This window comes from Folsomia candida, unplaced genomic scaffold (assembly GCF_002217175.1).
Source record: "Folsomia candida strain VU population unplaced genomic scaffold, ASM221717v1 Fcan01_Sc001, whole genome shotgun sequence".
In the NCBI taxonomy this organism is placed as follows: domain Eukaryota; kingdom Metazoa; phylum Arthropoda; class Collembola; order Entomobryomorpha; family Isotomidae; genus Folsomia; species Folsomia candida.
The window spans coordinates 12,664,026-12,769,855 of record NW_019091193.1 but is presented as its reverse complement, the minus strand read 5'-3'; the positions used below and the strand labels follow the sequence as shown (position 1 = coordinate 12,769,855).

The following is a 105,830-nucleotide window of genomic DNA, read 5'->3' as shown; positions in this document are numbered from 1 at the left end:
ACATATTCCGATATGTAAATACATGCATGTTCTCCTCATGAATGACTAAATCGTGTAATTGAAAACCAATGTAAAATTAATTTCAAGTCTCGAGAATTTGTTCAACTTGCTTGTGCTTATTGTAATGTCCATTGACGTAGTGTCAAACAAATTTCGCATGAATTTTCTTTTTATGCATGTAGTTGGCTACTGATGGTGTATGGAATAACCGGACCGACTCGTTCAAAAAATCTGGTCAGGTTGATGTTAGTTATCATGTCATGTCACGATCATCTGTCTGGCCGATACTTTTGACACCTTAAACCCGATACTTACAACTACCCACTCAAGCAAGATTTCAAACCAGTTGCAGACATTATGACAACACCAATTCACACAATTGAGGGACATTTGTAAAAGAATTGAGAATTATTACACAAAGTTGTTTTGCAAAAGGGGTTCATGACTTATTGGAGATTGATGTAATATATTATGATGCACATCCATACAACGATTCATGGTGGCAGATTTCACGTATTCTCATGATAGATACGTACGTAGATATATCGACATGATGCATATTTACATACGTGATATGCTTATATGCATGATTTTATTAGACAACCCAACTCATACTCAACCTTTACAAAGTAATTATAAAAATAAATTGTATTATGATCTGTACGATTGGCCTTTTACGCAGTTCATTATTTTATTTACTACAAACCATTAGGGATTTAATTTATCAATAAAATTCCTTCTGACAAGTTCTAGAAGATATAAATATTCAAGGACTTCTAATTTGCAAAATTAATCAAATCATTTGAATAAAACAATAATGCAAATGTAATATAAATATGTTAGATAAATAGCTCAAGGTTAAGTATATCAGAAAAAGTCAGATACTTACATACATAAATATGCTCACCATATGCACATACATATGTACGTATGTACATTTACGTAAGTATGTACATACAGGTATATACATCAGTACATACTGAAAAATGTGCGAGAAGCACACAATTCCGGTATGAAATAGCAGTAACATCCGAACAAGTGTTAAATTCAGGGTACACTTGCTTGCTTACTTGTTTTTCTTGGATTTTTTTATGAATGAAAAAGTATGAGCGCTGTTAAATTCGAAGCAGAAGAAGAAGAGGAAGGAGAAAACAGGTTCATTGAACATTTGCCATTATCGTTCATTGTAAATAAATGAGGAGCCAGATTCCGCTAGTCAGTAGTTTCACTGCTATCAGCATCATCCATTCATAAACCATCAAAAGGCCATCCATTCTAAGCATTTTCAGAAAAGCTCAATAGGAGAACACAAAAATTTGAGACTCTTTCCTTACAATTTCGCATTGATTTCTCGACTCGGTTCTTGTAAATAGCCAAGATTGACTGGTGCACAATCGAGCTGCGGCTCCTCGGAATTCCAACTGTTGAGAAATCACAGTTACTGTGAATATGCTGTCTTTATGGGTTGTCTATTTATTGGAAATTATTCCTACGCCTGCAGCATCCGCAGAGCAAAGGAGAATGAAATGGAAGGAAACTAGTATTTGTATATGGCTGCAAATGAGTATGGCACCAAGCATAATGAAGAAAAATAGCAAGGGTGGTCTCCAACTTGAGGTGTGGAGGATGGCTGCAGAATATAAAAGTGTCTATTGTACAATTGTCATGACTGGCTTCCCAAATATATTAATCATGCCTCTTTGTCAAGCAGTGCATTTAGTCAACAGGACGATACCACGGGACGAAGGAGCCAAGAAAAAGGATCGAGCTTCTTCTGTATCACTTTATGAATGCTATATGAATGAAGTCATCATGCCAGCCAGGCATCTCATCTAGCTCCTACTTCCATGTACCCACCACCAGCACAATTGAGAATAAAACTTCATTTATCTTAATCTCGGCCCAAAGCAATGAATGTACATTACTTACGCTGCGTTATTTTATTTCACGTCCAATTCAACATCCCATTATTCCATTACTTTACATATCTATTAAACCTATATTCTCACTGTTTAACAAGCAAGATATTAGTTTAGAATTGCTGCTCTTCTATGTACGTCTAGTGCTGTTCCTCTATTTGGTAATGGTGATTCGGCTCGCTGCTGCTGACTTGTTTTTGGAGGTTGAAAAAGCAGGAGAGAGAGAGGTGATTGCTGGCTTCACTTATTTTATTAAGCCATAATATATCTGTAATATAATAATAACGCTGGGGTCCAGCTCTCACGCCTTGAGTCGCTACCAAATGCAAACGATAGCTGACAGTCTCATATTTTACAGGGGAGGTGCAGATCTTGGCTGAATAAAATTATTTGGAAGCGTGTGTGTCTTATTACCAACAAAATCTTGCTTTCTTCTTTGTCTATTTGAGATGGAGAACCACCTTATATGCTGAAGCAGCCATACACTCATGACTTTGGCCTGCTTGTCTGTATGGGGTCCAAATGCACAATCCACCATAAATGGGATTCTTCGTCTCCTTCATCCATCATTTCTCTTAAGAGCTCAAGGAATGAAGGCCCCAAAAATGTATTCACAAGCCGTTCCATATTATCCTCTGTGAGGTCCCTACGCACATCCCTGCGAGATACTTACGACTATGAGAAGCTGCCAAAACAAATTCCTTTATAATTATTTATTACACTTTGTTTGATTCAAGACAGGAAGTCGGTTGTCGTGTATCTAATTAAAATGATTTAACGGTATTTCACAATAGAAACACTAACCACATTCTCCTACCTGTCATTTCCCTCATTAGCAACATATGTATGTATGTACATATATGTATCGAAACATAACAAACTGTGGACGACGGTACATTTCACAAACAAACTGCATTTTTGTAAATTACGAACACTTAGGTCCTTGTTTCTCCCCACGTTGTCATTATTACTACGGATTATAAATAACAAGGTCCAGCAGCCTCATTCTGACGATGCATAAGTACGACCAGCAATTGTTGGGAGACTAGGAGATAAAAAAAAATATATACGCCGTCGTCGGTTTTAAGGTGAAGTAACATCTTGTTGTTTTATTGTTGATAGCTGTTTTTAGTTTAGTGACTGCTCTGGTCATGCAACTTGGAAAACACGATGATGTTTGAAACAAATAAGAAGAATAAGAACATGCTGAATTAGCTAATGATCATTCCTCTTGTGTAGATTGAGGGCTGTCTGACTGCTGTATCTTCGTGGGCATTCATCGTCTGGTTCATCCACATCAGGTTCTGAACACTTGAAGCGCTTCATGGTGAAATCATGATTTTTCTGGTTATCCGAGTGTCGTTTGAGGGCGCTGGCGTACTTAAATTTCATCCCACACCCTGGGAATAAACATTTGAATGTGGGTGGGTTGTGGCTTTGTGTGTGTTTCTTTAATTCCGCAGAGGATGCAACTACCAGATTGCAGATTCTGCAAACGTGACCTCCAGGTGTTCTATGTTTGGCAATATTATGGGAATCGAGGTGAGCCTTTTGCTTAAAGGAAGCTTGGCAGATGCTGCAGGTAAAAGGCCGATCCTCCAAATGAGTCTTCTTATGCGTCCACAAGTTCCCGTATTGTGCAAATGCTTCACATCCTTCTTCGTTGCATACAAATGGTCGGAGATCCAGGTGGATGTTAATGTGCTCGGTGAGATGTTGTCGTTGCGAGAATGATTTGTTGCAGTATCTGCAAGGGAATGGTTTGATTCCCTCATGACGCCGAAGGTGGTAGAAATAGTTTGCGCTCCAACTGAATCTCTTCTGACAGATACTGCATTTGAATGGCTTGGCCTTGGTATGAATGACCGAGTGCCTATCCAAGACTGATTTCTGTTTAAATGCTTTTCCACAGATTCTGCAGTCAAAGTGACGCTTCCCTGAATGGACAATCAGATGTTGCTTCAAACTCCCAAAAGTTTTGAATGATTTTGTGCAGTCTTTAACGGTACACTCATACTTTTGCTTCTTCTTTTTCTTTCTCGGAGCAGAATCTCTATCATCCAGTCCCAATTCCTCCGCAGTCTTCAAGGGACCCCTTTCGAAAATTTTGAATCCACTAGGGCGCTTATAATCTGGATTCCAGAAACAAGAAGAATCATATCCAGAATCTGGGGCAGACGGATCCTTAATATTGGGGATTGCACAATGCGTAATAGGATGCAAGAGTCCTTTAGAGATCATGGCAGCAGCATTTGCATCTTTAAATGGACCGGCATATACTTGTATTTGCTGCTTCAGCTCGGGCGTCGGTGGAGGAGTCAGACAAAGCTGTTGTCCAGTAGTAGCATCAAATACAGTTGCATGTTTAAATGTATACTCTGCTTTTAGTAGTCCCTCTCGAAGTGCATCTACATCAGGGATTTTGGAGTAAATTGCTGGGAAGATTTCTTTAGTAGTTTGCAGGAGCTGCGTAAATAATTACAACAACAAAATATCAGTCAACGAAATTTAAAAAATATATGTATCAGAATCTGAAATTGACTACTCTGGGCGTCTGGAGTTGGGAAATTAATTATCAGAATCTAAAAATAATGTCTACTCACACTCTCAATATCCAACGCAGAAGCTGATTTGGTTATTTCCAAGCACTTTTTTGGTCCAATTCCAGGGATCCCGCCATGAAAGTCGTTTCCTCTCAAGATCGCCATCTTCAATATCATCTCTGGATCATATTCATCCTCGGGTATTCCCAAATTAAAAGGGATATCCTCTTGGGAATTATAATAATATCCCCATCCGAACTCATCCATGTCATATAAAATCTGAATCGGAACAAAAACAAAAAGAATCATAATTAATTAAATGCTTGCATTTTTTATTCACAAACTTAAAATGACGAATCGGCAAAAAAAAATTTGAAACAAAAGCCTACGTTTCTGCAGTTATACACGGCGAAATCCGAATCGGACGTGGCGATCATTTCGATATCATTCTCTCGGAGGGAGTAGACTCCCTGCGAATCCATCTCATAAAGTGCTACTTGATAAGGGACTTGCATCTTCTGCGCGAGTTTGACCAAATCTCCTCTATAACCAGAGAGTTGTTATTGGGACTTGCTCTTGGCCAAATATTTATTGTAGCCGTCCCAATCATTCTTCAGACGAAAATATTGGAGTTTGAGGAACACTCTTCGTTTTCTGGCGTTTCGCCGTTTTAACTGGGTGGTGGACTTCGCTGGAAGATAGCCCCCGTCCAGGAACAACACCGGCTTCACTCCATATCGAATCATTTTCTTCAGGAGAATCTCCATTCCATTTACCACGGCGTCTGTGGGGTCAGAACCTGGATTTGAAGCTGCGGAGTACAGTCCCTGACAGAAGAAGCCCGTCCCATCAAGTCCAATCCTCCATCCAGGAAACTCAGAAATATGTCGACGCTCTTCTCTCAAACCCAACAGTTTAAAAAACTGACTGACCCCCATCGTCGATAATGTTTTTCTTGATAACAATTTATTTTTTGCAGATTTGGCCGTTTAAAAAATAATTTTCCAGCTTCACTTTTTTTCCAATTCTCTGTCAAAAGTTTAAAAATTAAATTCACTTTGAGCAGGTGACTGTAAATAATTTCTGACTCAACTAACTGACGTGACGATGGTAAAAGGTGATCTCAACAGCTATTAAGCTTGTTAAGCTTTACCTTTACACACTAACTGCACAGCGAAGTATTTTGTGTTTCGACAACAAAGTCCAAAAGATAACTCGGCTCAGATTTGAAGTTTTAATTAATTCAAGGTGTCAAAAATAAATAATAAATATGAAAGGAAAGATCAGTGGGTGTATCGTTTTGGTCGTTTGAGATGATTTGTTTGCATACAACTCTTTTTTTATCATCCCTCTCAATCTCAATCTCAACCCGCCCCATCCACCAAATTTGATGATTCAGCGTAGTTGGTATTTTTATAATAAAACGAAGTTCGGGGAATTTATAAAGTATATATTGCTACTGGGTGTTTGTTTTGTAATGATAACTTGTAATGTGCTAGAAAAAGAGAGAAAACACGAATGTTGGTAGCATCAGTATCATCAAAATGATCATAATTTTGACAGACAGAGAACAGAGAAACTTTTTCCATTGTCTCATTCCAGTCAATGTTGAATGGCTTCTAAATGTAATTGCAGGCAATGCGAGATCCTCGAGTTGATTTCTCTCCAGAGTTTGGAAAATTAATTGAGTCGAAACCGAGTGTAACGAGTGTTTGTTCTTTCATGCCACGATGGGTTTAGTTTGTTCAGCAGCAGATAAGTTTGGTTTCGAGTTTAATAAAATGCGAGAAGCAGAACAACAAACACAACAAGAAGAAGAAGAAGGGCGAGAGTCACCATCATGAGAGATAAGATGAACGGTGTGGTGGAGTTTTATGAAGAGGGATACAGATGCAGATAAGTGAGAGTATCCACCAAATATAAGAAGACACTGCTTGTGTAAGTAGCCTTTAGCAACTTATTGCCTGCTTTGCTCACGATTTGTCACATATTTATATATCTACGCATATGTACATATATTGTATACGTATATACGTATGTGCATGGATAGAAGGTTTTGTTGGAGCAAAAGGATGAATTGTTTTTCCTGGGGAAGAAGGGTTAGTGTGAAGTAGACGATGGGTTGGATAGACATGGACATTGATTGAGATTGTGAGATGAGGAAAGGCGACACAGTTGCAGTCACTGGACAAGAGTTGGCTCGATGCAGGCAGGGTTGGTCAGGAGGATGGATGGGGCGACTAATAAATATAAACGCATATAGGGTCATGAGATGAGTGGTGTTGATAAGAGGGGACAGTTATTAGATTTATAGTTTGTTTTTCAAAGGGTGATCCTTGGCTCTGGGAATAAATCTCGAACCTGATAAGCCAAAATGACACAAACCAGAGACAAGAGGAGGATACACAGTGTATTAATAATGTAATGTCTTTCCCAGATTTGATCCATGTCTGACGACTCTGAGGAGCAGTACAATAAGATATATTTTAACCACCCCAGCACTACCCAGGCCAGGCTACGACATAGCCAAATAACATGGTTGGTGAAGCCATGAAGAAGAAAAGTTGTCTTTCTAGCAGATGTTTTACAAAGCCCGTAGGCCAAGAAACCTTGCTTCTTCGGTGTTCTTCTTCCTTCCATGTGTAATCACCTTGTTTAGTGTCTTTTCTTTAGTGCCGCACGCAACATTCCACTAAAAACTTATTTTATTCCCCATCTGCACACTATTCACAATGCTAATAAATATAACAACCACAAAACCATCATCATTACCATCATTATGAGCATTAACTTTGTATATGACTCCCATTCCTCTTCGCTATCCTCTTCATCATGCAAAATGTTAATTGAATGGACGCAGCTCAGCATCAGCAGCAATCAACTACACAAATCTGCAAACTGGACTCAATCTCATTAGTGATGAACGAGCAGCAGCTTAGGTAACGTGTTCAGAGCCAGACAAACACCCTTTGCAAAACTGGATGCATGTTCATCAGTTAATTCCATAATATTTGTTATAATTTGTGCACAGGCCCCGAATTAGCAACTCCTTTTTTGCTGAGAAACACCTGGCTGTTAAACTCTGTCCGGAAAATTTTTGCATTTTCACTTCATCTGTTTCCCTACAGACACGCAAAGTAACGACGAATTATTGATTCATTATTGTACCTAGCATTTTACAGTCTAGATATACTACAAGCAAATTTCTGATTTTTGCAATATTTTGAAAATTTGGTGCATATCATACGGTGATTTTGATTATCTTTCAACTCAATTTATTTAGATGTTATTAAATATGTTAGATAAGGACTTATGTTTCAAAAAGTCGATCGGATATGTTGCACTGGGCTAAAATGTCTTGGGCGGACAGACTGACATGACAGTTCCATAAATTCTGGCCAAAACGGCAGACTTTTGCAATTTAAGCATTAGTGAACATATGCATCTGTATCGTGTAAAGTACATACACGCAAACATACATATTATGCTTAATCGTTTCACAAGAACGACCCTATTTTAGAAACACCTACCCAATTTCAATTCCATGCTTCCGAGAGAGAGAAAAAAGTTTAATAGAAAGTAGAGTTTTTAAGGAACATATAATTATTACCATCTTTTATCAATTATCCACATCTCAAACACTTCGTCTTACATTGTTAAAACTTGCCTTGAAACGATTCCGGTTTTGTGATCCTATGAACGACTATTTGTTTGTTTATGTGCAATGGTTTCATTCCAGTTTCAGAGTTCACCTTCTGGGTTCTAAAACATCCATCAAACTCTATTACCATCAGCCATGCAACCAAATAAGCACCAGAAAAAAAACAGGGAACTCTCAACAACGACGACAACGACAAGTTTCTTGAATGCTATCGGACGACTGGAGCGGAGTTGACGAGTTGAATTGCATCAACAAAGACAGGAGATCAGAATGAACATCATCAAGGAAATAATCGGTGGATGAATGCCAGTAAAATGGTGACGACCATGTCTTTCTTAAGTGGCCAAGATCATCAAAATCTTTTAGATGAGGTGAGGTCTATTAGGCAGTTAAGTGCTTATATACTTCATTCTGCTCATTTTGCTGCATTCACACAGTCTTCTACTTTACCAAGAAAATGACCTTTCGCTCCTATCCATCCATAATATCAGAGTATCATCAACCAGAACCATCAACACTGTCTGCCCCACCACTGCAGCCACACAATAATAGTTTGTCCGCCGATAATAATAACTTGTTTGTGTGTAATACTACTTAACCGGGTCGGGTTTCATTGTTTAAACATGGTTCATTTAACTGCTCAAATAAAAGTGGTATTGTATTATAATGTAATAATAAGACAGCTTTAAGTGGTCATGATGAAGGAAGGAAAAGTGAAATAGGATATATTTCAAGATGATCTCGCCCCTCATCAGCGTTGCGAAGACCCAAGTCTCCAGAAAACGGTTACTTACGAATATATGGATAAATGCATGAGAGGAACTCAGAGCAACAGGCCCTACTTTTACCACTGGGTGTGGATGGCTGGCTGGATGGATGGAGGGTCCCAAGTTGAAATGAAAGTTGAGTTAAAAGTGGTTGACCAAATGATGTGAATTAGATGAGCCGAATGATAAGTGTTAGAGACAAAGAAAATGTGGGGAAGAAGGGGGCAATAAAATCGTATGGCTTCCATTAGACGCAGAATGTAATTAAGGGATAAAGGAGGACTAAAGTATTTACTTCTACGGCCGTTTTACTCCTCAGGTCTTGGCGCCGTTCTTTTCATTTCATTATTATATTACCTACTTACCCACCTACCTGATTGTCCACAACCAACCTATTATGTCACCCTTTACTGCATACATAAATGCTTATATGTACGCATGACTTTATCAATTCCGTACACAAATCTCTGGCTCACTGACTCGTTTAAGTTTTGTTAAAGATAACCTTTTCAGGAAAAGCGTGTCTACCTACAACTTTTTTTTGATTAACCAATATTATATTTAGATATTCATTGAGCATATGAAAATCAATCGTTGCGTAAAATATGCATATCTAAATATAATAAAAATAATTGGACAGTTTGAGTGTTAATGTGAAAGAACAGAGGTTCACTAACTACACTGACTGAAGGCAAGCTCAAAATTAGATGATGGTAGACAATCAAAATGATTTTAAAAGAAAAACTTACACTAGCCCAGAAAGTATTTTTTAAAAGGGTTAACAAGTTGCATAAAAATAAAGCTTTGCTGTTTAACTTTAAATTAAAAAAAAAATATTTCAACTCTTTCGAAACAACAAGGTTATTCAGTTGCCCCACGACTGCTACTACCCCTACTACAGTACATGCATATAAATATGTACATATACTGCATGTACATAAATATACGTAAACCAGTCTTTCGAAATAATGCTGTTGCGTTGCCACTGCTGTTGAAAAATAAAAATAATACATATGAACTCACGACATGAAGTTCGACTAATCTAATAACTTCATAAGAACAGAAAAGATTGTTAACTTTGCAGCAGCAACAGGAGATAAGGAAGAAGATTCCAATTGCATGCACGCATTCAGGATTTTTACATGAATTCTTTATCCACCAGTTTGACTCCTGGTCATTTGCTTGTTCCAAACCTTAGAAATGGGTCTGCGCTGGATTGTTGTGTAAATGAAGGCATACACAAGTTGCACGCATGTGATGAGGGAAAATAAGTAATCCGGCAACCATTCTACCGTGTACTCCGCTGTACTCAATACGTGTATAAATATGTTCCACTCACTATCCATCTCCACACGTTTTATCACATCCTAATATCAATTCTAATGAAAATAAATATGGATTAAACATACATTGCCACGTAATAATTATTATTGCGTGATGCGATCTCTACAATAATCTGAATTACAAAATGTTGGTCTCTTAATAGTAAGTAATATAATATCACATGTTAACAAAGAACAGTAGCAGTCCCAAAATGAACCCTGAACTCAAAGACCCTGTTGTTAATAAACTGGTAAAACAGTTCAGCTACATATGCATAAATAAATATCTACGCCAGCCTCATGCAAGTATTTACAATTTACATGCTTTACGTATCTCGTATGTATGTACGTGTGTATGTTTTGGGTATGAAAAATGTAGTAAATTGTAGGGAACAGGCTTTCAATAAAATTATACGGAGTTATCACGACACGGGAGTCACCACCCGAAATATGTTGTTTCCTTCTTTATACACAAACACTGACAAAACTTGAACATAAAATGCGACGAGTAAAATGTTAGAATAATATCATCAGACTACATATTTGGTGGCGTAATAATAGAAGCTGTTCATTTAGCGTAGCAAACTGCCTCCTTCCTCGCAGACAGGACGAGATGCATACATAAATGAGCGAAATTAAAATTAAGAGGAGCATATCGTGAATTAATTCAAGGTAAAACAGCATGAATAAGGTAAACATAGAGAAGCGCATATGTATTTAGATAATAATGATAATTTCTTGGAGGAGCACATATAAAATTAATGTGTCCTTTTCTACACACACAATATAGTGATGTACTTAAACACATTGTAGTCACATTGTTTGTGTAATAGCGTGCAGTTTCACGAATTGCGAATCATTCAATTATTTCACATGCAAAGTCTCACACTAACCAACTTCCGGTAGCACACATGCAACCCTTTTCCCCTCACGAAATGTCTGTTCTTATTGTTGTAACAGCAGCATTGATTCTCCAGTCAACGAAACCATGAATATTATCTCACACGGCATTCAACATCCACCAAATTAGCTACTTAAAGAGATACGTTACGTTAAACAGCTTCCAACAATTCATGTTTGTTAAACTTATATGCTCACCATTTATCCATAAACTAGCACTTCTTAACTATACACGACTTGTGCCTTTGTAGCTGGTGATTTTTACTCGTCTGTAAACGAAATTTATCACGACGTGAGTAACTTTTTGCTGCCCTTGCATTATATTCCTACCAAATGAATAGCCAATAGCTGAACACCACCACAGTGTATGAATATTAGTAGATCTGGATGTACATACATAAATTCGTATTAAATAAGTCATCATGCTTGTTGGTCAGCGCCTGCGACAGTAAAAAGTTTATCACATCCGTGTTTTGACCACAGTGTTGGATCATTTAAGTTATTAATGATAACTTAAATTATAATGAATTAGTTTTATGCACAAGTTGTTTGTGGAACTAGGATTATCAATGTCTAAAAATATCCGCACCCAGTTAAAAAACAAGGAAACGTCATCAAGACAATATGCACTGGTTTTTAAACCAATAATTAGTCCTCCCCATAACACTTTTGCATAACGAATGAATGAATGAACAAAAAGCAGCTTATTACTATTTCCAACGAGTGTCTGGAATACACTCATGTACATGAAAGTAAGTGGGATAATCTATCTTTTGAACTGGTAAGCAGCTATTTGCGACGAGAGTAATACTTATGACGAGTACGTGTACATAAATTTAGAATATCTACATACGTACATGTTCATACTTATCATGTACGAGCTACATACAAACGTATGGATTGATGTTGGTGTAATAAGACTAGATAAGCAATTTTGAATTTAACAGGTCGGATGAGCCGTTGATGCGAGGATCTCACCACGACCAACACCAGCGGAGAAACCACAAGAACCAGGGGGAAAGATAAGTCGGTTGTTTATTCTGGGTGAGTTTAAAGGGAGATCGTCGGTGCTCATTAACATGCAAGTTGAGTGGTTTTCTTGGGTGACTGGATGGAAGAAAACAATCTGAGAGTGAGCACAAGAGCATCAAGGCAACCACTCCTTGAGAAGTTTAGCAGGCAGGCAGGCAGCTATCTCAATATTTCTTGTTAACAGTGACACTGAGACGGAATGGTGAAGAAGCATCAACATCATCCAACATTCTCATCCTCGAGAGCCGTCCGTAGAGCCGTGTAGAGTGGATATTGAGACCATCCATAAGTTGTCATCAAGACTTCAACTCAACTTCAACTCCATTTATCTTCCTCGTCACGATTTCTTAAACATTGCACAATTTCAGCTCACCATCAACTTCTCCCAACACTAAATTTGGTCACCTTTTGAAAAATTACGTCCACACTTGACAAATGTGCACTCCGCTTTGGAATTGTCAGTCCACAGGAATTTGCTCTGTTTCACTCGACTGCAACCTAATTACCCAAAGAGGCAGCTATGTATATAGGATTTCATCAAATTACTTTGCATAGCAGCCCCACTCTAATTGATTTTCTGAAATTTAAGCAAACAAACTTGGACGCAGACGACGGGTGATTGATGGAACAATTGGGTGACAGACCGTTAAAAACGAGACCTGACGAACCAATTAATGCAATGGTACACACACAACATACTTGTAAATGCAACAATGGCTTTTCCTGTGCAGCCGCAATTCGAGCAACATTGATGAATTGTTTCTCTCTTTTTTTACAAATGTCAGAACTTGACGAGTGTTATTGGAGATGAAACTAATTAAAATGACAAATGACAATTTACTTTTAAAGTGGTCTTCATTGTACTCTAGCAGCTTATTGTTTGTCAACATACATACATATGCATACACAGGAATATTTACAAGAAGTTCGACAAACACTTGGATACGTGACACAATTTTGCTATAAATAACAAAGGTGATTAACATTTATGTAATACAGTCAGAGAGATCAATAGTTAACAATCTCTTTCATCAAAGATTAATCACAAGTAGGATATTTAATAATAACAGCAATGCCATGTCGCAATTTCATCACATGGAGGATCTAACCATTAATAATGTTGGAATAATTCACCTGCACATTGTCACACTATAATTGCGTTTATACACATGTACCTCTGTACGTATGTATGTATAAATGTGTGTTTAATGCGACGTTCTCCCAATAACACCACCAGCAACCACTCACTCGCGTCATCAGATATTCATTATAATTATAACTTTGGTATCACCAAACTGGTGACGTATAATTATCTTGTGAATTTGGCTAAAATATGACTCCATCTCGATCCGCTTTAATTCCATGCAATCAACCCAAAAGCTGAGAACAAAACAAGTAAATTTACTCCCTTGTTCCCATTAAAACTCATTTTTGCTGCACAAGTAAACCTGTCATGTCAAGAGAGAAATCATTTTCTTATTTTTGTATGATTATTTTAAATGTCTTTTCCATACAGAAATATTAAATAGCAAAGCAATGAATGCAAAGTGCCGTCATCAAATAAAGACGCTACCAAGAACAACTTGCTTAATTATATCAATAACAGCACAATCATCATCGCAATCATCATCTCTGCTTTTACTTGAGTAGAAGGAGTAGTAGTCGTAAGTAGTTTTAGTAAATGCTCTCATTTAGTTTACTCTCCATTACAACTAATCCCAAGCAAGAACACCCCGTCGTATCCACCTCTGCGTATGTATGTATGTATATACTATTAAGGAGCGCAAAATTACCCTGGAATAGGACCTGTGAACAGAATATTTTGAATGAGAAATTGGTCGATTTGCATAACGATATGGCCCAAACTGCATCAACGACTTTCTGGCATTTGTGGTTGTTTGGTGAAAACAAAACACCAATTGTATTATCCCAATTGGAGCATCGTTGGTAAATAGTTGTATACATGGAGCTGGCTGACAAGTCAACAAAGCTACTCTAAATATTTTTAGAGTTTGTGTAACGACTCCCAATTTTGAAAGTATCGTCAGTTGGTCGTTTACAGAATTGTTAATTGGGAAATAATTGTTTTTCGAGGCATGAATATGGATGACGAATAGAATTAGAGGATCCTCCACAACTACTGCTAGCTATTTATTATTGACAGCCAGATAGTAGTGAATACACGTGTATATATAAAGATATGTACGTAAATACTCTTTATATGTACAACAAGGATAAGGACGACATGGTAAATAATGTGTACTTTGGGTGTTTTAGTTGTTGGGACACAAGAGTCGAAATCTTTACAACGCTTGTATGCATGCATGTAATGCAAATGTGTACGAATGTATGACCAACGGAGCAAAAGAGAGACAATAGAGTTGCTTAATGTATTTAGTACCACCAATGAAGTTAATGAAGGTAATTAGAGCTCAAGATATGGAATACGCAACACATTTGTTTTTAAGCAATGAGTATAAATGTATCTGTATTGTCAATGTAATGTAGTGTGTTAAATGTGTGTGTACATATGTTAATAGAGTGGTTAGTGTGGCATCTGGGTAAACAAGGAAGGAAATGGTAAACGTAATAATAAATGAATAGGCGTCATGCTGATTATTTGTATGCAAATGGTTGTCGGCGGCATTCGAAGTCCATTATGTTAATGTAGGCTGCAATTACGACTTCTTCCACATCTCCCAAGGCACATTGCCACAAAAACCTGACAACAACACGGATCATGCGAATACTATTTGTACACATGTATTTAAATATCTCCATGCAGGAAACTCAGCACAACAATCGTCTCCATCTTATCACTGTGCAATTATGCTTGACTTTTATACATATTATGTTGTTTCCAGATAATTGCTGATAACGTTTAATCGCCTCCCTCTCTGTCAGGATACACATATTAAACTGATTCCAATCAGACGCATGTCCCCTTCGTAAATGTTATCAAAAAAATGAATCTCTTGATCTGTTCAAGTTCAGAATAGTATCGATCCCATCATTGACCACGGGAAGGAAAGGAATTACTCACTAATTCGAAAACAGGGGATTTCATTGAAACTAAAGCTAATAAAGTTTGAACACTTTTACGGGAATTAAGTATTTTTACGTTTGGCCGAGTGTTGTTGTAAGTCAAGGTAATTAGTTGTAAAGTAAAAACAAACAGCCGTCAAATGTGAATCTGAAGTTGGTCGAGAACAACACAGGTTAGAAGAACTAATAGCTGGAGAAATTGGGTGTTTGAGAATTTCTTGTTGCAAACATACCCGGATGATCATGTTTAATGGAACTCGAAACATGTTATTTTGCGTTTGGTTTCATGTGGAACGCTGGAAAATGAATCCGATGCCTTCAGCGACATGAATTTTTCCGTAGATATGCCAGTTTTCGAAGGTAAGAACATCGTGAGAACAAGGAAATATAATGACGGATAATTATAAAGTAACATTTTACTTCTCGCCAGGAGCCTGCGTATATTTTAATTGGGGCGGAGGTTGCGGTTAATATTTCATTTCATGTAAGCTTTTCTTTAAATGGGGCAGTTAATAATTGAAACGATGTTTTTGGGGAGGCTTTTGTTGATTGACAGCATAATCGTTCCCCCTACCACCCATCCATTACGCAGCCTGTCTCACAAACATAACGTGCTCACATTTTACTTATAAATTACATTTTTCGGAATGGAAATTAAGCTTATGACATGTATATTTAAAATAACAAAGATTTTCAAATGGGATCGTTCCCAATAATTATCATCACAATTGGTTAATTTACGTACATTTGATGTATTTTGCAACTCCTGGATTAAAATCCAAACGTCCCACAGGACAATCATTCCGCCGATCTGTAAAAATAAAGATTAAAACAGAATTTTAAAAATATATTGTATAATTATACAAATATGTTTATTAATTTCACGTCCGGCACTACAGCACCTATCACAAACCGGGGGATGAGGGGGGATTTCCATTCCAACTTCAATTACTTAAATAAATTTTTACAACACACCACTGTACTGATAGACGACGATTGTAATGGCAAGAGTGGGACTGGAGTGCGGGTGACACGGGGCAGCCTGAGCATTCGTCTCACGCACCCCAATTATAACACACTGAGATCTTTCCCACGGCGAAAAAGGAGAGAGGGATATTCGAATTTTCTTTCTTTGTCATTTTCATCACGTGCAGACAAACAACACTCACCCAAACAATCGAGATTGTTGAAAAAGTGAACCTTAAGAAAATGGATAAGCAAAAAAAGGCGAAGAAACCTCGAAATGCGTGGACGAGTAAAACCACCCAAAAAACAAATCTTCACAGTTTTTTCCCTCCATCCACCCCACACAAGTAAGTGCAATTAATCCTGCTCTTTTTCAATGGGAGCGCTCCCATATAATAATCCCTGCTACAATTATACTTATTTGGTGATGTTCCAGGACTGATAAAGATTCTTCTACGATGACGTCGAGGACGGTCTTTCAACCACAAACAACCCAAGCACAAGACCCGTCGGTGTCGACTCGGAAGTAAGCACTTCTTAGACACAATAACATTAGTGGGAGCGTTCCCAGAAAAAGTAAATGCTGATCTTTTAATTTGTAGGAGGGAAGAGGATGAAGATCAAATGATGTCTTCCCCACTCCCACCACCAAAACGACAAGCAGCAATCTCGGCTACAGTGACATCTGGAGCTCTTCAACTCCTCCATGGTCAAGCAGCGTCTCCTTTGGGAGCGCTCCCAGTAGAAGAGTCACTCGAAGCAGAGGAAATTACACCTCATCCCAAGTGGGGACAGGTTAGTAAACTAATTTGAAAAACTTATCGAAATACATCATCTCATTGGTTTGAATTCTTTTGCTCTAGTTGTCCGTTCATCCTCACCAGCAGCAACCAAGAGTGGACTTGTTGGAATTCTATGAGAGTGTGCGCCTTAATGTAAGGTTGCGGGATGACATTCGTTTGTCCATTTTGAAAAAGGAGGCGGAGTGGGGGGTCAATGAAGCAGGACCGAAATTTACACCCACCAAGCTGAATAAAAGTAAGGGTTGCGAGATTTGTTTGGGATCGTACCCATGTGTACAACCAATATCATTGTTTTATTTTAAATTGCAGGAGGAGCACCAACAATTGGATATTACTTTGACGAAGGCGGACGAAGATGTAATGCCGCATCATATTCGGCACAGCACATGAAAGTAAATGTTTTACATCCTCCCAAGTACAAACCAGACTTCGCAGATCGAAATAAAGCATCGCAGCAAGCGCAAAGAGACAAAGCTCCAGACCTCGAGGTGGTGTACATTGGCGCAGTCAGTGACTACTCCGTCCAAGAAATCCGTGAGAAGTATGTGTGGTCCCCAGCTATGGGACCGATCCCAGTTGATGGTAGGTCAGCCGGAGCTGTATTTTATGCGGGAATGCATCAAGGTCATCAGTTAGGATATCTTGGCATCAGAGAAGATCATACGCGGGACAAGACTTCTCTTCTCTATCAGAATTCGATTGGAGCAGCAGCCAACCCCAAGAACATGCTCCAAATTATGTATCGAATGTGCGATAGCCGGGACACAAAAGAGCTGGTTGAAGCTTTTATTATGGTATGTGGTTATTGCAGGAAGTTAAATTTTGCCTCACTGGGATCGATCTCATATGTATGTGTTTTTATAATTTGTAGCGTTATCAATATAAATCGAACAACAAGTATGGGATTCAAGAGCATTTCATCACCAAAGTTCGAAGTCTGAAGCAGTACCCTGGCTTACAGAGCAAAGCTGACCAATACGCTGCCGACGGGATCCCCTTGATTGCGATCGATTCCAATTGGGATCGATCCCAGCAATCGAAATACTGGACTTTGGACGAACTTACAACTCTTCCCCTCAAAGTTGGGCCGTCGGAGGTGGTCAAAATCTGGGATGCTACCACTCGATCCCAAGTGTACAAGTTTCCACGGGTGAAAAATGCAGCAGAATTGTTGCAGCAATTTCCAAACCCTCCTGATTCATTTTTCAAGGGGAAGCCCAAATTGGAAGCGGAATGTCGGGCAGTTCAAAACTGATGTGTTCAAGAAAAATTTAATATTTCAAACTACAGTGGATGAATTTATATTGGGATCGGTCCCATATATTTACCACATCGGACCGGTTGCTTTAATACTGAATATCAGTTATAATATTTTAATTTATTACATTTAAATTCTAGTATGCATATTACCTGTAATATTACTTTGATTTATTTGAACTAGAAGTTTTTATTCTTCCAACACAGTCTTGATTCGCATAATCTGAGTGTAAATTACGGTTTTTGGTTTGGCATTTCGTGAGATGAGCATTCCGAGCTCTAATATAATTGTTATGTTCGGGCACGCAATTCTTTCCTCGAATTGTATTGAACCCTTTTCCAGTTTCGTCCGTGGTTGTTTTACTCATCCGATAATCGAGTCACGTGGCACAGTTCCAGACATCTTTCAAGCACAACTCACTTTAAACAAATTCTTATAAGTATTTAGCAGTGCAAAGTGTGTACATACATGTGGCTTTCAAAATTGGTTGTACAGCTACATACATACATATATTGCAACTTTCTCTTTTTCTAACCTAAACAAAAAATATTTTTCTATAAGTAATTAAATGCTTTTTATATTTGAAAATTTGTGTCTCGAATGATAACGAAATGTGCAGTTGATCTACATAAACGGCAAAGGTTTGGAGTCTAACTTATTGCATTCCATGCGATGAATCTGCCTCTTATATATGCATGTATTTCGTCATTGTGAATGGAGTTTCAAAAAAATAACAAGTTTTTCTTCGTGCGCGGTAAGAGGTTGAAATAAACACGTTATTTCAGACGTGACAAGGTTAGCTGATACCTGGCGATTATCAGAGTTGTGTTTGAAAACGAAGCTGGAGGAAACATAGTGACGTACAATATTATTTTTCCAACTCGTCAGTGTTTTTGGTACAGTAGTAGAAGAAGAACTGGATACACAGTAAACAGGATCACTCGGACGACGGGAGACTGATTCGTAAAAAATGAAATTTTACAAAGAAAGTGACTTTGAAAGGTGATGGATACTTTTGTGAGAAAGACGTAATAATCGAGCTGTCAGTGGGGTTGAAACACCGGTGAAGACTGGTTTGAAACATCCTTTATGAAGTGCACATGACAGGGAACAGAGGTTTTCTAGCCGTACGACATATATCTGTCTACTGAAGTGTGTATAAAGATGTACATAATAAGCGTCTGCCTACTATAATTACATTCACGCTCCATTTTAGTTATTGCCCATAAAATTATTTTGTAGTTCCGGCGACGACGATACCGATTTGTGGTTGGTTTAGAAATTCACTGACACCAGTCCTGCATGGTGAAAGCTAAATTATACACCAGTGAATTTCGTCTCAACACATTCTGCATTTATTTATGCATTATTAGCATAATTATTTCAACAAGATGATACCCAAGCATTATCGTAATTATGGATTATCGTAACATGAACCAATTTTGTCTCATGTTATTGCCATCACCATTTATTGGATATTATTAAACTTGTATAGTTTGTAAGTTGACAAGTTGCACAATTTGTGTGTGCGTCTGTATTTGGTATTCGCCAATGTTTGAATTATCTCCACTATCGAGTGCCAGTGACACCGCGGCAGACAGACCTTGTGTCACTTGGATGGAGTGTTGTTTTATGCAGGCAAAAGTGAAGTGAGTGTGGGTATGTAAATAATTCGGGGTGTTACTGCTGCGTTATGATGATTCTTTAGAGAAGAGATGGCGAGATTCATTGGAAGGATGGGAAGAAAGCACGTCGAATGAGTGACACTGACACCATTTGGGAGCGACGTCTGTGCCTCTGTCGCCCTCAGCTAGTTATTGCATCCTCCGTCAGTATTGGCCGTATATTATCAGGACCATAACGGATAGGCTGACAACTGCATATCGGTGGAGTAGTTGTCTCGTAGTAAATAGGGAGAAATAATATTATTTTTCGCCACGACTTTCAGAACTGGACGAGAGGAGTCAGCCCGTTTGATATTAATGTGACTTATGCATATTCATGAGGGTTTTTTGGGCGTATGTCAACGGGGAGAGATTGTATGCGGATGAGGTTGTTGGAGTCAAGGAAGAGACAGAATTGAATAAAATGTTGGAGGGGCAGGGACGGAAGATGAAACACTTTATTATTAGAGAGAGAGAATTGTTTTCCATGTGTCGGTATCATGTTTAAAACGGATGGAGATGGTGGGTGTGTAATTGTGTCGGTCCTTGGTGTTTCACACTAACGTTAACGTTAATACTTATTATAATCCTCTTTGTGGAGCAAGTGGGCTCTGATGATGGCAGGTGTGAATGACGGATAGTTCCTCCTTCTCCATTTTTTCTACGTGGATTTTCCTGTCAGCATCTCTCCAACAAAATTTATTCCTGGTGTGAGAGCAGTTGCTCTTTTATTATTAGTAGTAGTACAGTTTTTTTGTGAATAAAGTGAGTAACTGCTGTTTTGTTGTTGTCTGACTACGAGTAGTACATATGATACATATCAAGCTCTCTCTCATAGTACCAGTCGTCCCTTAATATCCAACTAAAATAAGTACAAACCATGTACAAAACAGGAAAGTGAATGAGAAGCATTGTGTGGCATCACATTTATTAAGCAGGGCGAATATATTCGAGAATCCCGTATTGCCTGCTTATGTATATGCATGTATATGATATTATTATTAAGTTTCCGAGGAGTCAACGTTTCCAAAACCCTGCTTTTCTTTCTGCTATCGCACCCTGCAGGGGTGGTAAAATATTTCCATTCGGATTAGTTTTAATTCTTTGAGACTTATACTCGGGATCAGGAGCGATGAATTCAATAAATGCATACATACAAACGCTGTTGATGTGAATGGTGACTGTTGAACCGTTTCTCGTCAAAATCCCACTTTCTCTCACACACAAAAGCATATTAGCACTTGGACGACTCATCTTTGTTAATCCGATTGCACCAATTGATTGAGAATTAAGTCGAGTTGCTCATTGTCGCCCCTCTCTCATGGCAAACACACATCCTTCTTAAGCCAAGCTGACGATGAGAACAAATGCACAACGTTGTTGGTGATGCTGATATGCATGATTATTCTGCTGAGCGGTATTAAGGTTTATGCATTATAGAGTTTAAATCGGACTCAGCCATTCAGTCGTGGTAACTTTGATTTCTCTTATTCCCACATTATTCCCTTACAGGTCTCCGACCAGTTGTAAATCCCTACGGAGCCTGTTGCAATAATATATTTAAAATTGTAAACAATTAATGGACATCCTAATGGAAAGATTAATTCGAGTTCTTTCGGGCTAATCTTTTCGTCTGGTGTAACTTTTCAGTCACACCAATATTATTAAATATTACGTTGGACAAAATGCAATTATTTTGAAATTCGTCAAAGTCACTATTTGTGCAAAGAGCTGGAGATGTCATTATATATTTTATTATGTACTCGTACTAGTGGGAAAGACTCAAATTTCACGAATGTTACGTAGGAAAACAATAGGGTTGTTTGGTAGATAAGAGAATTTGTAGTTGATTTGTCCATTTAATGAGAACTTATCTATACAAAAAGATTGTTTGTTGAAGGTAACCAAAACTTGAAAAGTGTTGGCTGCTTGTTAATGATGTTCATTCAAAAGTTTGCTACACAAGCAACATCATGTCGTCTTCGAACGTGCTAATCTAAAGATTTTCTCCATCTCAACTCGTGTAACTTTTCCTTAACCTCGGAGACAAGTTGTGACTTTAAAGGAAGGAAATTCGTATTCACGGTTGAGAGGTTGCAGTTTCGTGAAAATAACTTTTGAAAGGAGTTGAAGTCGACATTAGTAGTATTATTACGGCTGGAACGGCTACTACTACTACTATTCTACATGTGTATGTATGTACATATGCGATACCAGAGACGTCTCCGTGCGAGCTTAATTTTGAAGAGAATGTTTTAGTGACCAACTGCTGAGATATAAGACTGGTTTTACAACAAGAAAGATTAGATGTCAAGCAACAAATGCTAAGAACCTCGTTTATTCATACTTGGGTGACCACACACTCAAGCCGGGTCAGAGGTCAACGATGAAGACTTCTTGCTTCCTTCTTCACTTTTTGTTACCCTTTATCCAATGGACAAACTACAAATAGGAAGAGCTTACGCAAACTATATTTACTTGATGTTTTCATAACACAATCTGTACATAAAATGCTATATGGAGAATTAGAGGTGAGCATCATCATACAGTCATCATCGGTTATGAGAGGTGGACAAAAGAGTTGTATCGTTGCCCCTTGGGCGAGCTTGCCTTAAACTCCATTATAATGCGTAATAATGATAATTGGCGTGATTAAAGTGGAGACCCGACCAAGAAGAACTCTTCAAACCCATTTCCTTTGAGGAGCGAGGTGTGCATGTAAATAACCCGTGGTGAGGAATGGATCTTTAAACGGGGAGCTATCACAAATTAACTGTCTACGTTTGGCAGTTAACTTGGACATAAAATTTCCAACACTTGAGCAACACCTTTCTCATTGCCATCCAATCCGAGGCTGGCTTGGATTGTATTTCATTACTGTTGGTATTACAGTAGTCGTGGTGGTAGTGCTTTATTTTCTTTATAGTTTCTCACCACTGACATACGACATCTCATTCATTCCGAGTTCCCAAAAGCCAAGTAAAATCAGTCCTCAGCTCTTCTGGCTTTATGTCTTTATTTACAACTCGCTAAGATCTAACGATACCAATTTTTTACTGCCTTGCTCCCAACACGATACCCAGTTTCAGGCAGTTGTTCGGCTGGGAATGGATCGAGCACTCTGGTTTTCAAGCATTTCACTCAATGTCACTTTGTGCTCGTCTCGTGTTTGGTAGTGCACGATGACAAATTTGCTGGCAAAATTGATTGCTTATGCTGTTCCTCCAAAGAATGAAGTCCAAGTTCACGCAGATGGTAAAATATGTGCGTAGGACCTTATTCATTCTTTCCTAAATCCAATAACAACCAAAACCACAATACTTTTTGTGTAAACTTCCAAGCTGTGAAAATTTTGATAGGTTTAGCCTTTTGTACCGTTGAGAATGAAAGAAAACCAATAGAAATAAAGTTGACATTTGCATACAATGAATGATACATCACACTTACTGACTTCCTTCACTTGGGTTGTTTTTAGACTCCAGGAAAAGGAAAAGTATTTCATTGATGAAAATTTCGATGATTCCATGAATATGAGGCTCTACTACGAATACATACAATGCATAACGTCGATCTGAGCCATCGTTCTAAATTTAAGCTACAATTTACTGGAAGCTGAACACTTACTATGGCACAAGAAATGATACAATTCTTGGGTACCAAAGTAGCCCAAAAGATTCTTGGGCCAACAATAGCGGAACCACAATGTCAAATGAGAGCATGTTATGTATGACTTTGAAAATAGTGTGAAGAATGATGTTTGTGGACGAGACGAAGATATTACTCGTTGTATTTATTATTATTAAAGGAAGGGACTCGGTGTTTGGTTTAGGTAAATGGTGTCCTGCCCCCTGAAAGGCGAGAGGGTGTTTGGAAGCACAGCCCATGCAATTCGAGACGGAGCAACAACAATAAAAAGAATGATAAATAACTGGTAAAAGAATACCACGTGACACAAAGGAGATGCATCTGTCTCATGTGGCTTTGTGGTCCTGGCACTTCAATACCCACCCCTCCGTAGGTCATAAACAGACCTCCTCTTTTATTTATTTGCTTAATTGACACAAGAGCGGACACAGTGTGCCGTTTCGCTGGGTTGCCTGTTTATATATACGTACACACACATCGTCCTTATTGCTCCTTGTATTGTTGGTTAAATACATTTGATCCTCTCTTATCCTGCATCTCAGTTTCTCTCTTTAAAACTCTGCCAAACTTATTGCGTTGGAATTTTGGCCCAACCAAAATGTCTTCTACAGATACAAAACGTATGTACATACATGTGTAACTGAATAAGGCTCGTAGAAAGTGTTCCAAGCTTGTATGAGTGTATGCACTATGTAATATTGTCGTGTGAACAACAATATGTACCTAAATAAGCAAGTATACAGTGGCGAATCTCGTATCATTTGTTGATGTGGTTCGAAAAGTAACAAGGACCAGCTAAAATCCTTCCATTTCCTAGTTTTGATTTGAATGCGTAAAAAAATAATATATTATTATTAGCAGGAGCATCGCACAACAAAAAGAAATTTCTTTTCACCGACGACCGCTTTTGGTCCCGGAATTTACTCGTTGTACAGCTTGTGTCGGAGCTGGTTTGGTTGGTGGGTTGGTATGACATTGCAAATGCAACGGGAACCACCAAAAAACCAACGGCGATGATGTTGTTGGTCTTTGGTTGCAAGTGGAGGATGGCACTTTGAATAAAAAGTCCAATCCAATGGATCATAAGGAACATTACATTCAGGTTGGATGTGAGAATAAAGGGAAATGGGGGGAGCCCCACTGTGATTCAGTTTTCCATTTCCATTCTGTGCATAAAAGAACCCCACCAAAGAGCAAATACTAACGAAATGATAAAAAAGATTCTGTTTTATCTGGCGAACCTCCAAAGCTATTAGGCTAACAAAATTCTATTCCACCAAACAACTTGTATTGAGTAGCAGCAGAGAAGAATAATGTGTGTACGAGTGGAGAGGTGGTGGAATAACTGAAATATATATAAAAAATCATAGCATCTAATTTATGACACGCATCTCTCTTCTTCTATCACACTGAATTAGGGTTGCATTGCATGATAACTGCATATGGCATGAATTTGAATTTGGACTCGGGTTAACTGTCATTTATTACTTTCCTTTTGATTGGTCTGACCGTTTATTCGGTAGCAGGCAGCTTCACCGAATTATTGTTAGGAAAACCTAAATTATAATGATTCATACTCTTGGATGCCGTGAGCACATACTCAAATCGTCTTAATTTGCATTTGGCTACACTCTCGCCCAATTTTTTGTGGCAAAAGAATTAGAATTGTATTTTTGTAACGTATATCTGTGCATCTTTATTAAACGTTGTTTATCTCAGATAAATGAAATGCACTTAAATAAATAATATGGCGTAACATATAAAATTCCAATCAATAATCGAGTAATTGAGAAGTGTTAAAACGTTGTCTATATAATTTGACTAATGTGTTGAAATACTTTACTATTACAAAAAAAATACAGTTCAACTCTGTCAAGCCTGAACCAGAGAGTTTCATTTCTAAATAATTTTCACGTAAAAGTCTACGCCTGATTTTGCTAGTTGCCTTCATTGGAACTTGTTATTCATTAAGACATTCATAATAATTGATGATTTAGTCCTATGTATTTTCTTAATCGCTGAATAAAATCGTCTTCATATAAATTTCGAGTATCTCGTTTCATATTATTTGTTACGGACAGACAGACAACACAGTGGTTCCATAAGTCCTGGCTGCGACTAAAAATATGATCCATATAATTACTTAATCTTTATTATTGAATAATGAGCAGTTGTAAAAAAACTAAAACCCAGAAAATAAAAATGCAAGATTTTACCGTAAACCCACAATTTCGAGTGCATGATATGGGAAGGAATCTGAAATGGTCATACATATGTCTGTACATACGAGTATTTATGTGTGCATACGGCCTACAGTGGTACATATAGATGACTCCCATGCGCACTTATTGAGAGGTGCTTTGTACTTACAGATTTCTTTTATGTCAACATGAGTAGATCGATGTAAATATGTTGTAGCAGTAAAAGCAATGCGTCTAACACTCTAAACTTCTTAAGAGTGGAAGATACGTTTGGGAGTTTTACATAAAATGTAATCCTGTAGTTCAAAAGTTGTGTAAACGGATTGAGAAAGTGGAAAGTTAAGTTTGTAGCAAGTCTTGTGCAGATCCTTTTAATATGATCCGACCATGGAGAGAAAGATGGGATTCCACCCGAATCTTGTTGCTGGCAATTTAATGGAGACAGAATTCCACTCACTCAGTCACTCTTCTGGCTGAATTTTTTCTCAAATCTCAACTCTTTTCTCCATCTTGGTTTCCTACAACCTCACCTTCGTTCCTTGGCTCTTTCTTTTTATTCCTTTATTACTTTGCGTCCTCGTCTTTTTGCTTCTGGAGCAAATTTAAGTGAGCTGAGCTCCCTTCGGCTTCATTCTCAATCTCAGCAACATAGCGCCGACCGAGTCCCCACGGAGCAGAGATCTGTCTCTCTCGCGCTCCTCCTGAAAGTTATAGCTCTTTGAACAATTTTGTCTACATGCTGTTTCCCCTTATGTCTTATCTTGTTAGACTTATCCATCTTAAGTCTCATCCCGTGGATGGGATCACAATTCACCGGGGCGCGGATCAGGTTGGGTGGTTTCACCAGCTTTTTTTATTTAAAGGATGAACCATGATTGAAGGGATCCTTATTTATTTGAGTCACATTATCAGACAACGTGAATTCATCAGTTAGATCAGCAGTCTGCCAGGATGATGGTTTTTGGCTTGAAGGGAAGCGTTAAGCAATACTTGGCTCGTCTTTGTGCACGAGAGAATGGCTGAATGAAAGAGTAAAGTCGAATTAGCTGGTTACAAGAAGAACAGTGGTTTGAGTGTCTGCCATCGATCCGAGCATGAGCGTTAAATGTAACAGAGAGTGAATAAAAGTAAAGCGCAGGACTTAATTGCACTTAAAAGCAAGGAAAAGGAGGAGCTTCGCTCTGAACGTTATGCAACGCCAATTCACCATAAAAGAAAAAGATCCTCATTTAGTGCAGACATCACACCAAATTAAGGTACAAGTCAACGTCTGTCTGCCTTGAGTAAGCAGCAGTAGACAAAATTTGTATGTTGAGTGTGTTATTACTTTACAGCTTTTTTTTTACTGAGCATAAGTTGCATGTCACTCCATTTCCGTTGTGTTTAAAATGTGAATATTTTCATTTTTCAAAAAGGCTTTTAATTATGGTCACCGACAGCTTTGTGCATATACATGAACCATCCAAATTTCTTAAAGAAGCGGCTGTGCGTACATAAGTAAGAAAACGGCAGCTTTAAATTCTATTACTTAAGTTATGTTTTACTATTGATTTGGGGAAAAACTAGAAGCGCACTGAATAAAATAAATAATTAAACTTGCAACCATATTTTTTTTTGTAATTTTTTTTACTGATATCATTTTAAACTAAAAGTTGTTGGCTAAAAATTGCTGTTGACTTGCAGGTTTGTTTTGATTTAAATGAATTTTGAACCGTTCTCGTATTTTAATTTGCGTAATGGCAAAAAGCGCATCATATACGGAGTCTTCAATTTTTACACAGGAGTTGTATAATTGGATTGGAATTGAGATAGTTTGCATCGGATATTTGCATGGAGTTGGGAAATGCAGAGGGGGCAGCGAGAGAAAGAGAGTGAGAGTAATTTGTAGATAAATAATCGGATTCATCCTTTAAGTCTATTTTATTAATGGAAAAGCGCTCAACCGAAAAATCCTTCCTCTTCTATAACAGCACTCACAGTTCAATTACAACCAACGCATTTCGAAAATTGCTCCTCTCGAGGCTCGACATCAGCAGAAGAGCGAGTGAGTGATAAAGTCGTCTCGAAACCAATACGTAATACGACTCGAGTCGATGCAAGTTCAAATTCCAAACAGTATATTTAAAAAATAAGAGCAATGTACATACATTTTACGAGATTAAGTAAGCACCTGTGTATATATTAATGATGCCAGGAAGTCGTTGGACAGAAAATGCATATTTAAAGAAATGAAGAATATTTATCAATTCTATTTTTCCTACGTGTTAACGACAGAAATTAATTAGCACGTTAACCACCAAACTCGTATTACCATATAATAAGCCATCATTTAATGTATGATAATTTAATCCCAATGTTTCTTTAGCACAATATAAAATAAAATAATTAACGGACACATTGTCGATAAAGTTCATACATACGCATGAATTATGAACCATGCATTTTTAAACTACGATTGTGCATATTTTCCATATAAATCATACACACACTCGCTTGTTCCTCCCTCCTCTCCTTTGCAGGATTGGGGTTGAATGTTTTATTGGTTCATTTGATATAAACTATTGACGATTTAATTCAATTGCGCCACACAGTTTCATTTCCTGTTGTCAGACACCGCCTCGACACATCTGCTTTCCCAAGCGACGAACCTCCCACAACACCATATCGTCATTGCCATCAAGTGATTATCCAGTGCTGACTGCCTGCCGTGCATGTAATAATAACATCACATTGTGTTTTATTGTAGCACTTATCAGCCACTTCTTATTTTGTCAGGTCGATGGGAGGGTGGGTGCCAAGAGGGAAAGCAGAGCATGGAATGAAATGAAGGAGCGAATGAAGGAACGAGGCCCACATATGTATCTACATAGTACAAACGTATCTATGTATGGGTTGGAAGTTGGAACATTATTAGCAGTATTGGTTTTCCTTGGCAGCGGTGGTCGGGATGGTGGATGAGATGCATCAATTGTAATAATAATGATGATGATGAGACCAGAGATAACTCTGGCGAGGAGTTTGAGGAGGTTGGGGAAAGCAGTGCGGAGGACGGGCGTCGTTGTTGTGGAGGAAATGTGTGAGTAGGGATAAATCAATTTGGCTGGCTCTCTTCTGGCGCTCAGTGCGTGCCGGATTGTCGATAGACTCCTCATCTACATTTAATCAAGACTGACACAAAAGAGGGGTGGTCTTCTGTTTACACTGTAGAAAATTCATGACTTTCTGTTATATTACCTTTTTCCTCGTCACGTCCCTTTCCCAGACTACTTGAGTCACCACCGCCGACTATTGTGCTTTCCTCATATATGTACAAACTATCTCCACTTTGAGCACTTCGACTTGGTCGATCTCATTTCTCATTTTGTCCGTGTTCCTTCTTCCCAGGATTCATTCCCGAAGTTGATATTTATTTTACACAACAAACTCCCAGGATGTCAACCAGAGTCGAATATAAAATAAGACGAGGGCAAACCTTGCGTCTGAAACGGAATTATTACTTAACCAAGATTATTCCATGATGCGGCTAAATTCATTGGAGAGTAGACTTGTATATACATAGACGTACATATGCATATATACAATGTGCATGTATAGACGCCAATGTGTGTATGCATGATGAAGTTTTGAAAAGGCTGATTGATTGGGACACGACGACGTTACCTTTTATGGTATCATTTCTCTGATTTTATAAACATCATAGTTCGTTAAATTGCATAATAATATTACGTCAAGATTTTCGGTTTATCACAAGTCAGCCCATCTAATCCTAAGCATAACCACCCAAGTACATGTGACTATATGTAAATACATGCATTACATATAATATTTGGCTAATACAACTTTCATTTAATTGGACATTGATTAATGACAATTTTAGACAGTTTGTGGTTTCCGGGGTTAATCTTGGGTTGGTTCCTTCCGGACATTTATGTGTCCACAAAGGTTTATGCCTCAGTTTAACTGGATTAAGGACGCGGCGATTTATGAGACTCTGTAGCAGCAGCCGTGGGTTATTAGTGCGTCCAACGTCCAAACCTCCGTAGACGAGCAATACTGTACATACAAAAAAATGTATAGTTCAGCTCAGACCCCACAGTTTGCTGTCCAAGTCTCAGACGACTGGAGACTGCTGAGAGAAAAGGAGTCATCCGTCATTCCGACAAAAAGTGTTCACAGAGACAAAAGCAACTGTTTTTATTATCTGTCCACTATTTGCTTAGTTTGTGCAACACTCTTTATATACAAGTCTTAATTGCTATTTCTATTGCCGTGTCCAATATGTATTGTATTGTATTTTGTCATTGTTTGGTGGTGGGCCTTCCTTCCGAGGTGAACGGCGGAGAGATCGTCAAATCATCCTTGTGGCTGGATATCCATCCATACACACACGAAACAGGGATATTATATTATTGCAAAAGGAATATCCACAAGGAGACAATGTCTTGAAAGAGGAGATTTGTAAAGTGAAAATGAAGTCATTCCCAACCAAACCATGTTCTTCCGAATCCACAAATTTCCTTCCAATCCTGGTGCATTCAAGCTGTTGAATCTTTAATATAAAGTCACGTCATACAGTCATGAATGCTTGGAATTCAATGAATCGGAAATATTTCATTATTTGATGGCTGAAAAATTACATTATTCTGCAACCCTTGGTAGTCGTATTACGTAATATGGTGTACTTATATATGAAGGCAATCTTGTACAACACACTGCAATGAATGAGTTATGGAAAATGTGATCACGAATGAGTTTTCAGCAGTAAAAGTATAGTATTCCTTGTGCTATGAAACAATAAAGCTCAGGAGCCGTGCGGTATAGTTGATGATGATGGTGGAAGCAGCGTCGGTACTCTCATAAATCATAAAATTTTATTAAATCCCTCCTTATTTGTTCTTTCTTCTCATAAATCTCCATCCTCTTCTCCGCGGATAAAGCCAGGTTGCACTGCATAGACACACACCGAGCTCCTTCTAAATACTTGGTAGGCAAAGTGCAAAAGTAAATCCAAACTTTCGAAAATCATACCACCGCCACGCAATAAAATCACAAATTATGAATTAATCATTCCCATCTGAACAGCATTTGATTTAGTCACTCGTCTCAGATTGCAATAAATCATCATTTATCCAAGGACTGAATTAAATTATTCAAGTCTTGGCGAGCAGAAGCAGCAGCAGCGGAGCTACAATGCATATTATTATGAACACATGCATATTACCTGATGAAGAAATTCTGTATGAATATCGAAAGCTTGCAACAATAAATACTTCAAGTTAAAATGTCCTCTGATGCCGATGTAATGGATCAACACATGCATATTATTATTAATATTATCATATTGTTCCCAAAGTAAGCCTCGTACAGCGAATTTGGTACAAGCAAGGAGAGAAAACCTGAAATTCAGAAGAGGTATCTAACAATGCGATGGTGTGAAGTGTAACCCTCCGATTAGGCTTAAATTTTAAAATTAGGTGGTCCAAGCCAATACAACTAACGTTTCTTCAGGCAGTTTGTGCGATGGTGAGAGTTACTCAAAATATTTGAGGTCAAAGTTCAAAAAACGACCAACTTTTTTCAGGCGGAGTGAGAAAACTCCACTTGCAGTCTCTTCCCCTCGCTTTGATTTTCACTCCGAAAAATAATTCATTTCAACAATTTTAAATTTAATTTTTTTTGTAGAAAAATATTAATTATTCATTGTACATGTGACCGTATGATTATTTTCATAAAAGTCCACGAAACAATACGATAAACTGCACCAGCTGAATTTGATGAATGTGGGATTGCCACAATTTAGGTCGCAACTAATATTTTTTTCTCTAAGACATACGTCGTTTACATTTTTAAACTCGGGCTTTTCTTCATCACCCCATAATCCGCTCGAGTACCAACAATATCGAATCATTGGAACAAACACAGGAGCACTTAAAATATAAATTAATTGGATATTAGAACCAACGCGTTCGAAATGGAAAGCAAGTTAAGTTTTTCCATGTTTATTTACCGTTGGCGAATTTATAAATTAACTTTTATGTAAATTTGTACTAGAAATAAGTAAAAATCGCACTTATTTAAGCATGAAGGCGTATGCGTGAGCGAGACACCTGCAAATCAAAGCGAGGGGAAGAGACTGGAAGTGGAGTTTTCTCACTCCGCCTGAAAAAAGTCGGCCGTTTTTTGAACTTTGACCTCAAATATATTGAGTAACTCTCACCATCGCACAAACTGCCTGAAGAAACGTTAGTTGTATTGGCTTGGACCACCTAATTTTAAAATTTAAGCCAAATCGGAGGGTTACACTTCACACCATCGCATTGTAAGTAAGTAAGCATGTATTAGAGGAGGATGAGGAGACAGCAACAATGGACAGGCTGATGTGATGGGAGGAACGAAACCCTTAAAATTATGCTATAATATTCTGAATTGAGCATGACACAAAAGATGAGGCAGAAAACGCATTGTCATGTCATACAACGCCATAAACTCGTGTTTTTCGCCTGCATTCAGGATGGCATATCCAAATGGAATAATCACATTATGTAAAGATGGATGTGAATCGAAAAGTTAAGTCTAAAGAGCTCCTGTGTACTGTGTGTCCTACGTTATCGAGGATTTAAAGCTGCTTGTATTTGATTTCAGTTGAGCAATGCAAGGCAGCAGATGCACAATAAAGGGCGCTCAAAATGCAATGGTATGTGTGTACATACACGGATCGAGAGGTAAATAGTTGGTTCTTCGGTAATCCTGACACCGGGCATGAGAATTCACTATGAGAATTCACTACCTGAATTGAAAAGATCATGATCCTGACAGGAGAGGCTTCATGCTGAGCACTCTGCTCACTTCAACACCTCCAAATATAATACTCCTAATTTCATCTTCATGATAATGCACAACAAAGCACAAGACTTGGACCGAGTTTGATGCTTTCTGTTCACTTTTGGATGTTGATTGTGATTTCGATGCGAAAGAATAAATAACCAACACACACACAAAACAACCAACATGATGCACAGCAGTAGTCAGTACTAGCCACTCGTATGTACATCGCAGCAATGGAAAATAAGCAACGTTGTGCAATGTGCAACACTGACTGACTGGTCATTCTTTTTTTACTGATCCCTGACAGTCACTCTTTGGCATTAGCAAACACGTTGAATGACCCAACCATTTCGTGACTGACTCTGACAATTAAGTCCGTAATATGCTCCCGCAGCGAGAAACTTTATTAGAGACAGCACAGCAGAAAGAACAACAAAATCAAGCCAGATCTGAGTCCTAGACTGACAAGTGAGCTAGAATGTAGTTGAGCTGTTCCCCTGGTATGATATTTCAATTCTGATAAGATTAATTCATCAAAAAATAAAATTGTTGATTTGAGTTTGAGCAGCGTAAGAAAATTAGTCAGACAATCGGATTATTGCTTTCATGCCGCCTTGTTTTTCTTGATACAAACAGAAAGATTTCTAACAGCGATTAATAAGAACGTAATACATACAGAAATGTATACATGTACCAAGTTAAGTTTTGCAATAGATTGGACTTTCTAGTTACTTACTTCCATGACTTGACAGGCCTGACACCCAAATTCAGATTAAAGGTATACATTATGTAATACACATGCACACATGGTATTTATTTCCTGGCTGACAGTTTGTTGGAAATCTAATAAAACTACTTTTCTCACAAATTCGGCTTTCCTTGCTTCATTGGATATTCTGAATAAGTGCCAAACACGCCAAACTCCAGAATCCCACCTTTCATAGCTATCCCACGTCAATGATCTCTTTAATTGCAATTGTACCAGCAAGACAGATACACAATATCTCGTGCATAAGATTTCTCACTGAGGAAATGGATGCAATTTTTAGTAATTACTTACTTGAAGTTAATTTAAATTGTTAATTTTATTTATTTATTTCAAAGCAAATTGGTATTTGTGCAGTTTATGTGTAAATAAGTATGTCACATTTAATCATAGTTTGAAGTATTAGTGCATAGTATGTTAAATTTTAAAGTGTCCATAAGAGCATAGGAATTCTGGCAGTTGTTATGAAGTACATATTTACAAGAAGAAAATGTTATAAGTGATTAAGCTCCCATTTTGCATGAAAGAAGGATTTATAAATGTCATCTGTGGTCAAAGAGAGAAGATTTACAGTGAGTACATACACATTCAGTGTGAGAAAGTGGTGGTAGTGTTCATTTTAACTTGTTTGCAAAGGGATTAATTTTGGTCATATTGGTAACATTTTTAAAAACACTTTTAAAAGTGGTATTAGTACGAATTCAGCAGTGCTTTTGTAAATCATGAGATAAAATCAGATTGTTAGCAGGGAATATAATAATGCAGAATGAGCGTTATTATTATATTATTATGATTTCATTCAGTGTAAACAGCCGAGTTTGTCATGCTCGCCTTCTGCTAAAGTTGCTCCTGAAATAAGTACAGAAGGGAGAACAATAAATAGACTCCTTCTTGCTAACTTGCACTTGATGGGATGAAAATACTCATGTTTCCATAGGAATCTTAAATGCAAACATACAAATCTCCCAGCCGACATTAATCACACGAAGTCTCGTACCACCTCTGTTCGATTGTCACTTATCTTTCAGTGCTCACGGTTGTTCACCATTCCCGTTTCACGCTAAATGTTTTATTTAGTATTTGTTCAATGCATATGCTCATGTTCACACGCAGGACTCTAAAGGCTGCATATCCACACAAAATGTCCTCTATTTGACTAATCGATTTAAATTAATCTTTTACTCGATTTATAAAATAGAAATAAATGCTTTGCTGCATATTTAGAAGAAAGTATGAAATAGTCCTTGCTATGATATGTACGACGTATTTATGAATACTTGAGATATCTTAATTCACATGCAGACGCCACAATATTGCAGTGCACATTATTCACGAAGTGGCGATTACATGAGATTTCAGAGGCGTCATGGGTCACGGGGGCGAGAGTGAGGCAGCATGCGTCTCCTGCCATCTCTGCAGCGTGTGACGGAGCGTGGAGCGAGTCGAGCGTCGGCATGGAGGTGACGCTCTCCTCGCCTTTGTCTCATCTATGCTTGATCACAGGATCGTCTCACTTTGATAATAAAAGTATTTCGAGAAACGATGAACTATTTCTTAAATAAATAATCGATTGTTGTAATAAATTTGTTGATTCGAGCTGGCCATTCACGGAAATCGTGTCCGTAATTAAATCATTTCAATTGAAATCGCAATGGTATATTTCATAAATTATTAAAATAATTCGATGGTAAATAGATAGTTTGTCAATACAAATTATATTCCTTTCCTGAATTAATTTAATATTCTAGTTATATAATTTTTCTTTGACATTTTGTAATTAAATTTACTCCGGAAGAAAAACTTTTCTCTAAAATTATTTATAATAATTCGTATATTGGGCGTATTATAAATATTTCAATATATATAAGCATTGAGCCCAATTGAGAATCTGGATAAGACCAAATTTTACCCATGAATGTTTCTTGTAAACACTCACGATTGATACCTGAGCGTATTGCAAGCATTTACTTCACAAGTTCCAACCAGAACACAGCCGATTAATAGTCGAATCTCCTTTTTCATGAAATTGGAGAGACGGTCATCAAATTGCGGTTCTACGAATATTTTGCATTACGCTGATATTGCCTACTCTACGAGGAGAAGCATGGGGACTGATGTTAATTCACTACCAGAGCAAATAGAGGATCTATCCAAGCCCAACTCCATTCAGTCACAGGCTTTCATAACGCCACACGAACGAAATACGCGAATAATAACGTCAACTTCTGCCCAACATTTTACCCCGTGTTAGCAACAAGATACGCCAAACGTCTCGAGCCCATACCAGCACGTGAATCCACTTCGTATGCACGTCTATGCAATAACAGGAGTTATCCAACGACATATTAGCGTTGTTCTACCAACCAGAGAATGCTCATGATGATTTGCACAATGCTTTATCTCGTCGCTTTTGCACAATCAAGGCGCCAGGGTGAGTGAGACGAAATGGTATTAAAGCTCAATCCACTCGTCGTTTAAATCTCAACCCGACGTTGTTGTGGCTTGAATATGCTGCCCCGTGTTGAAAACTAGGCTGACCCAACTCAGTCCTCTACCTGCCAACCTCGTGTTTTTTAAGGATGCGAAGAGTCAGAACTCAAGCAAGCAAGGCAAGGCGTCCTTTCACGTCTTTGGCTGTGTTAAAAAAGCTGAGTTGGAGATGCGCAGTTAGCAACTTCCCGCAATGCTGAACTCCAATGCTATGCTGCAATGATGGGCTGAGTGAAATTGGGCCGTTGGGCTACCCCGCCATATGCCACACACTTCGCGCCTTCTTCTCTGCTACACGACTCTTTCCCTCCCTCCACCACCACTCACCCACTTTACGAATCACACTCTTTACCGCACACTCCCTCCAACCACCATTATCTTAATTAATTCACACGGCAAGAGGCACACCCACTACCAAAGGATTTCGCACACGCTCGGGAGGAGTCTGGTCCAACAACTCCAGCCGAAGGAAATTTGCTCTGGGTGAGTTCATAGAAATAGAAATCGGGAGTTTTTGCTGGTGGGGAGTGCTTGTTGATCAGCACGATAGAAAGAAACAGGTGCTGTTGTGCTGCACTATTTTGTTGATTTTATCATCACGTTGACATTTCGCTATTCGCTGAGAAACAATTGGTGACTAAATCAAGGATGATTAATGCGTCGGTATAAATAACTAATATTGGAGTTGAAGTAATATGTAGATTTGCTAGAAGTTAAAGGCCTGGAAGTAAATACTTAAAAATATAGGGTAGGAAAAGTTTCACAATTAATAGTTAGTATTTTTAACCTGCGCGATGTTAATTAATATATAGAACCAATGTAGCATCACATGCTTTTCGATACATAGTAAATCTATCCCAATTCTATTTACACGTGGCGAAATGCAGTTGGTGGTGGTCCAATTAATAAAACTATTTTTTGAGCAGATTTAAATTTTATATTGCAGATTCGGTACTATTTTGGCACTGCTAAGCTTTATTTTCTGTTAGTATAAAAGTTTTAGAACTTTAATTTAGAGAAGAATGTTGCATGTAATCCTAACGAGGGCTGAGAACTTTTGAGACAACTTACAAAGAGGAGAATCTCAAAAGTGAGACTGAAATGAGACGAGTAGTCTCATTATTTATGCAGCTTGCCAATTTGAGACGACTGAACAAATAAAAGTATCATTTTTATTTATTGATATATATTTGATTTGTTTTCATTTTTACAGGTAGTTTACTCAATCTGCAAAGATGGACATTAGAGCAAAGAAAGCGATTGGGAAAAATCGTGTGAAGATTTTGCAACTTGATTACTTTGATTTGACCGCACCCCTTTTGGCAGGGGATATTTTACCGATCAAGGTCCGTCCACTTGATGTTTTATATTTTGGATTTATTTACCAAATAGTTATACAAATCGTAAAATCACAAAATAAAATTTCAAGTTCCAAAATTTTGCTAAATTAAGAGTAAATGGTTTCACCAACTCGAATTTTTATTTTGTGATTTTGTAAACTATTTTAAGATCAGATATTTATAACGGCTTGTATAACCATGTATGGGAAACCCCCTAATTGCAGAAGCACAAGGATATTAAAACCGAGGCTCCTACCAACAAAGCCAGGATTGATCTTTTGCTCGAGTGGATTGATGAAAGGTATGTATGTAGTATGTATTGAACAATTAATTGCTTTAATACAAGAAAAAACCTACGTTATGTCAACCTCAACTGATCGTTTTGTATGATGAATATACAGTGCTCCTAAAGATGCCTTCCCCACATTTCTTCAAGGCATACGAAATTGCCAGGAAAATATGTTGGCCAAAAAAATTAAAAAGGAAGCCACGGATGGTAAGTAAATTTACGTTATATGCATTGTATTATTGCAGAACAAGCTCCTTAGCTCATTATTTAATATCGACGAATAAAACCATGCTTTTTAGGTGGAATGGAAATGCCGAAAAAGCCTGCTGCTGTGAAAGTGAACAAGCCACCCACAATTTTGCCTGGAATTGGTGGCGTTTCAACCTTTCTTACACCAAATGCCTTGGACAAATCAAAGGCAAAATCACCAAAGCCTAAATCTGCGACAAAAGCTAAGACAGAAGTAAAAACAGAAGTTTCTGGGTTGGGGACCTTGACACTTCCATTTAATGGGCTGGGATCATTGTTACCCCCACCTGTTGGCTTGCCCACTCCGCCTTCACGCAAACGAAAGTCGGGAGCTGAGAAACCGAAAACTCTCAAAATCAAAACGCCTACTAATGGTCCTCCAAAGCCGGACGACACAAAGGGTAATTAATAATGATAATTCAATATTCTTACGTAGAAACAGTCATATAATTACTATTCTTAATATGTAACGTATAATATTATTTTTTTAGTGGTAACAAAAAGTGCTCCTACCCCCAAAGTTGAACCTGGCACAAAGAAAGCACAAGGAGCAAAGATCAAGCTTCCTAAAGCTCCACGAGTGACAAGGAAATCTTCCACTGAAAAAGGAGATGGTACTGCTTACTCAACAATAATTCTGTTTCATGTCTCATGTTATTTATGTCAGCATAAACTTATTAACTATTGTTTTTGCTGCATGTTAGAAGCTGACAAAAAGCCGAAGGTTGTTAAAAAGAAACCTGATGCACCTGGAACAAGTGCCCCTAAATCACCCAAAGCTATTGGAAAGGCAAAGATGATGACTTTCAAAGGTAGGATCATTTATAAGCGTTCTTAATAAGGGCATAGATAACAGAGGTGTTTAATATGCTATTTGTTTTAAATTTTTCAGAAGTGGAAACCAAACAACAAGACTCGCGACAAAAATTTCGTTTCAAGAACAATGACGCAGTTGTGAAAATCGTGCACTTCAAAGATAAGACGGATATTTCTTACCTGGGTTGCCCATTTGAAGAAAACAACAAAGTTTGCGAGAAGAAGGTTAATTTTATTATTATTTCTACAAATTATAAAGTATGAGTAGGGAGTTACTAGTTTAATTAATAATTGTTATGTATTATTTCCAGGTGGAGCTGAAGAGCAAAGAATTTGTGTGTGACTCTCGACACAAAAGTCCCAACTGCAAACAAATACCTCGACTTTACGTGAGACTCAATATATTACTTTGTGTATTATTATTTATATCAAAGACAAAGCTAAAATTTATTTGGTGTTTAACAGGTCACTTGCAGCGACGGAACTGCCGATCTACAGTTGACTCTGTTGAAAAAAGGTATGTATGTAGTATGTATTGAACAATTAATTGCATTAATACAAGAAACAACCTACGTTATGTCAACCTCAACTAATTGTTTGTATGATGAATATTTCAAAAGATGTTGAAGGTTTCTGTGGTAAATCCACTGCCGAACTCGGTAATATTTCCATACAAGATATCAAGGAGGCTTTAGACGTCACGGTTGGAAAGAAGTATGCAGTTGAAGTACATTGCGAAAAAGCAAAGAAGGTATAATATCAATTATTCTTTACTGGTGGGGTGATATTCGAAGAAATATTTTCTTAAATGTCCAAAATTTGTATCTACCGTTGACAGGCAGCAAAGAAGTCCACCATCCCCAAATGGAACAACTTGGCTACAATTTTTTCAGGTACCGACGATGCCTCCCCTGCCAAGAAGAAGCGTAAGAATTAACCGACCAATTGGCGCTTGCATTTAATGACGATGATGATGAGGGTGCGGATATCGAGGTGTTTCTCGATAAGATTTTTTTTAAGATTTTCTGCAGCAAGGAAAATTATTCTATTTTCATAGTAAATGTATTTTGACTATAAAACAACTATAACTCCAAGATAAAGTTAGTTAGCCAGATGTCCTTCAGCTTTTATCTAACAGATCAATCGTAGTTTTACGTATTTAATAATGCTGATTACATATTTACGTAGTCTAGAAAAGTTATACAGTTTATAAGGTATATAATATATGAAAATACTTTTGTTCTACAAATGTAGATGATCATTTTATATGACCCCGTACGTAGAGTGGTGTGTGAAACAATAGTGTAGTTGTGTTATTATATATTTGTTTGGGAGAAAATTAAAATTTCTTATAACATACAGTCTCAATAATTTTTAACTGGTTACTACTAATAAAGCTACTTTCGAGAGAATAATTTTGTTTGTATGCAGTCTTAACGGTTCATTTATTTACTTCAGGTTGCGGCTTGAAAAAAACATTTTTCATTAAATAAAATAAAACTAAATTAAGAATTACTGAATAAACATAAAAGTGCAAAATAAAAATAAAATCTGCAAGTTACACACATTGCAAATATTGTAAAAACTTACAAATAATAATATATACATACAAATAAATAATTATTAAAATAAATCTTTCCAAGGTATACGAGTAAAGTTATTGTGAATAATAAATTCTTAAAATTATTCATGTATATTGATCATAAGATAATCGAGATGCTGATAAAGGATAAAACATACATAAACTTAAATACATTTGTATAAAGTGTGCTTTCCGGCCGGGACTGTTAACTAGAATTCGTAAAATGCTATCTAATAATAGTAATAGTTTGTAAAATTTATAATCAAGTCTTCTACTTTTAGTTTCTACAGGGTACTTTGATATACGGCTAATAGTTGTTGTTACTAAAGAGGAGAATATCGTTTTACATGCAGACCTTTTGTTTCGTAATAAAATGTAAAGTACAAAAAAATTAGCTAAAGTTCTGCCACCGCTTCTTGTGGGTACAACCTGTGGCTTCTCTCCAATCTAGAATCTGAACCCCGGCTCTCTCGCAAGCACGAGCAAACGCTGTAATTTTTGTGATATGATATTTTTATTGGTGATTATTACTTCAGAATTATGATTAGAATTCAAATATAGTTACATTAATCCAGATACATACCTGTTAATACTTCACAGTGGCATTTTCTTCCCAAGGGACATTCGCACATGTCAAGCATGCAAGATCTAGATATGTGCAATTAAACAATGTTGATATCATGTTATCAATACAAAATTATTGTGAAGCTGATTTCACTTATTGGTATGGGGCTTACTTGTAAAACCTCTCTGTCGAAACTGTCTTATGACAAGGGGCAAAAACAGAGGAGCGAATGGCACCTATAAGTTAATTGATTGGTTAATGTAGTCGGAAAAGTCAGGTCTGAATAAAAACTTGAGTTACCACAGGATTTTTCTGCTTTCACCCTTGTCTTCCAATTCTTTTTGCAAATTGGTTCAGGACCTTTCACTACATAAAAAACAGTTGAGAGTTGAGTCAGTCTTTTTGGTCAATTGAGGATAGTAAAACGATGTAAAAATATGAAGGACGCACCTTCTTCTCTGCTGCATGCCTTTTTTCCTCCCACCCTCCACGATTGTCCAAATGCACTGGGATGACTTACTGGGCCACCTTGTATAAATTTATTTTCGAATAAAACCAAACATGTCACTTAAATATAAATAACTATTGCTTATCATTGATATATTGCCACCACTGACTTGGCTTGGCTTGGCTCTTATTTTAGCGTCTGTTTGCTCGCCACTGCTCACTCACTCAACTTCACATTCATCATTCAACTGTCAACCTGAAGGGTCAAGTCTCATTTTCTCGAAACTACAATGGCTGCGAATAATTTTACCCAGATTCGGAATGAGTTGAACGATATTCAGTCTTTTGGATTTACCAATATACCATTACCACCCAATCCTGCTGTTAACGACTGTTGGCAATGGAACACGGACCTCCCTCTTCAGTTAACCACAAATTTAGGGGAAATTTTGGACATTGGAGCCGGGTGTCCGATTTTCGACGCTGAATTACAAGGTAATTTTTTGTGCAACCTTATTTATATTACTAACTAGTTTAATTCTCTTTTTCTGCTAGAATACGAACGATTTCGACCTACCTCTTTGTTAAACCACAGTTTCGCATCGACTGACGTTGGACGTCAGTTCACGAATGGGATGAAAGCCAACGTGCAACAATTCCGAATTGATTGTACCAGAAACCCAGGAAAAGTGGCCAGTACCAAACGAAGTTTTTTAGGTATGATTTACCAAGCGAACCTCAAAAAAATTAGACTCAGTGAGGATGGTCAAGCGGTTGTTGTCAACAAAACAACAGGACGCCTACTCCCCTATGACGACATGTACAATCAGCCTAACCTAATTAGATCAATTGGTGGACTCAAGCGGTCTGCACAAGGTAAACATACATGTTTTGGACGATTGAATAATACGCATTATGTACATATACAAATGTTCCTATTGACAGATTTATTGGATGATATTAATCTAAACGCTGAAAGGGGTGTGTATGGCCCAGGAAGTGAACGATGTCGACGAGGAAATTGCACCGTAACCGGACCGTGCATAGATCAGTCCCCAATTGTCGAATATGGACCTGGATTGTTTCTCCACCCGCGGAAAAGATTCACTTGTGCAAGCACAAACGTCGTGTATCTGCTATACTGCAACGAATGTTTGAGACTAGGTCGTAGCTCGACATATTGTGGTGAAACCGATACAGCTGTGAGATGGATATTATACGTTGAACTATATTTTGTTGACTAATAATGTTTACCCATGCAAATAATCATTATGCCATTCTCAGGATTCTACGTGTCATCCTCGTTTCCAAATGCATTTCGGTGGTTTCAGTTTCCAAAACTTGCGAAGTATTTTCCCCTTGAACACTGAAGCTCGCGTTGCAGACTTTGCGGAAATGGTTCAAGGGATTCTGGGAGGAAATCAAGATCCCCACCGAGTAATGCAAGACCCCTACACGCACTTCAAATTCGTCCACCCTCCCACCAATGGCAACGATCATCGCCGGTATGTTTTTTTGGACGGAGGTTTCCCCACACCGCGAGCAAGAAAATTGTGCGAAATGAAATACATTTCTTTTTTGGACCAACTGACTACGATTATGCCACTCAGTCTGGAAATTTAAATCACTTGTAGAACTTGAATCCTATTATGAATTGTTATTGTTATGAGACTCACTTTTGCCCAATGAATTGATTTACCTATTTGTTTATACGTATTGTATGAAATAGTTTGCTTAATAAAGCCTTGCTCTTTTAGAATCGAACTTGTCTTATGTAATTATTCTTTATACTCTCCTTTTGATCAAGAAAGCACGCCCAGTTGTCCCCGTGAAGCGAGTGCTGAACAGTTCATATTACCTCCTTGTCGTGCCATAAAGTCATCAGATCTATTTTTACGAAAATATCCACACATATTTGTTTAGATAATTCAGGAAATATGTATCTCAAAAAGTAGCGTTTTCATGAGTGTCGGAGCACTTACTTGTTTCCGTTGAAATTTCCACATAGGCCACAAAGACGCCCTTGGAGGGCATGAGGGACGGAAACTATATCATTTATTCATTTTATTGCACGACATATTTTATATGATCTTTTGTCAATGTTACAGGCGAAATTTCTTACCTTCCAAAAAGCTGTCACCTGTAATAAATTAATTTTTTCATTAGGATTTAACAAGAGGGTGATACACTTCAGGCATGGTACTTACCGTCCCAGAGCAATTTTAGGCCAATTCCAGTATCAACTGTTGCAATATACCCGTCTTGGGTAATTTTGAGGGATTCTTGGATAAAAGGAAGTGCAACGCGTTTTCCTGAATATAAAATTCACCGAATGATCAATATGTGTATACAGTACATTTAAGTGTACCAGGACTCTCCTTTAGCACTTTTAAAAATTCTTATCCTGGTAATGTTGGATATTATCTCACCATTGAATTTAATCCTCATCCTCTGCCCCATCGTGATTCGTCCCTCCCTCACTTTCAGGGTCACAGTTCTCGTCCATGAAAACGCTCGAGACTCGCGGGCATCGTTACGCACTCGTACAGAAAAACTCTTCCCCTTACAATCCGCTGTCAGCATGTATTTGCAAGCTCCCTGGAATTGTATGATGAAACATAAACGTTAATTTCACTGGTTCAGCGAACGATATTTGCACTCTGAATGAGCATTTACTGATATACATTCATATAAACACATGTGTAGAGCATACCTGGAAATTAAATACTCTGCCATCGAAACTTCGATAATGAGGATCTCCAAACACAGTGCAGACTCCATCCTCTAGAGAGTTGAGTAGTTGAAAATGACATTATTTTTGTGCAAAAATTCAGAGTTGCGAAATATTATTGTCATTAATTGCATATGTACCTCCAACGCACTCTGGGCAGCATTTTCCAGAAACATATTTGAGCTTGTAGCCCCAAGGACAAGGTAAGTTTTTCGGACATTTCTGCTCTGCGCACTTGACCTTACCATCCTCACATGCACAGCTTCGGCAACTGTCCACTGTCCATCGATCTCCGTTCTGCACACAGAAAAAGTAGGCATGTAGGCATATCATCAGCCCTAATTAAAAACTGGATTTGTCAAGATTCATCCAAACATTTTTACGAGATTTTGACACAAACAGGATCATAATTTAATCTAATAAGTAACCATCATGCCGCCTGGAATGATTATTGGATTCCTTGTTTCTCGAGTTCGAAACGAATCAATCAAACGCGTATATATGCAAACGAAAATATGTACATTTGCTTAATTTTTTCTGATGCTACTATAATAAGGGTGTGATATTTTACTCAAGTCAGTAAGTAGTATCTCGCATGCTTTCCTCTTAAAAATATAAAGACGCCAGTGTGTACTTCATGTCATGAGTTTAAACTATTGCCCATCAAACTGGTTTAATCCTGTTTTGCTTTTGCCAAGTGACTTGGAAGCAACTCACTTTTATCACACGAGATATCGTGTGCAAATGTCGGGTACGAATCGAGTGTGTCAGAATAATGATGATTTTTATAGAGTCACATACCATACATAAATATATGCAGGTTATTGTTAGGCTATTATTTATTACAGATTCCTAATTAAGGAGAGACATACATACTTATTTATATGTATCAAATGTGCCTAGATGTTGACTGCGAAAAATAGAGAGACAGACTATATTGTTGTATCGTTACAAAATCAACCAGACACATTCCTGATAGACTTTGGATTAGTGATACAAGTTTAACTGGGATTTACATAATGAAATTCGCAGCAAAAATTTATTGGGCGTAAAAGTTTTATCACACTTGCAACAACTAAGTAAGTAAATGTGCAATTCCTTACCTCCCCGTGTGGTGAAGAACATTTTTGAAAACTTTCGCATTTCGCACAACATGATCCTTGCGTCAAGACCTGATGTGACGCGTCGCATTCCAAGGGTGGGCATGACAATCTGTCACATACGGCAGTAGTGTCCATGCAGGTACAGTTGGTGCATGTGTCTAGCCGAAATGATGTCCCTGTCGGGTAGACTTTCTCTCCTAATAGGCATACCGTACGAGGCATGTAGCGAGTCCTTGATCCGTTACATCGGGGACAACATTCGCCCTTTTCCAAATATGTGGCAGACGCTGGACAGGACAGGACAGGACATGCTTTCTTGGAACATTGCATTGAACCCTTGACACATCGACACAGAACGCAGGGGTCCCCAGGCAACGTTGCTTCTTCACCATCCGCATAGTCCTTTCCGTTCAGACTGCAAGTTTCGCAAGTAGGGCAACAGCTCCCAGACTTTGGGGGTGACGGGTGAGTACAGGAATGAAAACACTGCACCTGAGATCGCGTCAATACTCCTGCGATACAGGTCGTCGTAATGCAATTTTCCGTAATTTCTTTCCCACTGGGATACGTGACGTTGTTGACTTTGCAACCTGTGATGGAAAATTTCGATTAGCAATACAACGATATCACAAATTGGCAAAAAAAGCAAAAAAAACCTTTAACTTAACCTAAACTTTAAGATTAGCCAAAGATGATATACCGTTTGTTCATCCACCAATGTCTTATCAGCCGTGATTTATTATTTGTCATTCCTGCTGAGGAAAAGACATTCCATCCTCAACCCAACGTGCATAATATATATTTTTATGTGACATTTTTCTTTGAAGAATTATGACTTTTAGTGTCTGTCGTAATGGAAGTCACACAAACAGTACCTTCTTTAATATCCTTCACATATTTCAGAATCATAAGCATTTAAAGATTTACAACCACTTCGGCATCATTAAAAGGACTTTTGACAGTGTTAATAACTTCTGTGTTGGAAACTATAGCTTTGATGAGTTGACATCCTCTCTGTCAAAAAATATCTTTTATCAAGTGAGATTGGTTGGTTGGTTGGTTGGTTAAGGTTGGGTTATAAGGTTGCCGTCAGAAACTTTAAGGTACGAGTAAACGAAAAAATTTGCTAGTCATCCTGATTTTAAGAAACTGTCCCGTTTAGGGATCTCTCTCTAAAGTAAATAATAATAACTCTGTCAACCTGGTCATAATATCTTAAAAAAATTCTAGCATATTTTCTGATTTCGAGTATCCAATTGATATTATTAATAGAAAAATACACATCTTATTGTTCTTACATTTACACTAACATGGATAAGTAGGTGCATAAAAATACATATAAATTGTACCTTTGCAAACTTCACAGCATCCGTCCTTCTGCCCAGACATGATGAGAAAACATCCCTGTAGACTTGGACATGATTGTTTTTCACATTCCACTCGCCCATGCTAGAAAGAAAACAAGAAATCACTTTTTAAAACCCAAAAAAATCTCATGCATCCATGCATACATGCAAAAAATCTCGCGTGAAAGGTATTTATTGGGGATAAAAGGTGTTATGCAAGAAAATAATACTAGAAAAGTAACAACAATTTTCCTATACTGTTGACCGTATAAGTTGCAAATTCCATATAGTGACCATCAAAATTTTCCAAAAATTTTTAGCGGCACGTTATGTAAGCACATAAACTTGTGAGCATTGTTGAGGATCGTCAAAGAGCAATTTCGCAATTTCGAGCAATAATCTTAAAATCATTAAGATTTCGCGTAGGGTGTTATTGTTTCGGAAAATTACACGTGTTTTATGCACTCTATATTGCATCCAACATTCCTCCACATTTACTGTGTTTTTACTGTGCAAGTTTAAAAGCGTTTAAAAGATGTTTCATGGAATGGGTTACGAGTTGGACGTGAATTTTTTGGCTCATCTCAGATTTTACATAACCGGTAATACATCTCATCTCGCTGCAAAGTTGTAAACCAAACCAGGATCTAGTGTAAGAATTAAGATTATTTTATTATTTTGCAATGGTAATTCCATATTTTTACATTTGCTTTCCACTTAAACAGCATAGAAGGTGACAAATATGTTGTGAATGTCGTGTGTGTAATGCCCAATTTATTGTCTCAGCTCATCTCCTCGCAATTCCAACTAACTCGCAAATATTTATGGGATATGTGTAATTCATGCTTATTCAATGGCTGGCTGATGCAGCAAGGCAATTAGCTTGCGGATCTCTCTCTTTCTTACTCAACTTTATCCGGTTCTTTCTTATCTTTGTCTGTAAATTAACAAGTCCGATAGTGTAATATATATGTAGTACTTAATCGAACGTGATCGAAACCATAGGTACAAATATAAATACGTAGCTAAATACATGAATGTGAGTGTGTGAATTTTTTACTTTTATCGACGATCTGCAAATTAATTTACATGTTCTGTTATTAAAAATGAGATAATTTGAAGCAACAACATAATTTCGTAGAATCATAGTAAATGAGATGATTGGCGATTTTAGATACAATTTTTCAAGTACTTAATCGTGTCAATGTATCACATGACATCATCGATTTTTTCGTTAATGTTCCACAAAGCAAACTGCACACACAAATTAATCAAGCAGGATTGAGTGGGTGAGACGAGATGCAGGGAGGATAACTATACATATGTACATATAGCCCCAGTTTACGTAATAGCAAGGGTCTCATTGTTACAACTCATCCTCAGTTGCGCTGACAGGCTTGTTTGAAGAGAGCAGTGTTATAAATCAAAAACAACGGATTTGAAGGGTGGGAACGGTCCAGCAACCAGCCAACAAATGAAGGATGAGCATAATATGGCTGGCTACATATGAATTATATGTACATAATATATGTTATATACACTTGGGTTATGCATGCAGAGCAAGCAATCAAGAGCAACAAGCAATGAAGGGGAATGGTTATAATTAACAAGGTAAAACGTGGCACGACTCTTGAAACTAAGAGGAACTCTGAATTCTTTGGTAATGATAAAAGTGGTGGAGACCCCACAGCGTACCGCATAAGACGGTGAGGGCTTCGTCGGTGGGCCCATATTTCCAACGTGAAATGATTCTTCCCACCCGATCGAATTCCTGCCTTGACAAGAACCATAATACAAACCATTACAGATCCACTGCAATCACCGTTTGTACGTATTACCATCCGTCATCATCGGCTGGTGATTGAAACAAAATGAATTATGATGGACGATTGAACCACTTTCAATCCATCTTTGGACGACTTCACAGTCAGACCTGGAGTCAGTTTCAAAGAAGTTCTTCTAAAGTGTCACTGCAATTTATATTGTGTTTCTATTTTTGAGGAATTCCGCTGAAAGGCTAGCAAAGAGTAATGTACAAAATTTATGTAATGCAGTTGCCACACATAAATAGTTGGGAATATCCAGGCCCTACTACATTAATGGGTTTTTGCCCTTTTCGATAAGAGATTCAAGTATACAATGTTTGACTAGTTTGACTTTTGTTGCTTAATCATGTCGTTCTGGGAGGGAAAGTCGGCTGGTGGAAGATGAGTGACGTGGTAGCATACAATTACCTTTAGAAAATTACCACGGCTCAAACCAAACAACCTCATTCCCGGTACGGTAACTGGAAAACGAAGAGTTAAAAAGAAGTGAATTGACCATTTTTCTTGTAGTTTCCTTTATTTGCTTTACTTTGTTATTGTCTCTCTGTGCCGCTGTCATTACTTTCGGAAAATGACTCCGCACTATTTAACGATAACTAGCTGTGCTAAGAGAAAAATTCCGTGAGTCGTCATCCATCCACTTTGTATAATCTTGACCTATAACTGATCTTTCATTAATTTCGCCTACTCAAAAAAGAAGATTTATATAATACAAAAAACAAGAATTTGTATTTGTTTCAAAATACCGTCGTTGAATATCTACACATGTCGAACCAATCTGACTAACCGTTTATCACATATTCTTGAAATTTTTCCTTCAAGATGTAGCGAATAAAGATAAATTCTTATTAAACATTTCAAGCGAGTTTAGTCGTCCAAGACCAATAACTTTATTTGCATGTAAAATGTCATGCTTATACTCCGTGCAAAAAGAAATTAATAAATAATCAATCGGTAATGATAATGCGTAGCCTCGAGTAAAGTTCAGCAGTGTTTATCCGCATTTGAGAAGCAACCCAACCAACTAAAGACTTGCTGAATATCTGTTCGTTCGGTGACAAATGAACTTCCACAAACTGAAACCAGCAACTATAAAACTTTGCACATAATGTTTATGCAACCTGATGTTTTCCTTTTAATTTTTTTGTAACTACATATGTCTTCTGGTAGGAGAGTGGTGCAGTGTGCAAAGCAAATGTCAATGCAAAAGATGGTAAAAATAGCCAACTCATAATAACACTGGCAAACTGTACTTATAAAGCGTCACACACATTCTTCTTATCCGTCAATTATGTATACGTTGCTGGACCCTTATGCATTCAGCTACAAGTAAATAATATTAAATTCATTCCGTCCCTGTGATCATCACAGAGCAGAGTAATTTTATTGCTTCGGAAGCTACTCGTAACTCGATTCTTTAATAATGTGTGGTCTTTCATCATTTGTCCTCTTTATTATTAATTAACAAAAGAAGCCGCCACTTTACCAAAAAATTACTCTGGACTTTTTCACGTTGACGACTTATAGCCAAAGTATACATATGTACTTCACTTTCAGCTTTGTAATACATATGTTTATATAGATACATCACGGTGATGATGTTATGAATTTGGTATGCGTAAGTGTGTCTGCGGTGCATTATCAACATTTGGAGTAATTAGTATTTAGTACTAATGTCGATCTTAATGCATATAACTTTGCAAATTAAATTTTACTACGTACACACATACCAATCAACGTTTTGTAAAAGTGAAGCCAATATGTATGTGTGAGATGTAGTCAGATCAGATCCAGCCTGCCTGCCTGCCTGGTTAAATCTCACTCAACTCATTCATGTCGTTCAATAGTGTATCCGGGTTTAGAAAGAATAAATAATTGTCTATTTTTAATTTACTCCAATTTTTCCGAGCTAGCACATTCTTTCTCAGTCCGTTGTACGGATACAACTTCATACAGACCTATAATACATACCTATAATATGCATGTATGTATGTACATAAATACACGCGTGTGCCTATTTGCATCACTAATGCTCAAGTTGTAAGTGAAAAGAGTGAAAATTGCTCAATACAAAATACCTCATAAGAAGTATCTATGTCATTATGATCACTGTCACCAGTGTACACGGTAGTATTTAAATAGTGTGATTGCACGCGAAAGCATGCGAAAGTACGAATCACACTAAATCACGACGAAATCCATGTCGCGCAACTATAATTGTTTATTGCAGAATTTGCAGATAACAAGTTCAAAGACATTTCTGATAACCTGACCAAACTCAACTGATAAAGCCAAACCCAAGAGCTCGAGAGAGAGAGAGAGAGAGAGACGGGGAGAATGCAACCCATAGGAATGTTGGAGTTTGAAAATAATGTCTGCAGAGTAAATGAATTCATACGCATCGTGCAATATTATTTAAGACCAAATTCCCAAATCCATGACTTTCTTACTGTACAGAATCCGAGTGCGTGTGTGGGAACAAGAAAAGAGCGGTGTTGAAAAGAAGAAGAAGTAGTAAATTAACCCTTTCGATGGTTTATCATAAAAGAATTCGAGTCGTTTATTTCAACGAAGAAGATAAAAAAGCAAGTTGATGAGTGGAATTGAGACTCATAGTGAACCAAACCAAACCAAAAAGACGTTAATGCAGCCAGAGTCACAGTCGTGTTTTCGAGTATATGAAAGCATACCAATAATAACTCATACTTTTAGCCTCCCACTTCCCAGCGTAAAGAACAAACGTGAATGTGACCGAGAGAGAGAGAGAATAATAACCCTAATTACAAATCTTTCCATGTTGGAGTAGTGAGAGCCTTCTTTCTCTCAGTCTCTCACAACAACAATCGCTGGATTTTGGTTCGTTTCGTTACTTGTTTGAGGGGCCGGTAAAAAATGCCGCATGGATAGAAACGAGCTGAAAAATTGGTCATTACATGAACATTATGGAGAAGGCACTCACAAGAAGAAGCACATTTTGAAATTGTTCAACTCGTAAAACACTGCCTTCATTGAGACTGCTGCTTTTTTAAACAATAGGAAACATGCAGCCAGCAACATCAAAACGCTTTTCAACTTTATTTATAACTCTGTTTTGGGATTATTTTTATTGAATTTTAATGAGTACGAAACAAAGCACCGAAAGAGCGAGTTGATAGTCCTCACATGCAATTTTAGTTTGCAATTTGATATCATTATTAAAAGAACATAACGTAATGTTTAATAAACACTGGAGCAAAACTTGTGGGTTAATTTTTTGAGATGGAATTGAGTATGTAATACGGTCAACGACGGCCGGAATGGTAAAAACGTAAAGCTGTTGGTGAGGCAGGTGTGTATAAGAGTGTACCACGTTCTGTCATAATTTGTTGGTTGGTCGTTCCACAACTGAAGGGAAGGAATGTGGACGAATTTTTGAAGAACAGAAGATACTACTTAAGATTACTTAAGTAAAATCACAGCAGAGAGTGGTGGCTAATGACAAACAACTTCTTAAATGGTCATGGACAACCTGGTTCGTTCAACAGAACTTGATGTTACGTATGCACCTTTTACTTCATCCATTCTGACTGTTGTGCTGTTAACCTTATTTTAAATTGCTTTTGTAATTTCTTTCTGAGCTACTTAATCTTATCTGCTGCTACACAAAACTTGGGTTTAATTCCATTCACTCAAACGCAAACAATTTCAGTCCATAGATTCCTGTTTCAATGTTTAGTTTAGTGGGAAAGTGGCATAATAATGAGGTGGGACTAGATGTATGAACTTGTGTACATGCATTGTACAAATGTACGTATGCCTTTCTTTTGGGTATTTCTTTGCGTCCTTTAGCATTAAGTTAAAGTTGGACAACTTTTGTTGACTTTGTTTTTGTGGGTTAGAGAAATAGGAACGAGAGGATATTGCATACGAGAAGTTACTTAAATGGTTCAAGAATGGGTGCAGAGCACATAGGTATTTATATACTTATGGATAAGTATTGAGTAATAGTAATAGAAGAATTGCTGCTTAAATATTGAATACTTACCCTGCACAAACACGTGAAACAAGGATTCTCGATGGACCCAGGCAAAGGAAACACTTCTCCTTCATTATCACATTTTTGAGATGAGCCTGATATACCTAGTTGGACACAGATTATAAAACAATTACTTTATTACACCAATTTACCAAGGAATTAGTTGCACCTAGCACGTTATAAAGTTTTATTGTGATCAAAAATGCTGTTACAAAAGGCATACATTTTGAAAATCTCACTCACACCTACATAAAGCTTGAATTTTCTTACCCACAAGATTCCCCACAGCATCTGCCACAGGACAAGAAACGCAAAGTAGCAAGAGTCCAAGACAAAAGAAACACGTCCACCAAACGTTGTGATTGGGTAAAATTGATAAGCTCCCTTCACAGCACTTCATTCTTCTTGGGGATCTGGATGAATGCCCACCAGTTGAGGCTTCTAATCTGAGAAACACTTTGGTAATAGTGGAGACTTGAGTTTGTGGTGCATTCTGCTTCCTGTAATGATGAAAGTGATCGATTAATTTTTTATTGATTCTCTAATAATAGAATGGAAGATAAGTAGAATGGAAATGTGGAGCACCGAATAAATGCATGCATGCATCCCACCCAGGAGGAGAGACTGATAAAGATATCAGCGTCATGGGAAGAGAAATGAAATGTCATCTCATCTCCTCGCTTGTTTACTCATTCACAAGAATCAGATTCATTATTATTATGAAAACTGCTCAAATGGACCGAACGAACAAGGCTTTTCGTTGCTGGATTCGGGACAGGACTGACAACGCAGAGTTCTTCTTGGTTTGTGGCTGGTAATTCATGGGACTTTTTAGCTCTCTCTCTCGCTCTGCTTCATCATCAGCAGAAATTGTGAGTCATCACTTTTACACCCGTTGCATATTCAGAATTATTTGTGACACATTATTTCTTCCAATGCATAATAAACATAACAAACATGATGTTTCAAGATGCTGAAGAACAAAAAAATTCAACAGCTAAAGATATAAAATCAACAGAAAATTCAGTATTTAATGTAAAAATATTACTGTTTAACTTGTAAAATTCTCTCACGAACAATTACTATCCGCAACACTATCAATATGTATTTCACCATTTCATTAAAGTAATTATATGATCAGTCGCAAATGCTTGCGAATAATGGAATTAAGGAAGAAATTTCTAGTTAATGCAGAAAGCTAATTGTTTTAAAACGCTGGAGGGAATTTATACTGATAAAAATACAAGTTTTAATGTATGTATTTTAGCACAAACAATGATACAGATGCTTCCTGAATGTATGTATTATGTACTTCTTGACCTAGTCATTGAAAAAGTTGAACTTGCAGAAACTCTTTTATAATAATATACAACACATCCTGCACTAAAAATACATTTCGCTCAATCTTGCAACTGCAATATCAACAAACTAAATTTGATGAAGTAACAAAACAAAAGAATTTACGTGCTCAATGACGTATGTTTTTAATGTCTTCCCAGTCTACATTGATAATCTGTGGCAGTTAGCACTGGGCTTGTGTGGGCATAATTTTAGCAAATTCAGTAAAAAAAGGTTCAGATCCTGCTGATTTTTTTTTACTTTGCATACATGTGTATAATCGTTTCAGTGTGTTTCTCGTAATGCTGTTCCAGTAAACATACGAACCTTTTTAGTTGGGAAACACTATGTACCAAAGTCAGATATTTGTTTGAATATGTGCGGAGGAGCAGTTAGATACATAGGTTATCTGTCTGCGAAAATAATTACTGGGCAATAAATTTATTATGACTGAGACGCTTATTAAGATCTAAACAAGCCCTTTTTCTTTTATTTATATGTACCGTGGCAAAGTTTGAATGTATCGTATACACGATTGAACTCTGAATTAAATTATCTTATGCCATGTTTTTGTTGTGAACAATGAACATTACAAATGAAGGGATTCCCAACACAATAATCATTTCCGGGGAAAATCTAAAATTCTGGTTAATCCAAACCTCAAGAACCTGCATGTCAGCTCAACCGTACAGAATAATTACATATTTTTCCAGAATCCAGTTGCTGGTTTTAAGGAATTAACAAGTGGAAAGTTCCATGCTGTGTTTTAAATCAAGTAAACAAAGTTGTACCACATATGCTCGTGCAAATGAGATACATGTTATTGTGATGATACTTAATTTCTAGTATGTGGTACCTATGTACAACATACAGGCGAAAAACCAAGTGTGGAACAAGGATTTGCACACAACTGAATAAGCAGATACACATATGTAGAAATTCTCGTCATCCTCTCCTAAGCAAATTCTGCTTCAGGTTTCCAGCTATTTACTGCTCAGCTTGACACTTATATGATACTTAATATTAACTGGTATGGTAAAACTTACAGTCGTTGATAGTGATCTCGGCGAGGAGATTGAGATGGAGGAGGAGAAGATGTGCACATATTAATGGCGTAATAGTCCGTGCACAGGGAAATCCCTTTCTCTGACTGATCATCTTCACCGGGGTGCGTCTGACTATTATAAACTTTTTGATACTCCAGGCTCATTTTGTTCTCGTCGTCGTCGTCACAATGAGTTTCATGAATGGAGAGACCTATGGCATTTAAATTTGTCACTCTCTCTCTCGCTCTCTGATGACGCCGTCACCACTGAAATACTTTAATAACGAGCAGCACAATCAGTCAAAGTCATCATGATGCGTTTTTCATCTCCTCTTGAGCCCTGCTTTTGTGCAGTGGTTCAATAATGTCAATACTGAGGAGCAGGTTGTTTGAATCTCTGCTCTGCACAATTACATAGACAAAACATTGAACACGGACATGAAGCTGTATTATTATTAGTGTTGTTATGTTTAATAAAGATCTGCATAGAAAATGCAAAGTATTTGTAAACTTTAGTCAGCTTTACTGCAACTTTGGAGCATGTACTGTATGATGAACGTTTGGAGGATGAATTATCTCACAATATCATATTATCATGGGGCTGGGTCCATTGTATTTATATTATATTTGATCAAGAATTCGTCATAGGATTGGCATTCATACACGTTACATCAGGCGCAAAATCGTTTCTGTATCAGTCAGCGTGGCTGTATTGGGTTGATTATAAACGGTTCTGAGTTGATAATGATGTATGTGCGTGCAATTAAAGGGATATGACAAAGGTATCTTTCCACGGTGAAACTAATTCACTCATTTGAGACGTTCATCTGGTATGCATTCAATGAAATTAAATGAAGTTTTCAATCACTCGCTAGCTCCAGACTTGTCAATTGGATTGGATTATATTTTATTTCACTCAACTAAAGTTCACTTTATAAACGTTCCGTGGTGCGAAGGAAGGAACAATACACACGTATCATTTAACTATGTAACCACCTCTCTGCTGGGATGTCGTGTGTGTGCATGTGTGTGGGCAGTTGTGGAAACAGAGATCTTTGTTGCTCCAAGTTCATTCACATGTTTATTGGTAATCCAAAATGTAATGCAGATCCTGGTTCAAGCCCAGCTATTGTTGACAGCCAAAGGAATTAGAATGTTGTCAAACGTCACAATTAAATCCGATCTCGAGATTAATGTCTTGATAAAATAATTACATGAGTGAATCACAAGTAGATTACACTTAAAGCTGTTAAAATGTCAACATTAATTTTAAATTGGGATAAATAATGCTTTTTGAACTTTTTATTTAGTAAATTTTTTTCTGTACATTTTCAACTCGGCTTGGTTATTAAAGTTTGTTATAGTTTCGACTCTTGAACATGACGGCCTAGCGCTTGACATGAATTGGAAGCAGTTGAGGAAGTGAACATAAGGTGTGTCATTACATTACTGCATTCTGTACATATGTACGTTTGCAGTATGGAGGAAGAAATGTTTAGTATTTAGTGTCCTTCTTATTCTTGTCTTGCCTTTGGCCAAGTTATGAAAATTACATTCCTCTTGCAAAATTTATAATAGTTGTGCACGAGTACTTTTTTTTACACGTAGTTTTAACTTATTGCAACTCACTCTGACTCCGGAGCTGGGCCTACAACAATTAGGACTATGTGTGTGCAATAATAATTTTTCAACTGTTGAAATGCTTCTCGTATATGCTCCCTAATGAGACGTGTTATATTTACATCACTCGAAGAGTAATCTTACACTTTAGGTGTTCTCAAGGTGCTCCTATAAGCAATTCAACTCTCTTGGTTGGATCGCCTTCCGTTGATCGTCTCAGAGATAACAACAGCACTAATGTTACTTTATGATGATGATAATGATGATGGCAAAAAGAACAACGTGGGTTTCCAGAACTGTAGAAGCTGCTTGGTTCAATTTTTATGAATTTTGATGAAATTTTGACAAACTTTATCAACTATCTGTATTTCAGTTTATTGTATGAAAATATTGATGGGATATGTTGAACACAAATTGAAAAAAAGATGTTGCTTCGTGCACTGTCTTCTCTACACTGTGACGAGTTCTTCACACTCGCTCAGTTTTAGCTAATATTACAACGCTGACCAAATGCCGTAGTATCTTGAAATGGTGATGATATTCTTATCCAGTATCGGTATCAAGCAAGACACTGGTTCGTAGGTAGGGATTCAGGTTAGCAAACCGCTAACGTATACCGACGATAATAAACGATAGTTTCATAATTTGATTTATTCTTTAATAACACTCGCATGTATTACAATAACAACACTTGCACTTGCACCACTGCTAACAACTTACTCCAGCCAAGTGTTTACGTACGTATACGCGAAAAGTATAATAATCAACGCTAAATATTTACCTTAAATAGACCTGTTGATGACACACACTTGCTTACACTTTCATGGCAGTAGTGCCCAGAGAACACTATGAATTGGTCTTGTTGAAAATATGGAGGACACTGGGCCAGCCAATCTAAATGTTCATTAAATATTTTGTATATAACAACAAGGAATTATGTTTCTGGGAATTGTGAAAATATTGACGAAAAAATCGAGAGGCTATAAATATGTGCAACGTGCTTTCCTTACGCCTTACAAATATAGTCTGCATCACGAACTCGTTGTTTTAGAGAGCATGACCATTTCTCTCCTCTCGTGATATTTGGTTTACAAAGGGTAAGAAACAGTTCAATCAGGTCTCCAGTCTTTTTTAACTAATAATCCAAAGCCTCATTTGCAGAGCTTCCACGCAAGCATCTAACTTGGTATTAGTGAAAAGAGTTTGTATGTATGTATGCATATGCACTCTAATTCATTCACTTGTTGAGCTGCCTAATGATAATTTGCTGTATTGTAAAGGAATACACTGCATGTTGTCATTTCGTATATTATTTATTTGATATGCTTATTACTACACGCTACCAGGACTGGTTGGATGCGTTGTCTTATGGTTTTTTTAAAATGATATCGTAACTTCGTCAAATGAATGAGAAGTATATAAATGTATAAAATATTATCCGTATATGTATACTTTTACATGTCTCAACGTCTTTTGCTTATGTAATGAGACATCTGCTTGTCCAAACTATTATTTGTGTTATACGAGGTCTTCTCCAACCTGCAGCAGTCAACCGTGTCTGCTAATTCACAAATTATTAGATTACAGTTATATACATACGCTTTTCATAATATTCAATTATTTAAACGCCCGCAATAATTACATTAAATTAAACATCTAAGGTTTAATGATAAATTCGTACACAACATATTTTTTATTATACTCATCTACATACGTATACAAATACTTGGAACAGTTGAATTATGTAGGTAGATAAAAGTTAGAATAGAATTCCGCAAAGTATTTTGCGATAAAGCTGAGAAATAAATAAAATACAACCTGTAGTGAAGACTTCATTTAGCCCGAGTCCCCTAGCACTGTGTTAGCACAGTCCGCTTCTAAATTTTTGTCCGAATTAACCGGACTACGGGTATTACGACCCCCATGGTGGGGTTGGTCGAATCTTTGTTAAATATTTTCTATTGTTTGGCACCAAATATTTAAAGCATTTACAAATCCTTCACATTGAACGTCATGACCAGTGGGACTCGCTTATTTAATTACAAGCAGAAAATAACAAATTTTAAGAAGTGGTATGGGTGAAACCTCGAAGGTCCCTCTGATTATTTATACGTTGCTTATTTTACATCTATTTCGAAATGCTGTAGAAATACATCAAGAGATTGCAAAATAGGAAAATTATCGTGAAACCACGGACTATGGATCGTTAAGTATCATATGAATTTCAGCGTTTTAAAATATTTTCTGAAAATCGGTATGGTTCACACTCTTGGGTCCCACTGGTTGAAAAATTTTCCAATTTCACCTCAGCAACTTTCATCGCGTCTCGGACAGACAGGCACGTCAGCTACATAGTCCCTTATTCTGGCTAAAGACTAACTTCTTACATATCTGCTCCACCGTAGTCGTGGATTTAGTATTTGAAACTATTAAGAAAATCAATGAACTTAAAGCAGCAAATGTACATACACATATACATATATACGAATGTAGGTATGTATCAATTCCACCTTTTTACTCCGCACCAGATAAGAATACTAATTAATCCTGAACCAGCCAATAAATTTAAAAATGAAATAATGCCATTACAATAAGGATGGGAAGAACTATTTACCAATTTTTTAGCGTACGTGTTTATTGATGAGAGCTAAAACTAGGAATAATTCAAATGGAAAAAAGCATTGACACCCATCAGCCTGACTGCGACTTACAGGAATAACCAGTTGAAAAATGAAGTGTCCAAAAAGCAATAGCTGAGAGCCGTGGTGTAAATTGAACTAAAAAACTGACTAAACTGCAGTAGCAGAGTGAAATGGCATGCCATTAAGAAATTTTAGAGTGTCAAGAAGAGAGAAGGCTCAGGTTGAATGTTTTATACGAACGAACGTATACCCGACTTGCATAGCTGATCCATTACTTTGCCAATACAGGTATCATTACACACACCCTACAGCCATTTACCACAAATCAATGGCTTATGCAGCTCAACTGCTTTTCTAATATTATTTGACTTTGAGAACAGGTAACCATTTGCAGCCAAGTTGAAATAGAGAACAAATGTATCAATCAACAAGTCCAACTACATGTCGACAGCAAAATTTGATATCCTCTGGCAAAAAAATCGGGTTCAAATTTGCACAAAAATTTCATAAATTACTATCGTACACCAACGTTGAAAATATTAGAGCAACGAAACACATCTAACTGTTGCACTGCGTACAAGAAATTCTCATTTACACTCAATGATTACTTATGACCATCGTTTGCATGTCAAACATGACCGGTTTTGCTTCATTTACTATAATGTATTAATAATAACGCCCACAATAGCTGAAATTATTTAATGCAAAGTAACAAGTCTGGCACCACCGTCGTCTGAAGATTTTTATTATTTTTGAAAACCTAAGGTGTTGAAAATAAATGACAACAAAGTCTGAAATAATCACCCCTGCACAAGCTCGATATTAAATGCCCGTCTCTGAGACTGTTTTCTGTTTGTGTGTGTAGTGGATTTTTGTAAATCCTTTCTTCATTTCCTACCTGCCAGGCAGCAGGCTTTTTTAAATTCAATATGGGCTTTGTAAACTTTAAAGGCGTCTGTCTGCCAACAAATGTCTCGCCCGTTCCAACCAGGCGAAAATACAATAATGCATACATATGTATATAATTTGTGGCATGGTGATATTTATGACCCACATGCAAGGGATTGATGTGTGAATTAATACCCTTCAGATTGGTTGTAAACCCCTTGAGCATGATTTTAAGACAATTCTCCAACTAACACTTATGAATCTATGTAACACCTATCCCTATCGAGTAGATCGTAGTTTTCATTGATTTACTAACTTCACTTTCTAACCAACAAAGTAACCAATTATACAAAATTAAAATGAATTTCATGAGCCCTTAGCTGAACAATTTTTAAGGTTGGTCGATTTCCAATGGAAAATATTTTATTTGTCTTGTGAAGTTCATCATATATGCCATTCTATTCCATTCATATATGCCATTTTATATATGCCATTCTTAAATTATTTGCTTATTTAGAATTACTTAACTTCTTGGAATTAAATATTAATTGAAGAGAAAAGTTTTCCCCAACCATTTGTTTTGCACAACAATATTATCATTTTAACGAAACAATGCATAATTGACAAAGAGAGTGTGTCCTTATTTTTAAGGTATAGTAATATGTGCATAGAAAGACGTCAGTATATGTAAACAAAAGCCCTGTAAGGCCGAAAGGCTTAACGGATGTAAAATAAGGTTGTGAAAATGAGAGAAAAGCCTAAAAATGCAGCACTACAATAATAAATACCTATGCAGTTTCCATTTTGGTCACATGTTTGCGTAATAAAGTGTTGTATAAATTGTTGTTGGGTTATAAAATAGATACTGAATTTGAAATCTTTAAACGGGTTTGATTAATTTGATGATGAAGCATGAGACGACCTTCAATGGCATTGATTTATTTTTTATGAATTATTAAGAAGAAAGTTGTCAGGATTTTCATGTTGTCGATGGACACAGCTCTGTGAGAACGAGTTAGTACATAAATACAATTCTGGATTCAGCCACAAGAATCACGTTGTGCTGGATTGGCACTTTTTTTTAAGAAAAAAAGTTGGACAGGTGAGTTCAGCTAGGCTTGAGTAATTGATGTAATATACCATGTCATGTCAACCACACTATCTTGCTGTGCTATTCTCCGTGTAATTTATAGAGGTTTCTCACAACTAATTAAAATGCAATATAAATTATGTGCTACACTCTGGGCAGTCTGGCGCATTGGCGACACGGAAATTAATATGTCGTCCGAGAGTAAATGAAGTCATAAGCACCTCAACAACGCAAATTGATTAAGTTTGGAGTTCGTGTGGCCATTTATTCCTCTGAAACAATTGAGTGAGACAAACAAACACCTTTGAAATTAATGTGCATATCTAGAAGGTAATTAATTACAGCCTAAACTGCACAGTTAATTTTAATTGCTATCAAAATACTTGTAACTTAACACTATACTTGGCACTTATCTTGACACAGTTATTTAGCATTTTCGGTGTAGCCTCACGCTTTACTTGTTACTGCTTGTTAGCCAATGGCTCATTATTTCACTCGGATTTGCCATGCATGCACTGATGAACTTGATTGATGTATGTAGATTTATGCGATTTGATGTTTGTGCAGTTGGAGACAGTATAATCGTATTTTTGATTCCGAAATTAAATGTATCTGGAAATATTCTACGCAGATTTTAGCCAGGCTTCAAAATATGTGTGTTCCAGTATTTTGCATTGATACGATATAAGCGGTTTAACAGTTTTAGTTGACAAGATAAAATAACAGATACAATCTTTGACATAGAAAAAATTGTACTTTAAAGGACAATTATTAAAGATGTACATATCGTCGACCCAATGATAAAACGGCACATGGATGCATCCTACCCAACCCGTGTATAAAATTTCCGGGAGGTGGACAAAAGAGCTGTCCGGTTTTATCATTAGGTCAACAATATGCTTTTCAACAAACTATAGTAAAATTATGATTTGGTAAATATTATTACTGCTTCTATAGTGCATACTGTGCTGTGTGTATCAATACACGGGCTGGATGATGTAGTTTTGTTTCTTTAATCATTCATTTTAATTTTGACGTTTATTCTAATTTCAAACATAGCATTATCCCAGCATGTCTGCCTGCCTTGCCTTTGTGCAAAACTGCTTGGAGCCATTAAACAATCGTCCAACTGTATTCTGAAATTCAATTCTGAAAGACAATGCAAATCACAAAGTATTGAATAATTTTATTGCAGCGTGTAATTGATATAGGAATTAAGTGAGTTTAATAACAATATAATAATCGAGGAGGCAAGGCCAAGATGAGCCCCACCTGTTGTAGCGTGGCTTGTCAAGAGCGGACTCTGAGACGCCATTATCCCGCAGAGTTCTTGTCTTCCTCTGGGCATGTTACTTATACTGCACAACATCGCTCTTGATGATGTCTTTTCTCCTACGATCAACACACGATACGACACACGAAACACTGTGTCCCATCTACAATTCCACGACCATCAGCATCCCAACAATAGAGTTAGTGAACCATCTAAATTTCCTAATGAACTTATTCAATTTTGCAAATCAACTCGCCCCTCTGTCGTCATTCTGTATACATAAATGTGTCGCATTAGTGTGACTGACTAGCCTGCTACCATTTGGTATTTATATCCCCGACAACGGGTTGATACTACAAGAAGTGTCTGGCTTCTAAGCTATGCTTGTACTAAATATGCTATGATATATGCTAACTTAGATTGTTGGGTGCGAAAAATCCCTCCACATAATGAAGAATAAGTTACACGACGATAAAAGAAATGTGTACAAGAGATTATTTGATTCCAGAATGGTTTGCAATTATTGTTGAATATTGATCAAGCCACACAGACAGAGAGAATACGAATAAGTGTTTTTGGTGTTTGGTTGTTGGTTGGAAATGCACCTTTGCCCTCACTCTAAATGTTAGCAGATCGTGAAGGAATACGTACATACGATGTAAGCACTTGCTGGATGGCTGGCGAAATGAAAAATCATCATCGAGTTTCAAAGAGTTTTGAATTATTGCTTAATATTCCGTAAGCCATCGGCTAACGAGCCATTAATTGTAAGTTTGTAGAGAGCCTACAGTTAGCCTACAGATTTGTAAATTTGCTATGCACACAGCGTTGCACCTGAACATTCATCTCTTTCATGAGTGTTTACTAATGAAAGACAATCAATCAAAATTGAAGACAGTTATAAAATGGACCACTTTTCTCACCCTCTCACCTTCTTGCACATCAAAAAACGTGCATGGTTATGTATGCAGCTTGTAATTTACAACTCGTATCTTGTAAATTCCAGTATTAAATGGTTTCGTAAAATTGGCAACGAGTTTGGAAATCTTTGAACATGTGTATTTATAGTCTTTCCGATACGTGTGCAACAAAATTCATCACTAATTATTTACCTGGCGCTCCAATTTCGATACGATATAATTATCAATCTTCGGTCCCTGATTGTTGTCGCAGTAAATCACGTCTCGGCACCTTTCATCTCTGTATTTTGAGTAAAGATGCAACTGGTGTTTGTTAACTAGATGAATGCTAGCAACAATAAACAAAAGTAGATTTGTTTGTAGAAATATGTATTTGAGTTTGTTTCAAAACTGCGCAAAATCGACGGCAGGTGAATAATTATTTAATATTACCTGAGAATTGACTAGTTTAATAATATTTTTGTTTTTAACGATTTTTTTCAGAATTTTGAAATTATCTGCAAATTTTGACCGACAAATTAAAAGTCAAAATGCAAATGTGCAAAGCGTTGGGTACATATGATATATGATGGCGTTAGCATAATAAATAGAAAAGTTTTACTTTTACAAAATCTGTGTTTCCTTAAGTGTTGGTTTGTTTTATTAACCCTTTCTCAGTAATGGTGGCGGCTCCAGCCATAATCTTGTCATCGACTCTCAATTACCTTCTTAAAGATGCAATAACATAAATTAACTTTTTCAGACCTCTCTGCAAGCATCGTCTGGAAGATGAGTAAAAAAAACAAACAAATGGCTTCATAGAAATGCAAATTTGCAAATATGTAGAATACTATTCAACTCGTATAATATTTACAAGTAATAGTAACGGGGAAGAGAATGGACATTTAATGCAGCATATTTTTAGTAATTCCTAATGTATTCTAAATGACAAATCAAGTACAACAACCAAATTCAGCATAATGTTAATCAATTCTTTAATAAATTTGTAAAAGGTATAGTTTTGAATGACAAGAATTATGTAAGAACAATTTCAGGGGACGTGCGTATTTTTATTTTTACAAAAACGCCAAAACTCCTGCGACAATTCCTGCTGCAAGGACAACGAACAAAAAGCCTGGATGCGTCTGGAAAAAAAATTTAATACAAATTATTCTAAATTATATTTGTCGCCTATGCACATATGTACATAGATATTATTATGTGCAGATGTTTAGAGATGCCACTTTTCAGGATTATTGGAGCATCAGTCACTTACGAGCAATTGCAATAGAGATGAAGATGAGGATTGGCTGGTTTTGTATTTCCAATACAGACAAAACTCTTGAGCCAAGTGATTATTGTGGAAAACGGGTGTGATATCACTGGCTGGAAGGGTGATGGGACCATTCGCCAGATTCGCCCTTGCCAGATTGAGGCAGTCTTTCAGAGATCTTGGCTTCAAATTCTTGGACATTGAGAATTCTTCAAAATTGTTTATTCTGCATGGTCGAAGCCCAGCTTCTTGTGCCAAATCGGACGCATCTTTGACAACCATCATGTCCACGCCGTTGTTTTCTCCCTCAGAGTCGAGAGGCCTCACGTGGACACACCATCCTTTTCGAATGTTGAGCACAAAGTGAGAAGTATTCTTACCAAACTTTATTTCAACAATGTCACCCGGAACCACGACTTTCTCAATTTCTTCGCAAGTTGACCACCCCTCTGGGATCTTGATGCGTCGATGAACTTCGATTTTCATATTTCATTTGTCTGTGTACTAGCCAAATGATGTAAAAATATTATACTTTCAACATGTGCCGATTTTATTGCAGCTGGGTGTTTACGCGGTGAAATGCATTGGCTGACTTGGCATTGATCCATGGTTTATATTCTCGGAAAATTTCGAACCTTTCTTCTTTTCCCGAGCAATAAGAGCAAAAACTTGGGTAGAATTTAGTAGGGAGAACCATTATGTTGGTTTAATTTCCTTTGAATAATTTTAAGCGAATTAACTCTCAAGCTGTGGAAACATCATGGGGCACATACTTCTTTTATGCATTTGATTGACTTTAATTAGCATCACTGATATTTATAGACTTTCTGTCAAGATTAAGATAATTGATGGGATGGCGATGCTCTATTCCGTCTCACTCTTCACAATGGCGAGTTTGTTTAATTTTTCTTCAAAATAAAACCATTTCATTTTACAACTTTGAAATGAATAGTAAAATATCATCGTTCCCTATATTGCGACCTCGTTAAGGGTATTGGACAAATTGTTCTTCATTTCAAAGTTGAATTGCAAATGTGTTTTCAGTGGGTATGATGTTAATATGGCTTGTCAAGTTTGCATATTTAGGTAACAAGCTCATGATTGTGCGCTTCTGATGTGCATATGCACATACACATATACATATATCGGTACACTGTAGTTGTGTATTTTGAAATAATTTTTACATATTTATACCTGCAGTACATGATAATTAACTAATACCGATGTGTACTCACATATGTATGACGATACGACTAGTATAAAACTAGTTGTAATTCATAGTCTCATACACACAAGGTCTTATCGAATATTGCAGTTCAGTGTGTTTCATTATTATCAATGTGAACGAACTATGTATGTATCTACATAAATAGATATGAAGAATTCCAATGCGAATACAACGTTAAATGCAAACAAATACATCGTTGCTTGGGTTAGTTTCTGTGAATTTAGTCTAACTAAACTCTGAAATTTTTGTAGATAATCTAGTAATAAATCAATGTGAAAAGCTTATTTAAGTAATAAATAAATGTTTCCAAATACTTTCGGAGCTACCAATAAATTACATACGTAATAATTCAGAAAAACACTACATATAAACAATCAGAGCAAGACATTCAAAATCCATACTTTATAATACTTGACAGTTCTTTACTACTACAAAATCACACCATTTTCGGTCTGACTTGCAAATATCATGCCCCCAAAAAAGAATCTTAAACTGGAAGATCTGCAAAGTGTAGTGAACGAACTTCAAGAGGAGATGAAAGGTCTTCGATCCGAAGTCGAATTTCTCAAATCGCGTAATGTTCAAGGTACATGCACAATCAATCAGTTATTGATTTATATTTATCTGCGTATACTTATACGTATCATACGAATGTTTCTTTGTTTCCCACGTCCAAATTGAACGCCTTTATTCTTAAGTAATTAGTTAGATTTGTTGTATAACAAAAATGATGTGATACTGCATTTAAATTATGACGATTACAATAAGTCTTATTGCAGGAACAAGTCAAGATACGCCAAAAGCCATCTCCGCCAGTAAGAGGAACCTTAAAACCCCAACCTCAACTAATGTCAACGTTACTTCCGACAACACTACCGACAGTCCTATTTTCAACGTGGGTCATCAACATGCACGGAATTTCGGTTTCACTAAATTATCAGTAACTAAGTATTTGACGACTTTGATGCTAAATATTTTATAGGAACGGACCAGGAGCGAAAAGGCCAAAGCAAGCCAAACACAACCGTCCACACAAGAATTTTTAAAAACCACACTGCTCAACAAGGACAAACAAACGGGGATGAAGCAAGGCGTTGATTTATCTGCAACTATGAAGGTGAAATTTTATTATGCGTGATGCATGATACACTTAGGAATAAACTCATTGAAAGTAACTCAATAAAGTATTATTTATTTTTAAGGAAAATACACGGAGTCAGAGGGCAGGGGAAAATGTGTTGATGGTTCCACCTCAAACAAAGTAGTTACCAAAAATTATCAATACTTTCTTGCATTTCTTTCTTTGTAGAACTTTCAATGTTTTCTGTAAGGAAGTGATCAATTTGCTTTAAAGTAGTTTCCTCGTCGTAATTATTATTTTGTAAAAACTGTCCGGTTGTGTCCTCCGTTTCATTATGATCAAGATTATGCAAATTTGAGATGGTATTTTCTGTGTGAACTTCTGCCGTCTCAATAATTTTCTCTAGTTCTGAGATATTATTATCCTCTACAAAAACAAGAGAAATAAATTAGTCAGATACTTTTAAAGCATAAAAATTCATTCCAGTCCCACATAAAATTTGTATTCATTTTCACCGGGTTCATGGGGTTCAGGTATCGAGGCTAACATGCTTTGCCCTCTTTTCCTAGACGTCCTTGCTCTAGCTGAAGTCATCCTTTCCTGAATTTCATTTCCAACCAACTTTTCGGGCTCAACTACAGAAGGCTTTGATAACACCTCAGGTAGCGATAGTTGTTTTGAAAATGCTTCTTTCCATGCTTTTTCCACCGAAGATTTGATGACTCGTTTCAATTTGGATAAATCCAGATTAGCCAATGACTGATTAACAACTACTCCGCTCTTGATGAAAGTCAAACTTGTGTAAACACTTTCTTCCCATCCATATTCATCGGAAAAGTTCCAGACATCAGGACTTAAACCGTTGAGCAACAAAGAGACGCTGTCTGCATTTTTATGCTTTAACTTTATTAATTCTATCAACAGCTTCGTCGCCCCACTCAATTTTGTTTCTGTTTTTTGCATCTCCTGGTGGAAATGTTTTTCATTATACCTCAACAAGTTTTTAGACATTTTTGTTTACGAAATTGAATTATTTTTACCACATCATTGCCTTCAATAAAGTTTAGACAGTCTCCAACTTGATCTAAAGAACCTTCAAACAAGATTTCAAGTTGAGTCAGGGGAAGTGGGTTCTTGTCCCGGAATCTGATGAGCAATCTAATGAATTTAATAGATATGCTTTGTTTTAGTCAATTTAGAATAATAAATACCAAAATAATTCATCATATCTACATAAATGTCAAAAATAAATATATTGGATGAATTTACATCTAAATTCAGATTCGTCTCGCTTAAGCGAGCTAACAAATGTTCCGTACCGTCTTTGAATTGCACGAAGTTGCGCAGCCCGATTTGAAATTTCATCCTATAAAGAAACAGTCAAATTTAGATGTGCGTGAGAGAGGAGTGATAAATAAAAAATAATTATCTGCCATCGACTGAATACGGATATGTGTATGAGATATACGTATATATAGTTTTACTTGAATTTGAGCGTCTCTCTGGCGTTGAACAGCATGGGCATCAATTTCTTGGAAATAATCAGTTAGCAAAGACATTTCTTCGTCCAGACCCAACGGCTCAATTACCAACTCAGTCTTGTCTCTTCCCAATTTTCTATTAAGCCTGTCGATAAAGTCTCGAAATATGACGTAGATTATGGCCAAGGTGTGGGCTTGAATTCTGTATTTAGAGGTTTCGGACGATGCATTTTTTGTTGATGACAGCAAGGAAGCAATTTCCCCACATTGAAACATGAAACTTATTCCAGGAGCAGCCCCGTCGATACTCCAATTAAAGTCTGAAAGCATATTAGCAATTGATAATCAACTCAAGTACTGTCATAAGTACGAGCATATAGGTATGCATGTATAATAATTAACGAAAAATAATAATATGCTAAATTTAATAATAGTCTGCATACCATTATACAAGGACAGCAAGTTAACAACTGGCTTATTCACTGAAAATGTAATTTTCACATTTCCATCCTTTTCCAACTTGTGATGAGGTTTTGCAACTATGAAAAGGGGAATGCGAATTCCACATTTCTGTACAAAATGTGGTGATCCATTGTCGCTGATGTAAAAAACAAACACGTCGCACTGCAGATCGGAGGGAACAATTTCGTTTTCCACGTAAAATTCGACTGGGTATGAATGTCTCCCAACTAAAAGCCATTCCCGTGTTAAAAAAAGATTGGACTAGAAAAAAGATTTGCAACAGTTATATGTAAAATTTCAACTTACTAATATCCCCAATTAAGACAGAATCTGGTGAACAAATTATTGGTTTGGGTGTACTAAATGTGACCCTGACATCGTTAACCTTAAGATGGCACATCAGTTTTACAACCCCAATTAAGGACATAACTTCTAGCCCATTTGTCTCTATCCATTTTGTTTTCTGTCCCTCAAACTCTAGTTTGATTTCCACCGTGCTGTCCTTGCTTGCGGATACTTCTGCAATAACATTCCCACAATCAGTCATATAAAGAATACCGAGTATTGTAATAACATTCTAGCAAATGTTATTGATTCGGGTAAAAAAACATTGATAGAGGATACCCTGATCTCCGGCAGCAGTGATTGCTCTCCTCAAGTCATTCAATTCTTTTTCTGCAGCTTCGTAATCCAAGTCCCTTGACTGAACTGGAGGGGCCACAAACAGTGATGGAACAGTTCCAATAAATCCGAGGATCTTAATTTAATTGATTACATTAAATTATTATGAAATCGTTATTATGAGGTGAAAGTGTACAATGCAGGATTAATTACCACAGTGCCTCTTTCACTCATTGCTAATATTGCACCATTTATATTCTATAAATACATAATCCAGTTAGGTAAATAAGTACATTTATTCAATATATTCATTCAATATCTTGCAGTGATTGAAAAAATGGTATACTGACTGCAATTACCTTGTAATTGAAAACTCTGTCTATATGAATCGGGGCGAAGGGAAGTCGTGCTGCCCATCTCAGCATTGTTCCACTGTACACGTAACAATTATAGGGCTCGTTACTGGAACCAGCAATGGTAATGCACTCATGCTCATTAGGTGATATTGGCACTATAAGAAATAGTTCATTCATGATTCATCAGTGATAAAATTTACAATAAACTGATTTACCTAAAAACGAATGGAAATAGCTAATTTGAAAGTCGAGTCTCTTGGTCCAAATAAGAATTCCGCCATCTCCAAAACACATTATGTTACGAAAAGAACAAACAACGACACAACTCGTGGCAGGGTCATCCGTGGACAAAACCTTGATATCACCAATACACTCTTCTCCGATGCAAAATGACCAGTCTGGGGTCAGACGTTTCCCAACACTCGTATCCTGCGATTGTTGCTGATCGTCTTTAGACATTGCGAGACTTGTATATTTGAAGCACACAACGTTCCATGAGGCTTGTTAAATTAAGTAAACAATAAGTTATACTACGCATACTTGTGTAGATGAGACGTATTTTTAGAGACATAATTATTATAAACATGGAGAAAATGAAAAAAATATTAAGAAATATGTATGACACGCGAGTAAGCAATACCTGTAATAAAAGAGTCCCAAGCAGGGACATACGCAAGGGGGCCCGGTAGGAGGAATCCCGGAAGATATCGGCAGAACTAATCAAGAATATTGAAATTTAATAAACATTAATTTGTGTAATGAACATTTCCAAATTTAAAAAAGTATGCATGTACTTTGCATAAATACCAATTTCTTGTGCATACTTATGTGCATTAACTTGTGCTAGTTTGTTCTGACATACATACATATTAATTTTTAATAGATACAGATGCTCCATAATTATAAATTTTTATAAATACCGTGAATAATTCCTGCTCAAAAAACGAAAGGGTTCCATCCAAAGACTGAACACAAATGAACCTACGCTTGCTCTTACTCGGACGATCTTTATTGGTTTTTGCGAATGATGTACCGTGTCCAAAAGGTCCACAACACATACTTCATAATTAAGAAACAAAATTAAAACTGTGGCCCTTCGGACGGACTAGTTTAGCATTATTTAGTAAATTCATACTTAAAAGCGTGTCGTTTGAGTATATGTTCATACAGAAGAGTCACTTTATATTGTGACCCATGCTCTACTTGTCCGGCAAGCTTGGAAACCCCATAAACGGCCAGTTTGAATGGGTGGAGTATAGCCAAATTGATGTCATCAGATCCGCTTCACAGATAAATGTATGCAATAGAATAATAATTAATTGAACATCCAGACCCATTATTTAGTACAAGTTTTGGAGAAATGTGAAATATAAGAAGCGATGATCAATTACCCAATAAACACATCCGATTCAATCTGCAAAATGGGATATCCAAGATTCACCTCAGCTAATATAGACACGGTGGTATCATGAATATCTTCGTATGACGTGTGGCCGATAATTCGAAGGATCCCAGTCAAACTTCCTAACGCAAATTTAACGGATCCATCAGGTGAATTGTCGAAATTTGACCATACTAGCGACCCGGAAGTAAACTCGTTATGCCCATCACCACATTCTACAGCCCAGAGCTCTTTGAAGGTAAACAATGACATTATCCAAACTGATAAAAAAGAAGTATAGGTAAAGTAAAATTAAATGAGCGGCCAAATCGGTAAAATATACTTTCTGTGAACTGAACAAATTATCGATTGCTTTGACTCGGGTAAGGCGACTACAAATGCAGTACAAATATGATGATGGCATATTCAGGTGGCGTTGAGCATTTCATGACAACGGTTTGTTGTTCACGACATGGCATTATATGAAAGGAATCAATACTACCCGACATATTTCAACCACATATAATCATAAATATATGCATTTGCTCACAACGTACTGCCCACGTAATTTATTGAAAACTTGTATACTCCCCTCAAGTTACAATGTTCAACATGTAATAAATACAACTTGAGGGGACCAAAAATATAAAATAACTCTTATTAAATGTGTCAATACAGAACTCAAGCTTATTTCTTCAGTCATTTCTCCAAACCACTTCAACTTCGTCAGTTCGATACCTATTACAAATGAATATTAAAGTATTAAATATTATTTGCAAAATTAATGTATTCATTTTGTCATAAAGAATCTAAGTTTCACCTTTGAGTACAAAATGTTTCTTCCCATGGGGAAGTAACCATTCCTGCACTGTACATTTCACTTCCAGCTTGAGCAATCATGGCGCCGTTGTCTATGCAAAATCGTTCGTCAGTTGCAAATAGTTTTGCCTGCCTCTCTTCGCACATTCGGTTCATCATTTCTTGAAGTCTTTCGTTGCAGCCAACTCCCCCAACGATTAAAACTTCCTGCGACCCAGTATGTGCCATAGCTCGTTCTAAAAAAATATTTAGCACAACAGGATCTGTAATTAAGCATGCATTATGATTCATCAATAAAGTTTGCTTAAGAAAATTCTTACCCGTTGTTTCGACAAGCATTGCAAATACAGCTTCTTGGAGGCTGAAACATAAGTCTTCAGGAGTGTATTCTCTTTTCAAAGTTTCTGCCTTCTCCTCAATGAATGACAATAATCCGGAAAATGAAACGTCCATGCCTTTAACGACATATGGTAGAGCTAGTAATTTTTTTCCCCTAAAAGTGAAAAGTATTCGTTAAATGCTCATAAATATCAATCGGCTCGTAATGATAATGTAACACACCTCTTGGCCAACTGCTCAATATTATAGCCAGGGCTAGGGTCGTTTGATAGCTTTAAAATTCTTGCAAACCGATCTAAACAATTTCCAACCGCTATATCAATCGTCTCCCCAAAAATCCGATACCGTTTTTGAGAATATGCAATGATTTGTGTATTGCCTCCACTGACGTATAAAACTGTGGGGTCCTTAGCACCTGTTATATGACGTCCCATTTCGATATCTGAAATGAAACAACATATGCAGATACACAGCAATGTAACAATTAACGAAGCATGAAAAACACAGCTAACTACATAGCATTAATACAAATTAATACAAGATCACTAAATTTTATATTTTATTCAAACTAAACACACGTACATATTAATGAAATTATACCCATTAACACAAAACCATAATCCATATGAAATTAAACAACTAGATTTCATCGGGAAAAGTGCATGCTTCCATGACTTTTCATGTCCAATTGTCAACTTGGACCTTGGTTTAATACATTTAAGACATTGGTTGAAATAAAGTGAAAATAATAAATTATTTCAATAATTATTGTTAAAATTGAAAAGTGCAAAATAGTCCACTATTCAATAAACATAAACAATGTTCGCTTGAGGAACAGATGAAAACCAAAATGTTGATGAAAATTCAGCAAATTTGAGCATGTAACCATAGGTTATCATTGAAGTCAAAAGCCCTCAACCTCAAACAACAACACGGTAAAATTAATACTTCAAAAACAATCTAACTGGAATGAAACTGAAACGCTTTATCTGCACCAGACCATAATTTGTATTAAACTCTCTCACGATACAAATGTTGAGCCTATAAAATGAGAACTTCTCCACGCGAACATGCAAGTTGCGCGTCTGTTTTATTATTTTGGTGGCTGAGGAAAATAATTGGCATAGGACTGAAACGTGAATTGCGAGAAGAGGATATCTACCCGGTCCTGCAGGGGGACCATGCAGCTATTCATGGAAACTTATTAGAACAAAATTGGGTCCAACACTTGACAAAATGTGTCGAGCGAAACACGAAACCAAGTTTCCGATGGGTCCTGTTTGTCACTTATGCCAAAAGGTTTTTGTTCTATGGATTTTTTTCAATGCTGGAGGAATGCGTATACCGAGTTATCCAAGTAATATCATTGGGAGTCATTATCGAATACTTTACCACAAGCGGTCACAAGAGTCATAGCAAATCCATGGCGTATCTTGCAGCAGGTAACACCAATAAAACAAGTAAAACTCCAAAAGGTTGTTCGAAATGAATGAAAAATTTTACAATTTGAATATTGACTAGGTGGAGTAATTCTGGGTTCCTTTTGCTTTTTTCTATCGTTCCACTGGTCAATGTTTAATACACACCATATTTGTACACACATGCGACTCGGAATGTCGTCTCTCATCTATCGAAAGACCTTGCGTCTGAGGTATGTACAAATAGGTACTAGTACTGCAGTTCTGGTTATAAATACGTACATATAACAGAGTAGACATTAATGGTGTCATCACGGATATTGATTTAAAATTGTATTTCACTGCTTACTTTTAGTCAAGCAACTATGCGAAGTTTCAGTGTGGGACAACTCATCACCATGCTTTCAACTGATGTGTATCGACTCGACATGCAAGATCTTCACCTCAACTACCTATGGATTGCCCCAATTCAACTTGGCGTGGTCATTTATCTGCTCTACTACCATTATGAATTTGGATTCCCCTCACTCAGTGGCTTGGGCCTGCTCGGAATATTCGTATTTTTCCAGTACATCATGGGAATATATGTGGTGCGGGTACGAAAAAACAAAATTGCAGCCACAAACAAAAGACTGAGAATCATCACGGAAATTTTGGACGCCTTTTATAACATTAAATTATACGCTTGGGAAAATGCCTTCTTTGCGAGAGCCAAGGAAAGTCGTCGCGTTGAACTCAAGTATGTGAAAACTACAATGATTCTTCGAATTCTGAACGCCTCCTTTTCTCTCATTCTCACGAAAATGACGGGCTTCCTAACTATACTACTGTACATTTACATGGATGAGACACCATTGGATGCCCGCAGAGTTTTCATTACTCTTTTATTGTATGAGCACGTCCGAATCAACTTGGCACACCTCTTCACGCGCGGAGCTGTTGATTTTGCAGAAGTCTCGGTAACGGCGAAACGAATGACAGAATTCCTGCTTTTAGAAGAGAAATACGAGAACCCCGAGTTGTACGACGCCTACAGCATTGACCCCGCGAACGTGACGGTGGACACACCCCTTAATGGAATTTACATGGAGCAAGTCCAGTGCAAATGGCATTACGACCAAGACAGCATGACATTGAACAACATTAATCTCGATATAACTGAGGGGAAAATGCTTGCAATTGTGGGGCCGACGGGTTCAGGAAAGTCATCGTGTCTTGCTGCAATTTTAGGAGAACTTCCTATTGTCAGTGGAAAGATAACAGTCCAAGGAAAAATCGCGTACATTCCTCAATCACCGTGGCTTTTCCCCGGTACTATCCGTCAAAACATTGTATTTGGACGAGAATATAACCAAGAATGGTACATCTCTGTGATGGAAATGTGTGGGCTGAAAGCGGACTTTGACAACATGGAAGACGGTGATCAAACTAAAGTTGTACGAGCCGTTCTTAGCGTTGGCCAGAAGGCACGAATAAGCTTGGCCCGAGCTGTATATTCAAACTGTGACATTTATCTCATGGACGATCCACTAAGTTGCATTGATGTTCGCCTGCAACGCCACATTTTGGAAAAGTGTATTAGGGGGGCTTTAAAAAACAAGGCGGTTCTGCTCGTAACACATCAACTCCACTTTCTTGAGGCTGCGGATGACATTGCCATTCTTCTGGAAGGAAAACTGATAGCCAAAGGAACATACAAAGAGCTGCTTGATCTTGGAATTACATTTTCAAAAGAGATTGAAGGAGGGGAGGAGGAGGGAGAAGTAGATGATGATGACCACCTCGAAATTCAAGTTAGCTAAACCATGGATAACTTTAAAATGCAATTTTATAATGTGTACAGATTTGTACCCATTTCTCATCACATTTCTAACACTACGAAATATTTCAGCCAGAAAAAGGAAAAAGAAACTCGTTTGTAGCCATTGAACAAGACATTTTAACGAATACGCTGATTGTTAGAGAGCATGTTCCAATGGGAGACCCTGATCAAGATCTGCAAATGTCACTCGTCCACAAAGGAAAAAGTGCAATTGCAATCAAAGAAATTGAAGACGCCGATACAACCATCGAAACAGATAAAATTGGAATTAGACTCTTCTGGTCTTATCTGCGAGCAAGTTCCACTTGGTATCTCATTGCGTATTTGTTCATTCTATGCTGCCTAGTTCAAGTCCTCTACAGTGCTTCAGAAATAGTTTTGGAAGTATGGACACATCACGAAGAAGACCGGGCCAAGAAAGTTATTCAAGGAACGCTCCCCGACAAGGACAAAGAGGACAGAGAACGTGAAATTATAACCTACTGCATTCTTATACCAAGTCTGGTCGTACTCAGCATTTTACGAAGTGTTGCAATGTTTCAAATTTGCATGAATGCCTCATTCACTCTATTTTGCCAACTTCTTAACAGTTTACTACATGCAAAGGCAAAATTCTATGAATCCAGTTGTGCAGGGCATGGCATTAATCGATTTTCGAAAGATATGCTCGTCATTGACGAGCTTCTTCCAACTACTTTATATGAAATCACGGGAGTGTTTTTTGAAATCCTTGGGACAATCATCATTTTATGCTGGACGCTTTACTGGGCAGCAATCCCATCTGGTATATTTCTGGTAATGGTCTGCATTGTGTATCATGTCTACCACAAGAATGCTGCAACGCTAAAACGCCTGGAAGCAAACGCAAGAAGTCCAATATACGCGCACACTGCAAAAACACTGGAAGGACTATCAACCATCCGCTCATTTGAACAAGAGCGAATATTTCTCAAAATTTTTGAAGACTTACAAGACCATCATACCTCTGCATGGTACCTGTACACCTCCTTGAACACATGGCTATCCATTGTGGTGGACTCGTTGGCGCTTTTGCTCGTTGCAGCAATCACAATGATTTACGTTTTTGGAGAACCTCAAAATGCAAATTCGTCAGAAGTAGGACTCGCAATTGGAAAAGTAATCGAGCTCTCAATACTCATGCAAATGGTAGTCTCTGACACGGCGGATTCTGAGACTGAAATGATTTCCGTTGAAAGGTAATATTTGTTTCACCAACTTTTTAACTTGTCGGAAATCGTGTAAATATGAAGCTCTGTTTAGGATCCTGGACTATTCGCAAGATGCAACCGAGGACGACTGGGAGAAAAGAGAGCATCAGCCACCCCCTTATTGGCCACTTCATGGCAGCATAGTTTTCAATAACGTAACAGTAACTGGACATGGAGATAAAGTATTGTTAGCTGACATCAATGTGGACATTCCTGCAGGAGAGAAAATTGGAATTGTTGGGCGATCAGGTCAGATCAGTTTATGCATATTTGGCAGGCGAGGAATGTGTAGAAACAAACATTGCATTAATTACTTTCATCTAAATTTTATTCAGGATCGGGAAAGACCACACTAATAAATACACTCTATCGTATTACTGAACCTAGCCAAGGGCAAGTGTTAATTGATGATATCGATATTCAAGACGTTGGTCTGCACGATTTACGACGAAAAATCTCAATAATTCCTCAAGTTCCTTATGTTTTTACTGGAACTTTGAGAATGAACCTTGACCCGCTCGGAGATTACCCTGACCATGAGATTTGGAACGTTTTGGATGAAGTGAGTCTGTTTGACACCGTTAAAACAATGGACGCTGGGTTGGACACTTACTTCAACGAGGCTGGATGGCAACTGAGCCCTGGACAAGCTCAACTTTTAGGTTTAGCCAGAGTTCTTTTACAGAAAAATCAGATATTATGTTTGGACCACGCTATGAATAACTTGGATCCACAATCACAAAAGCTGATTCAAAAGAAAATTAAAGACAAATTTTCAAACTGCACAGTTTTGACAATAGCGCATCGTCTACAATCCCGTAATTCATAAGATATCGTCTAAACAAGTAATATTTTGGGACATTATTTAATCCACATGCTTTTCTGCTCTGTATTATTATAGTCATGTACTGTAACAAGATCATGGTTATCGAGTCAGGTCGTGTTGTAGACTATGGTGATCCGTATACGCTTATCAAACAACAAGGACCACTCTGCTCACTTATCATGCATCTGGGGAAGAAGAATGCTGAAGAGATTACGAGATTGGCGAAGGAGAGCGAGTTAAGGAGGAGAGCATCTAGAAAATCGCAAGTTAACTTTTTGGAAACGATATTCATGTGAGTTTTTAGACAATTGTTGCACTCTCAACATAATAAACAAGTACGTGCTGTGACGCAATTATCCCCCCGAATTTACCACTACACAAATGAAGAAATTGTTATTATGAACTCGCAAGTTTTTTCTTTAAAGTTGGATAATACCATGTTAAATAAATCTTCATGTTACGAATAATCACAACAACTCACGTCCTATGCAGTGATTAACTCCGACAATTGGTTTTTTCCACAACTGAGCAATTGTTCGAGCCACTACTGCTACGGAGACTAAGGGCGCTCCCATCCCCGGGCCTTTTGTATAGCATATAACGTCAATCTCCTCAGGTCTCACCTGTCAATAAACAAGTATGACAATCAAATTGTTACTTCAGCAGTATATTGCTAAATTATTATTATGTCTAATACCTTAGCTTCCTTTATCGACTTTTCTAGTAAATTAATAATTTCAGCTTGGTGGTGACGTGCAGTTTCACTCGGAAGAAACCCTGAAAAGATATAACAATAAATGAGTAAAACATGAAGGGCAAGTATTAATAACGTACTAACTTAAATACTTATTCTATATAAATCAACCCTGTGTGAATACGAACCTTCTCCTGGAGGTGTAATGTAAGTTACTCGCGGATTTGATAAAACTTGGCCATCCTTGATAATACCAATCCCCAACTTGTTTGCACTACCTTCTAATCCGATCGCAATCACCATTGTGACACTTACTAAACCAACGGTACCGAATCAAGCAAAATAAATAGTAGCAATTTTAGTTAGTTGACAAACCTCCTCAGTCAACAATTAAACAAAAAACAAACACATGATGAAATTGCATGGATGGAGTGGAGTTGGCAAAAGAAAGCGTGTTCGCGGCCCGATTCTGTCGCAATCAGAACAGCTTTTCTCCAGCTCTGCAATGTTGCTTACACAAAACACAAGTCCTATTTATTCCAATGGGTGTGGTATTTTTCGTGTTTTAATTTCCAGTCCTGCATTTTGAACGTTATTACAAACCTGTAAGTACAATTAAACGACACACAAACAAAATCATACTCGACAGGAAAGTGAAAAGTGTCGAGATTCAATAAATACATTACAGAGCTTATGATAATTTATGCACTCGCAAATGAAAGCTATATCTTTATTTCTATTGAATGTACAGTGGTATTCAAATTTAATTTCAAAATCTTTCATCACATTCGTAATACAATTGCATATATGTATGTACTTAATTATAAATATGTCCATAAACTTTTATTACTTCATGAAAGCGTAGCGTACTTATCTAAATGATTGCTCCACTACAGTCGAGTTCACAATTATTTAATGTTCATATGGTCCTTTCCATGTCATTTCATTAACGCATTACAAATACCAATGACGCATTTCCATTTTAGGATCAAAGCATAATCAATATTTTAAAATTAATCATTTCATTATGCAAATTAAGTTCATTGATCAAGAATATAAAAAATAGCATAACATGTAGTCAGATTACAGGGGAGTAAGATTCAAAGTAAAAGACTGCGCAATTGATGCACGCATTTACAAAAGCATTTTACTGAATAAACAAAGTGAAAATGACGAAGGTATCAGCACATTTAATTTTAGTATTTGTGCTTACAGTTCTCATCCTCAGGGAGTGGAGAAAGTGCATACTCGTCATTATAACTCGCACGCAGAATTATCATTACTTATGCATTTCGGGCATTGTCTTTTTCACCTTAGTTTTCTTAATATAAGCATATCAACTTACAGAAATTATACTTCTCAATTCATTCCTGACTTGCCCATAATTGTCAAGTTCGATTATCATCGTTATGTACGGGGGACATGTAGATATATGTAGGTATGTACATTTATGTATCTAATTATTGGCTTTTCGCTATAGGTTAACGATTTTTATTGTATTTGTAGATGTCTACACTTGCATTATATAATCACAATGGCAATTTTAAATCATTGTAGGCTGACCAATATTAATGCCAATGATGATGAGTAAAATTAGTAAAGTAGCACCATTTTAAGTCGTGACGTGACATTTATTATGTACAAACGCCCATTTATTGCAAACACCAGGGCACCTAGTTGCAGGTACCTTGCATTTCTGATAAGGTAAGATAAGGCATAAACCTTTCTATCGTTCAACAACGACCAGCACCTTTAATGACCAGCATTTATCTTGGTGATGCGAAACTCGTTAATAACAACGCGTCAAAAAAATCAGCAAATCACTTGGTCTCCCATTAATCACGGAGGCTATGAAATATTCCTTATATGTTAGTGACCCGAGTCAACACAATACTTTGCTTTTCATGTATTTCTCACGCATAAAAAATGACAGGAGAGACTTGCTCCAGTTTTCCAGTTGGTTCAATTTTAGTGAATTGCTCTTAATAAAATTTCGATTGTATGTACTAGTGTTATAATCCCGCATGCTCATACATCGTTTATGCCCAACTTAAGAACCTTCGTGAAAAGTGATCGCTTATGGATCTGTGCACATACACGCACACAATAAACGCGAGGTTCAAATAAACGCGATTTCCTCTAATTCCTTAAACAAAGAATAATCTAGTTAGATGGTCGTAAATCTGCAAGGGCGATGTCTCCGAGTATGCTGATAAATGTGTAATATGTGTAATGAATATGTAATCATGCGAATGTAGCGATGTGTCTGAATCTCTGAATTATAGCAAATTTCACTGCAGTCATGTTTCCCATGATAACTCTGAAACATTTGAATCTCTTCTTTCTATAAGCATGGTATGCATGTATGTATGTAGTATTAGGTGTCATGATAACAACAGAAAATTGGGTCCACCACTCACGGCCGCTACGTTATAAGTACTTTAGCATGAGTGTGCAATTGCTCATATTTTATGAGAAATTGATAAGCGTTTTCCTTATATTGGTTCCGAAGCATTTCAACTATACGTATGCACCGTGATGCAAGTTTGTAAGCTTTCACAGTGACTATTATTGGAAGGTATAAAGTTTGGACAGGTTCCTATGAATGAATATCCATATATATGCGTTCATTCCTATATATGTAGTACCATGTATGTAAATATGCACATAATGATGCGACGGGTGAGAGAGCAGAAATGTGTGTAGGCCACGAAATTACTCGAAAGTGGGTTGTTAATAAATATACGTAACACCTTAAATGATTGTTGTGCAGTCCTTACGACGACTTATCAAAGGAAAATTTATAGGCACTCCTCTTCATAACCCAGCGAGTTATACCACGTGCACGATCGTGTATGGTATTTCTTGCAGTGGTGGTCGGAGCTGGAACTCCAGCAGCATGAGCGTTGTTATGAGCTATAAATCGATGGCACGGACTACTTGTTGGTGGTGGGGTCCCCCAACTTGTCGCAGTTCTACTGCTGCTGGCACTCGATTCTCCAACAGTGTTATTTTTTGACACTTCTGTCAAGGACGATGTGGACGTAGCAGGATCAGGACAGGAAGGCGTAGCAGAAGAAGAAGAAGAAGACGGCAAAGGAACAGCAAGAGTGTCTTCTGTCCGTTTGTCTTTAGCTGCGAGCAGTCTTGCTACATCAATTGGAGACACTCCAGACCCAAGGGATCCAAGTTGAGACTGAGTTACCAGCAGTGCTGCTCCAGGCTTTCTCGGCATTCGTCGTGGAGAGTTGGGGCAGGACTGGGTGGAAAGGAGGGCATCCTTCCGATCCGGCCTAATGCGAGGTGAGTCTTTCTCCAATGAAATCTGGCCTGGCAACGACGTAATGGAAGATACGGAAGAAATTGATAACATGGAATCACTCCTTCGAGATTGGGACTTTGAAGTCCTGTAGAGTATTGGGCTGGCAGGTGTGGATGTGGAGCCTGGTTGATTACGAACATGATTTTTCCAGCAACCATAATGTCGTTCCCAGTTCCGGGGGGAAGACGGTGGTTCGTTTCCACTGCTGTCCAATGACTTGGTACTCCCTCGCGGCGAGTTTTCACCTGATCTTTGCCTGGTAAATCTATGACAGAGAGAAAAGGAAGAGGCATGCAGTCGTAATAGTTAAAAGAAATGTGGAGTGGGAAGAAATTATTTAGCAGAGAGAAAGAGAAAGAGGGAGACAGAACGGGAGAAAGTGTATAGCGTTATAAGAGACGCTGCTCACTAAAAGCTCCGAAAACTAGGATCTTTACTGGTCACTTGGAGAGCCGTTTCTGCAGCATTTGAACATAAATTACAGGCAAACAGAGCAAAAAAAAGAGGAAAGAAAGATCTAGGGAAAGAAAGCAGCCCGGTCCTGTCAAGTTACAGATATATTAGTACCACAACTGCACTCTTGGCTGAGGCTGTAACTCCTCAGTCAGAGTCATGTGTGCACACCTTTTGTAGATATTTTTGCGAGGAAAGCGATAAACTGGAATGAAGTGATACAGACGTGCATAGAACAAGCGGGTAGAGGAGAAAGAAAGTTTTGGCACTGCAACAACCGCGTCTTACCGTGATGATGCATGGGCTCGGCAAGTTCCTGTGGGACAAATTCTAGCTGATGTGCATCGCCCATCGCAAATTGCTTTGGCAAGAAGAAGATGATCGTATGAAATCAAAAGCCTCCTGCAATGCTCTTCGTCATGTTCGAATTGCGGCGTCCCTGGGAATTTGTCCACCAACCGTCTTCGCTCCTGTATTCACAGTTAGTGAGAATTAAACTTTGCATTTTATGTTTTAACACTAAACAATATGAGCTTTATTATTTCTGAGATGATAAAAAAATAAGCAAATTGAGCTGAATCAGTGTAACAAAGGAATCAGCCAATTAATAAAATTAAGTGATTTTAAATCTCAGAGGTTCGTATTCATACGTATGCATTTATATTAAGCTAATTTAATTCGAGTTATACATAGTGATTAGTACTTACGTCGAGCAGCTTGGTGTTATCATATTCTTGCAACTGCTTTAGAAATCCGCTGTTTGGGTTGGATACGGCTCTAGGGTATTAAAAGATGGCTAATTAGATGATATTGCACATTAGTACTACACACCATATGCATGCACTAATCTCGTAAAACCTCTACATCAACGCGTATGTATTAGCTACCTACTTATTAATAAGATAATCTAATTTCCATTCTTGGATTTCTGGTTAACTCACCGAGCTCCTCTGACGACTTTGAGAGCTTCATTCCACCGAAGCGATGAAATGCTCATAATATAAGCCACCACGATCGTGACACTTCTAGACATGCCGGCCAAACTGTATTCAAGGGCAAGTTATTAAAAGTTATCACAGAGAGACTTATAGTTGAAGGCTGCATGAAATAAAATGTATATTTTACCAATGAATGAGAACATTCCCACCTTCGGCCCTATTATTAGTTAGAAGTTGTAAAATCTATCAAATTCTCTATTTTCAGCGTTCCATAAAATTATACTTACCTCGCTTCGTGAATGAAGTCATTGCACGCTATATAAATAAATGAATATTATTTATACACCACACGTGCATATCTACATGTGTATCTCTATTACGTTTTCTACTATTATTTTACCAGGAAAAAATTGTTGGAGATTCTGCGAAGGAGTATCAGATGCTGTGATGCAAAGATATTCCTTATCCTGTTAAACAATAAATTGCATATCATGTAGTTAAATATCTAGTAGAATTATTTCAACTGACCTTTAAAATAAATTACAAAGTATATCTTATTTTCATCATGTTCCTTGATTCGCCATGACCAAATCTTACGGGCTGAACCACATCAAAATGAAAATCACAGTGCTTCGAGTGCACAAGAAATGCTTTGAGTGAAAGTCGTGCCACTCAATAACCGAGCAGCGAGTGGTTGTTTCATCCCAAAGCGTTCTCGACGATCAAACGAAAATCTTTCCTTGCTTGTGGTACGTATAAACCTATGATGCTTCGTATCTGCTGTGTTGGGAGTGGATTTATCTGAGCTCTTCCTGAGAATAATAGAGATCACTGCTGCTTCAAAATTTATCAGTCTTCATCCATATAAATAGGAAAAGGCTGTAATACTGCGACTATACGGCTGACCTTAAGCGAAATCAGCTCAAGTCCTGGCGATACATGTATTGTTCGCAGTTCTCTTAAAATGCTAAGAATTTACGGGATGGTTTGAGTCCTGTTCCCGTGCTTGGCTGTGTACTTATGTAGGACCGCTTTTATTGTATTTCATAACTGAGAAGCCCTTCTTTGTAATAAATTCTTGTTTTTGAATCTACCAGATTTTGTTAACAGAGCATAGATTCAGCACAAATACATCTATTGATTATCAATTACTCTTAGGGACGTGATTATTACCATTTAAAAATCTGATTATAGAATATGAATTCTAATAAAGGATTATGACATAAAATTTAAAACTTTAAAAATTCAAAAATTTTAATTTTGCATAATAAAGGATTATTACATAATTGGCAAGTGAGAAAGTAAGAAATTGATCAGGTATTTATATGGTCTGGGAAAGGCTAATTTTTTATTAATTATCACTGTTCGCCTCTTGTTGTATGTGCTGAAGTATTAGTTTGCGTATGACATCATCAAAACAGGTACCACTCGTACATGTAGTAATACCGGTAATAACACTAGATGTAGATATGTACATAGCGGAAAATTAAAGGCCAAGGAAAGAAGATATTTTATTAAATTTGAAAAGTTTCGAGATTACATCGGGATGGGATTACCCAAAAAGTTGGAGGACTCATTCCCAAGAAAACTTTAAAAACATTGTCAGCGGAAAGGCGATGAAATATATATAATACAAAACAGCGCTGAGCTGAGTATCAAATAAAAAGATACATGACGTGAATAATTTTTTAGATTCCCAGAATTATCAACTTTTATTAGACGAGAGACTCGAGCACCAGAAATTCCCTTCGTCTCTTCGTCTGTCTCTATATCTAGACGAAGGAGGAAATATGAAATTGTGAATATGTAGGTTTTCTAAAAAAATAAAATTTTTGACAAGTCAGGAAAAGCAAGAGTTTTTCATTTGGAAGTATTATATGCATATCAGTACGAGTACGGCCGCACGGCATACGTACATGATACCGATAGAAATGAAAAGATTTTCAAAGCAAACAGTAAAATGAAAAATACCAGCAACACTTTGATTACTCTGGAGACTGGCAACCAGACAGGATCGACCGACTTGACGGTTGCCCGTGAAGAATTTATCTTTCTGCCATGCTTTCCTTTCAGAGGTGAAAAGGACCCGTTATTTATTGCGAAGAATATTTCTATACTTCCGCTATTCTTTGACAATCGCATTATTTGGTCTCCCAGAACCACCTACCAATTCACATTGCGCCACACCACTGCAGTGGCATTGAGGATGGTTGCTTTATTTCGCAATCACCTAAATATTTTGCAAGTTGGATTTTGTTTCATTTCTAGCAACAAACTACTAGATATTAAGTCGAATTTTTAACTTTTGCTAAATATCTCATTGTGTTTCACTTTTCATTCATACTTTCTAAACAAAAAATAATTACTTAAAAGCTGATCGTACCGTATGTAATCGACGGGCACAATCGTGAATCGCAATGATGTGCGTGATTCTATGACGCTCAAGCTGTCCAGCGTCCTTTGAATCCTGTAAAACATTCGATTGTATACTTTGAAGTGAAAATAGTGAAAATATTCATTTATATATCGCATATTTTTACCCTATAATTTCCAACGAATAATCCTGGCACAGTACAATATACATATGTTAAATATATAGTACATATATTACAGCAAGTAAGTTAGTACGTAAGTTAGATAAGTACCTGGAAGTACCTGCAAGAAATACGACACACATAATTAGCTCTTGAAATGAAAATGATGATCTAAACCTAAATTCTACTCGCCAAGTATTCTAGAATATTTAACTACAAGCACACATACGAATAATTTATGGGGCTACTGAGGAAGGAAATTTTTGAGAGCCGAGTTTTGTAGCATGAACAAACTAAATGTTATTTAGAAAGAAATTGGAGAAAACAAATAAAATATTCTTGGCGCATTCAACGCTCATTAGAGGAAAGGGGATTCTTTATTCATGGTACAGTCCCCACAGAGGAGGGCACACGGGCAGGCAAAGCGGTGGCATAAATTGCAGCAGTCATTCAATCCACAGAATTTGCTCGTTTCGCTTATTCGCTTCACAGAGTTTGCCGTTTAATTTCTTCGACCAACTGAAAACTCTCACTCTCAATTTCTGACTCCCATGTACATAGATAACCTTTGTCAGCATTTTGACATTTCCATTATTGGCAAGGTTTTTTAGGCAGTGCATTGGCTTTTATTTCTTTAAATGCGTATTTCGATCGTGTGAAAATTTTGCTAAAATTTAGCTCTAGTGAATTTGTAGAGGTCCCATCAAGTAAGACTCTTTTAAACCATGTAGATATATGTTACAGATGCATATCTCACATTATCCGTTGTTAATGTGAATTATACTTATGGGAATTATTTACAAAGATTAGGCAAATTGAAACTTATGAGCTAAATATTTTATGAAGTCTTTTGCTGAACTTTATTCTTACGCTTGCGTTAAATAAAATTATAAAAACTCCCAAACAACAGACATTACGCCTTTTCATATTAATTAAGCTTAGATTTTTCAAAATAAGAGAAAATGAAAAGTAAAACACGAACAAGCTCTAAATCTAAAATTATGAAGCAAATATGTGTATACATTTGTACTTATGCAATAGTTCGCTCAACATGTCACGTTTATTTTATCCCTCACAAAACTTTTCCATTTTGTGTAAAACCCACTTTCATTTACAGAAGATGACCTAAATTTAGGCATTTATTGTTTATTCGAGAAAGGGGGTTTTCCGATTCTGATTTACATGAACCGGTCAGTTATTCGGTGCGATTCCTTTCATCAGAATAACCAGGTCGAACGACACTTCTGAAATAGGTCGACCGTGGTGAGATGCGAAATTGCTATAAGCACACCGTTCTTACGGCACACACCGTGCCTAAAATTGCCAAGCAAATCGATAGTCCAGCCACTATTACGAAAGCGAAAAGGAACTCGTTTCCAAATTCCTCTCATGCATTACAATGCGAGGCAAGGTATGACTGGCAACAGCGTCAACACAAACAGTGAGACTTATTTACTTCCATCTATTGCAGACCACCCCACATCAGATTATTCCACATGCAAGCGAACTTCAGTGTTCGACTTTCTCCACTCCTCAACTAAGGATTTCTTCTTATAGCATATGACAGCTGAATTCAGTTGGTTGGGTTCCGACGTCTTAAACCCCGAATGCTAACTAAACATTGTAAAATGCGAGCGGCAATCGAAGAAAATGTTTAACGTTAGAAACAGAATAAAGGGCTTTCATTCATGAGGCAGTCGTCAAGTAGTCATCTTAATGAACCAACGAATATCTGAACATGATATTTGCTACATACAGTTCAGGTAGGAAATTTAGGTAGGATAGATGGGCGGGTTATCAACGGTGAATGGCAGGATTACAAGAAGGGTGACAAGAAGAAGTCGAGGTTCAGTTTGGCTGAATATAAATTATTTATTATGCAGCACATGGCTTGGCGGATGAAAACTCAAGCGATGGGCCAACGTGCTTCATTTCCAATGCTGAATGTTTGCGCACAACATTAGTTCAGCATTTGCAGAAATATTGAATTGTGTTTCCCACGGAGAAAGTTTCTTCATTTGTTCGAAGAGTTGAAACTTGGGCTGCATCTAACAACGCTCGGATTAAGAACGCTAATGGAAATGAGAACCTGGAGTTGAGTCGTCAGCAGCTTGGCTCTTTTCCCAACACGGGAATATTGCTGATCCAATTAAACCCAATCCGCCACCACCGTGCTAAAACCTTCATGAATGAATACTAAAACGTCTCGCCTCTTATTCCCCTCTCTCCTCAGAAATATGTACATGCTTTTAAGTTCTTTAATTATCGTTAAAACTCATTACTTCTCATTTACTCACTTCTCGCAAGGTCTAAGTTGAGATACACAATAATTATAAATGTTTATTTGTGTATGTATGTATGTACACGTAACTTAAATCAAGTAATTGACTAAAAAATGTGATGGATTGTAATTGAAAGATAATTTAATCGTTAACAGAAGCATGCTTCGTTCATCAGATCCGATATAATATTGGCCTATTTTTGGCACTTAATAGTATTTAATTAATTTACAATTTAATTGCTGATCCATCCTACAGCGAAATTTCATTTCGTCCCAATAGTTTGCAAATCCCCAACTTTACTTGTAAGATTTCAATATAAAACAAGCAGATTATTACATGCATGTACGTACGTACATCGTACAGCAAAAGCGTTTTTGGGAGTGATAAAACAGTTATTTGAATCGTGGAACCAATAATAATCCTCTTTCTGCAAAAATTAAATTCCTGCCTCTCCATCGATTTTATCATTCGCCAAGTGAAGCGTGAAAATATGATGGCTAATTACCTACTATGCCCTACAGAAGCATGTAAAATGCAAGCGACGAGTTTTTTTTACTTACCCTATTCATGCCATTGCCCATCGTGAGGCACGGACGAATTAAAGTGAGTTATGGGTGACATGTAGGAAGGCTTTGTTACAAGTGGACACATTGAATACAAGAAACTCTGTACTGCTGCTTCTGCTTGGGAAGAGCGGAAATAGAGGGATAACTTTGATTGAAAAAAGTAAAGAAGGAAATAAATTCGGAAATGAGCGAGAGGAAATATAAGGTCAACTCATAATGCGGATTATGGTTTCAAGAGAGTCGAAGACGAAGTACTTTGTATGCAGGAGAAGTAGGTTGGTCAACTAATTACGAGTATTTATAAGACGGGAAGAGCACACATGGGGCACACTGGATATTGGGGTGTGGGTTACTGTAGGTTATTGTGGGGGTGGAGAAGTTGGGGAAGGGACTGACCGGTACTGCGGTGAAGGGAAAAGAAACACCAAAAGGTGGTGAATCCAATCACACCCGTAGCGTGCTGATCACTGCGGCTGGGATCCGTCTCCACAAATCCTCTTATACCCAAAAACTCACTCTTCTGCTGCTGCGATGTTCTCCCATCCATACTTTCTCCACTCCAACTAGTATGCCAAACAGCCTAGAGGAGGCAAAAACTTTCTCCTCCCGATAACGGGACAAGGGAAAACTGCGCTGCCCTCGGAAAGTTTACCAGTCCAGCCTGGAAAAGGCCCGTTTGCTCAAAACAGGTTCATTCTTCTTCTTCTTGCAGTGCAGTGGTGACGGGACACGAGGTTGCATATTTTCATATATGTAGAGATGGATGCTACTAACCAAGCAGGTTTTATACACTTGCATGCATACTTATACGGCATGCATCCGCTCGGCGCTTTCCTCCGTGCATCTCACCACCACCCAAGTTAAGATGTATAGTATTCCCTCTCTCAAAAAAATCTTTTCTCTGTACGTGTATATTTACAGCATAGCTTCACTGACACGTACTTATCTTGAGTTGAACTTGTGTAGTGCACGTAAATCTCTATTCATCCACATCACCACCACATCACACGACAAAATAAATTCGCTCTAGCTCTCAACAATTCGCTTCAATCTGCAATTCTTGAGGACATAACTGAGTTGTTCGTGTTTTCCTGCTACTAACCAAGTTTAAGCTTCCAGATTGCACATCTAAATCTCGGGTTTAACCAAGGCTAGAGTCTTTATCGGATGGCTCCATTGTGTGACTAGGCACGGGACCATGGCGCCTTCACATATTATTCACTTTCTTGGCTTACTTTTGTATTTCATATGTGCCCTTGGAAGTCCTTGGAGCTTGAAGTAGTCAGTGTAATCTTCTTCACATTTCTCTCTCCGTCTTGCACATTGTGCTCTCCAGCTTTCTCCATAAAGATCTCCTTCAAACTCGGTGCATGCAAGACAAACCGCACGCCTGCTGGAATTGAGTTGAGGATTATTTCCACTGATTTCATTGCCAGGATCAATCACTCATTGTCCTCATTCGAGAAGAGATCAACTCACGAAAGCACACACATTTCTCCCAGGCCCATTCTTGAACATTTGTTGGTTGTGGTTTTTAAATGGGAAATAAACTAGTTCACTGAGGATTAAACTTTTACTTGCTTCCATTATTGTCAATCACTGAAATCGTTCTCGCAAGAAGAAGATAAGATGATCCATGTCCATATCTGGGATGTCATCTCATCACACAAATGGATTGGGATGGCTGGAATTTCATATGAGCTGCGGGCCGACCACCTTATACATACAAAATATATGGAAATGCGGGGTTGACGTGACGTGTTAGCTAAATGAGTAAAGCAGCAGAATGGATCGGTGCTGGAATGATTGATAAGTTATCCAGAAACCAAACCATACCATAATGCATTTCCCGAATGTATTGAATCTCATTCCTGCATGATACGTATACTCTGTTTGTGCTCACGTATGCCAAGTGAACGTTAGTCTTGCTGTTCAATCGTCAAGTTTCGTTCTAGCCAACAAGCTATATACTTGTTTGTATAGAATTACCTGCATGTGATAAATTCTTTCCGACTGCTTGCTTGCATAGGTAGTTAAGTCAAAGTGAAAGTTGATCCGTGAACATTATCTCACATTATATCGCATCACCTCGTAAAATGACAGCAGTGAAGGTGCCCTATTGATTTTCATTGTGCTAGCTTGTTGTTTCGGCCAATGTGTTGTAAAATAACCGCATATGTACTTAGATATATGTAACCACTATTGTAGACCTCAAGGCATAATAAACCAGTAAAAACGCACTTGCCATTATTTTGTATTACGCCACTTATACTTAGACCTAGTTAAATTAGTGTGCGAATTGTCAGAATAAATGGACATTTGAAAAGCTCTTGAAAAGCTCTCACATGGCTGGCAGATAAAATGGGAAAGTCGAGTCAATTTAGGAAGACAACGTGCAGTTGATAATATTCTTCTCCACAAGAGTATCATCAAATTTTGACTGAAAGTAGATACGCAATAAGTTGGATCATCCAACTTGGATGAGTTGGTGAGCCACCAGCCAGCTAAAAATGTAGGTGAAAGTTTACAATGCAAAACAAAAGTCAGCACATTTAATTCCATGGACAACGTTATATCGACATGAATAGAAGGCACAGGCGAGGGAAACAGAAATATGTACACATTCATGTTTGAGTTTGACACGTTTTAGTTATTCCTGTTGTCAGTGTTTCTCAATTTATACGACTCGAGGGACTGAGTCCAGCTGCATACAACATGTTCATCCCATTAATGTTTTGAACTATGGGCATTATGTGTATGGACTATCGAGAACGAGGGACGTGTCGCTTTCACTCGCTTATCTCGGATCATCACATGAATGACATATTCAAAGAACAACAGACATTTTCGTCAAATACGGTTCACTGCCCTATCTACTACCCATCACGACATAAAGTGCTTTCTCCCTGACGATGTACTGCTTTACTTTCATATGCACGTAACATTTGGTCGTATGCAAGCGTCCCCTAAACGTGTTGCCTGAACTGACATAAGCAACACTAACATTCAAAATGCAATTTGTTTTGGGGATTGTTTCATTTGATATTTGGGAATTTGTTTCTATCTTAAAAAGTATTTGAGTGGTGACTCCATACATTTGAAGTTTGTATAGACTTTTAGACTAATATTTCTTCACTTTCACTCACGGGATTGGTTCACCACTTAATTCGCATTAAAAGGTTGCTCATATACCGAAAACTATTGTGATATTCTATGAAAAGGAAAGGTGTGCCTTAAAGTAGAGCAGTCAATTTCAATTGCACTGACCAACCTATTATAACTTTGCATCATTCATTTCAGATTGCATTTCAGTTTATTAAGAACTAAGTCGGTCCTCTTTTTTATAATAGTCAGTTATGGTTTTTGGCACAATGCCATCTAATTTACTCGTTCTTGGCGTGCAACATCAGTTCTGGAGAATAGTTCAGAAGTAAGCACAAGGTCTCTTCGTCCAATTTCTGGCATGCAACGGATTACCAACATCACGAGAAGAAAAACAAATTTATACGACAGCATTGATCCTGCATGCTTACACTATATTGCTGATTTACAACAATGGTACTTCCTATAGTCGCATGTCATTGTATTTTCCTCGTGTTTTCTGTAAAAATTCTTGTCAGTTAATTTTGCTGCACAGCATACGGAGAAAGTTGTGTGTGCATGAGCAAATCTGACGCTGGGGAAATCTGGTGTTGGGGAAGTTGGAAAGCGGTGGCTGCAACTCGCCCAGTAAATAAACAAACCAACGGCTGCTGAACTGATGAGGTAATCACAGTTGAATTCGTCACTCTTTTGCATAGTTCAGTTACAAAAAATTCTTCATCCCACACGAGATAACAAAGTCACGGCGTGAATTATTAGTCACCCTTCATTGTGTTGAAAGGAGTAAGTTAATTCACCAAGTTACGAATTATTTATTCGCTTTGCACAAATTGTGCATTTCTTCGCAATTCTCAAAAATCTTGTGCCTTGCTTGATTTCAATTAAGTTCAGTGTTACTTTAGGTAAAATAAATCTTTAATGCACAAAGTATACAAAAAATAATGTTGTACACATATTTAAACTTCAAATGTCCTTAAATAATTTCAATCATGAGGGATATAATATTTTATTTTCGACAGGTGACAGGTAATTATTTCAAGACCAGTTCATCTTGAGGGGATTTTGTGGAATTGAGGGAAATTGTACAATGGACGGTAATTCATCTTATTTACATATTTTGTTAAAAATGAACCCATGAAGTTTATTAATTACTGTGAACTGATGGTTAATAGATACGCTCTTCCAACTCCGTTTTACGGCTAAGCAACTTGAAAAATTATCTAAAAAGGCAGAGAAGGAAGAAGCTGCTCAGAAAGCAAAAGTTAAAAAAGCTCTCCAACAAGGAAACATCGAGGGTGCAAGGATATATGCAGAAAATGCTATTCGAAAGAAAAATGAAGGTGAGTTATCTTGATGAATACAAATTTCCATTGACTAAAATGGCTTGGTTCAAGTTTCTCTCGCATAACAGTTTTGGATTTACTCCTGAATTAGGTCTCAACTACCTCAGAATGTCGTCCAAGGTTGACGCTGTCCGGTGCAAAGTACAGTCAGCAGTTACAATGAAGGCGGTTAGTAATTTGTGCATTTTCTGAGTAACAGGAGGATGTATTTGCATTTTGGACAACTGCAACTTTTATATTGGGCATTTTTGCATTTTTCAGGTGGCGCATAATATGCAGACCGTTGTAAAGGGCCTTGAAAAAGCTATGAAGGCTATGGACTTGGAAAAGGTTTCAAAAATTATGGATCAGTTTGAAAGTCAAGTAGAAGACTCGGATGTCAGAATTTCTGTAAGTCTTATGTAGATATGTAGATATTTGTATATACTTTAACTGCATTATTTCAGTCTAGTTGATTTTGTTTATATTTTCTAAAATTAAAAGCGCATATATGCATGTTTTATTTTATTTTATTTGTCCCCAACTTACAGGTGATGGAAGACGCAATGGGTTCTTCAACTACTACAAGCACACCTGCACAACAAGTTGACAGCTTAATTAACCAAATTGCCGACGAATATGGACTCGATGTACAATCACAAATTGCGTCTGCGGCAATTCCCAGCACTGCATTACGTGCTGACACTAAGAAAGAAAAGGAGGAGGATTTATCAAAAAGGTATGTAATTAATGAGCAAATTGGAAAACCAATTGTCTTATATATTTATTATTACTTTTTAGGCTGCAAGGACTTCGAAACTAAATAATCAAGGAGTAATTTATGACACAGACGACCTGATACAATATACATAATTCCTTATACCGCAAGAGTTTTACTTATCGAATGGAATAATACAATATGATTATCTGGAATGAAGACTTGAATTTTTTATAAGACATACATGCGTATTATATAATCATTATATAATTTGGTTGGCGAACGCTCTTTTTTCTTTCCCCGATCACAATCTCTCTGTGACAATGGGCGCGTCACCTGTTGGGGTGTTCGCCCAGCAAACGATTATATAATACTACAAATTTGCTGATAGTGTTTGTATATATTTTTAAGTCAGCAGGAGGACATTCAATCAAACGTTTATATTTCCTGGTTGTTTCATAATTTTCATGTTGAAACTTGAAGCTCGCCAATATTATTGCACACTATACACTATTGGATTGAGTAGTGTTGTTCTATTTACATGTTAAATTGAACCTTAAAGTATTGTTTCATTACATTCAGTCACAAGAAATATTTAATAGCACCAGTAAAAAAAATAATACTTATAATCAAAAATAACACCTCAAAGAATTGGGTATGGGTAGACTGTTGCTCCTGAAATCTGTATTAAATTTATAACATTTTACAATATTGTCTTATTTGAATAACACTTTTATGACAAAACTTACCATGAATCGCACTCCACAGACAGATTGTGAGCATATTAATGCTATTATAAGGGACAAAAGTCCTTGTACCATTCCACAAATTACAATCACTCCTCCAAGAATTGTCACACTCAAATCTGATTAATTAATAATAATGCTATTTTCAATTCATAATCATCAAAAAGTTAACAAATCGGTTATAATGAAATCATCTATAAAATGCTTTGCACCTGAAGCTTGGGTGTAAGTGCAGTCATCAAACGGGGTCTGCTGAATACATGAGCCAAATGAAGCAACAATGTAAAGTCCCACAGAGACCATTATGATGCATATGACGAATTGCACCAGTTGGAGGATAAATATGAAAAAAATTCTAATGACGAAAATTTAAAAATACAACCGTTAGCACAAAAAAAGTAAAGGACAATAGGAAAAAATAATATATAACGAAGCTCTTAAAACAAAGGAATACAGTTTTATTGATTTAGAATCATCTAGAGGGCGCTCATTTACTTCGGTAACAAAATTGAAGACAGAACAGTAAGTAAATTAAATTGGACCTATCCTAAATAAATTTCCGGAATTTAGTTGGAAATTATGGTAGCGGAGGTTTTGATCGCGTTAGAACACCTATGCTGAAGGGAAAAGTGTACAAAGAACCAAAACCAAGCCCTCGGAAGAAGTTAATAAAAAATACTCAAAACGAGAGGAAATTCATACCAATTACTAGTTTGAAAAAATTCTGAAGCAAATAGTCGATGAAAATATTCAAGTAAATGGTTGGAAGACCAAATACTAGGTATGTATGATTGACAGAAAATTGTCATTGCAAGTATCACCGTTTGTGAGTACCAATCTTTCAAAAATTAGCATGGAAAATGTTACCGAATTAAATGAACACACTTTATATCATGCAAATGTTGGTAAAGTATTGACCTTTGAGACGTTGGGTTTGAAAGCAAAATTATAACTGAAGTCACAAAGAAATACACAGCTCCCCAAACTCCGACCCCAATTTTTATTCCGTTGTTGCTCACCAAAACTAGCATGGCTGTCTGCAGAACACGAGAAAGGAAATGAAGTTAGGATTTGCCATGAGGAAAGCAAAGTGGATGAGAAGCTCAGAGTAGTTTGGATGCAGGAAATGCCACAATATATAATATTTTAGGAGCCGCACCTGAGAGCAGAATATAATTAGGGAAAATATCACTCCAGCAACGCCGATGTACTTGAAAATGAGGACATCCGCTGAACCAAGCATCAAATCTGGAAGGGGCAAAGGCATGGCAGGGTCGGCCTTTGTTTCCTCTTCAACGTTATTGGCCATTCCACCAGCAATCCCATCATCTCTCTCGCCACCATCCACACTCTCGGAGGAACTGCTAATCGATGGATGGTCGTAATTGTTCTGTAAAAATTGGAAAAGGCGTTTTATGTATTAGAGTGGTAGTGCCTGATTGGGTATGCGTACCTGCAACGTGCTATACTCATTCCTTACCGTCTTCTTAAAGTGAGTTAACAACTTTTCTCTTTGGGGAAAACAACTTGAAAAAATTGTGATTAATTTAACGCTATTAGCACTAAAAGAGTGACACGGGGCGGAAGGATTGCATTCTGCTAAACCATGAAAGCTCAAGTGTAACACATCGACTTGCAATACTGCTGCATGTGAGATAGTCAAAAGATGGGTAGACAATACGAAGATGCTGATTAACAAAATGTTTGCATGTATTATGCGCTGTAGGTTTTGTCTGTGCATAGTTAAACATATTGAAGGAAGACGACGTCAGGGACAACCAACCACCTTGAGCGTTTGGATAAGTTGCTGTCGACGTGATAAAGCGTCGGGAGGAGGAACACGAACGTGTCCCACTGTTTGTGATTACTTGCCTACCAACGCACCTCTTTTGGTTGAGTTTGACCCCCATAGGCAAGAAAATAGCATTTGTAGGCGTTATAAGAATTGAGCCCCATTTCGGCGATAGCCAAAACCATTAGACCAATATTTGTCGTCAATATTGTCGTCGATGACCCGACTTCTTTCGCTCCTGAAAAGTAATAATATTGAACACACTTAATGGAATTCCAGAGCTCAAAGCTGCTATTCAAGCATTTCTCTTTGTCCAAGCAAGCGAAGCCCCATATCTTTTCGCTGGTATTGATAGTTTTACAGTTCAGGACGTCGACGGTGGCAACACGTAGCAAAGGCAAAGAGATAGATAGAAGTGGTGATATGTACCATATACTCTGAATTACTCTGAGTGGACTACTGGAGGCTGTGCTTGCTTCCTGCCACCACCCGGAAATCTTTCACCATCATCTATCTGAATTCTACTCCTAAGCCGAGAAAATGTCCTCAAATTTCATTTCCAACTTTTTTAACACTCGTAATTCATTCATTTCGTTCGATCCTATTCTGCCTTCAACCTCAGCAATATTTATGGCGACAATGCCAGTGCATGTGTGAGGCGGATGAGGGCGGAGAAAGGTGCAGCTTTTTTCATCAGACTTTCCTTGCGTTGCTTCCTTTCACCAAGATAAACGATGTGTGCTTTTCACACGTGCTTTTACTATGCTGTAATATTTTTTCCAAGACTGAACACTAGTCAAATAGACAAGTAATGTTTCTAAAAATATTTTTCTTAATATGTTGACGAATGTAGTTTTAAATTTTGAATTAGCATTATTTAATATTAATTTTGAAAGAACATATATTTGCGTCAAAATGACGAAAGGGAATAGAAAGGGTTTGAAAAATAAACAAGTCCCATTTGGGAGGGTCCAACACAATTACAACTTGTTCCCGTGCGAGCCATCAATTAAATGCTACGACGATGTAATCAATTATGAGACGGCATTGCAGGCTGTGCAGAGATACATATATCAAATAAAAACCCTATGGAACAATGCACACAGCAATAAACGAAATCCCCGAAATCAATACGGACAACACGGGCGGTCCATTCATTCATTCATGCATTCGACCTCACATGTACATACTTTTTTATGTATAAAGAACCAACCGTATTCGTCAGGATTCCATACGAAATTATAGACGCCCAGCATAATACAGCTCGCCGTTAGCAGCGGAATGGTCATCGTGGCCGCAATTATCTGGAGCACCAAGATGGCTAATAGTCTGTTGGGAGCACAAAAAATCAAGAAACCGAAGGTTAATTTTCGTTGGTCTGATGTACTAATCCTGCAGAAAGACCATTTAATGCCAGAATACCCATTAAAGGTGCAACGAACAGACCAAAACAGGGCTAATCCAGCGGTCATAAAAAAGAAAAATGATGTCCATATTCCAGTCAGAGATCGAGTAGAGAATTCATAGGAAGCAGCGATTGCAATGGTCTTTACATCAAAAGAATCGAAAACGTCGTAAACAATGCGCTCATAATAATTAATATGGTCAAATTAACAGGTATCATACTTGACATAGGAGAATTAATAGAGACGTCCAGATTTCGGCGAATGAAACTATCCGAATAATTCTTATCTGAGACTGGACCGTGACAGCCTTCTCAGGTGGGCGTTCATCCGCCATTTCCTCTAGAAACAAATTTATTATTTCGTATTACTTATTCAGTGAAGCTCTTACATATTTATACACTTGTATGCATATATATGTATATGTATGTATTCAAAATGTGCATATGCCCATTACTGTGCAAACATTGCATATACCTTTATTTCATGAGTTGCTCTTCACATTGTGAAAATTAACAGCTCTCCTTGTTTTCTTTTCTTGGTGAAAGCATTCTAGAAAATGAAACTGTCTGTTACTCAAGAAAGTAAGTGAGTGTTTCTTGGTGGAGATGGGATGAGAGTATGCTAAACTCACACACTCACACTTTGTGCATGTCTGGATACTTAAAAAAGGCAGGTTGTTTTCTTACCCGTTCAGAATGTAGCGGACAAGTGGACCTCGTTTAAGAGCTCAAGACAAACTGTTCGACAGTTCTTTGCTGCTGGCTTCTCAAAATGACAGAAGCTGTTATGTCAAATTGTCAGTGCACTGGTGGACATTACATTCTAATTCCATTATTAAATGAAGAATAGTGCCCAACGTAACACGGTCCAAGTCACAAAACCAATGATAGATATCAATAGCATTTTGACGATTGAATAATTTAGTGATATCGACGGTCGTTTATTTGTTCCACCTTTTCACGTAAGTCTGCGGAATGAAGTGGCAGGTGCTGGACTTGGGACATTTTATGTTGGCAACTATACACAACCACACCAAAAACGGGAATCGTCTACATTCTCGTTGCTGCGTGGTAAAAAAGTTAGCACTTCCAGAGACAAACAATATTGATTAAAATTTGTGTTTAATTTGTAACACGCTCAAATTCTTGTGGAGCAGCGTTTTGAACTATAAACTATTTATTTTCTGCATTGAAATATTCATTATTATTATCATATATATATATACTTAAAGTCGATAATTTTACAGGAAGCGAATATGGTTTTCAGTTATACCAACAGAAGCTTGTTAATCGGAGAAAGTCAGGTTCACAATTTCCTTGCGTATGATTTGCATACATATTTACATGCTTAAACCAACCAATTGAGTCTGAAAAAGTTTAAGCCAAATAAGCTTTCATATTGAAATGTGCACTTATATACCTTTAGAAAAGTGCAAAATATATTCCAGGATTCTGTATGTCCTTGTCAAGTTGTCAGACAAGAAGACACTAATTTTTCGTGTCTTAATATTTAAAGACGGGCTGCGTGATTCGCTTCATTTGTTGTGTTAGCACTAGAGAGGCTAATCAGATTCATAGAGACGTCACTACAAGAAAACAAGAACAAGGAGTGTGACATGAATTTCAACAATTCTGAGGGACTAATTGTGCAAATGTCAGGCTGCTTGTCACGAAATTCCTGTTGAATGAAGCCCTCGGATTACATTGACGTACGTGATCAGGCACTTTATGTAAAATGACAGAACCCCAACGCCGTGTATTTGTTTATACCAGAGGAGCCGTATATACTACATGATCTAACTAACTTGCTTTGGGTTCCTCAATAATACACCAATGATATCAAAAATCCAATGACACTGAAAATCTAGGAAAGAGAAGGAGGACATTCTTATTATGCATTACAGAATAACTTATTATTCACGACAAGTAAAAATGTAATATACAAATTTTTTTTCAAGGCAGTAGTGGTGCAGGGGTAAAAGGTCCTGCGTACATACTTATTACAGAGAAAGACACAAAACAAGAGTTGATCTACAACAGATACAAAAATTACAAATCTGATTAAACTCTGCTAACACGCAAAGTCTCAATATGTACGAGAAACTACGTATAAACTGCAAAAGATACAAAAGAAAATACCACTTAGAGTCTGGCATGTTTATGATAATGGTGCTTGAGGTATCGGTAATCCACATTGAGATTATTTTCATTTTCCGGAAGTGTCCATCAGGATAATAGGATTGGACTGAGGAGCCTTGTAGGCGCATTACTTGCTAATCTTGATACTATTGCTGCTTCTCTGATGTATTTCTGCAAAGAAAATTAATGACACGTGGTCGGATCGATAAAAATGTGTGGTGGAGCTTCCATCACAGCCATAATCGTGCTTATTTCTACTTCTACAGACTGTATGGCAGCCCTAAAATTCCATACTGGTGTTTGTTGTAAATCTTTCCTACCAACAAGATTGTATCTACAAGACTACAAACCTTCTGAAGTATGTACACATAAGCACAAAAGTTACAAGTAGCACAAGTGCTCTTCAACAAAAAGCGGAATTAAAATGGTTAGTCATTAGTTGTTTATGTCATATTGCTCAAATGACAAACAACCTCGAGATTAAGTCACAGCATAATTTTCCGTTGGCTACATAGCAATTGATGCAAATTATTGTATCAAATTGTTGGCTATACTAAATTTTCCACATTAAGCAAAAATTCATAAATGCGTAATCAAGATAAAAATTGGTTATTATTTATAAATTTGTACAAACACATTGATATCCACTCTAATAAAGCGTTAGTGTTAAGTCGCTGACTGAGGAGGAGAGTACGCCAACCTGATAATGACAGATCTTGATGTCCTTTGGATATATGGTAGTACCCCCTCTGAAAGTAAAAAGTATGAAGCGGTTTGATGCCATGGCCCAATTTACGCCCGTCACACCCCTTTGAAGGCGCGCCCGATGCCAAACTAGCTGCACTAAAAAATTCGCCAAAAATCCAATTTTGTTCGGATTTTCATAATAGTTACATATTTATGATCCCAAATAGTTGCTTTATCATATCTGATATCAATCTGAACTTTTTTGGAATTTTGAATTTTTTCAAGCCATGCCCTTTTCAGGAAATATTCGAAAATATTGAAAATTTCTGAAAAGTTAATTTTGCAACTGAATATGATAAAGCAACTATTTGGGATCATAAATATGTAACTATTATGAAAATCCGAACAAAATTGGATTTTTGGCGAATTTTTTAGTGCAGTTAGTTTGGCATCGGGCGTGCCTTCAAAGGGGTGTGACGGGCGTAAGTTGGGCCATGGCATCAAACCGCTTCACACTTTTTACTTTCAGAGGGGGTACTACCATATATCCAAAGGACATCAAGATCTGTCATTATCAGGTTGGCGTACTCTCCTCCTGAGTCCCTGTGGCTCTCAATGCAAGTTGCCCCGTAGAGAGACAAAGAAGGAAGCGAAGCAACCACTGCATGCATGAATTTTGCATGAGTCTCACTTCGCCTGCATGTGACTTTCACGTACGCTTGCCATCAATCTCAAATTAAATGCCTTTGTATATAAACACAGTGTGCAAGTAAATTGAGTGAGTGAGCAGTATACATAACTCATCAATAGTGGTTATCATGATAAGTGATCTTGATAAACACTATTAATTAATTATTTTAGTTTGAGAAACTCCACCCACAGCGAGTCGCATATCAATTCGAATGTATTTTTGACGCTGAATCCGAATCCGTCAATAGCTTGGCGTTAATTATAGAAGTTGAGGTTTATGGAACTTAACGGGAGCGTGAAGCGTGGGAATTTCAATAGTTAGCTATGCAGTTACTCCCACGCGACGGGAATTTAAGTAATTAGCTATTCAACTACTCCCACAGGGGGAAATTAAATTGTACTGTGACCAGGTTAATTAAAATGCAGTATGACTTGGGCAAACCCTCACTCTGATGTATGTAGTATGACAAAGTCTCTACTGGGAATTATTTAAAGTATAGTATGACGGATTTTCGCTTTGGGCACACCCCCCACTGGAAGTCTAGAACCCGGCCTTGGCCGGGCTATACGCTAGTTACAAATAAAATGTATACACATAAATATGTACAAACATAACTGTGTATATGAATTTTTTAAATGAGAGTAGATATAAGATGTCTTTACATTCACAGTTTCACAAATTGCAATTGTGATCACAAAGCCACCTGCTGGCTTCCTGCATGCCGTTGAAGAAGTTGTCTGATTTTCGAGGCTTGTCAGCTATATCAAGTGGGGTGGAAGAGCCTTGTAATTTTCTGGGAAAGATAATCTTGTACAATTAAGCTAGTATTATGTTTGAGCTGGTATTTAAGCTGATTCCTTTACATTGAGAGCACTTTGAGAGGGCTCGAGGCTTGTAATTTAAATCAAGCATTGGCTGTGTCTAATACGGTACATTGAAATGAAATGGAGCAAAGCATAATGATCCGACCAATTTAGAAATCTTCCTCGCGATTTCTGATAACTCTCATTAGTTCGGTTCGGTTCAAGTACGTATTTATAAAATATAAGCGGCTTGTATAAGATTTGTGACTGTAAGTTGACAAAATAAATATCGCATTACTACAATCGATAGACCGGTTTTGGGAGAGAAAAGCGCCTGTTGAAGCACTCGTTTAATGCTGTCTCACGCGTTCACAGTAGGATTCAGTAGTAAAGCTGCTACTTTGCTGGAAATTCGGCAATCTCGAAATTGTATTCATCCAAATCTCCTTTTATTTAAAAATAATTATTTCTCGAGGCAACAAGCAGCTCAAACGTCTTGCCTTAAGATCAATACAATTCGCTTTCTCTAGATCGCAGTTCGTTACATGTACACAGCAAATATATTCCAATTCGAGTTTGGTTCTAGAACAAAAGTGTGACTAGGTTTATCCGTACAAGTGCATGTGTAGGTTGGTTGGTATTTATGAAATTATGGAAACAATTCATTACTGTAATAGATGTATTGTTCACTGATCCAAGTGCTTGATTCAAAAACAAAATCAATTTAAATTAGATCCGTAGTACCAAAAGTTATGAATATTCATGCATGAACTGTGACTAAATCTATTAAAGTAACTCTCGTGCTTTTGTTCATTCCTTCCTCCAAGTTTGGTTTGTACAAGTTTAGTGTATATTTAAGTTTGAATAAAGCACTCAAGAAGGAGAGTGAGATCGAGAGAGAGAGAGGGAGAAAGAGAGAGAGAGCTAGCGCAATAAACCAACTTTTGGGTGTAAATGTGAATCAGTGGTGAAAGTTCAACTTGAGCAGAAGGGATGATCCCGAGTAAGCAAAGCGAGCAATAAGAGGCAGCACGAAGGCGAGGAGGAACGGAGCGAGAGGAGAATGGATGGCTTCACAGACAAAGGTTTGTTGTCACCAACGCAAGTTCCATAGTTCAAAGTTGGATTAGATTCGTATGGAACAATTTGGAAGATTTCAACACTTGCACACCAAAAGTTTGCATGTGGTAATGCTGCCACTCTGGAACTGCGGGGTTATAGAGAAAGTTATCAGAAGGTGAGACGCCACTATGCTCTTTGAGCGAATTTCCTGTCATGTACATGTACAGATCTCCTCCGTTTTTTTTGAAAAATTAAGGAAAATATTTATTTATTCTACAAACTCAAGCATCCATTTCATTTAAGATGTTGACATACTTTTTATCTTACAATAGATTCTTAACAAACAGCACAGGAGTATAAAACTTCAGGTAAGGCTAATGTGTATAAGTGTGTTAAACTTGTATAAAATATAAAATTGGGGTAGTACATACATATGTGTATGTTATTCATATGCATATGTAGTCGTGCAAGTAAACCTTAAAAAAAGCTTTGAAAAGTCGAAGTTTAGAAAAAAACTGGTATTTTAAAATATGACTAATATTGTAAATTGAGTGTTGGTTTTATTGCGAACATGAGAAACGACCAAATTAAGCTAAGGATAAATTTTATGGATACCTGACGCCACTCGATAAGCTATGCTGCGAACTATGTGCGCATACGTACAGGCAAATAGTTTATGTGTGTATTTTTCACGAAAATTATTCGGCAGTCAGCCGACAAGTAAGTAAGTTGAGACGGATTCCTGAATCATTCTCAGCTTTATACGTAAGCGACGTAAAATATTATGTAATCGTCTTTGGATTTTTGCTTTTTTGCAAATAATTTGATATATGTGCGCATTTGGCAGCTATATTACTCCGTATATTCAATCATTACATCATTGGCTTAAGAATACTTGAGCCACTGATAATATGCTATACTGCATTTCGATATCCACAAAAGGCAACTTTCACCTATACAAAAGATTGTTAAACACCCAAAGCGAGGGAGATTAGACAAGACAGCAAAGTGGAAGCTAATACGAGATCATGTTTACATACTTAGATGCAGAGGCCAAAAGCTCGAATAGTACATAATTCCACCAGAGTGATGATACATACATCCATACAGAAACTACGCCTAGAAGTTCGTTACACGCCAGCCCAGCAGTCTGAAGCGACAAGTTAGAATTTGGCTAACTTGCCTCCTAATCGAAGAGCGGCGGCGGAAGAGGATATGAAAATGAAGTTGGCTGAGAGAGAGACGAGCTGTGTACAAAAAACAAAGAGGAACTACGATAGAGAGGTTTGGATCCGTAACCGTAGCAAATGTTTAATGTAATGGATATGGGAAGCGGAAATCAAAAGGCTAGGCTGAAGCAACCCAAAACGCAATAATCGAATAACACCCATCAGTGGAAATTGGCTCCTCGCTTCAGTAGTAATGAGTATCCATATCCATTCAGCCCAACCTGTCACCCTCACCGCACAAACACACCGGTGTCGTCGTCGTCATCCGTTCTCCAAGTCTTGCATCCTCCGTCGCTTGGTCACCATCCTACCTTCTCATCAATGACCGTTGCTGGAGAGAGGTTGGCATGGGCAAACCACCATGTCAGCAAACTCGTCAAAAAGTCAGCAGTGGTGGTGGCGCCTGGATGTGCTCTTAATTTTGAAGGTGAATCCTCCAGCCAGAAACTTTTCAGCAGCAGGAGCGGAGTGTAAATTACAGGGGCACCACGGTTCATCTCATCATCATTATCTCCATTGTTCCTTTGGCTTTGTTTCCTCTGCCCACGACATGGGGAAAGTGGGTGTTGTTTTTTTTGCAACAATAAAGTTTGTTGGCATCATCATCTACTGCTGCGTGCCCAACCAAGTATGTAGTGCAGGCAAACACAATAGTTGTGAAGCAACAGTCGTGCCTCCTATTACGTACACCATTACCCACTTACATGTCGGGATATGGGTGGCATAATAACGCTGCCTCATGGACGCTTCTCCTCTTCTTTGTTTCTTTTCATGGAACTTTTCATTTCAAAAACTTGGTACGCGATGATAAATGAAACATTTCATCATCACATTCTCCTTTGTAACTATTTACACTCACTTTTAATTTAGGTTCACATTTATTACTAGTCTATGTTTAAACCCATATGCAGAGCGGAGCGGAAGGACAAGTGAAATATATATGGGAGTTTATGGGACATGTTTTGGGTGATATTAATTAGAATTCTTATTAATCGTAAATGAAATATGCATTGATGGAGTCTATATGCAAAGTTCGAAATGTATAATTCCTGTGGTGCATTACGTAGTGGAAGATGATTACATTTGAGTTCTGATTGTGCAGATGTAATTCGACTCTCTGGTCTTTTCCCTCGACTTGTTGATCGTCATTCGTATAATTTTATAATTTGGGGTTTACTTTGAGCCAAATAAATTGAAATTTAATGCCAGTGGCGGAATCAGGTTGAATTTCATTAGTGATTTCATTTTGCAAAAATACAATTTTATTTCGTCTCACTTTGAGAGAAAAGTTGTTGGAGAAAGCAGACCTGTTTGTATTGCAGACATTTTTGTATTCCGTAGCAATGATCAACAAACACGTCGGGTAGCTACCGAGCTAAATGAAGTATATTATGATTGAAGGGATACGATATCTATGAAAACTTGGTCTGCTCAAACTTTCTTACTTTCTTTAGAAACAGTAGACAGCTAATATGTCAATCTTTTGTAGCTCAGAGTATGTACGAGGCAGAGCAATTATTGTTCGTACTTACTGTTGGCCCAACCTAAAAAAAACATTTTTCAGTAGCACCAACAACGAGTGAAGTAATAAGCAGAATAGGTTTCTCTCTCTGCTACTCTTTTATCGGAACAAATTGGGAAGGAAGGAACTCATTCATTTTCATTGATTTTTGTCGGCATGTCTCGCATTTGGTGGCGAGTATTGCGAATTAATTCCTTTCTCGAGCTACTTATTCCAGTCCACCCAATTTATACCTCACATGGAAGTTCTGCTGATACAATAACGCACCGTCGGTAGTGGGATATTTATTTTTATTAAGTATTACTCAATTCCTTCGTAATGGAGATCCGGGGATGTATGTTTGTATATAACTTACACATATATCTCATAAGAACTGCACCCTACACTCGTGAGATTTAGGTTGTCGGATTATGTATTAAAGGTTAAAATCCAGATCAGACGATGTCCTTCTTTTTATACTTTTCGAAATCCCAATGGTGACCCAAAGATTCATACATGTTAACGCATCATAGGGTGCTTAATTTCATTTCATAGTGTAGCCAATCATCATGAAAACCGTTAAGCGTGTGTCGTAAA

General features: G+C 37.4%; 10 protein-coding genes and 1 long non-coding RNA gene across 22 annotated transcripts; 4 read left to right on the top strand and 7 right to left on the bottom strand.

Moving 5' to 3' along the window:
* Window positions 1-3,134: 3,134 nt before the first annotated feature.
* Window positions 3,135-4,977, bottom strand: LOC110842489 (zinc finger protein 37). Its single transcript, XM_022088241.2, has 3 exons — window positions 4,852-4,977; window positions 4,523-4,741; window positions 3,135-4,385 (listed from the first exon to the last, which is right to left on the bottom strand). Exons 1-3 carry the CDS (start codon window positions 4,975-4,977, stop codon window positions 3,135-3,137), a joined length of 1,596 nt encoding a protein of 531 aa, XP_021943933.2.
* A 7,043-nt stretch (window positions 4,978-12,020) lies between these two features.
* Window positions 12,021-12,984, top strand: LOC118433872. Its single transcript, XR_004833630.1, has 2 exons — window positions 12,021-12,666; window positions 12,734-12,984. It is a non-coding gene; the product is annotated as an uncharacterized LOC118433872 (long non-coding RNA).
* Window positions 12,985-36,089: 23,105 nt separating this feature from the next.
* LOC110853328 (titin) lies at window positions 36,090-39,916 on the top strand. 2 transcript variants are annotated; one of them, XM_022101586.2, is made up of 12 exons: window positions 36,090-36,290; window positions 37,021-37,153; window positions 37,372-37,448; window positions 37,549-37,643; window positions 37,736-38,086; window positions 38,177-38,299; window positions 38,390-38,497; window positions 38,578-38,726; window positions 38,813-38,890; window positions 38,967-39,018; window positions 39,122-39,252; window positions 39,340-39,916. In XM_022101586.2, exons 2-12 carry the CDS (start codon window positions 37,043-37,045, stop codon window positions 39,436-39,438), a joined length of 1,374 nt encoding a protein of 457 aa, XP_021957278.1. In that variant the 5' UTR covers window positions 36,090-36,290; window positions 37,021-37,042; the 3' UTR covers window positions 39,439-39,916. The 2 variants fall into 2 exon arrangements, with proteins under 2 accessions (XP_021957278.1, XP_035703633.1); XM_035847740.1 differs by lacking the exon at window positions 36,090-36,290 and adding an exon at window positions 36,404-36,555.
* Window positions 39,708-57,140, bottom strand: LOC110855317 (BMP-binding endothelial regulator protein). Its single transcript, XM_022103749.2, has 17 exons — window positions 54,501-57,140; window positions 52,387-52,616; window positions 52,126-52,220; window positions 46,279-46,378; window positions 44,930-45,519; window positions 43,967-44,123; window positions 43,809-43,879; window positions 43,525-43,693; window positions 43,303-43,407; window positions 43,218-43,235; window positions 43,078-43,141; window positions 42,954-42,982; window positions 41,099-41,176; window positions 40,949-41,014; window positions 40,821-40,884; window positions 40,667-40,731; window positions 39,708-40,572 (listed from the first exon to the last, which is right to left on the bottom strand). Exons 1-17 carry the CDS (start codon window positions 54,662-54,664, stop codon window positions 40,475-40,477), a joined length of 2,163 nt encoding a protein of 720 aa, XP_021959441.1. The 5' UTR covers window positions 54,665-57,140; the 3' UTR covers window positions 39,708-40,474.
* A 6,742-nt stretch (window positions 57,141-63,882) lies between these two features.
* LOC110841807 lies at window positions 63,883-65,369 on the bottom strand. Of its 2 annotated transcripts, XM_035849862.1 has the most exons (3): window positions 64,820-65,369; window positions 64,188-64,688; window positions 63,883-64,056 (listed from the first exon to the last, which is right to left on the bottom strand). In XM_035849862.1, the coding sequence occupies exons 2-3, from the start codon at window positions 64,668-64,670 to the stop codon at window positions 63,988-63,990; spliced, it is 552 nt and encodes a 183-aa protein (XP_035705755.1). In that variant the 5' UTR covers window positions 64,671-64,688; window positions 64,820-65,369; the 3' UTR covers window positions 63,883-63,987. The 2 variants fall into 2 exon arrangements, with proteins under 2 accessions (XP_035705755.1, XP_021943195.1); XM_022087503.2 differs by lacking the exon at window positions 64,820-65,369 and having other exon boundaries at window positions 64,188-64,793.
* Window positions 65,370-65,571: 202 nt separating this feature from the next.
* Window positions 65,572-66,973, top strand: LOC110861080. Of its 3 annotated transcripts, none has more exons than XM_022110209.2 (4): window positions 65,578-65,998; window positions 66,192-66,335; window positions 66,395-66,529; window positions 66,615-66,687. In XM_022110209.2, exons 1-4 carry the CDS (start codon window positions 65,990-65,992, stop codon window positions 66,675-66,677), a joined length of 351 nt encoding a protein of 116 aa, XP_021965901.1. In that variant the 5' UTR covers window positions 65,578-65,989; the 3' UTR covers window positions 66,678-66,687. The 3 variants fall into 3 exon arrangements, with proteins under 3 accessions (XP_021965895.1, XP_021965901.1, XP_021965887.1); XM_022110195.2 differs by having other exon boundaries at window positions 65,587-65,998; window positions 66,192-66,307; window positions 66,615-66,973; XM_022110203.2 differs by lacking the exon at window positions 66,615-66,687 and having other exon boundaries at window positions 65,572-65,998; window positions 66,395-66,530.
* On the bottom strand, window positions 66,658-71,220 carry LOC110842480 (protein PTHB1-like). Of its 3 annotated transcripts, XM_035849428.1 has the most exons (15): window positions 70,805-71,220; window positions 70,549-70,695; window positions 70,334-70,472; window positions 70,054-70,129; window positions 69,629-69,913; window positions 69,417-69,568; window positions 69,271-69,315; window positions 69,061-69,193; window positions 68,743-68,955; window positions 68,418-68,663; window positions 67,978-68,294; window positions 67,813-67,859; window positions 67,534-67,651; window positions 67,009-67,459; window positions 66,658-66,919 (listed from the first exon to the last, which is right to left on the bottom strand). In XM_035849428.1, the coding sequence occupies exons 1-15, from the start codon at window positions 71,065-71,067 to the stop codon at window positions 66,678-66,680; spliced, it is 2,874 nt and encodes a 957-aa protein (XP_035705321.1). In that variant the 5' UTR covers window positions 71,068-71,220; the 3' UTR covers window positions 66,658-66,677. The 3 variants fall into 3 exon arrangements, 2 of the variants coding, with proteins under 2 accessions (XP_035705321.1, XP_035705356.1); XR_004834342.1 differs by lacking the exon at window positions 66,658-66,919 and having other exon boundaries at window positions 67,320-67,459; window positions 67,763-67,859; XM_035849463.1 differs by lacking the exons at window positions 66,658-66,919; window positions 67,009-67,459 and having other exon boundaries at window positions 67,481-67,651; window positions 67,763-67,859.
* A 111-nt stretch (window positions 71,221-71,331) lies between these two features.
* Window positions 71,332-78,495, bottom strand: LOC110850386 (probable tRNA N6-adenosine threonylcarbamoyltransferase). Of its 3 annotated transcripts, XM_035849664.1 has the most exons (8): window positions 78,130-78,495; window positions 77,945-78,024; window positions 77,729-77,870; window positions 72,332-72,394; window positions 72,175-72,247; window positions 71,934-72,106; window positions 71,615-71,876; window positions 71,332-71,532 (listed from the first exon to the last, which is right to left on the bottom strand). In XM_035849664.1, the coding sequence occupies exons 1-8, from the start codon at window positions 78,242-78,244 to the stop codon at window positions 71,490-71,492; spliced, it is 951 nt and encodes a 316-aa protein (XP_035705557.1). In that variant the 5' UTR covers window positions 78,245-78,495; the 3' UTR covers window positions 71,332-71,489. The 3 variants fall into 3 exon arrangements, with proteins under 3 accessions (XP_035705557.1, XP_021953516.1, XP_021953523.1); XM_022097824.2 differs by having other exon boundaries at window positions 72,175-72,394; XM_022097831.2 differs by having other exon boundaries at window positions 71,615-71,849; window positions 72,175-72,394.
* A 143-nt stretch (window positions 78,496-78,638) lies between these two features.
* Window positions 78,639-89,313, bottom strand: LOC110842471. The gene is made up of 11 exons (XM_022088219.2): window positions 88,031-89,313; window positions 85,300-85,309; window positions 85,195-85,217; window positions 85,038-85,121; window positions 83,055-83,121; window positions 82,942-82,969; window positions 82,842-82,871; window positions 82,658-82,759; window positions 82,424-82,493; window positions 82,005-82,186; window positions 78,639-81,528 (listed from the first exon to the last, which is right to left on the bottom strand). Exons 1-11 carry the CDS (start codon window positions 88,049-88,051, stop codon window positions 80,718-80,720), a joined length of 1,428 nt encoding a protein of 475 aa, XP_021943911.1. The 5' UTR covers window positions 88,052-89,313; the 3' UTR covers window positions 78,639-80,717.
* Window positions 89,314-91,756: 2,443 nt separating this feature from the next.
* Window positions 91,757-93,419, top strand: LOC110852865 (charged multivesicular body protein 1a). 3 transcript variants are annotated; one of them, XM_022101014.2, is made up of 7 exons: window positions 91,757-92,040; window positions 92,158-92,232; window positions 92,311-92,478; window positions 92,573-92,649; window positions 92,743-92,871; window positions 93,012-93,199; window positions 93,262-93,419. In XM_022101014.2, the coding sequence occupies exons 2-7, from the start codon at window positions 92,226-92,228 to the stop codon at window positions 93,281-93,283; spliced, it is 591 nt and encodes a 196-aa protein (XP_021956706.1). In that variant the 5' UTR covers window positions 91,757-92,040; window positions 92,158-92,225; the 3' UTR covers window positions 93,284-93,419. The 3 variants fall into 3 exon arrangements, with proteins under 3 accessions (XP_021956706.1, XP_021956696.1, XP_021956721.1); XM_022101004.2 differs by having other exon boundaries at window positions 91,758-91,921; XM_022101029.2 differs by having other exon boundaries at window positions 91,783-91,801.
* A 47-nt stretch (window positions 93,420-93,466) lies between these two features.
* LOC118434912 lies at window positions 93,467-97,877 on the bottom strand. 2 transcript variants are annotated; one of them, XM_035849558.1, is made up of 11 exons: window positions 97,809-97,877; window positions 97,597-97,671; window positions 97,343-97,461; window positions 97,139-97,263; window positions 96,930-97,045; window positions 95,809-95,954; window positions 95,084-95,314; window positions 94,843-94,961; window positions 94,137-94,279; window positions 93,928-94,043; window positions 93,467-93,860 (listed from the first exon to the last, which is right to left on the bottom strand). In XM_035849558.1, the coding sequence occupies exons 3-11, from the start codon at window positions 97,454-97,456 to the stop codon at window positions 93,822-93,824; spliced, it is 1,149 nt and encodes a 382-aa protein (XP_035705451.1). In that variant the 5' UTR covers window positions 97,457-97,461; window positions 97,597-97,671; window positions 97,809-97,877; the 3' UTR covers window positions 93,467-93,821. The 2 variants fall into 2 exon arrangements, 1 of the variants encoding a protein (XP_035705451.1); XR_004834381.1 differs by having other exon boundaries at window positions 93,838-93,860; window positions 94,137-94,173.
* Window positions 97,878-105,830: the final 7,953 nt, after the last annotated feature.

What these genes read in the sequence shown, in the direction of transcription:
- LOC110842489 (XM_022088241.2), bottom strand. Translation starts at nt 4,977, where the DNA reads ATGCAAGTCCCTTATCAAGTAGCACTTTATGAGATGGATTCGCAGGGA. An exon ending in CCGTGTATAACTGCAGAAAC is followed by an intron (nt 4,742 to 4,851) that starts GTAGGCTTTTGT and finishes GTTCCGATTCAG; the next exon opens with ATTTTATATGACATGGATGA. An exon ending in CTGCGTTGGATATTGAGAGT is followed by an intron (nt 4,386 to 4,522) that starts GTGAGTAGACAT and finishes TTATTTACGCAG; the next exon opens with CTCCTGCAAACTACTAAAGA.
- LOC110853328 (XM_022101586.2), top strand. Translation starts at nt 37,043, where the DNA reads ATGGACATTAGAGCAAAGAAAGCGATTGGGAAAAATCGTGTGAAGATT. An exon ending in AAAGCCGGACGACACAAAGG is followed by an intron (nt 38,087 to 38,176) that starts GTAATTAATAAT and finishes TTATTTTTTTAG; the next exon opens with TGGTAACAAAAAGTGCTCCT. An exon ending in AAAGATGATGACTTTCAAAG is followed by an intron (nt 38,498 to 38,577) that starts GTAGGATCATTT and finishes TAAATTTTTCAG; the next exon opens with AAGTGGAAACCAAACAACAA.
- LOC110855317 (XM_022103749.2), bottom strand. Translation starts at nt 54,664, where the DNA reads ATGAGCCTGGAGTATCAAAAAGTTTATAATAGTCAGACGCACCCCGGT. An exon ending in ATGCTGTGAAGTTTGCAAAG is followed by an intron (nt 45,520 to 46,278) that starts GTACAATTTATA and finishes TTTCCATCACAG; the next exon opens with GTTGCAAAGTCAACAACGTC. An exon ending in GATGAGGATTAAATTCAATG is followed by an intron (nt 43,408 to 43,524) that starts GTGAGATAATAT and finishes TTTTATATTCAG; the next exon opens with GAAAACGCGTTGCACTTCCT.
- LOC110841807 (XM_035849862.1), bottom strand. Translation starts at nt 64,670, where the DNA reads ATGAAAATCGAAGTTCATCGACGCATCAAGATCCCAGAGGGGTGGTCA. An exon ending in CATCTCTATTGCAATTGCTC is followed by an intron (nt 64,057 to 64,187) that starts GTAAGTGACTGA and finishes TTTTTTTTCCAG; the next exon opens with ACGCATCCAGGCTTTTTGTT.
- LOC110861080 (XM_022110195.2), top strand. Translation starts at nt 65,881, where the DNA reads ATGCCCCCAAAAAAGAATCTTAAACTGGAAGATCTGCAAAGTGTAGTG. An exon ending in CAAATCGCGTAATGTTCAAG is followed by an intron (nt 65,999 to 66,191) that starts GTACATGCACAA and finishes GTCTTATTGCAG; the next exon opens with GAACAAGTCAAGATACGCCA. An exon ending in CCGACAGTCCTATTTTCAAC is followed by an intron (nt 66,308 to 66,394) that starts GTGGGTCATCAA and finishes AATATTTTATAG; the next exon opens with GAACGGACCAGGAGCGAAAA.
- LOC110842480 (XM_035849428.1), bottom strand. Translation starts at nt 71,067, where the DNA reads ATGTCATTGTTTACCTTCAAAGAGCTCTGGGCTGTAGAATGTGGTGAT. An exon ending in ACAGAGTTTTCAATTACAAG is followed by an intron (nt 69,316 to 69,416) that starts GTAATTGCAGTC and finishes ATGTATTTATAG; the next exon opens with AATATAAATGGTGCAATATT. An exon ending in TGAGTGAAAGAGGCACTGTG is followed by an intron (nt 69,194 to 69,270) that starts GTAATTAATCCT and finishes AATTAAATTAAG; the next exon opens with ATCCTCGGATTTATTGGAAC.
- LOC110850386 (XM_022097824.2), bottom strand. Translation starts at nt 78,244, where the DNA reads ATGGTGATTGCGATCGGATTAGAAGGTAGTGCAAACAAGTTGGGGATT. An exon ending in AGTTAATCACTGCATAGGAC is followed by an intron (nt 72,395 to 77,728) that starts GTGAGTTGTTGT and finishes GTTTCATTTCAG; the next exon opens with ATATCGAAATGGGACGTCAT. An exon ending in ATTGAGCAGTTGGCCAAGAG is followed by an intron (nt 72,107 to 72,174) that starts GTGTGTTACATT and finishes TTTCACTTTTAG; the next exon opens with GGGAAAAAAATTACTAGCTC.
- LOC110842471 (XM_022088219.2), bottom strand. Translation starts at nt 88,051, where the DNA reads ATGGGCAATGGCATGAATAGG. An exon ending in TCTCCAACAATTTTTTCCTG is followed by an intron (nt 82,970 to 83,054) that starts GTAAAATAATAG and finishes TTATTTATATAG; the next exon opens with CGTGCAATGACTTCATTCAC. An exon ending in CGAGCCCATGCATCATCACG is followed by an intron (nt 81,529 to 82,004) that starts GTAAGACGCGGT and finishes TCTCTGTCATAG; the next exon opens with ATTTACCAGGCAAAGATCAG.
- LOC110852865 (XM_022101014.2), top strand. An exon ending in CAGCAGTTACAATGAAGGCG is followed by an intron (nt 92,650 to 92,742) that starts GTTAGTAATTTG and finishes TGCATTTTTCAG; the next exon opens with GTGGCGCATAATATGCAGAC. An exon ending in ACTCGGATGTCAGAATTTCT is followed by an intron (nt 92,872 to 93,011) that starts GTAAGTCTTATG and finishes CCCAACTTACAG; the next exon opens with GTGATGGAAGACGCAATGGG.
- LOC118434912 (XM_035849558.1), bottom strand. Translation starts at nt 97,456, where the DNA reads ATGGCGGATGAACGCCCACCTGAGAAGGCTGTCACGGTCCAGTCTCAG. An exon ending in TCAAACCCAACGTCTCAAAG is followed by an intron (nt 94,280 to 94,842) that starts GTCAATACTTTA and finishes TTTCGTCATTAG; the next exon opens with AATTTTTTTCATATTTATCC. An exon ending in CACTTACACCCAAGCTTCAG is followed by an intron (nt 94,044 to 94,136) that starts GTGCAAAGCATT and finishes TTAATTAATCAG; the next exon opens with ATTTGAGTGTGACAATTCTT.